Source organism: Channa argus, chromosome 16 (assembly GCF_033026475.1).
Source record: "Channa argus isolate prfri chromosome 16, Channa argus male v1.0, whole genome shotgun sequence".
Classification (NCBI taxonomy): domain Eukaryota; kingdom Metazoa; phylum Chordata; class Actinopteri; order Anabantiformes; family Channidae; genus Channa; species Channa argus.
Genome location: NC_090212.1, coordinates 14,965,519 through 15,109,264, shown reverse-complemented (window position 1 = coordinate 15,109,264; position 143,746 = coordinate 14,965,519). Strand labels below are relative to the sequence as shown.

The 143,746-nt window shown below is 39.9% G+C and overlaps 7 protein-coding genes across 12 annotated transcripts; 5 read left to right on the top strand and 2 right to left on the bottom strand.

The window, feature by feature from the left end:
- Positions 1-2,758: 2,758 nt before the first annotated feature.
- keap1a (kelch-like ECH-associated protein 1a) lies at positions 2,759-19,521 on the top strand. Its single transcript, XM_067479642.1, has 12 exons — positions 2,759-3,174; positions 7,654-8,538; positions 9,227-9,426; positions 11,656-11,812; positions 12,169-12,261; positions 12,908-13,054; positions 13,237-13,343; positions 13,971-14,100; positions 14,392-14,588; positions 17,171-17,376; positions 17,730-17,906; positions 18,439-19,521. Exons 2-12 carry the CDS (start codon positions 8,326-8,328, stop codon positions 18,615-18,617), a joined length of 1,806 nt encoding a protein of 601 aa, XP_067335743.1. The 5' UTR covers positions 2,759-3,174; positions 7,654-8,325; the 3' UTR covers positions 18,618-19,521.
- A 23,469-nt stretch (positions 19,522-42,990) lies between these two features.
- Positions 42,991-78,260, top strand: zgc:110158 (uncharacterized protein LOC553590 homolog). Of its 3 annotated transcripts, none has more exons than XM_067480880.1 (18): positions 42,992-43,289; positions 49,853-49,925; positions 50,855-50,916; positions 54,422-54,506; positions 66,553-66,642; positions 69,602-69,685; positions 70,859-70,918; positions 71,042-71,108; positions 71,723-71,787; positions 71,909-71,970; positions 72,178-72,223; positions 72,666-72,701; positions 72,809-72,860; positions 73,045-73,115; positions 73,426-73,501; positions 73,637-73,665; positions 73,754-73,855; positions 75,079-78,260. In XM_067480880.1, exons 1-18 carry the CDS (start codon positions 43,234-43,236, stop codon positions 75,106-75,108), a joined length of 1,146 nt encoding a protein of 381 aa, XP_067336981.1. In that variant the 5' UTR covers positions 42,992-43,233; the 3' UTR covers positions 75,109-78,260. The 3 variants fall into 3 exon arrangements, with proteins under 3 accessions (XP_067336982.1, XP_067336981.1, XP_067336980.1); XM_067480879.1 differs by having other exon boundaries at positions 42,994-43,289; positions 72,809-72,863; XM_067480881.1 differs by lacking the exon at positions 69,602-69,685 and having other exon boundaries at positions 42,991-43,289; positions 72,809-72,863.
- A 106-nt stretch (positions 78,261-78,366) lies between these two features.
- LOC137101901 (ankyrin repeat domain-containing protein 34B) lies at positions 78,367-85,101 on the bottom strand. Of its 2 annotated transcripts, XM_067480877.1 has the most exons (5): positions 82,898-85,101; positions 82,191-82,406; positions 81,627-81,809; positions 81,078-81,294; positions 78,367-79,977 (listed from the first exon to the last, which is right to left on the bottom strand). In XM_067480877.1, exons 2-5 carry the CDS (start codon positions 82,401-82,403, stop codon positions 79,148-79,150), a joined length of 1,443 nt encoding a protein of 480 aa, XP_067336978.1. In that variant the 5' UTR covers positions 82,404-82,406; positions 82,898-85,101; the 3' UTR covers positions 78,367-79,147. The 2 variants fall into 2 exon arrangements, with proteins under 2 accessions (XP_067336978.1, XP_067336979.1); XM_067480878.1 differs by lacking the exon at positions 82,898-85,101 and having other exon boundaries at positions 82,191-82,748.
- Positions 85,102-85,219: 118 nt separating this feature from the next.
- On the top strand, positions 85,220-93,579 carry LOC137101897 (RNA polymerase II elongation factor ELL-like). The gene is made up of 12 exons (XM_067480871.1): positions 85,220-85,509; positions 87,751-87,795; positions 87,915-88,036; positions 88,747-88,907; positions 89,889-90,187; positions 90,383-90,507; positions 90,868-91,354; positions 91,459-91,546; positions 91,635-91,701; positions 91,899-92,070; positions 92,408-92,452; positions 92,564-93,579. The coding sequence occupies exons 1-12, from the start codon at positions 85,375-85,377 to the stop codon at positions 92,681-92,683; spliced, it is 1,866 nt and encodes a 621-aa protein (XP_067336972.1). The 5' UTR covers positions 85,220-85,374; the 3' UTR covers positions 92,684-93,579.
- Positions 93,580-94,334: 755 nt separating this feature from the next.
- Positions 94,335-100,448, top strand: d2hgdh (D-2-hydroxyglutarate dehydrogenase). 3 transcript variants are annotated; one of them, XM_067480873.1, is made up of 11 exons: positions 94,335-94,572; positions 95,053-95,431; positions 95,516-95,573; positions 95,681-95,820; positions 95,953-96,146; positions 96,239-96,407; positions 96,494-96,589; positions 97,062-97,204; positions 97,828-97,993; positions 98,191-98,473; positions 99,225-100,448. In XM_067480873.1, exons 2-10 carry the CDS (start codon positions 95,071-95,073, stop codon positions 98,451-98,453), a joined length of 1,590 nt encoding a protein of 529 aa, XP_067336974.1. In that variant the 5' UTR covers positions 94,335-94,572; positions 95,053-95,070; the 3' UTR covers positions 98,454-98,473; positions 99,225-100,448. The 3 variants fall into 3 exon arrangements, with proteins under 3 accessions (XP_067336974.1, XP_067336973.1, XP_067336975.1); XM_067480872.1 differs by having other exon boundaries at positions 96,494-96,637; XM_067480874.1 differs by lacking the exons at positions 95,053-95,431; positions 95,516-95,573 and having other exon boundaries at positions 96,494-96,637.
- On the bottom strand, positions 99,494-108,024 carry acvr1l (activin A receptor, type 1 like). Its single transcript, XM_067480876.1, has 10 exons — positions 107,865-108,024; positions 107,080-107,163; positions 106,278-106,532; positions 105,893-106,110; positions 105,054-105,153; positions 104,038-104,184; positions 103,360-103,635; positions 102,166-102,363; positions 101,955-102,085; positions 99,494-100,989 (listed from the first exon to the last, which is right to left on the bottom strand). The coding sequence occupies exons 2-10, from the start codon at positions 107,150-107,152 to the stop codon at positions 100,858-100,860; spliced, it is 1,530 nt and encodes a 509-aa protein (XP_067336977.1). The 5' UTR covers positions 107,153-107,163; positions 107,865-108,024; the 3' UTR covers positions 99,494-100,857.
- A 2,142-nt stretch (positions 108,025-110,166) lies between these two features.
- On the top strand, positions 110,167-116,427 carry otomp (otolith matrix protein). Its single transcript, XM_067480882.1, has 9 exons — positions 110,167-110,556; positions 110,675-110,811; positions 111,116-111,218; positions 111,327-111,512; positions 111,764-111,938; positions 112,547-112,614; positions 114,106-114,290; positions 114,613-114,784; positions 114,955-116,427. Exons 1-9 carry the CDS (start codon positions 110,466-110,468, stop codon positions 114,963-114,965), a joined length of 1,128 nt encoding a protein of 375 aa, XP_067336983.1. The 5' UTR covers positions 110,167-110,465; the 3' UTR covers positions 114,966-116,427.
- Positions 116,428-143,746: the final 27,319 nt, after the last annotated feature.

Sequence of the window (143,746 nt, the reverse complement as noted above, 5' to 3'; positions counted from 1 at the left end):
GTGACTCTTGGTGAAACTTGCGTGCTTTGTGTGTGACGCACGTGTTCTACATACGGTAAATGTTTATTAGGCTTAATAATTTCTGACACTGAAATGACAGCTGTATGTCGAACACACCTAATTTTACGCCTAATATTAACAAATAATTAGAGTTTTGCAAATCCAACGGATAGCTAGAAACCGATTGATTGATTATCGATAATTGCTGATGATAACCACCAGCAGGTCGTAATTTCCTCTCCTAGAAATGCGCTGTGCATGTCTGTATATTTTCTTACAAGTGAAATAAACTAATGGCAAGTTACTTCAGGTAAAGCAGTGAAAAACCTATAGAAACATCTTCTGTTTGTGAAGCAGCGTCTTCAGCAGGACGCGTATTCGTTAACAAGCGCCGTAGCGCATCGCCGTTACGCACGACCATCCACGTGTTTACCTTGATTAAATCAGGTGCAAATGTAAACAGGCTGACACCAAACAGCCACTCGTTGGATACAGATCGGTATGCTGCCTGTTAAACCGGAGAGGAGAAATTAACTGTCTCCTCTACAATTTTGATGTACTTGTACTGCGTATTTGGAGTTATGGTGTAGAAGGAAATATTCCGTTACTTTACAGATGGAAATTGTTAAACGGTTTGTAATGAACTGATAAATGCTGATGTTTTATTAAGGATCAAGCAGCTGCTAGTGAAGCTGCATCTTAAGTGATGTTAACACATTATCATTCAGCAATATAATCATTCTGCATGAGGGTTTTTTGTAAGTCTTGTAAGTATTTTTGCTAATGATACTTTTACTTAAGTAAAATGTTTACAGTAAGTACAGCACGTTATTTAAACATTTTTAGGTTCAGTAACTTAGGCTGATGCCTAGAGAATTTATAAAAATACACTTTTTTACTTTTGTTCCTAAAGTAAAATGTAAATCGCTAAGCATGTACTCAGTACTTTATATTGGGTAAAGAATTTGAAGTTGTACTTGTAGTGGAGTACTTTTTTAAAGTGCACCTTTACTTAACTACTTATTTTATATAAGCTAATAACTTTTTGTATCTAGGCAGGAAGTGTTTTGTGACGCATATATTCATCTTAAAAAAGACAATTAGGCTATGCCACCAAAGGTTAGTGCAAATTAATTTTATTCCCTCAAATTCTAAAAAGTTTGGCTTCACTCAGACTATTAACAAATAAATCAGCTAAATAAAATGTCAAATAAAACCACGAGACCGCTAAATTCATATTTTTGCACTAATCATCCTCTCCAGCAGGACTACCAAAAATGTCTTCAGTACAAAACAGAAACAATCTGCAGCCATCAAACAGCCATTCATGATATGCAACCTGTCTTGGCATCAAATTTACATTACATCACATTTTTATGTTTACACTGTTGGGCGGTGCGTGTGGCATACACCTTTCCTGAAACATTAGGTGTAAAAAAATATGCTGCTATACAACAACACATCCACTTATAAATACCAGAGGGCTGACACATACTTTAATTACAAAATGCTGTATGTACATTGACCTTCTGACTGTCAACCCAACTCATTTATTAAAGGATCACCTGAGTAATGTAGACTTTGCAATAGACCGTGAAAACCATGTATTTTCAAAACAACAGCTTTTCTTAAGCTAAGAAAAACAATTCTTTCAGCTTTGTGACAACACATTTGTCAGATAATCCAGTGTGTATTCAAATAATTTATTTAGCTCAAGGAACATAATGGACCATAAGTTGACAAACAAAAGGCTTTTAAATAATCTATACCTCATTGTACCCTTACTAGACCTGCAGAGCTTTAAGCCGCAGGTCATGTTCTTTGTCAGCATAAAGGGATTAAATGATCCTGAACTGTATTCAGTTTTTGTTTTAGCTTTTGGAAGGGACCATGGAATGTTGATAACTATGATAAAGGTCTTTTTAAGGAGGGAGGGGATTTTACCAGAGAGTCTGGCCCCTGATCTCTACCCTTCATTCCTTTTTGGGGGGGGGGGGGGATCTCTGCTCAGGAGGAGGCCCTAAAGCGAGAGCACACATTTTAGCTGGGGTGGTATAATAAGGGCTCTAAGACAAATACTTTAATTGATTCTGATGTATTTAAATTTTAAAACTGTGGCGCGTTAGGACTGCAGTGTGCAAATATACATTTTACAAACTGAATTAAAATTATATTATGTAGCAGATAAACTAAAAAAAAACACACACATGAATTATCTTAGAAATTGTGAATGAAGCAAAAGCTTGATTAGTTGAAACTCTGATCACAAGAACTTGTGAAGAAATTTCTGTTTAGTTTGTTTTTGAAGTAAATATGTTAGTATATTTTAAATGTCCAGTTACTTTTGCTGTGTTTATGTATGTTGGTTTTGTATATTGTGCTGCCTGTTCAATTTACCAAGGGTTTGGTGTTTTTCCTTGTAGTACATTGTGTTCATTATGTTCCGGAGCTTTTTAAATAGTGAAAACATTGGTTGGTACAAAACAAAAGTCTAGTTTAGGTGTTTGCGCAATCAAACTCAGTGATGTGCCAATAATATTTGGGCCAAATGTTCATACATAATCCTCTAAATGATATTTGTTGTCACGGAATTTCCTGTGGAAACCAGTATCAAACGACAGATGCAAAGATTGTTCATCTTTCTCCATGAATTATCAATCAAACCTCGTGCGCGATCTGTGTTGGTTTGCTTGTACTGTTTATTTACTGTGGCTTTGTTCATATGTCTGCACGTTTTGCTTTGTAAACTGTTATATAATTCCTTAATAAGTTTTTATGCCCGAAGTTCAGTTTCAGTTTGAGGAATGCTGCTCCTGACTTGTTACCATGTAGATCTCTGTGCATGCGTATTAGCCGCGCAGTGTTTGCCGTGAACCCAAGAATTGCAAAGTCATGGTGCAAAAAAAAAAAAAAATACCTCCCCTCCACCACCACCACCACCACCACAACAGCGTTTGAACGCTCGCTCGCAGGGACGCTCATGCAGCTCTGCACATTTTCTCCTTTTGACGTGGATGTTTGACAGATCTCCTGCTTTTCTTTCAGAAAGCGTCGCACAGCATACTGGAAAGACCTGTCGTGGTCCGAAGCGTGGGTGTGTGAACTACTCCCGAGTGATTTCTGGGACGAAGTGCTCCGTGTGCGAAACAAGCTTTCGGACTTAAACATCTGTCGGTGAGTGAATCTGCAGCTGTTATAATGTAACATGTAATTATAAAATCACTACATCCAAACTCCGTGAACTCAATGCCCCACCAGCAGCCGTGACGCTAAGCTGCTTCAGAACGAGGCAACCGGACGTACACAAGTGATGGTTTCCGGGTTTTAGGACGCATTCCTACGTTAGTCTTTAACGTCGCAACCTTGCTTCTGCACACTTTGACTCTTACTATACCCCCGAACTTCGACATGTAGCTTATTGCTTCCCTCGTGTCCAGTCCGTGTTATTCATACACTGGTGTTTATTAGCATTGGAGAAACCGAAACTTTCTGAAGCGCTGAATCAACATGAAGAAAATGGTTCAGTGTTTTGAGCCTTTGACACAGTCGAAAAAGCGACATCTGCAGGCCAAAGCATTAGTACTACATGTGAATGCACAAAATAAATGATGAAATCGTTGCTTTTTATGCTGCTATTGTTTTTTGGTTGTTGTTGTTCAGTTAAGTCTGTATTATTTAAAATAGATATTGTTTTGTTTAAATAGACTTAGCAACGCAACATTGTTCAAACTAAGTGCGACGCAATGAGTGTGACGTAACGAAGCGTCACACACTTTCCTTTTCTGTCAAATAGTATATATTACAGTCTGTAAATAACTGCAGGGGGAAAATATTAAACAGTCAATTAATCGATTTGTCAGTTTTGAGAAAATAATCCGAAATAATTTGAATAACTGCTAAGTCAAAAAGTAATCTCTTTAAAGAAAATGCCAAAAATCGACTGCAGATGTCTGCCTTTAGACTGTTGGTGCGAACGACCAGGCAATGTAAATGTGCCAACTTGGTGTTTGGAATATTTTACATAAATAATGTTAAACTAACAAAACTGCGTGAAAATAATAGTTTCTAGCAGCTTTGACTTAAACATATCATTGAACTAAGCACATTGCAAGCCAAAGAAAGTATTTTATTGTATTGCATGCATTAGTACTTTTTTATCGATCATTTCAGCATGTTCCCAATATTTATTTGCACAAACTTTTACCACAGATAGGCAATCATTTTCTGTGCTTAACGGGAAATTGGCAAACTGTGTATTTAGTTTTTCCGAAATGGTAAGTTGGTGGTCAAGAGGCAGCATTGGGCAATTGTGTTTTTTCATTACCAAGTGTTATTGTAAGCTGTGTGTGCAACCTTTGGCTGTGGAGTCTTTGACCATCAACTGGTTCCAGAAGAGTCTCTGAAGATCCCTTTTTCCAGAACAAAAGTACGCTTTTATTAGCAGTCTTGAAAGATGGCATAGCAAAATAGCCAGTGTCATTGTTGTGACACAAAACATTGCAAAAGGCACGTGATCATTACAGCTCAGCAGTTTTTGACTTGTTTTCAAAAGTTTAAGTGGGAAGCAACATTACTCAACATAAAAATTCCTATTACAGTACATTATGTCCAGGAGATTTCCCTGATGCCATCTGTCACCAGGAAGTCTGTAAATGTTTAACTCTCGCCGTACCTGGTCCTCCTTTTTGTTATATAAATCTTGCTCTTTTTGATTCATGAAAAAAACGGTAGAAAGATTCATTTTACTATTGTTCTTTAAAAATGAAAAATAAAAAAAATTTCCCCTGGCCTATTGCGTAACTGGTTATTACCTTTTTCAGAGGGTGATTCTGTGAATTCACTAAACTGGTCAGAACCTGTTCCACAGTGCTGTCACAGTGTTCCTGCAGGCTCTGCAGGAAAACTCCAGCCAAGCTCTGCACACTGTTCACACTGCTACCAACTCTAAGATCAGACTGAAATACCTACACATAAAGGACTTTTATGGAAAACCTGAGTAGCTCAGTTGTATTAACAACAGTCACTTCCCTTCATGTACTTCCTCCTTCATTTTACTTAATCTAATTCTAGGCTCCTTTCACTCCTGGCATCTCAGCTTCCTTTGTTTTATGATTCTCACTCTTGCCTACTCGATGTTTCCTTCAACGTGTCTCTTATATTCTAGATTGCTCTCCCTTCCTTTCCGTCTCACACTGTTTGTCATATGACCAGCAAACACGCTGACTGACTGTGGGGTGAGTAGTAAGGGAGATCATGGCTGGATTGATTTGATTACGCAACTCTGCATAGAGCTTCATTCTGGATGTAAGTTGCTCAGGAAAATACACAGAGGCTTGGGGTGAAAACAGTAGCTGAAAAAGTCTGATAGGGCAACAAACCCCAAACTTCAAGTGCTGCAAGTGATTCTAAGACCATCTGCATGGTTTTGTCCCTGTCATGCTAAAAATGAAGATGCTGCCAAAGTTTTTATAATGATTAATATACCTTAGCTAATAGGCAGCATGGCAGAAATATTTCTTTACTTGGTCAAGGGCTGATTCTTTTTTTTTTTTCTGCTCAACCTGGACCAGCAAGTGACATTTCATGTTCCCTGATAATGCATTTCCTGTGGGTTGTGTTAAAGAAGCACACTTTGCCTTGTAATATGGCATTTTTGATGTAATACTCAAGCATTGCAAATATAAATGTATTATCATTTCTCTAATCTTACAAAATACAATGAGCAAAGTTTGGTTTATAGACCTATAACTGTACTGTAACTCTTTAAGTTAATCCTTTCTACATTTGATCACTTTAAACAATAATCTGTAACAGATACATATTAAGAGAACTAATACATTTTATTTGTATAGTGCTTTTCAAACAACAAGAGGCTTTACAATATTAAACCTATATACTGTATTTGTCTCTCACAAAAAAGGTTCCATGAGTCCAATATGCCAGATCTGTATCTGCACTGAGTTTGCTATGACGAAACCGACCAAATTAGCAGATAAAAGCAAAGTGCTTGCCTTTTGTATCTTTCATAGAGGTTGATGTGCCAATATATTTGATACATAGCACTGTGGAAATGCAAAATATTTGTTAATTATAATTGTTAATAATAATTGAACAAAATAATTGTTCAATATTTGCTGAATTGGATGGTTAGATTGATAACCCTCTCATGTCTGCATGATGGCCTACATGCTGTTAATTCATATTCAGAAGGTTTGTAGAATCAGCTTTTGTAACAGAAATATTTAGATTTTATATTTTCAACATGATGCAGCTTTCAAACCAACTTAAGTACCTCGGTTACAGTCATTCCAAAATCGGGCATAGGGGATTCGGGAAACCCGGGTTCCCCAGGTAGATTTCTGGCCTAATTTATATTATATATCCAAGTTATATTTCACAGCGTATGACTCTTAGCAAAAAAGCATAGTTCGAACGATGTCCCTGTCTTCATGTTAAGCTAACTCCTGGCAACCTTTTACAGTGTGTAACTGTTGGCATGAAAACCAAGAATAATGAAATCATAAAACTTACTAATAAAGTGTCACTCAAATGTCCCCAGAAGCAATGTGGCTGTAGTCCTCACCGGACATTTCCTCCCATACTGACTGCAGAGACTGTTCCGTTTGTATCAAGGGGCTTGTTAAGTGACAAGAATCTAATGAGACTCTTAATTAGTGTTTTATTAGATTCAGATGCGCCATTTAAACCCACAGCCTATAATTATGCTAAAATCACTTATGGAGCTTAAATCATGTCATCTACATCTACCTGAGTGGAATGATAATGATTTTATAGTGAGATATACCAGTTCTTTACTCCTCTTTTGCGATTGGATTGACAGTGACTGTTGAAATAAATTCCCTGTAAAGCCAGAGAAAAAGTCAGGGGTTTTCATACTCTTTGAGTCAGACATTTGAGCCAGCTAATTGTTATTGGTGCACTTTTTATTTCTTAAAATGTCTAAATTAAGCTGGACCAGTTGGTGAAGCCCTAAGCTAGAGGATGACACCAACCTGTTTTGCGATGAGGGAGGAGTTTACAGTAGAAGTGAATCTGACTTTAGGGAAACACTGGTTGGTTACTGAGAACTTCTGGTGTCTGGTAGGAACTCATTCATATCTGTGACTGCTTTAAATAGTAAGAATGTGTCCTTTTTTATGTTTATCAGTGGAAAAACGTCTGCAGAACCTCATTTGCTCCAGTGACTCACACACACCGAGTGTGACTGTTACCAGGATGTTTGGCTGAGCATTTTATATTTATTTCTAGGGGTTGAGCTAGATCAGTTACCAGGCTTCTTGTGAAGGGGAGAAATGGCTGAGTTTCACATATAGCACACTTAATCCTGACACCAAAATAAATCATTGAAGTCTATTAATGAAAATACTTTCCCTTTAAAGAAGCAAAATAGAACATACAGTGACTACTTCCATGGGAGAAAGCTGTGACATAAAGCAGTTGAACTTAACTTAATTTCACTTTAACTGCAAGGAAGTGAAACTTTTGAGTGTGTGACTCACATTTCCACTGGTGCACAAGGGGGAAAAACAGCATTCACATAAGATTTTGATTCTGTTAGCTTCTTTTTGAACTGCTAAAAGGCTCTGATGTTTCCTAACTTTTTTTTTGTTTTGTTTTGTTTTTGTTTTGCAGGATAAGCAACATAGAAGATGGGGTTAAAGAAGTTCCTGCCAGAATATATCTGATTTGCTTTTTCTCCCGAGGAACAGTAAATACCCGAGGACTCTCGCAAATGTCACAATGGATTACTTTCGAAACCCCTAAACTTTAAAAATCTGGAGCAACATTAATCTGATGATCATGGTTTGATTGTTTGGGAACATTCTGATCTTGACAGAAGTGCTGTCAGTCATGTTGGAGCCTGGATTAGTGGATGAGAGAGTTTTATGTGGTTCACAGTCGGTCTGCAAGTTTGTTTACCCATCATATTTGTGCAGAGAAACACATGACCTGAGCTTTTATTTTGCGGCAACTGACTTTTCTTATGGACTGCCTGCTCTGCCTGCTGGCTCCGGCTGGGATCATCATTGGGTAGTGCTATTATGCTGTTCGTATCCCTAATTCTTGGAAAATCTCTACTTACTGAACAGATTATTCTGTTAAATTAGCAGAAAAATGAAGAAAATAAAGACATCTGCTCACTGGAGACTTTACACTGAATTAGCGATCAGCAGAATTGCTTCTGTTGGTCTGACACCAGTGGGATAAGAACTTACAAATTGAACCTTTTTGCTTTTAAGACTGAAAATATTACTTCTCAAAAGAAGAAAGAAATCTTGCGTACCCCTGCTCGTCACTCCCATTATGCATTGCTCGATGAGGAGGAAACGCCTAACACGTGATTGCGACTTTTCAGCTATAGTAGTTCCCTCAATGCGTGGGTCTGGGTACCTTGACTATACTGTAGAGACTCATGCTTCCAGATCCCTGAAGGTCATGGAGGAGTTCAGACAGCATGAGCTGTTGTGTGACCTGGTGATTCATGTCACGTATAAGGAAACCACTGTAGACTTCAAGGTGAGACTCTTACTTAGACAATCAAAAATTTGTTACACCAATCAAATCCAAATACAATAGAATACATAAATAAATAATGTTGTGGTATTATTTCAGATTATGTCCCACAATACAGAGCAGTGCTTATACAGGGGCTAGATACAGTAAAAGAGGGCAAGATAGAAAGTTGGTGAATAAGACACACGGGATCACACCCATCTCATTATCATACAAGCCTTAGGAAAATTAGAAATGTGGTGTTGGAAATGTTGCATGAGGAAAAGTCAGAAGATCGGCACACTGTCAATTTATTCAAATTTAATTAAGTCACATTTTACTACAGTTGACTGTTGTAATTTACATTTAAGTTAAAATGACCTAAGAACTGCTAGAAAAAAAATAAATACAGAATAAATTAGGAAAACCTGTTTAGGAGTAAATATTTAATGCATTTGTTTGTTTTTATATCATGAACAGAATAGTTTTAAAGGAAAACATCAAACTTTCCTTTAGACCAACTGATTATTACTGGATATTTAATTCTTTAACTTTCAATATTATTTCTGCTAAAATCCATTTATAGTTTTGATTTGTCTGAAAAAGTCTAACTAGCCCACATTTGGTTGGTTTCAGGCTTACGTTTGTCACTCAAGTAGTGAATGCAGTGTTTCGTTATCACTTTTAAAAAAAATTTTTCCTTTCTTTTCAGGTGCACAGAGTGGTACTGGCTGCCTGTAGCCCATACTTCAGAGCCATGTTCACCAGCAGCTTCAAAGAGTGCCACGCCTCAGAGGTCACATTACGCGATGTCTGCCCTGAGGTGGTGGGAAGGCTTATTGACTTTGCCTACACCTCCCACATCACTGTGGGAGAGAAGTGCGTGTTGCACGTTCTTTTGGCTGCCATGAGGTAAACACACTCAAGCAGTAGCACATTGTGTTGGAAAGGTAAACACGAGTCACTAAAATAGCTGTAATCTGAATACATGCATTACACTTGACTACTACACTCACAATTTCCATATTGTGACATTGCTGAACTTTCTGGAGATATCAGTCACATGCATTAAATGTCAAATACCTGTACTTTAACATGTGTAATATATAAGCACCAATGTTTTCAACATTAAACGACTAGAATTTATAGGTCATTTGACAACAGGTAAAGCTTGATTAAAGTCATTATATCATAATCAGCTTACCTTAAAATATCTATATTCAAATCAAACTGTAAAGGTTGGACTATCTCAGTCAAGCCTAAATTATATAATAGTCCCTCACAGTCATTTAGCTTTGTTGCATATTTTCGGTTATACCCTCAAAAAAAAGCATTGCTTAACACGCAGAAGAAGCATCACAAACTTCAGGTTATTTTTTAATTTTCTTACCAGTACTTAGAACAAAAGGCCTTTTTGTTCTTAAAATACCTATAGTAGTATTATTGTTTTTAGGTGCATATCTAAAGCAATGCAGTGCAACACCAACTACAATGATTCATACCCTTTGAGCTTTTCCACATTTTGTCATGTTACAATAACAAAAGGAAATGTATTGTATTGGGATTTTATTTGATAGACCAACACAAAGTGGTACATAATTGTGAAGTGAATGGAAAATGATAAATGGATTTCAAATTTGTTTACAGATAAGTATCTGAAAAGTGGGGCGTGCATTGCATTCAGCCCCCTTTACTCTGATACCACTAACTCAAATCCAGTGGATCCAGTTGGCTTCAGAAGTCACCTAATTAGTGAATAGAGTCCACATGTGTGTAATTTAATCTCAGTATCAATATAGCCCATAGAGAACATTAGTGAACAAACAGCATCATGATGTCCAGGTCAGGCATAAAGTTGTGTTCAAATCTATCATCTGAAAATCTGATCTGTAAAGTAAGTGACACAACGACAAAGCTACCAAGACATGGCCGTCCATCTAATCTGACAGGCCAGGCAAGGAAATTAGTCAGACAAGCAGCCAAGAGGCCCATGGTAACTCTGGAGGAGCTGCAGAGATCCACAGCTCAGGTGGGAGAATCTGTCCACAGGACAACTATTAGTCACACGCTCCACAGATCTGGCCTTTATGGAAGAGTGGCAAGAAGTCCCCACAAGGCATGTGGAGGACACAGCAAACCTGTGGATGAAGGTGGTCTGGTCAGATGAGACAAAAATTGAACATTTTGGTCTAAATGCAAAACTCTATGTTTGGCTGAAACCTAACTCTGCACATCACGCTGAACACACCATCCCCATTGTTCAACATGGTGGTGGCAGCATCATGTTCTCTTCACCAGGGGCAGGGAAGCTGGTCAGAGTTGATGGAGCCAAATGCAGGGCAATCTTAGAAGAAAACCTTTTAGTCTGCTAAAGACTTGAGACTGGGGAGGAGGGTCACCTTCTAGCAGGAAAACAACCCTCAACATAGAGCCAGAGCTACAATAGAAAGGTTTAGATCAAAGCGTGTTCATGTGTTAGAATGACCCAGTCAGAGTCCAGACACAAATCCAATTGGGAAGCTTGACCGAGCTTGAGCTATTTTACAAAGAAGAATGGGCAAAGATTTTATTCTGTAAATGTTCAAAGCTTGTAGAGACAAACCCCAAAAGAATTGCAGCTATTATTGCAGCAAAAGGTGGTTCTACAAAGTATTGACTCGGGCTGAATACAGATACATGCCACACTTATCAGACTGTGAAAACTTTATCGTTTTTCTGCCACTTCACATTTATGTACCACTTTGTGTTGGTCTATCACATAAAATCCCAATAAAATACATTAATTTAGATTTTTAATACTATGCCCAATGAATCTTCTCTCAACAAAGCTAGTGTGGTCGATGTCAGTAATGCCATTCATGACTTCATAGATTTTAATATTGTAACACAATAATGTTAATGTCTCCAGTTTCTGAGATTAATTAGATCTCTATATAGATCTTGTGTCAGAAAAAGTGAGATAAGGCTTATTACAGCATAGAGCTGAGATCTTTATTCACTTCAAAAAATGTTTTATAAAATTCAGTTGGAATCTGGTTCAAGTTAAAACTTTACACATATAAGGATATTAAATACTTCATGTAATTCTTTGTAATGTGTATTATAAGCATTAGTGTTCCTCTTTTTTGTTCTGTTTTCAAGGTTTCAGATGGAGGATGTGGCCAAGGCATGCTGCGATTTCCTCCTTAAACACCTGGAGCCTGCTAACGTTATTGGTATTGCCAGATTTGCTGAGGAGATTGGCTGCACAGACCTGCACCAGCAGAGTCGAGAGTATATCAATACACACTTTAAAGAGGTACAATGCAGAAAGTACACAGGCTAGGGTACACACACAGTTCTAGAAGACATGCATACACTACATTGCCCTGAGACAGATTCAGGGCTGATCTCAGTGGCATCCTCGGGTTTTAAAGGACTACTTAATTGTTTTTGTACAATTCTGTGCCCCTGTCCATGACACTGAACCTGAAAACGTAAACTGTTTCTGTTTGTTGATGTTGGGATTAATATTGATAAGTAGAAGTTAAATAAAATAAAACGCATTTGATCAACAATTACATAGATAAAACTTTAATTTTAGTCGACAGAATCTGAAAAATAATTAAAATATGTATATTTAGTAGTTTGTGCTTTGGTTTCCGTCTTCCCTAGGTGACCAAAGAAGATGAGTTCTTCAGCCTCTCTCACTGCCAGCTGCTGGAGCTCATCAGTCAGGACAGTCTTAAGGTTCTCTGTGAGTCCGAGGTATGTGCCATTAAAATAACTTTTTTATTAAATGCTGGATTAAAGTTGTAAAATACAAGCGTGATTTGGGTTGAACACGAATGGTACTAAACTAAATGTTGTGCGTGTCTTTTAGCCAAACGATTACTTGGATGCACAGGTTTTGTTTATCGGCCCAAAAAGGGTTACTTAAAGTAACTGACTTGAAATTTGATGTATCTTCAGTCTGATTTTATATTTTCTAATATTGTCATGTATTACACATCAACTCCCAGCAGAAATAAAAATATATTGGAGGGCAGAGAATGCCACAGTCTGAGTCTGGAACTTTGTCGCATGTCATAGTTTATTTGTGTACTCCTATGATTCCTGTCAACACACACACACACAGTGTGCGCGTACTTTTACTTCAGTACTTTGAGCAAAATAATCTGCTTATTAATTTTACTTAAGTAAAAGATTTGTTGGTACTTGTAATGAAGAATTTTGCCAATACATGCACTTTTACTTGAGTATTGAGTTTGTGTACTTCTACCATCACATTTTGCTGTGTATGGGGCTGTGTAGCTGCAGACTGTGGCCAAGCTGACCCTTGTCCTCCATGATACAATTAAGTCCCCCAGTATTAATGTTGTGGCTGATCGCTGTATGTGTACATCCGTATCAGGTGTATAAGGCCTGCACAGACTGGGTAGGCTGGGATATGGAGGGTAGAGCGCAGTACCTACATGCCCTGCTGAACGCGGTTCATATCTACGCTCTGCCTCCCAAGTTCTTAAAGAACCAGCTTCTGTCCTGCCCCATCCTTAGTAAGGTAAACTACAGCTTTACACCACGTTTTTCTTATTATGGAAATGCAGAAAATACTAGATTTGCACTCACGAACGTATACTAATCTTTTTGTAGTTGTTGATTATTTGAGTAAAACTTGTCTTACATTCAAAATACCTGTTACTAAGTTGTTGACATAGTTTAAGTTTCTGCCTTTTCTTTCAGGCCAACTCCTGTAAGGACTTCCTATCCAAAATCTTCCAGGAAATGACCCTGAGGAACCTGCCACCTGCACCAAACCGTGGAACTCAACTCATCTATGTGGCTGGCGGGTATTTATCGCATATATATTCTCAGCTAAACACCACTGCTTTGTTCTGTATTGCATTACAATTTGTGGCTATAATAAACATAATGGGACCAATTTCTGATATTGATCATCAGAAACTGATGATGAGACAACTTTTGTGTGCGGTGATGCAGGCAGTGTTCTGCTTTTTTACTGTGTTAGATGCGGAACAGCTCATAGACCCCATATTGTCTAATTCTGCCACCCAGTGGCTATTAGCAGGTATTTCACTTGATCTTTCTTAACAGAGCTTCTGCTTTTTCTAAGCAACTATGGCAAGCTTATAACTATCAGTAAGATGGTCCTTTACTTTTTTGAGTGTCAGCACTTCAGAACTACAGACTACAGAACATGTGGCGTGTCTGTAGAGCTGTTCTGGGCTGTTGATTCTGTAAAACAAGTTCATGAACTTCAGTCATTATTGTTGGCGACAGTGGAGGAGGTTGGGACACAAAGCAGCATTTCAATGGACCTAATTCTCTCTCTCTGCGATGATTATAATATACACTTATGAAATAATGCAGCTGAACAGTTCCTATTGAAGTTCTAGATAATATTTCCAGTATAGTTTTACTATAGTGAAGTCAATAACTATCCTTTCCTTGTTCAGATACCTGCAGAATTCTTTAGCCTCCTTGGAGGCTTATGATCCCAGCAGGAATGTCTGGTTGAAACTGGCTGACATGGGCACTCCGTGCAGTGGACTGGGTGCCTGTGTGCTGTTTGGGCTGCTCTACACTGTAGGTTGCCTCAATTACAGTATGTCACATCACCATTGAAATGTTGTAGCAGAGAGTTTTTATTCCCGATTGACAGTTGAAGAGACAATACAATGCAATACATTACAATACAGTTATATAAGGTATAATATGATACACACATGATACACTTCTGTTGACATCTGATATTTAATACTGTAATAATCTTCTCATTCATTTTCTCCCTTTTCTGCTTCTTCCTGTTAATCTTGCTTGGATGCATCATTTTTCATACTTTGTTTTTGTTTGTTTTTTTGCTATTACTGATTTCAGGTTGGGGGCAGGAACCTGTGTCTTCAAAACAACACAGAGTCCAGCTCCCTGTGCTGCTACAACCCAATGACCAACCAGTGGAGCCAGCAAGCTTCCCTAAACATCCCCAGGAACCGGGTCGGGGTGGGGGTTGTGGATGGCTGCATCTATGCTGTTGGAGGCTCCCAGGGTTCGACACATCACAACACAGTTGAGAGGTGAGACACGTCTGAGGCCTGCGTGCGTGGAGCATGTGGGGATTAATTTATTTAATTAGGCACTCGAGGTAATTTGATTTCAATGACAGCCTATTTTTTGCGATGAATGTAAGTGGCAGGCATGTCTTCCCTGTACACACGTTCTCAGATTATGTGCAGTTACCTCAGTGGAAGTATGGATAATGGCATGAGACGGATCAAATGAATCGCTGCCATTCAACCTAAAGAGTACTCAAGGTGTTCTCAGGTATTCCTTTTAGCCTAATTAGACAACAACTTGGGCTCTTGGAAAACATGTTGAGACACACTTCCCAGGAATGTCGATCTGCTCGGGAATGCTTTACACCTTGTTACTGCCATTGCCGAGCAGGGAGGAGTTTTAAAGCGCTTGTGAATTGATTCACTTCATAAATCAGTTCAGTTACTAACAAAAAACTCTCTGACAATGGCAGTTTCTTTTGATACTCTTAGCTTTCTTTTCCATATCTAAAGAGCCGGGCTTCAAATGTAACCTTAGTAACATTTGATATTGAAGCGTATACATTTCTAAAAGATGCTAGTCACAAGGGAATTATTACAGCTCATCAGACGCCACTTGGAAGGCTTCTCATGTGACGCTGCTAAATATAATGAAAGCCGATAAAACTATTGAAATGAAAATTCAATGTGAAACACATCAAAAGAGATTAGAGCATTTATAGTAACAACAGTTGGCAGAAAAGGATCAGCTCTTGAGGCTGCCTTCCAAATTAATCCAAGCAACATGGAAGAGATTCAACAGGGAGTCACACTGTGCCTTCTCGCTAAAGTGACATTATGTTGTATTGTTCATCATTGAAATGTGCCATGCAGTAGATGCATATGCACTCATTTTGCAGTTCAGAGCACAGAGTCATAAGCACTAAAACAAAGGGCCATGGGTTTAGTGCCGTTTACAAGGGCCTTTCACCAGTGTTTGAGGCCAGGTGATGAGATATCAGCTGCCCTCCTGTCAGCAGTTTACAGCTGAAATACACCCAGTGTCAGCAACCTTTTAATTATTAACCAGTCCAACCTGCCTTATCATGATCCAGGGCCTGGTTATTGTTTTTATTTTAACTCAGAGGTGGATTTAAAATGTGTCAAGAATATCTTGACTTCTCCCTACAAAATCCCAAGTTAGGTCCCAAGTCAACGCAAACACGTAAAGACCAGAAAGTCCCAGGTCAAGTCCATGTCCTAAACTTTATTTGTCAAGTCATAAACAGGTCGTCATGTATGACTCACCAAATAAATGCTGCTTTAGATCTTTAAATATAGTCACAGTTAAAGGAAACAAGTACACATCACAAATAATTACTGCGAAGCACTGCTATCTAATATTATTATTTCACAAAACGTTGCTCTGCATCTAATGCAGTGAAAAACTGAAAACGGCCTGTTCCAGCACACACAAGAGTTGTCTCATAACCAGTTTCTGACGTGTGTGGCAGCTGTGGCTCATCTGGTAGAGCGGGGGAGATTTATTGTCTCAGCTGATTCTCTGCGCACATTTTATATCGTAATTTTTTAGTGTGGGCAAAGGGATGACAGAAAGTCATCTCAGGTCAAAGGATTAAAGCCTAAGTGAAGTCACGAGTGACCATTGTTGACATCCAATCGAGTTGCAAGTCTTATGATTCTTATCAAGTCACTCTCAAGTCAGAAATTACCAAATTTATTACTCAAGTCTTACTCAAGTCCAAGTCACATGACTCCAAACCCCAGCTCTGTTATACTTTGCATGATTGTATTTGCCTTTAAAATAGCCAAAATGCACATTTCCTTTTTTGCTAAGACTTAGAGAGGAAAATCAGTTGCAATTGCAATTCTGTCAAATGTGATGCTTCAGGGGGGAGGGGGCTAGTTTAGCTCAGCATAAACACTGAGGGCAGATGGAAGCAGTTAGCACCACCACCATATATTATCACAAACACAGTATGCTATATTTTATTTCTTTTATCCATTGGAAAACCAAAAATGTAAAAGACACAAGTTGCAGTTTTACAGTAATTAAGTCACTGCAACCAGCCAAGAATTAGTTTTTACACAACTTTACACCAAGTGAATGGCCAAGGAGATATGATTTGTTTAGGACAGAGCCAGTCTGGCTGTGTCCTCCAGCCTTTATGCTGAGCTTAGGGCATTGAGCTCCCAGCTGAAGCTTCACGTGAAACAGATTGACATGAGTTTTCTCAAACTGTCAGCAGTAAAGGAATATTCTTATATGGTGAAAAAAAAAATCAGCCGGTTCTCCCTCAACTTTCTTGTCTCTCGCTGCTCTCAGTGGCATTACATCCATTTTGGCTTCAAATAAACCTCGTCAATAGTTGCCAAACATGGTTGCCAGCTTAACCTAATCTACTTAAAGTTGACTGGCTTGTTTAGATTCAGAAGGTTGCTGCCTACATCAGCTCCCCTCTGAATGTTCACAGTTTTACAGTGCTGATCCACTTATTATAATTAATTTTGACAATTGATTAATATATAAAGTCAATAGGAAGTGTCTGTAGCTTATCACTACATTGACCACAAGCGCTGCACGTGTGCCGGTTTGTTTGCAGATGGGATCCTGACACTAATCGCTGGTCCTTTGTTTGCCCGATGTCGGTGAGTCGTCTGGGCGCCGGAGTGGCAGTGTGTGGGGGGACTCTGTATGTGGTGGGAGGATATGATGGACAGAACCGCTGGAACACTGCAGAGAAATACCAGCCCGATACAAACACCTGGCACCCGCTGGCGCCTATGAGCACTTTACGTAGTGGACTGGGTGAGTTTGTGTGAAATGTTGGTGTTGTATCTATTACAAACAATAGTTTTATATTGTTAGTACGTATTTGTGAATGGCTTCTTTTATTTTTTTTATTTTTTTTACCAGTAGTCTGATGATGAGTATGTTACGACCTTTGAAAACAATGGTGTAATATATGCTTATTTAGATAACAATTGATAACACTCTGATGTTTATGTTCCAGTCATGTTCCCATCAGACTGAGCCAATCCAGCTGTTTCTGTTAGTTGTTGCACTTAACTAACCAGATGGTTGGTTCCAGCTACAAGTGTCATCTCAATTTTTCCATCTAACTCTCAGTATGAAAGCAAATGTCTGTCTGTTTTTGACAGGTTTGGTGTGTGTGAACTCGTACCTGTACGCCGTCGGAGGCTATGACGGGAGGAACCAGCTGAGCTCTGTGGAGCGTTACGATACAGCCTCGAATGTTTGGGAGCCCAGGGCATCCATGCATTACTGTCGCAGTGCACACGGGGTCGCAGTTCACCAGAAGAGCATCTTCGTCCTTGGTCAGTTGCATCACTAATCAACATACAAAAGATTGACATTTTGTATTTCAGTTTGTAAACGCTTAAAAATCTTTTTTTACCAATATCTATTTCTGGATGCCGGTCAGCCCAAGACAAAATGTCCCTCAAGTTTATGCATATAGAAGGGTAATAACCCAGACTTCTCAAATGTTTTAATATGTAATTAATAATTATTATAATTATTATTATTAATGTCAGATCAAAAGAGTCCACTACCTTAGTGTGGGCACCATTGGTTTAATGTTCTTATGTAACTCTTAATTAAATTATGTAGGCTCTAAATCTTACAAGTAGATAAGACGTGGAGCCAATAAAATGTCAGATCAAGAAGTATTAATAAACTACATCACTATATAGAATAAATGTAAAATCCAAAAAATAAAGTGGCCCCATTTATTAAAAAAAAGGGGGAAAGATTTATCAATTACTTGAAGACCAAACAACACAACTGTTGTACAGGTTTCTAATAGTTGTGTTAACAGCTTCATTAAATATGTCTGTGTCCAATCAGGAGGTTTTAACCAGCACGGCTTCCTGTCGAGCATCGAGTGTTACTGTCCAGAAAGAGATCAATGGACGTGCCTCACTGACATGCCCGTCGGACGTAGCGGCATGGGCATCGCTGTTACCATGGAGCCTTGCCCCGGCTGCCTGCCAGAACAAGAGGAGGACGAGGATGGAGCCACATAGGACGAGGACCAAATCAAGTGTTAAATAAGGATCTAAGCCATGCTGCTGAGAGGGTTAAGTGCCTTTAATAAAAACATCACAATATGAAAACTGTGTACACATCCCCGCTCTGATGGGTTTTATTTGCACTGCACCCTGGAATACTGCAGGCATTGTCTGTAACCATGTCTCTACATCTGCTGAGAAAACGAGATACGAGAAAAAACTGGTAACATTACAGCGGCCTCACAATAAACAAGGTGCTACAAATGTAATCTCAAAGGACAGTACTATTTATTTAAATGTTGTTATTCCTGTCCTGGTTTTAATCTCCAGAGTGTGAAATTTCCCGCTCGTATGTATAAAGTGAACTTTCAGTCAGCTAATTTCCAAAATCCTCCCTCTGAATTACAGCTCTACCTCTGTGCGTCTGTCCAAGTTTTCTTCACAGTGTGCCAATGTAGTTGGACTGAAAACTGCCATTTTAAAGTTTACATTGATTTTTTTCTTTTCAAGTCTTTATCTTCTTTTTATTTCTGAGAAAAAAAAGTGCTATTTTTTTTTTTCTTCTAAATTTGTTTAGGGTTTGAATTCACTTTTTTTTTTTAAAAGACTTTTACTGACCTGCTGTGATCTGAGTTATTAACATACATTAGCACAGTGTGTAGTTGCTGTATGTAACAGCCCATGTATTACCACTAGATGGTGGAAGAAGTCCAAAAACAGCTGTACACTGCAACAAATATGTTTTTTATGTTTTTGTTTTGCCATGTAAAAACAACTCCTGTCACACCTACAGCCAAAAAAAATAACAAAGCAAAAGATTAACAGCTTTAAATTTGTTCACATCCTGTCATTTCTAAAATAATAAAAGGGGGAGGTTGCGCACAATATGATACATCATGTCCTGTGTGGCTAAAGAACATTTGTGTGTATTTTTGTGTCTCCGTGAAAATAATTAGAGTTAACCAGCAGAGCTCTCACATCAACTATTATTTCTGCAGTCTTGAAGAGAGACAGAAGCTACCAGAGTCACTACAGTGTTAGTCATCAACTGCGGACGTCACTTGTGTGTTTACTTATGTCTCTCTTCACTGCTGTTGTCTGTTTCCTCCATAGCTCACCTGCAATTATCCCAACAGCCTACCAAACAAGACCGTTCTGGACAGTGCTCTTATTCAAATACAGCCTCAGTTGTCTCGTCATGCTGGGATTTCTGACAGAGACCCTAACAAAGGAGAGTCAAAATGTCCATGTTTGTTTTATCTCTCTTGTGGTATAATAGACAGGCAGGTGATTGTGGTCACATGTTTGCCTCCCTTTATCTCAGATTTCAAACCTGTGGCCATACAGTGCAGTGTGGTATTCATTGTTTACAGAGCAACCTGTTGGGCGATGAGCAGAGAAGAGCAGCAGCATATGAGGAGGCAGCAGAGCTCTGGTTGTGTGTTTGGGCCCCAGAGAGCGAGAGCGAAGAAAGATGAGGGACTGGAGGACTCTTACTCACTACTTAAAAGCCTACACAAGAGCAAGTGACTCACATGGTGAACACATGACGCAAGCGTCTCGCACACATTTGCACATGGATACACAAGTATGTGGCATCCGTACACAGAAACATTTGCTGTCACACATGTATGCATATATTTTTATATATATATATATTTGTGCACACACTCATGCAAAACAAAGCTGGCTGTCTCTTATTCACAAGCTGTGGAAACAGATTTGCCTCAATGTGTTCATTGTCTCATGAGGGGAGAGGAATACAGAAAGAGATGTAGCACTGCACAGCAGGGAGATTTGCCTTCCATAGAGAACCAGTGGAGGAAAAATTAATAAACATACAGATGTAGCTGTTGTTCAAGTCCATCTTTTGCGTGGTGACTGCACTAATGCTGAACAGTTGCACAACCCCAGGAGGAACTGGTGGAGGAGAGGATCTTCCTCTGATGGAGCAGAAAAGATATGGGGACTGACGCTGTAGTCCCCTATAAAAACTGTAACAACCTTTTATTCTAATTTTTAGTTAGTCCACAAACTAAATGCAGCAACTTTAATGTGACGGCTAAAAATAGGGTTGTAGTGTTACCAAAAAAAAACAGTTCAGTGTGTGTTTTTCTTCCTCCATTTCTTCACATTTAGCAGTCTATATGCAGATAGTCATATTGTAATATATAAACATGGGGAAGTGATAGAATCTAAATGAGCTGATCCAATCGTTGGTCATTGCATAACAGAGCAAATATGCAGCATGTTGAAGACATAAATGAGTGATGTACAGTATGTGGAAGCATGGAGGTATTGAGCAGTGTTGCAGAATATTCACAGGGTAAAGGAAGCCTGAAGTAGCCTTTTCCATCATCAAGTGTTACAACAAGGCCCACCCTGTCTGGTGTATTCTGCCTTACTCACATCTCTATGCAGACAAACATTAGAATAATGTCTCTATAGGAACCGAGGAGGTGGGGTGGCTTTAATGCCAGTGGGCCTAAAGCTAGATGTGTAGGTGTGACCTTGGGAAGTGATGACCTCATCAACATCCCTACCTGCAAAGCTAATCTGTTACATTCAGAAGGATGCTCCTATGATGGAGCCACCCATGAAGGTGACATTGGCGAGCGGGCCGGTGGCGAGGAAGCACAAGCCCAAACGAGACACATGGAAACACATGAGGATTACATGAAGGCAGCGGCAAGCGAGTACTTTGCATGCATGCAAACACTGCGCCCGTGCTAGCGGTGTCAGAGTCGCAAAGATTCATGTACAGTGTCATGATTAAACCGGTGTAACTGCATGAAACTTGTGATGTAATACCCCTTGGTTTACATCAGCTGATCACCCCAGATGCCTACAGCAGGTGTTGCAGCTTGATGGAGGTTAAAAGGTCAGACTGCTTTCTCTAATCTGACCCCAAATACTGTAGAATTTAAGCTCTGTGTCACACACACAAAACACTGCACATTTCACCTCTAGTATTCAATGAAATGTCAACAACATTCTCATTCATATGCAGCAGTTTTTGCTCCTATGTGGGAAATACCCCACCGTGCAGCACTTTGTTTAAGAGCAGCTCAGTTGAAGCAGTTGCGGGTTAAACCCCCTCGCTCAAGACTTTTTTTCCAGCTCAGAGCTATTGAAACTTTAACAGCGATAACTGACATGTGCATAAATGTCTGCCAATAGCTATACTGAACGCTGGAGTATTCTGGCCCCTCTTCTCTTTCAACAGATGCCCTTGAGCAAGGCAACTCCAGCTGATGCAGTGGAGCTGTTCAGTGAAGAGGAGCCAACGACAGAATGGTGGTGAAGCCTTTACGGGTCAGTTTCATGACCGTTTCATGAGTTTTCTAAGCACTGGTACACATTAGTTTGAACTACAGGACAAGCTGTCGTGTGACTATGGTTAAAGTAGCATATGCATTCATAACATCTGCAAGACGTGAAATGGCATAAGCTACCATGCTCTAAAACAGATTAGCAATAAGGTAGCTGAATATATGGAGATTTTTGGTGAGAGAACAAACGCAATGAAGTAACATTTTATTAGGACTAATATTCCAGAGTGTGCATGTGAAACTCTAAAGTGAGTTGAACAAGCTTAGTGACTTTTTAAGCTGAACGAGGATCACTATGAAATATGTGTTGTTCCTGCAGTGACATAGATGTATGCGTGGTGTTTAGTAGAGTTTTACAGTAATTATATGCAGAGAGACTGCTGTTGTTTTTCGTTATGTGATGGGAGTCTGCCTGTGGTGAGCATGTAGTGCGGCCGACTGCTCTGTGTGTTCACTTCAACTGTGTTTCTCTCAGACTCGGAGGAAAGCATGAGTGGACGGTTTCAAGCTCCCCTCTCGCTGAATTGATTCTACTATGGGCCCTTTAGAAACACAGCGCTGAAACGCAGGGGGGGGAGTAACGCCACACAAATGCTTATTTGAGGATTTTTGGACGTTTTTAAGTACACGTGTTCAATTACTACACGCTATCAATATTTTGATGCAATTTGTTAGTGTCCTAAAATGCACAAATTTGCTAGTCACATCTGTTTTCCTGAAATTGCACGTTTCCAGCTCCCCCCTGTACCCAAACGTGGTATATTCCACAATTTATTCCAGGGAAAGACTGACAGTTTTTTGGGTCATGAAGCAGCTGTTCAAGTCAGTGGTTCACCCTCCCTCCGTAAGAATAAGGAATTAGTACATTTCAAATTAGATAACGACAAACGTTGATGCAAGACGAAGAAAAAGTATGACAATGTGTCCACTGCACAAAACAAACCATTTAATAATGAGCATAAATATTTTTATTGCTGAACAAAAACAGTTTTTTTAATCACTGCTGATTTTTACCACATAAATATGAGCAATGCTTGGTTGTTGTTTATATTTTGCAGCTGTATTAGTGCGGCACATTGAATGAGCTGAGCAAATTTCTGTATAATATTTTTGTGGTATTAAAGGTTGAAAACTCTCGTAGGCATACACACACACACACACACACACACACACACACACACACACTGAAGCAGACCTACAGTAGAAAGTGGAGTTGAACAATGGCGCAATGACAGTTGACCCCTCCTCAATAAATCTAATAAACAGTAGGTTGCACCTGAGCAATCCATCAGTTTTCTGTGTAGGTTTAAATTACTGCTTTAATTCTTGTCGTCTAATAGGTCTCTACACGGTTAATATAGATTTCATCAGTAATACGGTCTTCAGGAGCTTTTGACATTGTGCATACATGCTTTATTTTGTGCGTACACCCAAATTCTGAATGTGTGGGGAAAAGAAAAAAGAAAAACATGAGTGAGTCAATTTGTATATAGTGCTACATTCACTTCCTGGCAATTGTTTTTGTGGATGTGTGTGTGCGTGCACATGTAACATGGGTCAAGCCCCTTGCAAACAGCAGCAGAGGTCTTCTGCTTTTAAGTGGATTAAAACTCCAGCACAATCCGCAGGGCCAGCAGGCATTGGACAGACTGGGTGTAGTTTAGATGAGGACTTAAGACTGATTATCTCTCATGCTGCCTTTGTTTTTGCTGCTACTGTTGCATATATGGGTAATCCTGCACAGTATATGGAAATCTGAAGGCTCTGCATACTAGCAGCGAGGCAGGTATTAGCTATTCAGACTCAAAATTGGTGCAGTTGTATTATTTTCCCATCTGTACTGAATCTTTTGCTGAGTGTCAGCCCAGATCCACTTTGAACATCAGCTGTTACCAACTTTACCGTGGTGCTGCTGCAGTGGAAAGAGTCCTCAGCTCTGAATGTATAGCTGCAGAGTGTTGATGTTTAGCCTGCCTGTCTTATCTACACTATAATATGTGGACTCCTGTTATGGGTTCCTTTGTAACCACTGTTTAACTCCCATACTTCTTGCCATGTGTCAGCACCAGTTAACCAGGTCAATATTTCTGTGCTCCAGTTGGTGCAACTCTGATTCTGATCTTTATTCGAGGTCTGATTTTGCACAAATCATTTGTGCTTCACACATTAACTATTGAGCTTAATTTTGAAGTTGGCAAATTGAACCCTCACTTATTATCATTATCACTTGTTTAACAGAAACATAAAAATTGTTTCGCATTGTGTTGAGCAATGATGTTCTGAATGGTGGTCGTTGTTTTTCTTTTTATGACCCCACATGATCTTCATAACCTCTATAATCTTCTTAGGATTTATGAGGCTTGGAACCAATGCAACACATTAAATGATCCTGCTTTTTGCACTTGTGCACATGCGAGGACAGAGGAAAAGCTATTGTCTTATGAAGTGAGCGTCACTGGGTTTTTCAAAAGTAATGACAATAAAAGCGTATAAATGAAGTCACTTACTACGTAGTCACAATGCTTTGGGTGTGGATCTGGCTTCTGAAAGCACATTATTTGATCCGACTCTGTCTCTCCCTTCCTCCATCCTTCCCTGTTACTGTCCACTGTATACAACCCAATGATGCAGAGATGCTATAAAATTAATGTTTAAGGAAGTAATGACAGCCAAACAGCAATGCTCCCAGCCAACAAGATAACATAGTCTTTGGCATACAGTGGGCGATGTGCTCCACTTACCTGCCAAGACTGTACGCTTTGTTTTCTGCAGAATTTGTTTTAGACACTGAATCATTTTTTTGTGTCTTTTTATTTGTAGCTAGAAAAAGCCAAAAATCTGTGCACTATACTGTTCTCTATAGTGAATTTTAAAAAAACTGTCTGTATATTTATTGTCTATGAAGATCTGCAGACATATCGGTTGTTGTTGACAGCAATGTCATGTGGAATTAATTGCTTATTTGTCATCTTTCTCATTAAAGTTACAATAATTACAGTTTGTAACTGCATTGATACAGCGACACCACTGTTACTGGTGGTTCTAGCAACTTTAGCCACTTCGACTAATACCCTGCTACAGCAAGGAAATCCTTAAGTGGCTACTCTGTCGGATACACAACAGAAGCGCAACTGGTATATCTGGTTTCAGCCAGCCAAAACCTCCACGACAAACACATAGTGTCTCCTGTTTTTACTTCACAGTAAAAGCGCTCCATGTTTCAGCAGTTTACTGTGATCGGCAGCTGCAGGAAATCTTGGTGGCGTTATAGTAACTAGAACACTCACATTAAGACAGAGGGCAGTGAACAGTGACGTGGTATCAGTGAGATAAAATTACCAAGTGTAACCCTAGATTACGTGCTGCGTTATTTCCTGTGGCTCCCAAGTACATGTGAAAAGAATTTGAATTCTCTGCAGGCACTAATAATTAAATCTACCATGTAAAGACATAATTACAGGATGTGCATGCATTGTGTGCCGACCATTAATAGTATGAGAAAGAATCTAATTTCAAGAAAATTTCAGTGTGTAAGTTTATATCAATATAAGATGACATTACTCAATACATTAAGTTCCAAGCAAGTGCTACCTTAGAGTGTGAGTTCCTATGTTGTATAATATGTTTACTGGGTTAAACTAGAACGAGACATAGCCAAACTGTATGTTTATGGGTGGGGGTTTTATGTGTGTGTAGACGTGTATTATCAAATACTGACATTCCGCTAGCATGCATTGAGCTGTTTTCTCCATCATGTGGGTTCTTTAGCAACTGGTTTATCATGGATATGTTATCTGCACAGAGCAGATCAGAAAGTAATCAGCAAACAGTGTAATTACCAGGGATGTGCAGAGAGTTTCTCATTTCTATCTGAATGGAGTCAGGATGCAATATTACAATTATTAAAAACAAACGGTATTGTAGTTGTACCTTGATTACCTGGGGGGCCTTGGGATGCACATGTAAAGGCAATAGGCATTTGCTCAAGGTTGCGGGAAGTGGATAAAATATTAAAAAGAATATGCTCAATTGCAGTTATTGTTTTCATTTGCTTCTTGGTCTTTTTATAATGTAAAGTGACTTTACTGCAGCAAACACATCGTGCTGACAAAACATGTCAACTACAGTACTGCAATTATACAGATGTTTATATACCAAGAGAGTCAAGGCGCAAGTAATAAAAAAAAAAATCAACCCTAGAAGTTGAATTGATACCGACAGGGGCAACTTTGATAAATATGGGAACCACCCCTTTTGCATTTGCCTGGTAGCGACTTAAAACTAACCAGTGGCGTGTTAAACTGCTTTGTTACTCATAAATAAGGGGGATTATAACATTTCACATTTACCCTCAAAGCTGTAGATTAATAAATGTGTAAAAAGATCCAGTAGGGACACAGTTATTTTCTTTAGTGCCAAATTGTCAGTTAGTTACCTACAAGCTGTAGCCAACTTCCTACATCAGCTGTGATGTGTGAAATGTTGGACTAGGTACATCAGGCCAGTAGTCTGGAATAAAAAGTTAGATGATTTTGCCTATTGGTCGACTATTTGCAGAGTTTTGATGACAGACTAAGAAAGATCAATTTTACTTGAGCAAGTATAGATTACAATTATTCCACAACAATTTCAGCAATCACCAAAGCCATTTTCCCCAATTGCTATCAGATGATTTGTTTTTTTTTTCCCACAGAACAGCCATTAATTTTTTATAGTACTGAAGAATCTGTGTACTAAACCCAACACTGACCCTCACCTCAATCATGACCATTCATTTCTCTTTGACTTATTGTCTATGTTCAAAGGCAACCAAGGCCATTTCATTTCTCTGATAGCAGTAAAACATTACATAGTCCTTCTACCGTAATTTAAAGAATATGTTCCAACAGTGTACAAAATCTGATAAGGATTTCAAGAATCTGATCAAAATCTGATCAGGATCTCAGGCAGATAGCAGCAACATTGTCTCAAACAAGGCAGTCACAGTGTCTGAACAAAGAAAAAATCACTCCACTCTTACTTGTACTGTCACTTTTCTGAACTTCTTTGCAGTCTCGTGTGAATGATTTATTCCAGTGCTGTGCAGAAACTGGATTTGACCATTTCTGTCCACATGTTGGCTTTGCACTTTTATCTTCTCTTTTTAAACTTTTCAGTCCTCTTGATTTCTCAAAATACAGTATATATTATCATTTTATCCAAAACTCTTTCCGCAGGACACATCTGGTTTCCTAAGACACTTGTGGTTGCCTAGGAATGATGTGAGGTTTAACATGGTGATGACATCACCCACCCCCGATCCTCAGGGTTGCCATGGCTCTAGAAAAGCAGGTTTAAGTGGCCAGAACAGGGTCAATTTTAATGTCTAAGAATTTTGAGTTTTTTATGTAAAAAAAAAAAATTTAAAAAATGCTCAAAATTATGTTCAGAAGTTGATTCCAACACCGGCCCCTTTGGTGGTGGAAAAGCCTTCAGGGTGAAATGGGATCAGGTCCCACAGAACCCCACTGTGCATCTATGTGTGTGTCTGTGTTGGATGCCAGCATACCTGCATGTGTACGTGTGCTTACATGTGTGCACGAGAATGTGTGTGTATGTACAACATATGTGTGTTGGCATGTGTGTGAGTGTGGATTAAAGCGTGCGTGCAGTGTGTGTATGTATGTGTGTGTGTGTGTGTGTGTGTGTGTGTGTGTGTGCATGTGTGTGTGTGTGTCTACTCCCGCCAGCCTCTAATGGGGATCATGTGTGGAGTCAGCAGCACAGACACATGAAAACATGCTAACCCCCCACCCCACCCTATGCATGGTCCGTATTAACACGCAAGTACATGTGCACACATTCATGCACACACACACACACTCACACACACACACACAGAGCATGCTTCAGTCAGCGAGTTAAGAACAACTCCTAGGGGAGGTATAGCACCAGTTTCTGTGTGTGCTTGTGTGTGGCATAGCACACACTCTGTTTCAGGATGGGGGGCAGGGGAAAGAGGGGGAGGGGGAAGGGGGAAGGGAGGGAACGATAGAAAAGGGGGGGTGACGAGACAGAGAGGAGAAAGAAATGGGCAGTGAGCACAGGCAAACGATGTAAGGTGCGTGTGTGTGTGTGTGTGTGTGTAGACAAGCAGAGAAAAAGAAAGAGAGCAGAGAGGGAGAGAAAACAGAAGAATGACAGAGAGGATAGAGTGAATGGCTGAGAATAAGAGAGAAAGGTTGAGGGGTCCTGTGCAGGGGAGAGAAGAGGCCCTGTAGTTTTGGCCAAGGAGCGAGACAGTCAACAACACGTGTATCCAAACCTTCAGACAAACCTCTTCATCCAGGGTAGCAGCAGGGAGCTGCAGCAATGCGTAGCACAACCTGCTCTGCATGTTTTTAACCACCACAGCTTTTTCGTTTGACATTTCTGTCGATTCCTAAAGTTGTGAATGTAATTCTATTGAGCCCTAGAGGTATTATTGTTGACCTTCATATAACTGATGGGCATCTGAAAAGACTGTCAGTGATCAGTTGTTCAAAGATTTGTGCACAAAAATAAAACAATGGCACAGTCTGAAACTTTTGCTTGGCTTTAAGGTTTTTCATCAATTATATGCTGCACATTGGCAGTTTGGTGCTCAAGCTGCTCACTTGAGAATAAATACTTTTTAAAATAATCAATATTTCTCCTTAGATTTTAGCCAGAACAATTAAGTTTTTAAATTTAAAAAAGTGGGTAAGATGTAGATTTTTGCAACAAAGAAAGTTCAACAGTGTCTAATTTGTCCAATCAGAAATGTGCTAGATTCATGAAAGTCATTCTGTACACATAAATGTAGCAACCTAGAGAGCCAGCAGCTAAATGTGAACTTTCCTCCTTCCAAGTTGTTGTTAGAAAAACCTTTTAAAAGGTATGAAAGTGATTAGGTTTTGTAGTTTTTTTTTTTTTTTGTTATACAGTCCTGGCTGCTCTCATTAAAAAAGAACAAACCCGGTAAGGTCTAAATCACTGTTTAGTGGGGTTTAAACAACACAGTAACGTCTGCCAAGGTTGTTGTGTCAAGCTAAAATATCGAGTTTAATCACAGGAGGTGGGTGTGGTGGGGACATGATTTATTTATTAGTTTCTTATCATGAGTACTGTATGTAGACATGGTTTAGTAAAATCAGTAATAAGCTGACGGACTAGACTTGTGTGGATCTAGTGTAAACAGTATTCAAATCAAATGTGTTACAACCTTCACATTCACACCTTACTGCAAAAATGAAACATTGGATTGTTTGATGTGAGACTCACAATAGACAATAAAGCAACTGGACCACTGATGGAGACTGATGTAGCCTGGGGACTGTCAAAGACTGTCAAAGAATGGAGAATTCACACATAAAGACTGTTCCCACCAACATTCACCGATTTCTAGTCTCTGACAATCTGGAAGTAGCACATACCTGACAACTGAGTGAACTGAGCAACACACAGAACCCCTGGTCAGTAACAACTTGATCTCCTGAAGATCATAAGACATCAGTCATGAATGAAAGGCTGAAGACAACAGGTAAAATAACTATAAGTAGACCGAACTATGTAGTTACTGTAAGTTTCTCTCAGTTGTGACGTCTTGGTAGCTGATCTGGCCGCAAATATTAAAAATGTTTAAAAAGAATCTCTTTCAATATAACTGGCAGAGACTCAGTCTTAAGTCTAACAACTAGAATCTTTACAAGGCACCTTTAACAGTTTCTCAGCGCCGACCATCACCGACCAGAACCAGCTAGGTCCAACCAGCTGTCGCCACCACACTCACAATTGGTGCAGAGTCATGTAATGTGTGCCTGGCTTAAGACTCGAAATCAATCCACCTGGGACGTCAAAAACTGAGGCTGTGTCAAAGTCTCATAAATGCGCACAAGGTACCCTTTCATATCAGCATGTGACGCACAGGGTCCAGACGTCTCTGGCTGTTAGAAGGGCCAGATAATCTCAGCAGCACTACCAGTGCTGTTAAAGAGTCCTTGTCACAGCACATCTCCACATTAATTACCGAGTATATCTCTTCTTAAACATGTTCAAAAAAAGTCCCATACTGTAGCTTTAAGATTTATCCGACTTCACATAACTCCCTGTGGAGCCACTGAAGGCTTTATACAACATTCTCACATATGCAGCGGTTCTCCACAAGACATGTAAATGTGTGTTTGTGAAACCAGTGGAGCTCCCCTTTAAGTTTTACTTTAAAGCAGCACTAATTGTAGAAAGCTAATGAAATATTCAAAAGTTTAAACTGGTTCACTTTAAGAGTAAGTACTTATTTTGAATAAATTCACCAACCTAGGTGTGGAGTTTGTTCCATATTACGAAGCATTTTTATTCATGCATTTGATTGGCTTCTCCTCTACGAATGGGGCTTGTAGGTATTATAGTACTGGCAAACACAGCTAAAACAGAAACGAAAACAAAGCTAGGATCATTGATCATTATAACATGAACCTAAACTTTTACTTGGGATTTACAGGGATGATGAATAACCTAGAAGTAGCAGTGGTTCCCATTTGTTAGTGTTTATTGAGTGACTATATAATGGATATTCTGAAAGGTGTGACAATGCAAAGGTTCATTTAAAAAGCTAAAAATGCACATATACCTATAGATTAAATGAGAGCACACTCATGGTCACTAGAGAAAAATGAGCTGAAAACACAGCTCTCAATCTCAGAAGGTGACAGAAAAACAGCATCTGAAATTACTCTACTGGCTGAAAGAAAACATCTGTAGACTGGCTGCACAGACATTTATACCACCGCACACTCATGTTTGTGTCTCTGATGAGAAAACAAAAAAAAAAAAAAGGTTTTATAACTGTTCAAACGTTTCCGAGAGGACCCACAATCTGGTTCCAATTTGGCATCCGAGTCAACATATGTTTCTGTCGCGAGCTTTCAGGTCAAATGTAAATAAAAGACTGTGAGCACTTTATGTTGTGAATTCTTCACACAAGAGCAAAAGAGGAAAGAAAGCTGCCATATTACTCAATCCATATCAAATGGAAAACTTTTGTGGTTCATTGAATGAAGTGTTGGCCCCATGTAAAGGTGAAAAACTTATTTTCATATATTATATTTCATAAGTTTGAATACATTTTCATTCCCTGAGCTTTAAGACAGGATTACACTTCTGCATGCTGCTGTACTTTGGAGACATTCACATTTGGGTTTCTGTTACGGTTACATGATACACCTACGTCTCCACTAGGAGGAGTGTTGCGTTTAGCAAACCACAATTAACGGAAGAAATAGAATTAGACTGGACACTGAAAATTGCGCTATCCCGGTGTAAACAAATCATGACAGTCCTTCGCCGAATAGAGGCAAGGTCCAACACATTTACATTTTCTACCCTCGTCTGCAGTTTGCTTTTAATAGTTAGCCGCTTCTCCAGCTGCTTCAATCTCCTTTCCACTTTTTCTTCTTTTTCCTTTTTCCCTTTCTCGTGCAATTCCACCTCCTGACTTTATGATGTTAACCAAAAACACATTGTTGAGTTGAGATTTGAGGCTTGTCCACATCAAGTTCTCTGTGAAGCTCCACAGCCTATGGTTTCCCATGACACCTTTGCTGCACAGGTGTGTGTAGACAAGCAGAATTCTGCCTTTGCTCATGGTTGGCTGATGGTGAGTTCAGGTTCACTTGCTTTTCTTTCAGCTAAATTTTAATCTGAATGCTCTTGTGTAACGCGAAGTAGTAGTAATGTTTGCCAGAATCAAGTAGTCTCCTCTTAAAGGATTTTGAGGAACTGAAACCAGACGCAAATGGCATCTGCTCATGGTAATACATGTCAGTCTACATCATGGTTTTTGTGTCTGCCATTGCTCTATTATAAGTCTAACTTCATGGAAGCACATCTCCACAATAAGACAAGTTTGGGAACATATTTCACAAAAACACTTTCAAAACGTTCGTACTGTAGCTGCAGCTGAGAAAACTCCTTGCATCACTCGAACACTAACATTAAGCTGACAGCACAGCAGGGGGTAGCTTTAAAATTCTGAAGACAGTTTGGGCAGCGGTTGTGTCAAAATCAGATTGGTGGAAATGAAAACGGGAAGAACCCACAGGAAACAACAGAATCAGGAAAGGTGTAAATAAGACAGGTCAAAGGTGTGAAAAAGCAAACTTGTTCAATTACTAAGTTTTGTACCTTATTATACAGAGCTGCAGTGTTAACAAGGTGGTTGTTTACAACTTAACTCTCCTATTAGACATAGGCATATGATCAAGGTGACATATTTCCAGCTGGACTTGGTGATAGGGGCATCCACTTATTCGGGGCTTAGCCTAATGCCGTTGTGTGTGCGCATAAAGTCAACAAACTTGTGAGGTTTCCACAGCTGTAACAGAGTAGCATGAGTGGGCATGATTGTCCCCATGGCTTAAAATAGTGGCGTTCTCCTGGGGAGTGCAGTAGTGACACCAAAGGGAATTTTTCGTGACCGTATGAGACGCGATGCAGAAAGGGATTGGATCTGACACGTTGGACACGTTGAATGCGAATGTATTGCTTGTACTGCTGGTTCGACATGTTCAGAAATGCTCTTCTGCACACCTCAGTTGTAATGACTGTTCATTTGAGTTACTTTTGCCTTTCGAATAGCTCAAACCAGTCTGGCCACTGGTCTCTGACCTCAGGGAATCAACAAAGCATTTTTGCTGCCGCTTGCTGGATATTTTCTCTTTTTCAGATCATTTTCTGCAAACTTTAAAGGTGGCTGTGTGTCAAAATCCCAGTAAATCTGCAGCTTATGAAATACTCAGACTATTTGTGATGCTACCAACCTTGCCGTATGTAGAGGGATGCAAGCTTAATAATAATTCATTCATTTTTTGCCGTTTTATAACTAGATATTTTTGTTGATATTTAATAATTTTGTTATGTACAAAAATTTCTTTTTAACACATTTGAAAGTGTTAAAAAAACATTTCATATTGCTTGAACTCTGTCTATTTCCAGGTGTAGTATCAGTGTTTGCACTTCCCCAAAAGTACTGTGTGCGATGAAAATTTGCAGGAGGAACATGGAGCATCTCGAGGACTGCAACGATGTGGGGCTCGTGAGCCTGCAGAAGTAACCAGAGAGGGCTGAGTAAAGCTAGAATGATCCTTTTGGGTTGAATCTATACAGTCTATTTGGCTGTGAGCATTTATACTTGTGTGCTAGTGATTAGTGTGTATAAACTGCTAATTCTTTGTCACTATGTTGGGTTTTCTTTGCCATTGTGTTGAGTTCTTATTTTAATTTTTTTTGCGGGTGTACCACAAGCAATGACCACTGAAACTAAGTGGATCATGTAGTAGTTGGAGCAATTAGTTGTTTTTCTATTGAAAGTAACTTTCTCTAAAATTATTCCGACACAGAAAAGAGAGAATCTGTCTAAACCCAGATGAAGGCAGTGGACCAATCACAGTTCCTGCTGTCTACGTCACCATCGTGTAGTTAAATTTTGGAGCATGTCAGGCTATGGCGTAGGGTATGCAGCTACACAATACCCACAAAATGCCCATGGCATAGATTAGAGAAAGAAGTATAAATCAAGTTAAAGACTGAGGTAAAGTTAGCTCACGACTGGTTGAGCTATGTCATCAAAAAAGTCATCACATTCCTCGCTTGCGTTTGTTCAACCCCTTGCCAGTTGTAGTGGTCTCTTGCTAGTCTCCCTATTTTTCTTCAGGCACAGCATTAAGTCTGAGCATTCAAAGACATTGAGGTCAAATGAAACTTTTGTAATTAACATACGTGTACAACTGTCCACTAATTTACAACAATCTGCAGAGTCGAATGGTGTTGTAAGTATAAAACCTCACAGGAAAAACAACATGGGTTGGTCTCATAATAGAGCGAAGGTCAACAAAGACCCCCTCATGCCAGTATGGTACGTTTTTATACACACTAACAGGAATGGGCTGTGTAAAAAGAGGCTTCTGTGTTAAATGCAGAGCTTGGACTGAAAAACAGCCTACCCAGTACATCTAAACCTCACTGGTTAAATTATTATATTTGATGTTTTTAATTAGCCCAGTTAGAACAAGGTGTGGACAGTTAGTTAAGAGCAAACTGTTTGTGTACAATTAAAAACTTCAGCGGTGCTGGTTATAGTTGTGCTTACTTTTTAGCTTTGGAGAGAAGCAGGCTGTTCCCCTCCTGCTTCTCAGTCTTTATGCTCAGCTGTGCTAATGGCTCCAGCTCCATATGACACGACTTCTCATCTCTCAGAAAGAAAGTGAATATTTTGACTTAGATTTTTGCTGCCTTGTACCTCACTTGTAAGTCGCTTTGGATAAAAGCGTCTGCTAAATGACTAAATGTAAATGTAAATGAATATAAAATATGTATTTTCTAAAATGTTTATCTATTCATTTAGATTCAAATGAAATTTTAAAAAGTATATATATATATATATATATATATATATATATATATATATATATATATATATATATATATAGAGAGAGAGAGAGAGAGAGAGAGAGAGTAATGTTTATGACATGTAGCTTGATTAAACCAGTTACTGCTGGAAATAAAAGTGGATGGTATAATTTTTGGTGTATGTCCCTATTCCAAACTCAGATACGCTGTTAGTCTCAAACACCACAGGAAAATGTGTAAGGCTGTTAGCTTAAACATCTAGCTCAGATGCTTGTGTATAAATCTTTTCTTGGGGGTTTATATGTGTCAGTCTCTAAAGGCATGTAAGTCCACAGTCCTACCCTGTCAGAAATAGGCCGGGTTAGGTTAGAAAATGTTTCATAAGCTCAGACTGACCTCTTTCCTCTCTGTTCCTATTGCTCTCTCCCCACCATCCCCCTTCTCCCCCTTTCCTCTGTCTTTTTCTCTTGGTGTTGCTGTCTCCCTCTCACCCAAACATTTAAACTATCATTACACAAATAGTATCATATATGTTTAAGAGGATCCAGACACTCACACCTGAAATGTCTGCTCTTCGTAATGTTTTCTCTTCCCTGCATAATTTTCCAGGTCCTTCCACAACTCCCTCTTTCTTCAATTTTAATCTCTGGGAAAAGTCTCAGTTCTCATTAATATTTCCTGCATTCTGTTTTCTGATAGCTTTGTGCTCTAAGAGTAATATCCTCCCTGCTAAACTGACAGAGGGAGGTGACTGAAATAGAAGAATGTAAAGTGACACTAGAGTGTGTATTTGTAAAAGTGAATGTGCATGTCTGTGGGTGCAGGTGAGTGTGTCTTTACACAAACATGTGTGTCTGTGTGTGTGTGTGTGTATGTCCATGCTTGCAGTTGCCGGTCTGCATATGCATTTGCGCATGTGTGTGTGAGAGCATGTAATTGCATGCATGTGTCTCTGTGTTTGTCTCTGTGTACCATTTGACTGCCATCTGAATCTGTGGCACGTACAGCAGAGCTACGAAACAGCAGATAGACAGGAGGGAGTCATGAGGGAGAAACACATGTGTGTGTGTGTGTGTGTGTGTGTGTGTGTGTGTGTGGTGGGAGGGAACAGGAGGGGTGAGAAAGAGTGAAGAAGTAGAGAAGAGAACAAGTAACGAGGAGGAGGGGGGAGAGATGAGGATAGCGAGTGGAGGAAGAGAGACAGGCAGAGACGGTGAGCATGAGAGAGTTAGACGAATAGAGATACAGAAAGAGAGAGCGAGAGAGAGAGAGAGAGAGAGAGAGACAGGCTTGGAGAAGGAGGGAGGGGTGGGGGGCATCGGCATACAGAGCCAGTCTGTGGTCTTCCAGCAGCAGCAGCAGCAGCAGCAGCAGTAAAAATAGGGGAGAGAAAAAACAACGATGGCTTGAAAGATTAAATTCCTGTTGGAATAGGAAGTGGAGAAAAGGAAGGGCAGAGATGGAGGAAGTGATGAGAGTACTGGAACCCTGGGTGAAGGTGCTGGTTCTAGGTTTTGGTGTTCATTGTTCTATGGACAAATCCAGCATCAAATGCTCAAATACTGTTTAAAAGAACAGCAGTTGCCTGGGTGTCAATCAACAACTAGATGTCAGCCACATAGCTACTTTGGAGGATGAAGATTTTTAAAGGGTCAGTTCAGCCAAGAGATTCACATGGGGAAATCCAACAAACATGTCCCTTTACTTGGATCTCGCCATGCACAAAGTTTTCAGCTATCTATTAAAATGTTGTACCATTTTAATACAGAAAGAGGAATCAGTGGAGGCGTCAAAGCTGACATTTCAAAGTTACTGTTGGATAGAAACTAGCTTCAACAGAGAGGTGTTGCGTCATATTTCTATTGAATTTTCCTTAGGTGTGTTAAGCATGTGTATCAAATTTTCATCTCACAAACCAATCTGAACAAAAAACAGCTAATGTGCCAACTCAGAAGGCTTATTTATTTGTAATAGCATCACCTATACAAGGGGTCTTTCCCCTAGACCAAACCAAGTAAAATCGAAACCATCTAACCATCCGGTTAGATAACCGCTTTTTGTAAATAGCATGAACTAAACTTTTCATTTCTAAAATGATTAATAGTTATTTACTATACTATATATATTATATAGTATATAGTATACACTATACTATATATATATTATATTCTATACTATACTTATAAGTGAAAATCCACACGTTTAGTGCTTTGTACCTCTGCATGGAAGAAAATAAAGGGATTTTCACTAGTGACACTTGCCTTTCTAATGGACACACCTTGACTGGAAAAACGTGATTCTGATACTATTGTTCTGTTCACACTGAATTACTGCAGGAACATTATGCAAAGGTTGGCAAACGGAAATCTAAGAAATGCAGGAAATTCGTGAAAGCACAGCAATTGCTGACCTTTTGCTTTTATCCAATTTGGTCACCAGTTCCAGCTAAACGTATTTCCTTAAAAGGTAAAACTGACCCACTGGGTCGAAAGAAGAAAATATTAGAGTGTAAAGTAAGATGTATAGCGCACATGTGGTTTCTCATGTTTGCTGTCCCTTTTATCAACTTCTAACTCCTCAAATTTATCCTCTGGTCCATTTATGGGGTCCTAAACTCCACTTTGGGAACCACTAAAATACCCATTGACATAGCATCCAAAAATAATACAATGATATCAGAAAACTTTCATAAGTTTCTCTTCCCTCTGTCCAGTTCATTTAATTTGTTGAATGTGCCTTTCTTAAGAGTCTGTGAGTTTTAATTTACCTTCAGCTGGTTTGACGGATAATCACTCCTCCGAATGTCAACACTGCTCTTAACACCTTCTCATTTTCTGTAACAATGGTTTGAATTTTTGATTTTCATGACACTATGCAAATCTTCTTCGGTATATTAACCAAAACTCTCAAAAGGGAAAGCCTGTTTTTACAAGAATAAAGGATATGGTGGGGGGTGAGAAGGAAGGAAGTGATTGCTAAGTGCTGAAACAGGTCCCGTATTTCCCTTAGAAGCCAATAAGCTCTGATAGAGAAATTCCAACAAACCGACTGATTGGCACAGTAAAGGATGCCATTCAATTAGAAATGAACATGTGAATGGAATGATTCTGAGAGGGATCTGGAGTGATGAAAAGTACAGGTTTGGCATGATTGAGCTCAAACCTGTTTGAGGATCACACATGTGTGTATGCATATGTGTGTGTGCACTCTCCCTGATAGGATGGGGGCTTCGTTAGGGTAATTACAGCTTTGCTATGTAAATAAGCTTGTCATAGAGGAGAGAGACACACCCACCTCTTTTTCAGACCCAATTAACCTAACTCCCCTGGAATTTACATACCTACCAATCTCCTGTACACACACATACACACACGTATACACATACATAATCCATTCCATGCTCTATGCTCACTTGTATTCACTTTATTAAGGTGCAGATATACTGACTGAAAAATTCTTATATTCCCTGAACTTTCCTTCTCACTCAAAGCCAGTCCTCACCAAGAAGATGAGTATGTGTGTGTATGTGTGTGTGTGTGTGTGTGTGTGTGTGTGTGTGTGTTTAAATTTGAGAGCATTTGTGTGTAGTCAATCCTGGATGAGGCTGTAGACTACTGCTAGCCAGGTGATATCTGTATGCATAAGGCATCACCCCAGGCTAACTGGCTGCTGGAGCTGTGGTGAGCAGCATCTATCATCTCAGGCCACTGATGAATGTCTGCCCTGAGTGGTTCTGTGGTGTAGCAAGGGGAGCACAGAGAGCATGAAATGACTCATGGTGGAAGGAGAATGGAGGAGCAGGGAGGATGATGAGCAGGACGTGGGAGAGGGGGGGGGGGAGAAGACGGGGGTAAGACAATTTAGGAAGATGCGGAGACAAGGTGCAAAGGAGGGGAAAAAGACAGAAGGTAAAGAAGGAGAGGGAGGAGAAATGATTGAGAATGAGAATGGAAGATGGAGAGGGGGACAGAGTGTGAAAGTGAGACTGCATGATAGGAGGGATGAAGATGCAATGGGGAGAAAAGTGGAGGAAAAAGTGGAAGTGAAGAAGGACGTGGAAAAGTGAAGAAGGATGATGGAGAGAGTCACAGAGTCAGAAGAACGAACACAAAGAAGACGTTTTTTGTCCTTTCAGCTTATCCCATGAGTTCAGGGTCGCAGCAGCAGATCATCGTCCACATACCCCTCTAAATTCTACCGGGCTTGGACCATGCGCAGCTGGGGATGGGCTGTTAGGGGTTCAGTGTCTTGCCCAGAGACACTTATAGCCAACATATAGCCAGGACCAGGGATCAAACTGCTGACCCCTGTGGTCCGTTGACGACTGCCTTACCAACTGAGCTACAGCCACCCCTGCTGAGCTACAGCCGCCGTAGGGGTGTGAAAAAGCATAAAAATGAGCAGGAGAGCAGTGGAAGAAGACCTGAAATGGACGAGGAAGAGGAAGGGGGAAGGAAAAGGAGAGAGATGAAGGATGTGGGTCCATGAGGAAGAACAGAGGGAGACAGTGGCAAGAAGGCAGAAAAGTGGGTCAGAGAGAGGATGAGAGTGTGGAAGAGAAGGAAGAATTGAGTGGTGAGGCAAGATGAAGAGAGATACCAGAGGGAGAGGAATGGGAGGGAGAGAGAGGGGTGATAATTAAAATTTGGGGAGCAGTATCACCAGGTGCAGAAACCAAATAATAAACCAAATTAAATTTAAAATTTGATGTATTTCAAACTAACATACAGTGACTTCAGTGTCTGTAAATATTCATACTCCTTCACTTATTATATTATTTTACATTTTTGCTCAGCCAAAGAAACTCATAATGACAATACACAGTGTGTTTCACAGTGTGTTTCCGGACAATGTCAAACATTTACTACATTTCCTAAAATGGTAAAATGAAATTTCTTCTTTACAACAGTTTTAAGACACTTAAGTGATCCATGGCAATTACAGCCTCAGGTCTTCTTAGGTTGGTCTCTACAAAATGTGCACAACCGGATTCTGTTTTTCCAATCAGATCTGCCAGATTGGATGGGAAGTGTCTGTGAACTGTCATCTTCAAGTCTTTCCACTGATGGTTTATGGGGTCTAGGTTTTACATGGGCCGCTGAAGCACAATCTAAAGCCCGTAAAGCCAGTTCAAGTCCACTGTGTCAGGTCACGTGAGCTCTGGGGCAGGGCTTCCTTCAATGACCTCTCAGTGTTTGACTGAATTTAGCCTTAATTCTGAGCAGTATCCCTGTACCTGCTGCTGAGAAGCTCATCTATAGTCTGATGCTGGCATAACCTCACTTCCCAGTAGGAACGGTAATAGCCAGATAGTGAGCTGTGCCAGAGGTTCAGCCAGATATTAGATTGGGTCTCAGTAGACCTCGTGTCTCACTAGAGTCCTTTAACTGTCCTGTAGTAGGCTTTAAGTGGGCTGCCATATGCCTGTTACTCAAAATGGCTTCCATCAAGTCCCTCTACTACAAAGGCCTGATTGAAGGAGTCCTGTTGAGATGGAAACTTTTCCAGCAGGTGATCCCATTAGGCCTCTGTCTGAGTGATTTGGGGATTTTTGGTCATCTTCCTGACCATTTGGCCAGATGTTCAACACTAGGATGAGCCCTGTTGGTTACAAACATCTTCAATTGTGTGCCACCGCTTTCCAGGGAACACTCAAAGCTTTAGAAATAGTTTCCAACACTAAGTTACCTGGGCTTTATGGCTTGGTTTTGTTTGTATACACAGGTTTGTGACTCCGACAGTCTCCAATCCAATCAGGCTACTACAGGTGTACTGCAGTGAAGTTCTACACTCATCTCTATTTAAATAATTTTAAATATTAAATTAAGCCTATGGCACAATACAGTGTGCAAAAAATGAACGGATCTGAAGAACTGTGGGACCAACAGTCAGTTAAAAACATACTTCAATATAGTTGCAGAAAACTTGAGGATAACAGCCGAAAATGAAACCAACTGGCACTTACATCATATAACACAAAAGTTGTGAAATACATTTAGGGTTTACAAGAGGCTGTGTGTGGTGACAGTGGCTGCCTCATAGGATCGCAGCAGAGATGTGATTGGGCTGTTTATGGCATATTGAGGGCCAATTTCCTGTAACACACATTACTGACATAGTTTGTGTAACCAGGCTGGTTGCAAATCAGCTCCACGTGATATGATGCCAAAATGGAAATCATGGAGTGTTGGAGTTATTGTACATTTAGAGATATTGAACATGGCACAAAGAGCTAAATTATTATTCAGACGGGAACATTAGGCTCGTGTTTATAAAAAAGGAAGATTCCTGGGGATCATTGGGTTCGTGGATCAATACCGGTGCTATGATGGGACAGTGATAGTTATTGGGCTACAGCTTAAAGGATGCCTGTACTATCACTTCCCCTCTTTCTCCTTCTCTTTATCTGTGAGAGCTGACTAGATTTGAAACAGCATTCGGATCTTTGTGTCGTAGCTCTCAGTTTAAACTGTACTAACCTGCTTTAACCCAAAAACTGAGCCTTGTTTAAAGAGGTTTCCAAACTGAAAATGCGTGTCTCAAATGTTTGTGCAGATAGGTGAAATGTGACTTTGTAAAAATGACAACATTTGTAATCACTTTAAATGTTAATTTTGAAAGAGAAAAAAAAGGTATTTGATTGACCTCCACCAGATAAGCAAGTAGCCTTTATAAGCTGCTTAAATAAAATCATCCAGTTTTCATCAGACAAGGAAAAAAAAATAAAATCAAAACAAGAACAAATGAGGATCAAAAAACTGGGTGCAGGGATGTGTCGTTTTTACATGTAAACAGTGTTTTCAAATGCAGCCTGTCAAAGTCTGAAATGCATGCACACATTAAAAGACACAAAAACGACATTGCACAATCAGACCCTCTGCCGGTGAGGTTTCACATTCGAAACCATTAGCTGAAAACAAAAAATAGAGGAAGGGGAGGAAATTTCAAGGTGCTGTCTTTACTCTGCTTTGCTCTGCATTTGTGAGTTTGTGCATTTATTCTATAAATAATTTCATAATACTTTATAAATATTAACATATAGACTAAACCGCTTGTGAGATCACAGTACTCATCTCTTGCATCTTTCAGTACATGTCTGATGCTATACATTACTTCAACTAGTTCCCCAAGCGAAATTGTTGCCATTACTAAAGATGATGCTTCTCACTTGTGTTCTTTCTCTATTATTCCTCTATTCTTTGATACTATGTCTGCTCATCATGAGGTGTTTGTGTTCTCATGTAAAAAAAAAAACAAGCCTTACCACACACATACAGAAATGCATTTTCTCTATCTCCCCCCCCCCCACTCTCTCTCTCACACGTACACACACACAAATACAAGCGCTTGTTTCCCCAAACACACATACACCGGTGTACACACAGACACACACACACACACACACACACACACACACAGACAGTCAGCTGTGCCCTTCCCACAGCTAGTAGCACAAAAACAGAACGCACTGCCTGTCCCTGCCTTACAAACACACACACACACACAACCACACACACACAGACACACAGACACACACACGCTGCAACTTCCCTCTACACTCTCTTAAAGGGATATGACACAGACTTAAAACATTGTTGCCAAGTTGTGTGAGTATGAACAGAGCAGTAGCAAGAAAAGACCTGAGCAAACGATCATTTGTAGGAATTGTTTGGATGTTTGCGAGTGATGTACTTATTAATAAGGAAATAATCAATTAAATTAAATACTGTTTTTTTAAACAAAGGTAACAAAACAACATTTATTAAACTTCTAATGGCAAAAAAAAATTCTACTCAAAAAATGTTGAGTTATATTTTCATTTATTTACATATTGTCTTTTGCCTTATTTATTATCAAATGAACTGTTTTTATGTGGATAAAATTAACAATCTCTGCTGCTGTGCTACATTCTCTGAGTATTTTAGGGCCATTCTACAATTAACCAGCTATTATGCTGTAGTTTAATATAACTCTATGATTGAGGTGAGTTAAACGGAGAAAATAAATAAATAAGAAACATAAATCGAGGCAACAAATGCTACTCCTATCTGCTAACCAATAAAATCACAAACCTTTGGAGCAACGAAGAAATTCATGAAAACTGCATGTGGCACCCACAAACCTAATCACTGGAGCCGAGTTTTGGGACTAGTAGTAACCTAAAAACACAAGTAAAATTACAAATGGAATTTGTAATTTATCTATTTACAGATTGTCTGAATGTCAGGGGTGAAAATTATTGAGACACCTTTTTAGGAGGGAGTAGATGTTAGGGTTCATGGTTACCCTGACGCCACCCTACACAAAGGCACACGGGGGGCACATAAACCAACCCGGGTGGGTATTCGGACCCACTACCCGCTACTCTTGTGTAACATTAACATAAATAAACATGGCAGCATACCTTTAGGACACAGTTTCAATATAGGAGTTTTAAATAAAGGTTTTAAACTATATTATCAATAATTAGTATTAGCTTTTGATACAGGACAGAAGTAAGGCCTGAAGTTGAAGGCCTTGAGTAGAAACTTGAACTTCGACAAAAGTCGACAAAAACTAAGACACTGTGGCTTTAAGAAGCCCCCACCTTCACACAACAGGGGGGGCGTGAGCTGAATCCAGGAACAGCGATTGAAAAAAAAAAAAAAAAAAAAAAAAAGCTCCACCAGCGAACCGTTTCAAGTTCCCCCGGCTGAAACCCTGCCTGATTTGTGGGCAATGTTGGGGATGTAGAAGAAAAAAAAAGAAACCGGAGCAAAGAGAGCGCAAGAGAGAGAGAGCGAGCGAGCTAGGGATACAACACTAACTGGGTAGCTATGGAGATAGTAGGTTTTCCTGGTCGCTTTCTTTGACAGGTGTCGAGTGGGATAAAATAAAGTATCAGAACAGCCTCCAAGATGTACGGCAAGGGTAAAGGAGCTGTGGTCCCCTCCGACAGCCAAGCAAGAGAAAAGTAAGTACATTATTGCACTGTCACAACAGAGACCCAGCCAACAAGAGTGTGCTAGTAGCTAAACTTGCTAACTGCTGGGAGTCGCTTCAGCAGCGGCACGCATGTTCAACAAGCTGTTTGTTTTGCCGGGAGAGCCACAAAAGTGATGCTGCGATAGTTAGTCCGCCGGGGTCGCCACTTTGCGCGTCCTGCCGCTAATGGCATCCTCCAACTAACCCAGGCACGGCTGCTAAGTTAGCCCCAGCAGCTAGCTCCAGTGCCACTTTCACTCTTGTTTTTCTTGTTTCTTCATAATACCCCAAACAGACAGTGGCGGCTTTCGCTGCTGAAGTTGCGCAGCTTCTTCCAGCAGGAGTGTTGCTGCACGTGTTTCCTATAATAATGCACAAATGTGCGCTCGGGGCTGAATTGTATGTGAGCAGTATTGGTGTTGGGAGATCCCACTTCACTTCCATCTCTTCCTCGCCCCCCCACCTTCTCGCCCCAGTGTGAGGAACAATGCATTTGGAGTGACGCCGTGCATTGTAGCTTAGCTGGCTTTTGTGTCGCCCCGCCGATGCAGCAGGTAAAAATAGAATACAGCTGTTTGGGGCTTTGTTACAGAGTAGCGCAGGAACGTGTTCCACAATGGTTCCACGTTCCACAGTGATGCCGTGTCTGCGAACGCGCTGGCTACATTGTATCCATGTGGGGCTTTCGGTCAGCGGAAAGCCGCGGCAGCGATGTTCGTGCAAACGGAGCTGCGCCTCCTAACTTTTCTGTTTGGCCCGTGCAGATTTTCTTAAGTCTCCCCGAGTTGTGCGGACGGGTGCTGTGCTTAAACTACTTGTATTTGCCGCCACTGCCTGTTGTAACAGAGTCTCACGTCGGTTTTTTTTTTCCAGTTGCTGATTTGTCAGGAAACTTAGCTGCCGTTAGCTTGGGGAGCCGTAGCCCTCCAGTCCCTTTGTCTGCACGCCTGTGTCTCCATGCCTGTTGTTCGCTGAGGAGACACATGCCGCACGGCCAACAACACTCCCACAGCCCACAGAGCTCTCATATTAAATATTAATTACACAAAGCTTTTTGCATCACTTCTGAAGCAGAAGTCACTACATAGGAGGGACTTCTTTTTGCTGATAGCCACAGATAACAAAGACAACAGGACCTCTTGAAGCTGTCTTTAAACTTTTTGTTAGCTTTGTCTTATTCGGAGACCTGTGCTCTGCTCATAGTTTGTGATAGTTGCTGTTCCGTTGTGATTGGGTAACCTGGAGGTACACAGGAGACCAGATAACATTTGTAAATGCTTAGGCTCCCTCCCTCACCTCCAATGACTTGAAAACCAGTAAATGCTCACTCTCTGACTTGCTGGTCCAGGACTCGAATGGGACAGGACTGTCAGGCTGCTGTATGTTTGTGTGGAGATGAGCTGGTGGTTTATAACACTTCACTCGCACTCACCGCTGCTCCTTTTTTTTTTTTCCTGATTCCATACTCTTTATTCTTTCTTTATGCATCCATCTTCTAATGTCTGTCCTCTCCCACTTCTTAAAAAGTCCCCATCCCTCACTTCAGCGTTGAATTATTGAGACAGACTCAACCAGCTGCTCTCAGCTTTGCGCCAGAGTTGAGAAAGAAAGAGACACTAGAGAAGGAGATATGGTGGGCAGACTCATCCATGTTTAAATAGGGGGTTTTGTCAGAAGCCCAACGCAGGATGTCAGGTGTACATCGGGGACATTACTCTCTCCGTGGGAGTAAGCATATGCATGCAGTAATGTCCTACCTTACAACGTAAAAGTTAATGTCGGAGATGAGGGATGCCACATAGTGTGATGTAGAAAGAAATGATCAATATAGAAAATTGTACTGTCCCCACTCACTCTCTATTTGTATAGTTTGTGATAGTAGCTGCATTGCAATCACAGTCACTATCTTTCAGGTTTTTCTACCTTTTCATTATAAATGGATCCCACTGTCCACTTTTCCTCTCAGGCAAGGCTTGACTGCTCCTCTGATCCTGTGTACCACCTACTGTTTCTTCCTTTATGAAAATGGGTCAAGCCCTCTCTTATGTTCTAGTCAAAACTAATTTTTCCCTTTTCTCTGTACTCCATTATTGTACAGCTTTTCTCCGTTCCCCTCCTCTTCCTCAAACTTCTCTTCCTTTTCAACGAGCTGGCTTCTGAGCTTTAATAATGCAGTAGGCCAGGTGCATGCACACAGCCCCTTTTGCAACCCACACAAAAACACACAAACACACACCACACATAAAAATTTCATTTAAACCCGCTTGGGTAGGGGGACTGCAGTGTGATCCTCGTATTCCCAGACATGGGACAAAATTTTTAACTATCCCCTGTAAGTCAAACTCAATGGAGAGCTGCACATGCATGAAGCAAGCCGTAAACCTGCAGTGTACAGGGAGATACAAACACTATCAATATTTGAAGCACATCTGTATCCTAAAGCTTCCTGTGAGCCTTTGGCAGGCATTTAAAGAAATCTTAAAACTAGTATAGTTCATTGTGAGGAACTGTACTGTAGGTGTTCAAGTGGGATTAGTAGCTTTGCAAAGTGAAACGTTGAAATGCTCCATGAGGTGTATAGTGTATTTGCATCCTGTGCAGGTGTGTGTGGCTCACTACTACACTGACCTGCAAGTGGCAGTGACTTACACCCTACACCGGCGGTCACAGAGCGCTTTGTGACCTACAAATTGTTAGAAGCCTTAGACGGTGGTCAAATTCCCCTAGCTAAAGTGGTCAAGTGTGTGTGTGTGTGTGTGTGTGTGTGTGTGTGTGTGTGTGTGTGTGTTAGCAAAACACTCTTTAACCTCCTAAGCACATCAGTCATTTGTACAACAACCAGTCTGTCCAGCAGTCTGTGTTGAATTAAGCAAGGTGATGGCACCAGGATGTATTCTTGCTGTTGTATATGTCATTGGATGTGTAGCAATATAATAATTTTCAGGTGAATATTTAATAACTAGTGGAACTCACATTTTACGTCTGGATGTCTGCCTGTTCATGAAGTTCTTTTTTTAATCTTGGTGACTGTCTGCAAGAGGGGAACTCCCTCAGCTATTTATTACTTTCTGAACAGGTTAGCACTGTTGAACAGAGACACGTGCACTCACACATGCCTACCAATAGCATGTTCAAACCAGCATTAGAAATGGTGATATAGCACAAGACTTCTGTCTCACAGTAATCTGTGGTCCTCATCGTTCACTTAAACTTGTGTGCAAATGTCAGTTGATCCACGTTACAGATAAACTACAAAACCATGAGTCACGAATTGGATTAGGCAACTACCAAGAAAAGTTATTGTTTGAGCATCCAGAGAGAGCGGAGTCTCTTCATTTCACACCAGCTTTTTTCTTTTTATATAAGTTGGGGATTCACATATGTATTTTTTTTTTAAATATTCATATGGCTAAATTTTAATAAAGTGGTGCCGGAACTATAGTCAGTCCAGGTCAAGAAGATGGTTTGGGTGCCAGTTCTTGTAGCAGGTGCTGAGCTGTTCAGATCAACTGCTGTGTCAGTCTGAAGTGAGGGATCCTGTTCATGATCAGCCACGTGGAATCCAGGATGTCCTTGTCAGTGCTTGTAGTGTGCGGGATGTTTGTGAACAGCCTTAAAAGTTTTTAAGCAAATGCAGATGAACATGGCATCCTGGTGAGAGAGTATAATGTAGCTGGATGAATTCATGTATAAGTATAGTTGACTGAAATTCTAGCATTGTTTTATTATCGTGTATAACGTCACTTAATGTTAAAGTTTAGTATGTGTAATGCAGATTGACATACAAGTAGAACTGATCATGTGATGTTTTATTATGTCATGTTAAACATATATTTTACAGACTAAAACATTACTCCATATCATCTCCATTGCAGCTCACTATTGCAATCTATGTTCTTTGATCTTTACCATGATTTCATGCATTTAGCAGCAATAGAAACCTGAACCTGGAACTTTACAATAAAGTTCAGTGCTTTCCACTCACCCATGGGACCATTTTCTTTTTGCACACGAATATATGGACACTTACCGAAGAAACTATTAACTAAATGAATAAGGCCACATCATTTCTTTTGTAGCCACAGCTAATTAGCAAACCTTGTTCATAAATTGTCATTTACTTGAAAGAAAAAATGCATGTAGCTCAGATTACGATCATAGGAAACACTAACAAAGTATAAACTATAACCCTCAGACATCTAGCCATGCTCTATTACTCTTCAGGCAACTGGATTTTAAATGTTTTTTAATTAATTAATTTATTTTTTAAACTTTTGATTAAACCAGCGATCCTTTTCTCTATTAAAGCTAAAACATGTACATTTAGAAGTCAAGCTAGCTCTACCCAACCCTCTCTCTCCTTGGTCTACCTCAGCTGCACCTCTGTTGGGTATTACTTTTGTGAAATTAAAATATTCACAGTAAGAATCTACAAACATGGCCAGATCATGAGAAAATGGGTCGCTGGGTGAAGTCTGCTTGAGATCTATTAACCTTTTTGTTTATTATGACATTTTGGTCTGCTTTTAGTCATCTGATGTTTTCTTTCTATATTTGATTTTTTGTATACATTTTTGGATGTTATGTTTGCTTTTTCTCATTTTGTGCCTCCTTTGCATAGTTTCTGTTCATTGTTAATTTCTTTTGAGTTATTTTGCATCTTTGTGGTTGTTGTAAGCCTCAATCTATTTATGTTGTGTCTTTGAACTGTACGCTTTCAAACAAGAAATATTAACAGTAACATCAGAGGTTTTTGATCGTAGGTGAATGTTTGGGGGGCCTGGGCCTTAGACCCCTAGACTCAATCAGGAATCCTTTTATGGTAACAAAATGTACCAGTCAAGTAGAAATACTTGCTCGTCTATCATTGGCAAAAAGGGTGAGCCTCACACAGAAACCTCTACAAGAGTATCTCTGCACTGCTGCATGTGCTGGTTTAAAAAACAAACAAACATTTGAGTCAGAGAAGCCTTTGACAGCACCTCTCCACATCAAGATCTGTTAGATGCAAAGTTTTACAATAGCATTATTTGAACAAAATTGCATAATGTGGCTTTAATTATTAACTCAATATTGCACCAGAAATGAGTGAAAAGTGCACCACATTGTCTTAGAGGAAAATACCTTATTTTGTTGCATCAAAGGAAAAAAAAAATTCACAACCAGGAAATGCTTCAACATTTATTCAAATCAAAAATAACTTCTGTTGATCATTCAGTTGTGGTAATTTTAATTTGACTTATGACTTCCAAGCCGCCTGTTTTAATGAAAGCTTGGTGTGTATACAACACAGGGTTCTCTGTGGCTGCACAGAAAGGTATGATCTTGCAACAAAGGATTTTAACACAGAAACGTGACTGATGTGGAAATGTGTTGAATTGGCAAATGAGTGAATTTTTAAAGACTTATTTAATTTTTTTAATGTGGTGTGGAGGGCTCATAAGCTTCCTCTCTAAACTTTATACTTTACAACTACATATCATCTTAAGGTACTTAAATGCACTTATTGTGCACGCAAGTAGACATTGCCCTCCCCGTACCTTTCTACAACAGTACAAGCAGAGGCAACACTGGACAGACAAAATGCAGTCAGCGGTTGAAAACAAACTGCAAACAGCTTGATTATCTCAAAACCACGTTTCATTGATCAGTTCATTGACTAATGATGGGACTATGACACCATGCCACTGTTTTTCTCATTAGGACCTTAGTGGCCTGTCAGAGGACTGTCTGTTCTGAGCACACAGGACACCGTCATATCCATGCTGTCGGTCTATTGATGGTCCATTAACAGCCTATTAAACACGATTAAGTGAAGGAGTTAGGAGTACAATGTTGGGCCATTGGGGGTTTCCCACTCCACAGCATGGTTCTTGTGTCTGTTAACAGACCCTGGTGAATAGCTGGTTTCAAGTGTGACTGGCCTTTTTATAATAGCAGTGATTTTTATATTTTTTGTCTGCTGAGAGCTTTTAAAATACCCTTGGTATTAGTGGGAATGCCTGTCATATGCAGCTATTCCTGTCATCTGGTGCACTCAGTCATAACGCATAGTTTCCATACAGGTTGATTGGCATTTTTTTTTTTGTTTGGTAAGAAGCACAGAGACACTGATGAAAAACTGTACAGGCTGTACAGAGTTTCTGCTTAGATGATATGGTACTGTTTGATTCCAGGGAACGTTCCAGGAGTACAGGATCCTTTTTAAGGAGTATTTTAACCCCAAGGACCTAGAGCCAGTTTCAGTTCCTGTGGTATTCAGTTTCCATAAAGTCTGCTGGGGCAGTATTTCCCGGCCTAGAAACTATCAAACCGTACATCCCGCTGCTTGACACGGCACTGATTTCAAACTGCCAGCAAGCATCAGTTGTTACTAGGATCAAGAGAAGTTATGAGAATTACTTTAATACCACGAATGATTCTAACACTTAACTAGCCAATTCCTTATTAATTCAGAAAAAAAAGAAAGTAAAGATGCAAGCAATATAAGAATGGTCTTGAGAAATTAGGAAACTGAATTTTGTCACTAACATTTTTCTCTCTGCATTTCAGGTTAGCGTTATATGTGTACGAGTACCTGCTCCATGTGGGAGCGCAGAAGTCTGCACAGACCTTTCTCTCTGAGGTAGGATGGCATTCATAACTTGTATTCAACCTCTCTCTTTTTATAAAAATTGCTTGTTTTCAGGATCAGGATTGTTAACAAGGAAAGCAAACACCTCACAATACATGGGCCTTAATACTTACTTACAGGTGTAGGTTTAAAAACATCTTTATTTGTAAAGCTGCATTTACTCTAGCCCTGCTATTGTAGATTTTAACAACAGCTTGCTGGCCTTAGCATGTCAGTGCAAACATGATTGCAGAGTGCAAGGTGTTCCATCCATTTTTCATAAGGAAATCCTATAAAGTTACACCACATCATGCTCCCCATCCGCCATGGTGGGTAAAAAAAAACAACTGAGGTAGTTGTTTGTGGACATTGTACACTTGTGTAGTCATGGTAAGGATGTCCATTCAGGGGTCACCACAGCTGATTTGGCCTTTTTTTTTTTAAATGCCGAATGCCTTTCCTGCTGCAACCATACCATTTTTTATCTGGATTCGGGACCGGCACCAAGGAGGCCCTTGGTGGCTGGGCAGGGCCACACCTGGTGGGGTGGGATTGGAACCCGTTGTCTTCTGCCTCCAAACCCAGTGCTCTTCCACTGAGCGACCATGCCCTCTTATGACTATTTATGTAGTCGTGGTGTTGTTTCGAAACCTCTCAACAGCCCTGTTGGGTACAGACAGGTTAGCTGTGGATGACAGATATTCCCCAAATTCATGAGTGTACTTCACATGTAAAAAGGGAAACAGGACAGGACAGAAATGTGAAACGGGAGAGCATCAAGAAGATGGAGATCAACAAAGCCAGAAAGATGCCTATCTTAACGTCCAGAGCTATTGACAGTTTGAAGCAGACTGATTATATGTTCTTAACCTCTGGACCTGCAGACATAATCCTCTCCCTAGTGGCTGCAAGTGATTTCTCTCTCCTCTCCTCTTCTCCAGATTCGATGGGAGAAGAATATAACATTAGGGGAGCCCCCTGGATTCCTCCATTCATGGTGGTGGTAAGTTTTGCTACTTCTCTTTCTCTGTATTTGTTTAGATAAGTCAATCCACTTGTTTACTTGTGTATGTGTAAGGAGATGGAAATCATCAGTAGAAGTCATCAACTGTGCTTCCTGTGAATTTCACCTCCCTTGCCACACATTCACTGATAGGAATCCAGTGTCCATCCCCATCGTACATAATTCATTACTGGCATATGTGCAAACAGCACCTTCATTTGAGCTTTCACAGTGTGACGTCATACCTTAGTTTTTCATTATACTAAACAAATGTCTAAACATTCAAATATTCAGGTGAAAAATACAAAATTTAAAACTCATTGACAGTGATTGTTGTCATTCATAATTAAAAATGTCCTCCATAGTTGAGAGGTCTGGCAGAGTCTCAGGCTTTGGGGTTGACCAGACTCTCCTGAGGGCATGACCCCTCCCTCCCTGTTTTCTGCCCTCTCCCCACCTCTCCTTTACCCTCGTTGCTGAAACAATAGATCCAGATGGTTAGAGAATAACCACCCCCCCATGCTCCCCTCCCCCTCCTCACCCTCTCGTCACCCTTTGTGTACCCCCCACCTCCCACTTTTCTTCTTTGTTCACGTGGGAGAGGGATTCTTAGCAGATTAACCCATTGCATTCCAGCTTCCTTTGTGTCACCTCTTCCTCCGCTGTCTCCCCCTCCCTCTTCGTTTCTCCCCTTAGCTAAAGTGTGACCTTTTAGGGTCAACACCTTACGCAATGATCAGCAGTTTCACTTGTTTTTGGCCATTGCTGTAACCTGTGGTTACGAATTCACTCTGTTAGAAAATCAGGTAGCAACCAGGAAAAGGACATATTTACACCCACAATAAATGTTTCCGTATAAAACCAAAGTTTACTTGCATTCGACAATGAAATTAGATTTTTCCTCAACTTGTAAAACCCCAAAACCATCACATTTTAGTCTCTTAATGTTTTCTGAGTTTCCTACTCTGCTTTTAGCACTCAAAGCCCATTTGTTATTTTTAAAAATCTAACTCTTTAAGAAAAGGTTTGAAAATATGCCTTCATTTTTAAGGTTAAATCATTTTAGAAAATGTTAGCATATGGTAAAAGTACGTATTTGCTTGGACTATTTTCAGCCGCAGATTTGATGAACGACTGAATATTTACATTAGCTGTGGGATTCAGTATTTTTTTATTTTTATTTTTTGGGTGCAATTGCAGTTACTTAAATTTTTTGGGAATTGGCTACACAGCCAGTATTTGTATCAGTGTCTTTTTCTTGCAAATGAGCAAGTTTTTAAGTTTTTCAAAAATCCAAATGTCTAGAATAGATTCACTGCGCTGCTAAAGGACCTTCACAGAAATTAGCACAGTACATATTACAAAGGAACAAATATTTAAAAACCCGTGGCTGTAAAATTATAGCCGTGTAAATATACCCTTAAATGGACTTAAAAATTACTGTTAAACTTTTCCCCTCAGGGGGTGGCTCTGCTGAGTCAGAAGAATGAATGTTGGGTCTATAGAGCACCATCAGCAATACGAGACCAAGGACATGTTTTAATAAAAAGAAAATGAAGGAACAGAATCATAATCTAAAAGCATGCAAGCTACTGTAAATCTTAAGAATAAGTTGGGTCTCTTGTTTTGTTGAGGACTTGAACTTAAACGTATCTTCTTTGCACATACAAGAAATAAAATAAATGCAGGTATATAGATTTTCACTTAATAAGTACATGTTCTTAAATGCTTAGCAATTTCTTTTCTCTCATTCATCACATTTTAATATGTTAACAGGTATAGAGTTTTAGAAAATTAAAGTTTCTCTTTTTCTTTATTTTTTGACTGAAAGCTTTCGGCCAGTAGCTGCTGGAAGGTTTTGGACCCCCCCCCCCCCCCCCCAAAAAAAAAACTTTTTTTGTGCTCGTCTGGGCTCTAACCTTTTCATGGGAGATGGTTAAGCACTAGTATACCTTAACTTTGAGTATCCCCAAATCCCAGTAATTCAACTTAACTCGCTGTACTCGCTTTCCTAAATATGACTGTCTCACATAGTGTAGAAGTGTATGAAAAATTCCAGATGTTTGGAATTCACTGTGTATGATCCTTGCACCTTGCCAAGTGAAGTGGTCGTCTCATTAGTGCTCTTGTTTGCGTGTTGCTGTTTCACTCGGTTTTTAGCACTTCCACTAAATCAATGGGCAAAATATGATTCAATTAAGACATTTAGATATGTAGCATGCAGGCAGTTAGCATTGTCATTACGTGTTGTAATTTTCTACTTTGGCCAGTTAAACTGTTTATTTATTAAGCAAATTAAGAAAAATTACATCACATAAAGAAGTACTTATTTGAATTGATAAGTTGAATCCATTTATCCTTTTTTTTTTATATATATGTCAGTTTGGCAACGTGGATTTATATGTCTGTACCTTTAGCTCATAAAATAATGGTTTACTCCTGCTAGTAAAAGCTGAACTCAGAAGTCTTAGTCTAGTTTCCATTAGTTACAACTAACCGTTGTAAATGCACTCTTGTAATCATTTTTCTGAGGAGATCATAAAGAAAATTACAGACAAGCATATTAAAGGTAAAGGCTATAAGATACTATACCCTCAAAGCTTTCGGGTTAGACTCTAGTGACAAGTCAACATAAAATTGAACAGGGAGAATGTTTGGACAGAACATTAAAAAATCTGGAGCCTATTGGCGAGTCATGTTAGCTCAATGTTCACAGATGCAAAAATGTAACTTTCAAGGAAAAAGAACATTGTACCTCCTGGGACAAATGGAGGAATCTCCGGTTGTGTTTTGAGGCTGCTTTGCTGCATTTGGCACTGGATGCTTTGAATCCATGCAGGGCAAAAAAAAATCTCAAAACTATTGAGGAATCCTGAAGTGAATAGTACTGGCAGTTGTTAGAAAGCTGTGTTTCAGTCGCAGGTCGTGGATCCTCCTGTAGTATAATGACGCTAAGCATGCAGCTAAAAATCAAAATATGAACTATTCTTATGTGGTCTACTGTAAGCCCTATTAAGCATCTATGCAACCTGAAGAATGTACCCTTCAAGCCTGAGACAGCTAGAGGAGTATGCTCAAGGCAAAAGAACCAGAGTCAGACTGAGAGCTACAGAAACTGCTTTTTTGCAGTGGTTACCTTCAGGGATTTTTTTTTTTTGATTCTGTATTATTCTTATTTTGTAGAAGATTTGTCTACACCCGTAAAAGTTGAAGTTAAGGGTTAAAAACTGGTTTCATTCAGTGAAAGGTCCATGCAAGTTTAGATGTGTGTTTCTGTGTCTGTGTGTGTTTGTTTGTTCTGAGTGAGTGAGAGGTTGATTGAGGGGGTGACAGTGGCATTGCTTCCCTCTTACAATGAAGCTCAAGTGTGTAAGAGGCTGTAAAAGCGCTCGGGAGATAGTAACAATGTGTGAATGGGTTATGAATAGCTGTTACACGTTGGCTTGTATTACTCTGTTTGGTAACCTTTGACCTCTCCACTTTTCCAACCTCCTCTCTGTTTCAGTGTATTCTGGGATTTGTATTGTGCAGCTCCAGACCGAAGGGAGACATGCGAGCACTCCAGTGAGGCCAAGGCCTTCCATGACTATGTGAGTAACAGTCTTTTTTTCTTAATGCCAAGAGAGAGAAAAACAGAAACGTTGCCTGCTCGTGCCACAAGTAAACAATGTTCTGTACGCAAACCGCATACACAACCTTTTGTGTATGCGGTTTGCGTACAGACAGAAGATGTCCTGTACTTTAGGGATATTTTTTGAAGGTATAATAAGGATTGTTTTTTTTTCTGGTCATACATAGTATATATTTTTTAAAGCTGACATGGCAGCTGACCAGAAGCTACTTTGTCAGGAAGCAGACCTGCAGCTGAAGGTTATTTACACTACAATGTATAGATTATTTTCTTGGTCAAGAAGTTGTAAGAAAATGGTGAAAAAATGCTCATCACAGTTTTCTAACATTCAAGGTAATGTCCTCAAATTTCCTAACGCAGCAAATGCTCACACCTTAAGACATGTTTCCAACAAAAAAATAAATGAAGTGAGGAAGATAAATGTTTGGAGGAACACAATTGCAAAGAAAGAGAGAGCAAATGTATCCAACCCTGCTTCTAATGAATATGTTATATCATCAGGGTCATATTCTGTTGTGTTGGATGTTTTGTGTTTTTGTCATAATTTGCAGAACATAGAGGTCAAAGGTTACAAGTTTGAGATCTGGTACGTAATCTTTCCAGTTTGTAGGGATAGGGTTACTCTTTTGCAATTAATGGTAACAACTCGACTTTACTGTCTAAAACAATGTAAACAAGTCGTCAGTCTTTCTAGACTTATTGGAGAATCTGCAACTTTATCCTCTTGTGTGTAAATGTCATATGCTGTGATTGACCCTGTACGTCTGTCTTCAGCCTCTCCTCTCTGACCAAGAGTGTGTGTGTGTGTGTACACACGCTGTAGAGTGTGGGGAGATAATGGAATAGAGTTCTAATCCGGTAATCCCAGCACTGGGCCGAGGCTAAGCCAGGGATTTGTGTGTGTGTGTGTGTGTGTATTTTTGGATAGGGGGGCATCTTTGGCAACCAGCCCATAGAAGGAGGGTGGAAGGGCTCACACCCCTACTGCCAGCATGCCGGTTAACCCTGGTCTGTGTGTGTGTGTGTGTGTGTATAGATGTAGATGGGTGTGCTCTATGGATGCTTGCTGTCTGCTCCAAACGGTGATAAAGCGAAGGAGACGAGACCAGTTTAATTTTGGCTCCAGCCCCCTGAGGCTAGTCTCTGAGCACAGGTCCTCTCTACTGGTTTCAAAAGAGCAAGGCGGTTAGAGGCATTGGAAGAAATAAAATTCACCTTACCTCAAAAGAGTTTTTAGTCTTTTGAGGAGTGCAGGATTTCAAGCCAGTATTTAAGGAGCATTATCACAGTTCTCTCTGCTGGGTGCAAAGATGCAACAATGTTTATGGTTACAGTCACAGTTACTTTTTCACAAGTCCTGATGGTGGTTATCAAAGTAATGCAGGGGTTGTTAGATTGATATTTTGATAGTAGTTTGGTAGTTAGTTGATGTCAAGTTTTAGCTGTATGATTGGTTTTAAATTTGTGCCTTGTTTAAGGATCTGATTGACCAAAGAGGGAGACATGCAGAGTTTATATACAGGCTTGTTTCCCTCATATAGAGATTCATATCAATATTTTGATGTGTTTTTATTTGATCTATTTAATACAGGCTTTTAGTTTAATATAATGGTTTAATATATTGCTTAGAGACTCTTGTCTTATTTTTTTAGCTTTTAATCATCTCACTTTATTGTGATGCAATAAAATTGACATTGACAGATGTGTTTATGTGATATGGAAAATCTGGAAGTTGTAAAATATGGCAAACAAAAGAAGAGTATTTTATCAGTCATATACTTTCATTAATGGATGTAATTAGGACAGGAGTTAATTTTGTCCTCATATTGTCTTACAGAGCTTGCATATCTTTCAGTTAGTTCCATTAATTTTAACTGACATGCATTTTATCCCTTGCATTGATGAACAATCATTAAACATGTTTTACATTATACAAACATGTCATACAGCAATTAATTTCCTTGTTTGATTAGCTGTGTCAATATTTTAATCGGTCATGAGTAGAGGTTCAGAAAGTTCAACGGGTTTCGGCTTGTCCCTTCAGGGGCTGCCACAGCGGGATGTGATCCGCATGTTGATTTGACATGAGTTTTTACGCCGCATGTCCTTTCTGCCGCAGCCCTCCCGTTTTTATCCGGGCTCGGGACTGGCACCGAGGTGGCCCTTGCTGGCTGGCTGTGGCCACACCTGGTGGGGCGGGATTTAGCCCCGTGGCCTTCTGCATCCCAACCCAATGCTCTACCACTAAGACACCAAGCCTCCTGGTCATAAGTTGAGTCTCATAAAAGATTTAGATCTTGTAAATTTAATTTATGAATTACTGCTATTCTCAATAACCAATTAGTTCTTTCCAGACAAATGTTAAAATAAAAAAGAACTATAAAATTATAGACTTATGCAACCATTAGAGTCTTAAAAATGTTCTTAAGATTTTTAGGTTGGGTTTTACCATTATCCTTAACCATATTTGTGAACAAAAGCTTGCAACACTGTACTTGTGCTATTTCGCTACACAAGAAGTTTGAGATTTAATGAAAATGTATGTTGGTGAGCTTTACTTGTACACACAAGTTACGATAACGTAGGATGCCTTCATATGCAGTTTTGGAAACTAATTTAAATATTTTTGATAAGAAAAAAAGTTTTACAAATGTTTACAGATTGTGTAGGCTACTGGGCTCGGAGTGCTCTGAGTGACCGGCACTCTATAAGGTCCCTGAACACCTCACACATAGCTGTGGTGCTGACAGATGGTTCCATGTAGGCACAGTGTTACTTTGTCAGCTTAAAGGCAATTGATAGGTCCACATACAATAAGCAGAGGGGAAATATATATAATTTACCAGCATTAGGGAATGGCTGCACGGCTGTTAACAAGAGACTCGCTGAAGTTCAGGGAGAGGTACCTAAATACCTTTTTATGATAATTTAGCCTCAAGTTGTTCTGCGGAATTACTTAAGGGCAGAAAACAGACTTTCTTTGTTGCGGAAACTCCAGAACTCAGTGAGAATTAGACAAAAACATGCAACAGTCTTTAGAAAGAAGTTATAAAAATGCAAACATTGACAACATTTGGGAGAAAAAAAGTGAGATAAATTAAAGTGCTGTGGGTGTAATGTTGCTTTGTGCTGAAAATCTTTTATTTGCTGTCAAAATGAATAAGCCAGTCCCAACATTATTAGAATTTGAACAGCTTCTATGGTGCTTTTTTCCAAAGTGCTTACCAATGTTGCCTCATCTTAACCCATTCACAACCCCGCTCACACCGATGATTGCAGCTGCCATGAAAGGTGCTGACCTGTCTCACCAGCAGCAATTTGGGGATCACTGTCTTGCCAAGGACTCTGCAACATGTAGCCAGAGGGAATTGAAGTCACACCACTGACCCTGTGGTTCCTGGGCGAATCCTCTGCCAGCTGAGCTTCCTCTAGATATTTGATAAACAAATGTCACAATAATATTGTTGTCTGATGATTAGGCTTCTGCTCTTTGGCTGAATCACTTGATTTTCTGCAGAGCAGTGTGGCGTGGACACTGTATAATTGAACACTTAAAATAAAAATTTCCGTTTACTTCACAAAGGACGCAGAATAAGTTGGTTACTGTGCACAACAAAAATGGTGAAAGCTGTAGTCCCAAAATGTTCAGAAAATAAATGCCCGACAGAGTCTCTGTAAATCCACAGTTACAAACCTGAAAGCTGATCTATTTTTGACTAAAACTAACAAATCAAACCTAAAACTAAATTGATGCCCTGAGGTGCTGCTGCACACTCCCAGCCCCTTATGTTGTTGAGGCTCTTACTGCTTGATTTATCTGTCTCCTTTTCCTCTACTTTTTCCTGTTGCTCTGGACTCTTTACACATCTGCCTACGTAATTCTCTTCTCTCACACTTCTTTTCTACTATTCTTTACTTGTCTTAGTTGCATTTTGAGCAACTCCAGCCTGCCCACATCTTGGTTTCTTGCAGCTTGTGGTTTCACTGTGACACCCCCATATCTACATCTTTCCTTCCTCACCATCTTTGTGTTCACCCCTCCACACACCACCTTTCATTTTGCTTCCCACCCTCTTTTACCATCTCACTCCTTCGCATTTCTCTCATTTTACTAACGTTATCAGTCTCTCCCTCTTTCCACCTCTCCTCCTCTTTTCCCCCTTTGTATTTCCCTATCTCTTTGCTGACCAACCCCCTCCCTCCCTCACCACCACTACTACCTCTATTCCCTAGAGAAGATTGATTGGCTAATCTAGCTGTTTACCCACAATGCCTAGTAGTGCTGAGGAGAAGAGGGCAGTGTAGACAACATGAAGGCACAACCAAGAGACAGTTGAAAATGGAGCTGAGTGAGCAAATGTCAAAGCAGAGGGAAATAAATAAGCCCAGTTTTCTTCTTTTATATCAAGGAACTGTAGGAGAACTGTATGTAAGTATGTGAAATTGACCAGTTTCGAAAATACCAATTATTTTAGTGATAATAAATGACTCTTGCATATTTAAATTTAGTTCTCCTGAAATTATAATAATTTAGTAGTTAAGTTTCCCAGATTTAGGCAAAGGAATTAAGGAACCCAACACTGGACACATTGTTTCTTATTTTTACAGATTAGTATGGGTGTAATGTTGGTTTATAAATGTTCTTGACACCTTTCATATAGGTTTTATTAGTTACACTTAATGGCTTTCCAATAGGCTGCTTGCTTTTTGTCTGTCTTTTGTTTTGTTATTTTTAATAGAAACATATTTCATTTTGCAGATGTATGTTGGCAACTTTGCAAATGTTTTAAACAACCTGTAATGTATCTTGATAACATTTAGTCCAAAGACTTCCAAGTGCTGTTGAATCTATAGCACAAACCCAAAATCCAGAAATTCCAAAAGGTTGGTCTAGAAAATGCCAGCAACATGTCTCAGAAAAGTTGACACGGGGCACCAAGAGACGTGTAATTAAAAAAACAAAACAACAAAAACAAAAATAATAACCCGGTGGAAAAATTCACCTACACGTACCTATTCATTCAACTACGTCTGAACCACAGGATGTTTTTTTATTTCGTCACTTCAGTCGATATCCTCAGCATATATCAATTTGAATGATAAGGGTTTTAACTTGCATTTGTACATGCAGCAACAACCCTTGTACCTTGTCAATGGTTTGGAGAGGTGTTCTTATGCCCGTGCAGTAAATTCCAACGCAGAATAATGTCTGTTTTTCAAGTCAGTGCTGCCTGCTAAATTCTTTGCTATTTTACTTTTGAGAAGCAATATTGTCAGACACAACAATGTCCCAACTTTTATGGAAATTCAAGTTGTAGCTCTCTTCTGCCAAAAGACAGTTGCAAGCAATCTGTCTTAACCCCTGTTTTGCCTCTTTTTGGTCACCAGAAGTAATAATGTGCTGTAATGGAAAAAGTAAAAAGAGGTAGATCATTAGCTGTGTGATAAAGTTTGCAAAAACTTTAGTACATGTGCTGCATGGCCTGATGCGTCGAAAGTGAAGGTAGTTCTTTTTATTTTTAAAGAAGGTGATGTTAAACTGTAGCAGGTCAGTAAACAGTAGCATCTGTGTAAAATATTTCAAGGATGCTTTATTTTGAGTCTTCTGACATTTATTGTAGCACAGTACTAGAATAAAGTACTTTTTACGTGCTTTAATACTGAAGTAGTACAATTCTCTGATTTTTTTCAAATTAGTTAGACTGTAAATCAGCTGAAGGGGTGTGAATGTCTGAACCCAAATTGATGTATATCAAGAAAACAGAAAATGCTTCTCATCTGTAAACAATAATTGTAACTTATTTTCGTTTGCACTGATGGAGAATAAATGAAACATCCTTGAGTTGAAGCTATATTCAGGTTCATCGTTGTTCTCCTTCTTATCATCTTGTCTTTCGTCCTCTCTTCCTTCTCTCTGGAGTGTTGGCTAAGTGGATGTTGTGTCTGCAGCATGTATTAGTGCTGTCATCCGGTTTTGTGTGCGCATGTGCGTTTGCGTGTGCACAAGTCTGTCTGGTTCAGTACTGCTACCTTGGCAGCAGCTTTTGGGTAACCGTGTGTGTGTTTGGTGTGCGTGTCGTGCCAGTTTTGAGGACCAGCTGGGCTTTCAGAGATTGTGTGTTTGTGTGTGTGTGTTTGTGCATTTGTTTGTCAGACATGACAGTGAGAGTAGCAGCCATATCCTGTTGCTCCAGAGTGAAACACACTGTTTTGACTGGGCTGATAAATTAGCTAGATCACCATAGTCAGCTATTTTTTCCCTCCAATCTCCACACAGTCACACTTCCATGCTCACTCTTTTACCCCCCCCGTTCTTTTTTCTCTCCCTCTCTCTGTGCGCTAAGGACAGCAGGTCAAGGAGACAGTGATGAGGTACATATCAGTGTGAACCAGAATGTAGATTAGTACCCTCTCCAGGCAGGGACACACATAAATACGGACACACACACACAGATACATTTGCTGTCTCTCCCTACCTCTCCCTTTTCTCCATCCAGTGTTTATGTCTCTGTCTTTATCCCTGTGAAAGGTATCAGGCGGAGGTCAATAATGTGTTGAGCACTATTGATCTGTGTGGTAGGTCCTATGGGTGAAGGAGAGGGAAATGGAGAGGGAGGGATCAATGTTATTCTGTATAGCCCATTTACATACTCTACTGTACCAGCCAATCAGATCATTAATTCTTTTGTTCCCTAATAGATTATTCATCAACATTGTGGGTTTGTGCTTAGGGAGGAAAAACAAGCACAACATGGTGTCCTCACAGGGAGCCACAACTGTGGATTGAGGCGTCAGTGATTTTAAAATATTTGCTACAAAGACACTGTTGTGTTGCTACACAGGGGCGGATGATAAGGTCTGTTACATATTACTTTGAGTTATCTCTATTAAACTTAAAATCACTGTTTACCTTAGGAATCAAAGGTTGTAGCTTTATTTTGCGCGTCTGCAGCTTTTCAGTGTGTAGCAAGATCTAAACTTACGGCTCTCACACTAAACCACATGAACCCCCCCCCCCCTCACACCCGGAGCAAGTAGTTTCAGTAAAATGACCTCACCAGACAAGCTTTCAGCCAGCAGTCAACTGACACCTGCCAGATTTTTGGTGGTTTTTATAACAGTAAGTAATGCATATTTTCATTCAGTAATTTACCTTCTTCTCTCAATATTCAAAGTAGAGGACTAAAGGTCATTATTTTTAAAGCGGGTTAAAATGTAGAAAACCCTAATTGATAATTTTGTTCAGCTTTATCCAAGCTGAATACAAGACTGATGACTTATAGAATATTATAAAGCATTGTTTTTTATTATTAAAGTCTCTGTATTTAAAAAAATAAACATTACTTTCAGTTTTACATTGTTTTTGTTTTTTTGGGTAGCAGATGTCCTCAACCAGAATCAAAGTGAAGATCCTATGATCACAGTAGAACTGTGGTCCACCATGATACAAATTCTGATGTTGTGGTTAAATTCTATGCCTCTTAGACTCCAAGCTTACCTCTGCACTCAATTAATGCTTTGTATTTGTAATGACGCATCATAATAATTAGTGGAAGCTTTCTGTCAAAATGTCTTGAAACCATTAAACGCATTTGTCATAAAAGCATCCAGGCTGCTTATTTTGTACAAATAAAGGGAACACCATAACGTCACTGAATCTCCATGTTTTTTTGTTAGTTTTTTTTTTTACTATAGTTAAATATAGCGTGTTAAAATAAATAAATATAAACATAATAAAAATGATATATATAGACACACGCACACAAACAAGCTGAAGTGGCTGCAGTTAAAATGCCTTTTTTGAAATTTAAATGATTGGTTACCTAATTTATAATTATTTGTGTATAAATCTTTATTTTTACACATAAGTAAAGCTGAATTGTTTTAATTTCAAGTTTTTTTTTTTCTGGGAGACAAATCTAAAATCCTCAAAATGTCTGAAAATCTGATACTGATGTTTATTATAGTGTAAATATGTTTAGTTTTGTCATTCTCCTTTAGTCCAGATATTAGCTTGTTGATAACAGGTAAGTTACAAAACATACCCAAGATTATTATGCAGGGTCTGAAGATGCTCTGACACTGTGTTTCTGCAGTATGGTGGTGCAAGGCCATTAAAATATAGTTTATAGTTTAGACAGTGTAAATATTCCCAGACATTTGAAAATGTGTCCTGTGGGTTTTGTTGAACTTTCAGCCAGCTTCAATGAAAGAAAATTTATTATTCTCCATCCTGCTCCATGTCAGGCATTACACCCCTTTCAAGTTGTGCTATCATCCGGAGCTCTTCTTTGCACACCCCTTCATTTACCCACTTACATTACATACATTGTGTCTATAAATGAATAATTCAACGCAACTACAAACATTCATGTTCATTATATGAACTACTTGGTGCGTCACTTTTTGCACCTATTGAAATACCTGTTTGCTCCATCTGCATTAGCAGTCATTGTTTTACTGCAGCAATGTCAACAAGACAAATTCCTATGTATTTTCCTGGAAAAAAAATCAAGTTATTCTGATTCACGTAGGCAGTCTTGTCGCAGGGTTTTCTGACAGGCTCCCACTTCTGAGCCTGTAGTTCAAATGGAAAGGTAGATGTAGGCAGGACTGTGGGCACCACTACAGAAACTAAAAAAGCACAGTTGAATCCTTTTGTATTTCCCCAGGCCAGTTGGTTTTAATAAAGACAGACTGCATACTAAATCTACCTTATACTTTGCCAGTGGCAAATCTACACTCTGTGCGCTTTCAGTTTGCATTCAATTTCAATCTGCAAATTGGAGAATTTTATGAGCAGATTGTTTGTCATTAATAGTGTTGAACAATAATGTGACCAAGTGATTGATTGTGGACAGAAATCTCTTTCCCAACAACATTTTCTTGCTTTTTTCCTTCTCCACTTTTATCTTTTTTGTCTTCTGCCACCCTCTTCTAAGTCACTCTTCCCTCTCTCTCCTGCCTCTTTGTGCATGCGTCCCCCCCCCCCCCCCCCCCCCTCTCTCTCTCTCTCTCTCTCTCTCTCTCTCTCTCTCTCTCTCTCTCTCTCTCTCTCTCTCTCTCTCTCTCTCTCTCTCTCTCTCTCTCTCTTCTCCTGGAGTGGGGGATGCCAGGGGGACAGAGTGCAGATAGGACCTGTCTCCATAGCAACAGCTTCTGCAAGCTGCTGACACCCTACTGGGGGGTGGGGGTGAGGGGAGGAGAGTTTGTGATGGGGAGGTATAGTACAAGGGTTGGGGCACAGAAAAGGCATGTGTGTATACATGTGTGTTTGCATGTGTGCACTAGTACCGGGAAAATAAGCAAGGGGGGTCACAGAGAGGAGAAAAAGTGTAAAGAAAAGTGTGCAGAGGAAGGGTGAGTGAGATGGAGGAAGGGAGGATGGAGAAGGAGAGAAGGAGGCAGTCGACCCTGCTTCTTCCCCAGGGACTCAGTGGCCTGCTCATGTTCACTAGCAGAATTAGCATAAAGATGGGGGGAGGTGTGTGTATGTGTGTCATTGTGAATATGTGTGATGTTTTAGTTTTTGTGTGTGTTTGTTTCAGATAATCAGAAGAAGAAGGGCAGCGAGTGAATTTGTGTATGTGCCTGTAATTGGTAGTATGCGATGTTGTCCAAGCATACAGTATGTGTCACATGGATGTAGTGTGTTCATTCTGTGTGTGTGCTGCTGAAACACTGGATGTGTGAAAGTGTGTATGTGAGTGTATGTGAGAGCAATGCCCTCCCCTGGGTCTTAAACCACCTCCCTGTTCTGGTCCTATAGCCTGTGATTCTCCCCTGTCTGACTCTGTACTGAAGGGATGCACTTTGTAAGCTTGTGATGCAACTCTTTGTGCGTCTCTGTGTATGTTTGCACGTTCATGTGCTTGTGTGTGTTTGTGTTTGTTCCAGCGTGCTTATGTAAGCACTCTCGACATGCGTTTCCATCTATGTGTGTTGACAAGAATACAGTTGTATCATATTTAACTCCTAGACTGAATCACCCTCCACCAAATACTAGATTTTATTTTTGTTTTTCCATATTGTTTTTTTGACATCAAGGAGACTGGAAACAGTGTTGTTGTTGTTGTTGTTGTTGTTTTTGTTGCTGGTGGTACTATGATTAGCAATGGCTGCTCTCTTCAGGTTTGCTTTTAAAACATTGTTTGCTCAAGACCTTAAATAGCATCTAATCTAGTCTTTAATTTTACGATTTGCATTTGCTCACTGTAAAATTAATAACACATGAGCTTAAATTAAAGCAAAGCACTATTTCTCTTTTTTTAGGTTGTGAGTAATGTTAAGTCAGTTTCATGAATTGGTTATTACCTAAAGTTCAGCATAATTGAGAACGAAACGATCAGATCTAAATAGACAAAAAGGTTAAATAATTGTAACCTGACTCAAAATATGATTTACTCTCCAACTTTTGTAAAACTTTTGTACTTGTTTAGTTATTTTTCAAACTCAGTTTATTTGCTGATGACTTGATACTGTATTTACAAAACTCTGAAAGTGTGACCATTTGCATGTCGAATTTGAATATATTGTAAATGACCTGTTCTTAATTACCCTTGATTTTGATATCTAAACCATATTGCACAATTAATGCAAGGTACCACTGTTTAAAACATATTTACATTCTCAGTTAAACTCAAATAACCATCATGCAGTGGTTATTAGGATTTAAATCACAATATTCAAATGTCTATTCATAATAATCTAAATGATCAAAAAGGAACCATTCAATGTTGGACAGAACATTATTCCTTGTATACAGTTATCTGTATGACGGCACATCTAAGGATGAATACAGTCTGCTCTCTATAGCTTTGGGAGAAAGGAACATTGGAATAACATTTTGGTGGTATTTATGCTTGAACCCCTCTTTGCTTCTGTCCTTGTCCACAGAGAGATGAAGTGATTAATGCCCCGCTCTTCTATTCTGTCTCTACCACAGAGATGAGGGAACGGTTTAAAGGTTGTAGTAAAAAGGTTGTTGTAAAATAACCATTAAAGGGCTGGTATGATGGAAAAACCAAAAAAATGAGCTTTGGAATGGATCATGGTAATGGCAGGGATCTTTGATCCCGTGCTGTCAAAGGACTGAACTATATCCTCGCTGTGTTAAAGTTAGAAATTTGAATTTCCCGCTTGGAGAGTGAGTGGTGTTTAAGATGTTCCCACTGTGACACCACGCCGACACTTTGAAGGATAAGCTCACCCTGCCCAAAGCTATGCTGAAGGAATGTTTGGAGCATACAAAACTTCTGTAGACAAAGTTCACATTACAGCGTAGTAAGGGACAAGGCATCTACACAACGAACTTCTAAAACAAGCGGACATGAACATTGTTATCTTAGCTTAGGTAAAGAAATACAATGCAGCATTTATGCACAAGCTAAGCTAGCTGCCTCCATCTATGTTTAAAAATGTGCTTCGTAAAGCTTGGGGACAATCATAAGGTTCTGAAACAACATTTTGAAGTCTCAAAAATTATTCTTCTCCTTCACATTCAGGATCAGACTCCAGGTTTTACACTTTTTACAATTCCAACCTCGGCTTTTTTGTAGCTACAGCATAACAGCATTATTCACGAGGTTATGTTTCCATTGGCTGGGTGTTATTGTGAAGACCACTCCTCTAGCCAATCACTGTAGAGCCTCGTGAACAAGGCAAATTTTATGTTAATAACATATGATCAGACTGTTAGAAGACAGAAGGTAATCTGGGGCTGGTGATAGATTTCCAGAAAATAAGTGAACTTTGGGTGAATAAAATGTAATAGATTTTCAAAATACACTACATATTTATAAAAATGAGTCAAGAAGGACAACAATGCCAACTTTTTAAACCTTAAATGGGAGTGGGGCAGGAGTTTGCAGTAATTGCAGATGCAGACACTGCCCCCTGTAGTAATATGGTGGCCAGTGCATGGTGTACAAATATTGCTTCAGAGCAGTGACACACACACATACATACAAAACACTATATTTAGTCTCTGTGTTTGTGTGTTTCAGAGTGCAGCAGCAGCACCCAGCCCAGTGATGGGCAACATGCCCCCCAATGACGCCATGCCCGGTGGTCCCATGCCCCCAGGCTTCTTCCAGGTATGACCTACCTTTATGTCACTATTCTCATCTTCCATCCTTGCCAAAACAATTCCATTTTTTGTACCATATTCCTACTTCACCTTATCCCATTCATCAGTCTCTAAATCCAGCATGAACAGGGGATCTACATTCAGTCATTCAATCCTTAGTACTTGAAAATTGTTCAAAATACAATTTATTAGTGCAGTTAGTCTTATTTATTTATTTATTTTAGCTTGTCATGCAAAAAAACAGCCTTTTCTGTACATGGTTCACTTGCTGTAACTTTACCTTTATGTAACTTTACTTTAGTGTATGTTTATGCAAAAACATGTCACATCCTTTCAGTTTCATTTGAACAGCTTTGGCAGTGCATATTGGCTTTGCACTAATTACATATACACTAATTACTACATCCAGGTCAATATGATTGACTAATATCAGCTACTTAAGATATATCAGCATTGGCATTCATGTTAGTGTGCTCTGCAGATGCAGCAGCAATAACTGTTTCATTGACATATAACATATAAAAATTACTATTTTCCTAGACCAAGTATAACAGAATGTTGTATGATTTTTTTTTCTTCGTATTTGTAATTTTAAATATTAGCCAAACATACTGTTATATTTCCTGTATTTAACACTAAACTTCAAAACCATGTATCTCCAAAACACTGATGTCAATCAAACGTATTTACAGCTCTGTGATGATGCATGTTTAAAATAATCTGATTTATTCAATCTGGTTTATTAAGCTGGTTTCATTTTTTTTTTAACAAAACATCACAAAATTTGGAGGTGCATGGTTTTCACAGGATAACAGCACTTTGCATTTGTTATAACTGTTAAGCGAAAAAAATAAAGTTTTGTTGTACAACACATTGTGGATGTAGAAAACATTAGCTGATGTTGGACTTTCAGGTAATAAAATCAGTCTCAGAAATACAGTAACATTTAAATTCTACTATGTAAATCTTTTTATCTAATATCAATAATTTGAGCTTGATAAGACAGCACCACAATAAAGTTGAGTTTTTTTTTCACCACATCACACTATGTGTACTATATTTACACCCACGAAAGCATCTGAACCTCACACCATTCATTCATTTGAGGGTCTGTGCTCACATTGCCTTCGTTTAACTGATTCGTGATTCAAACATCCCATATTCATCCTCTCTGCACTCCTCCATCTCTGTCTCTGAACTGTCCCAGCTCTGTGAAGGGAAACATTTTAGTGTGGGAGATGGCTGTCTAAAGAGTGAAGAGAATAAAACATACTCCGATACACAGACAAACACGTACAGACATACATGCACGCATTCTTGAGAAAAACACACACACACACACACTCTGTGAGGCAGTGGTGTGATGGACAGCACTGGCATTTGGCAGGGGGCACGATAAGGTGATGGAGAAGAGTAGTACAGAAAAGGCGTGTGACATGATAGAGAGAGGGAAGGATGGAGAGAGATGAAGAGGGGTTGAAGGAGGGAGAGGAAATGTGAAATATCAGTGTCACCAGAATTGTGGCCCAGTGTTTGTTTCTGTGGCTACCTACCACTCCATTGTTTGTTTGCTGAGAGCAAGGAAATGTGCTGAGAGGATGGTTATAGTGGGGGGACTAGTGAGAGTATGAATGTGAATAAGCAAGGGGAAGGGTGGGGGGCGTGAGGAGAGACACATGGAAGTGCTATTTATAACATTGGTGGAGGAGTGAGATTGGGCTAGGGTTTTTGTGTGTGTGTGTGTGTGTGTGTTTAAGAGACTTTTCGTAATGGAAAGCTTTGGTTGTTTGCTGCACATATGGTTGGTGCTCATAGTAAAAGCTGGCTATCATTTCAAATCTATTTGATACTAATGCTATGACACTTGAGGAACCCCTTTTCTTCTTTGAGAAATGTAAGCATGTCACTATGCAAAAACTATTTTGTTTCCAGTTAACAAAACAAGAAAAGAATAAATGATCTCCAAAATCTATTCAATATTCAGTTTACCATCCTACCGCAAACAATTTAGAAACAGCAAATAAAAGACTAATTATTTTACTCCGTCATTCTAAGGTTGTCAAGTTAACTCTATTTTGATTGACTAATCGATTGTATCAACTCCAAACAATAGTAACAGAAGTAATACTGTTGATTAGCCACAATTGAAGCTGATATTGTCAGATATGATTGCTCAACATTAAAAACAGCTAAAAACTGAGTTTTCAGTCCCACGACAAACTGTGGTACCTAAATTTGCTTTAGTTAATCCCATATGGCAGCTCTGAGATGCACAGTATCTGCAACTACCCAAAGTTTAATTATCAAGTTGATAATGGGAGAAAGAGTGTTGCATAATGAGTTATTTATTAGGGGTCATTAACCTCTTGTGGTGAATTGTTGACAATACCAGAGCAGTTTGTGAAGAAGCTGGCTGCTGGTTTCTTTGTGGACAGGGATTCAATGTCATGCTAATGTCGGTTTAAAACAAGCAGGGGAAAAAAACATCCAAGTTTTACTTGTTTTTGTCAGTTACCTTTTCTGGTTTACAGTTGCCTCTAGTGCCTGTCCTGCTGTTAATGCCTGTCCTACTGCAGTGAGCCTTTGGCAAGACTGCCCCCATGTGGTCAAAAGAAAAGCAAAATGTTATTCTCTGATCCAAGGGTTCTGAGAATGATCTTTTCCAGTGTAGCCACACATTAAGGCCCTCCAGCAAAATAATTATGCTTAACTCTGATTTTTGTTTAGGGCTGTTGCTTTATAAGAGTGCAATGTTTAACTGCATTATGTAAAGCCCAAAAGATCCAGCTTTTTCCACATTTTCAATCTTCTTCTCCCCCTTTAACCCAAAGACACCCCACTGACTTCCCCCTCTCTCATCCTCCTCTTTCTTTATAATTTTGACTGGGTAATTCCTCCAGGTGTAAAACCCACCTCCACCCCTTTTTGGCCCCTCCCCTCTCTGATATCGCTCTTCTTTCTTAAAGGGACCACCCGGCTCTCAGCAGTCCCCCCACGCACAGCCCCCCCCACACAACCCCAGCAACCCCATGATGGGACCTCATGGCCAGGTAAGATATTAGCACTTTCTTTCAAACACCCCTATCTATTTCATTCCCTCTAAATCTCAGTCACCACTTACCCCCCTTCACCCACACAAGCTCTTTTCTTTCCATTCACTAGTCGCACACTTTCTTCTTCTGCTACTGCCGCTGCTTCTTCTCCTCCAACCCTGAAGCCCTGTTAACTCTACTGTTGTTCTTGCTAACTCCCTATTGATGGCAGCCCCTCCAGTTGCTAGATCCATAATGAAAAGGCCTGCTCCTCTTCAAGGGCCAGGATCGGCTGTCCCTGTGTGGGATGAATAATTCACTCCTTGCCCCTCCCCCCGGAGCAGCTTGCGGGGGTTGCACACTTTTCAGCTGCCTTACTTTTAACACACACACCTGCACAAACACACAGCACACACTCAACCCCTGTTTTTACTTCTTCCAGCACCTGATAAATGAATAAAACACGGGACAGGCACTATGAACGTCACAGTTACCTACAAAAACACAAGCGTGTTCACATAAATGGGCCCTCTTAATCAAGATTTTTTTGTGCTTCTCTTGCTGCCAACTAGACAGAAATGTCCAATGTATTCCACTTAAAGAACATTCACCCTCTGTTTCAACACTTATCCAGAACAGTAGCTACAGATGCCACTGTGTAGGTAAAACTAGTCTTTGCCCATTAACTGCGGCAGCCCGGTTCTTCATTCTTGTGGTTTCTGGTTTCCGTCGTGTGCGAGAGAGTGTGGACATGTTTCGTCTATGGGTTTGAACGGTGTTGTTGGCCTGAAGTGTCTCTAACTTTGCCAGACAGACCACAGGCCGAATCAGTTTACACCACAGTGAGACGGGGTGTGCAGGGAGTTGTGTGAACGCTGTCTTTACACACACACACAAGTTTATGCTTTGAGTGCATATTATGCGTGTATACGCTAGCACAGTTAGAAATCAAAAAAACACTTATTTTTGCATCAGTGTATTTATATCTTTTTGTCTTTTCAGGCTAATATGATGAATTTGTGATCTCTGTGTCATCTTCCATTTTCCAACCACACCGTCTGTCTGTGTGTCCTGAGTGCTACCCTTCTTGGAGTGCTGTTGGATTTATCAATAATAAAAACATTTTTTCTTTCTGTCCCTCTTTTTGTACCACCCCACCCCCCTACCCTCCGGCTCCCTCTCACTTTTTAGCCCTTCATGTCACCGCGCTATCCAGGTGGACCGCGCCCCTCACTCCGAATGCCAAATCAGGTATTGACAAGGATTTTTTTAATTACTTCCTCATTTGTGTTGATTTTGAGGAGGGTTACAGTATCTGTTTTCCCACAAAAGTGGCCACTATTTTAATGGCTTTTTATGCCTGGACTTTTTCAGCCTCCTGGAGGAATCCCTGGATCTCAGCCTCTCCTGCCAAATAGTTTGGATCCAACAAGACCGCAAGGTAAAGCTGGAACAGCTGTTGTAGTCACAGGCCTGAGTTAGGATGCTTGGGATGTTTTTATAAAATGTGTTTATTTTGTAAAGTAGATCATGTGTCTGTAATAGCTGATGAGCCTATTAGGGCAGTAACTGTTCAGTTTTTTAAATTTTTGATTAAGCTATTAGGCAAATTTTCAGCTAAACCGTTTTTAGCCAGAAAATTACAGTAACTGCCAGTCATCTATGTCATATTACGAATGTATTTTAACGTCTTAAACTTGGTAAACCCTCCAGTAACTCTGAACAAAGACAAAGGCCCATTGCAAATTCACAAATTTTAAAACACCCCAAGGGATTCAATTCTTAATGATAGGAGATAGAGAAAAGCTGCAAATCCTCATACTTTTGAAGCTATTCTCAAATTCAGTTTCACTTGTTCTTCTTGCTTGTGCATATTTGTGGGTGTGTTTAGCTCAATAAGGAGTGTGTGGTGATTTTAGCTGTAGACCCCAGCTTCAGAGACCAGAGGGTTACAACTAATGGGATTAGGATAAAGTATTGTCTGTGGCATGCCTTAATTCCTCACTTTAGGAGGCGAGGCACATGTGGGTTTATATGATTGTATCCATTTTACAGGACATCCTAATATGGGTGGGCCAATGAGAATGAACCCTCCTCGAGGAATGGCCATGGGCCCACAGGTAAGACTAACCTGAAATCTGCTGTACACTCAGACACACATAGTTGAATTAGTTAGTGAACTATACAACAGAATTGTTTTTGTCTGGGTTCTTACAATGTTAAATATTTATTGTCATACAGAATTATGGGGGCATGAGGCCTCCTCCCAACTCTATGGGTGGTCCCATGCCAGGAATGAACATGTAAGTTAAAACATCCAATACACCATTGACATGTAACGTTGAACATTGTCTTACATGAGAAGGCTGCTGTGTCTTCTGTCCCTTCTGATTGTTTCTGTCTTTCTGTTTTCTATCTCTTCACATTATTTTCATCTTCTCATCTCTGTCTCCACTTTCCCCTTCACTATCCTCTCTTCCTTCCTGTTCATCAATCTGTCTTTTCCTCAGGGGTCCTGGAGGCAGAGGTCCTTGGCCAGGACCCAATGCTAATTCTGTGAGTCAGAAACCCTTGATTCTTACACAAAACCACACATAGAGCAAATAAAGAGGAACCAGCATTCAGTGTCATGCAGTCCTGTGCAATAGACCTAAAATGTTGTGCATACAGATGTGCATACTTTATACTTGTGATAAACAGCTATGGTTGAACCCATATGAGAAAAGGTCCATGGGTCATTTTTGGTGGGCGGTAAGCATTGTCCATCTTTTTCAGAAGTGCAAACCCCGTCCTAAAAAACAAATTGAGTTAAAATAAAACCTTCCTGACACACCTTTAAGTTTTTAAGCTTCACAAAAAGCAATATTTATTGCAGGACTGTTGTATTGGACTTTATTACATTGTAAAATGATCCTCTTTTTTTCCCTAAACTGTATAGATTCAGATTTTGTATTGGCTCAGCCTCAGATCTGATTATGTTCCCTCTTTCCTCCTGCAGATAGCCTATTCCTCCTCATCTCCAGGAAACTATGTGGTGAGTTAAAATGTGTCACACTTTTCGGCCATAATTTTGCTTTACCAATAAAGATTTATCACTTCCTGATGAGCCTAATTTTTAACCTATCTTTGATTGCTCCCCAGGGTCCTCCAGGTGGTGGAGGTCCACCCGGAACTCCCATCATGCCCAGCCCAGGTGGTGCGTCACCTATCCATGTCCCCCAGCAATAACACTAACGCCTCTTAGAAACTGATGTCTCTCCCATTTTCCCTCACTAAACAAGCATGAATTGTGTCCCCACACTTTCAGCCTTTCACATCTTTTCAGTGCCATGTCCCTTAGTATCATAAAACTGAAGTTTTGTTATGTTCTTTCTCAGATTCAACTAACTCCAGCGAAAACATCTATACAATGATGAATCCTATAGGACCGGGAGGCAACAGACCCAATGTAAGTCAGAACAAAAATGACTGTAAGGTTTTGGACTTTCCTGGTTTTTTAACCGGTTTAGTCATTGCAGATTGATTGCTAGTTAAAATAATGGTTGTTAGTATGAAGATCAAATTTACACAACCTGATCCACAAAATTGAATCCAGCTCAAACAGGGCTTACAGTCACATCACTGGCCATCCGTACAATTCAGCATTAGAGAAACAAGACTGTAGGACTGAAATGATCCTGGAGGAATAAACTGACTAGTTTGAATATGGAAAATAATTTTACAGCCATTTACGAACTTATTCTGCATATTTTTTCTAGTTCCCCATAGGACCTGGAGCTGATGGGCCAATGGCTATGGGACCCATGGAGCCACACCACATGAATGGATCACTAGGTAGGACTGAACGTACTGCACCTCAACAAATCACTGGTTAAACATTGTAGCTGATACATGTGCAAAACTACTTTATTTTGGACTATGATTACATTAAACTACAATTGAGCTGCTTCTCTCTTCTCACATTCCCAGGGTCTGGGGATATGGATGGGTTGCCAAAGGTAAAGAAATGTGTTATTTCTATAAATTCTTTACTTTTAACACCTGTGTGATACTGTTTATAAGCATATTTCTATTTTATTCATGTAGAGCTCTCCAAATAACATGGGGGGCATGAACAACCCTCCTGGAACGCCGAGAGATGATGGCGAAATGGGTGGCAACTTCTTGCACCAATTCCAAAGCGAAAGTGTAAGTAGAACAAGCAAATGGCATCTCACAACCCTTAACTGTTATCCTTGACATCCTGACATAAAGAAAGTGGAAAAATGCAAGCAGAGAGTTCACCTGATTTTTCAATATTGGTCATTTTGTGGTCAAATTTGTTCCACGTCCCTTTTTTTTTTGTTTGCATGTTTGTAGCTACATTGGTTAGTCTGTAATTTTTTATCACTGACTGTTGGCAAAACCTACACAAACTCAACCAGGCATATGAAAAAAATGGACATTATCCAAAGACAAGCACGCTCTGTCAATATAGACCTATGATTAAAACCAGATGCAAAATGCAGCCTGAACAGGCCCAAGTGAAGAGAGGTCACTAACATTGCAGTAGCATGATGCACCACAGTCAAAAAGAGAAGAAACATACCTGCTGTTTCTTGCACATCACACTTTCCATCATGCATTGCATCAGATAACTAATACATATTCAGAACTGCAGGTTTTCCCAGGTATTATGCCTTCTGAAACATGACACAGGAGGCCCATGGCAACACATTAGGAACGTTCCAGACCCAGTTAGACATAAACTCACATCCACTTAACTCGGCCTGGTCTTTGGGTCCAATCTCTTTCATAAGAAACCAAGCAGATTTTAAGTGCAGTGGGACACGGCACTATAAATTTGAAATGCTGAACAGAAAATAGTAGTAGTTGAAAGCAGTAATTGTCAAAAATAGTAATGAAAACAGGGATGTTATCAGATACTCTGCTTGCATTGTAACCACTTACTAATCACTTGGTAATTCATTCTAAATCCTCTGTATTAGTGGCCATAGTTGATCGACAAGAATAAATTGTTACTTTAAATGAACTGAACTAATGTGAGCGTATCAGTTTAGTCTGGTAAATGCACAACAGGGACAATATTTTTGCCTTTTTTTCTGAAGTGAAAAGTTGCAAAATTACGAGCTAATATGTAAAATAGGTTAAGAATTTAAATTTGTATTTCAATCTCTACCAATAAAAATACAGAGGTTCGATACCTAGCCCTTAACACCAGACAAATCACTGGATTAGTGCTGTATGGATAATTTGAGCCAAGTGTTTTAGACTCTGGCTGAAAACCTAAACTCTGGGTTTCTTCTAGCTTTGCAAGGCTGGTTTTGAGCGCCCTCTGGTGTTTTATTGTTGTCAGTTGCATTTCCACTCATCTGTGCCCTCCTCCCCCTTCCCTCTCTCTCTCTTTTCAGTATTCACCCAACATGGCGATGAGTGTGTGATTTTATTTTCTTTCCCTTTTATTTGTATTTTTGTTTTTTGTTTTTTTTCCCTTATTTTTTCCTACACATTTTTTTTCTTCAATTTAATCCTGAATTCACCTTGGATTGGACCACCTCCTCGCCTCACACACATCCTCTGCCTGCCCTTTTCCCCCTCCACCTCTCATGGGATCCGCTATGCCCCTCCCCCCTTCCCCCAACCCCTCCCTCTTTTCACTCGGGAACTCTACGGCCACGCAGCCTTCCGGGACAGCCCTTGAGCATGCTGGGACTCAAATTAAGACGGGCCCTCCTGGATCATGCAAAATGGCCGCCGGTCTGAATAGGAAGCAGTCACAGAGCAACAGGAAGAACCTTCTCTCTGACTCTGGCCCTGGCCTCCCTGGCTTCCTGTCAGGGTCTAGACAATGAGCAAGGAAAGGAGGACTAACTGAGAGAGAGGGAGAGAGGAGACTGGTTAACACAGCCCTCCCAGGAAAACACTGTTTGGTCTCTTAGCAGCTGCCTGGAAGCTTCTCAACCATGACTTTGGAAATTTTTGTTTTCAATTGTCTGTTTTTATTTTTGTTTGTTCGTTTGCTTTTTTTTTTCTGGATGATGTTGTTGTTGTTGTTATTGTTGTTGTTGTTGTTGCTGTTCCCGATGGATTCAGTTGAGGTTCAACTGAAATGACCCACTTTGTCCCAACATTGTATTCTCTGTGTACATTTTTAACAGAGGTGTTGTGAAGATCAGTGAACATTTTTTTCCCATTTATTTTTGTGTATGTATTGTATCATTTCTATTTTTATTATTGTATTATTGTTATTAATAATATTGGTATGATCATATTAAGATTAGGTTCTAATTTCTGTTGTTTCTAAAGGCACATTGTTATGATGAAGACAGCATTATGTGCACACACCACAGAAAATATTTGCTGTGTAAGACAGTTAGCACACTGCCCCCTGCAGGTATGATTTTTATCCACCATGGTACTGATTGGCCCCTTTTTTTATCTTCCTCAAAGGCTAGCAACTTTCTTTTAAAAGATCTAAATTTTTACCTTCTGCTCAGAAACCCACGAGGAAAAAGAAGTGGCTTCTGCTTAAGTAGCTTCCATGCAGTGAAATGCACAGCTCTATTTATTTATGTACTTTTAATTTGTCTTATGAATCATTGTTACTTTTATAAAAGTGTTATCCTTTGTTTTTTTGTTTTTTGTTTTTTTTTTACTTCAGGACTAGTAGCAGCTCTGGTATGTGCAGATTCCCTCAGCAACATTTCCTTATCTCTGTCTGACATCATCAAGTCCCTCTATCAGAGCCCTAAATGTGCTGTAGTGTTGATCATTTTGACCTAACTCATGCTGCTTCCACAAATGCTGCCCACTTAGATCACTTCTCAGTCCCAACGTGTACTTAAACTGCATTTATCGTCATTCTACTGACTTGTAGTCAACACTTGGATTGTTTGGGGTTTTGTTTTTTGTTTAGTTTATGACAAGTCCTCAACACACTGTGATATATGTTTGTGCTTTTTGGAAATCGGTTGGCTTGCAGAAATTTTGTGCCATGCATGCGGTGCTCCTTCTTTACGTTTTTTTCTGGTGAAAAGACTTCTGGTCCTCTGCTGTTGTGATCCTTGGTGTTTTTGCGTAGATGAAAAGCAGTTCAGGAAGCAGCAAGGCTTTGCTCTGTTGGCTGTTAACAAGTGGCCTCCTTCCCTTTGCTCATCTTGAAGAAAAAGACCTCCGTCCTTTTCCCTATTCTCACTTTCCCACTGGGCAAGCATCAACACACTCAGTCACACACCATCCCTCTCTGATTTATTTTTTTATTTGTACAACTCCATCCTTTGATTTAAAGGTTTTTTGTAAATACTGTAAAATGCATTTTGATATCATTGACATGTTTTGATATTTCAAATCACAAATTGACAGTTGATCAGAAACATGCTGATTTGGCCAACTGTGTGTATTTGTTCTAAGATGGTGTGTCTGAACTCAGAAATACTATGAATGATGAGAAACAGAAACTGGAGCTGCTATAGACTATTATGCTATTTCACCTCATCACAGACAAAATGTGGGCTTTACGGTGCACCAGAGCTGTAGCTTCAAGGGGTCTAAGAAAATGATTTGTGACATGTGATTTTTGCAGCCTTTAGCTAGCTCACTGTCGCAAACATTTCCTTGAAAACTCTTTAATTTAAACATAGTTGTACAAAATGCTTCTCTCCTCTGGCTCTGTTCTTGGAAAGTGTTGGTTTGAAGTGGAAAAAAAGCCACACATGGGCATATTTTTTTTTTTTTTTTTTTTTGTATTTTTCACAGGGAATTGGCAAGAACAGAAAAAGAGGCCAATTACACATATTATTTTCATAATAAAACTTGTCCTTTCTGTGTCTGCTTCTGACACACTGCATTTCTTTACCCACTTACCCTCTTAACACAACTGAAAGCGAAAGCAGGGCACACCAGACACCGGCTCTCAATCCAACACACCAGGGACCAGAGTACAGATTTTACTATGAAGGATTTTTTAAAAATCTATTTAAAATGGGGTGGGAGATGTGTTCAGGAAAGTAAAGAAGAAAAAACTCACAGATTTGTTGCTATAAAGAGGTAGAGAGTGCAGGAACAAGTGTTTCCTCCCCTGTAGTTTGAAATACTGTTGTACAAAATGCGGTCGAACTTCTATGTCCTGTAAGTAAAACTGTCACAACATTGATCATTTCTGTATTTCTATTGTGCTGATGTATAATACTGTAACATTCTGGGGTAGGGAGGGTTAAGAGCAATTTTGGGGGGGTGGGAGTAAAGATTTTTCTGTTCAGGTCCTCATTTTTCCTCTTGATGACAAAGCAGTATTGAATATGAGGCAGTCAGTCCTTGGAGAGTTGCTTTGTATCTCATGTTAGGGTAGTTTCAGATCCTAAATGTCTTGTGTAGTAAAATAAGAGGTTCCTTCTTCGTATGTTTTCTTTATATTGTAAAGTTTCTTTAGACAAAAATTGTTGCTTATTGGAAAAAGGTGGGAAAACTGCATTGATAATGTTTTTTTGGGGGGTTTTGTTAATTTCCATCAAGTTGTCAGTCGTTTTTGCCTGTCTCCCTTGTTGTAGATACATATTAAAAACAAATAAAATAACTTCACTCCTTTTGCCATGAACATACATTCTTTCTCTGGATTTATTTTGTTATGGTTTCTCTACAAATGTTGCCTTACATGTTTTTCTGTGGCTTTGGTTTGTGACGAGGTTAAGTGAAATGGGTTCTGCAGTAATTTTTACAGAAAAATTTTGGACATGGATCCAATATGCTGTGTATAGATTTTGGAAAACCCCTTTTGAAAGTTTTCCTTTCTTGTCATACCCTGTACATCTTGGGACTAAAAACTAATAAAACTTACAACTCATCAGGTGAAGAGGCCTACATTGAATATGAATGGTTCAACTTGAACATATAAATTGAAAAGGCTGGGAACCAATGGCTCAAACAGTGAAACATACCTCCTACCTGTGTTTAAAATACTTTTCGCACCATTCATTCATACCTCTATCATGTTATGGGAAAACAATGTAGCTTTCAGGCAGCTTTTAAAGCAGCTGAACCCTGCAGAGGTCTTTTGCATTTATTTGAGCAACCAATTCATCATTTTTCATTATCTGGGGCATTTATGCGTTATTTTCTTACCTAATTGTTTCTGCTATAATCATGATTATGTTGTCTGCAAAGGTAACTCTTTGCTATCAGAAAGTCCGAATATGTCTGTGTAAATCATACTTTAGTTACACACATGGTAAAAATGGTTCTCTCAATTTAAACATTTTCATTTGATTTTATATATTTTGTTGTACCAAAATATGCAACTGTTACTGAAGTAATATTATTTTGCATTTTCACAGACAGTTTCAAGATCTTATACTTTGAATGTATAACGTAGTTTTTCAAAGTAGTAAATATCCGTAATCCGGCAACTGCTTGAATGAAATCTCTTCCAAACCTTTAAATGTGATTCCAGCAAAACAAAAAATCAGTGTCACGGGTCTAAATGGTTCATGTCCACTCTTCACCTCCTCCTCTGATCTGTTCAAGTTGAGCTGAGTGACGACGCAGTGACCTCCTGCTCCTTTCACCCCAGCAAGCAGCAGGAGGAGCAACCAGGGAGGTGACAGAGGAGGCGAGGGACAGCCGAGGGAGCAGTGCTGGTCTTACTGATGAGGCTCTGGAGAAGGAGGAGGGTGGTGGAGGGGAGTTGGGTGGATGAGGCAGAAACACCATACTCCTGCTTTTGGAGGTGGAAACCTGGGTTGGTACTTCGAGGTGAGAATCAGATTGGTTGACTAATGGAGGAAGGTGAAGCAGAGGCGGGACCACCCTGACAGAGGGGAGGGTGTTCCCGCGTGGCTGGGATTGTGGAGATGGGCAGGGAGGAAGCTTATCAATGGAGCTCTTTTGGGTTGTTTTGTCTGATGTTGGGGCTCCAGGAGTTACACACCTATAGACCAGCCTGCTTGAAGTTGCATGAGATGAACACTCTTGTGTGAGAGAAAGGATTGACTGAGAAACACTTGAAAGGCTGTTGTGATTCTCCCGCCTGTCTTCCGTCCTGGACTGATGAAAATGTGACGCCTCATCCTCTATGTGCTCAATTTCCCTCCGTGCTCTCTCTGTTTCTAAATCCTCTATGTTTCTATCATCTTGATGGCTCCTCTCCCTCATGCCCTCCTCATAAGCTCTGTTCAGACAGGCCAGGTTGTGAATGGCCAACCATGGTTCAGATAACATCCTCTGTCTGGGAGGTGGAGTGCTACATTGGCTCAGCGGACTTAGCTCACAGGAGGGATGTCTGCTGCTGCTGCTGCTGCTGCCACTTCCTCTTTTACCTGATGAAAGTAAAGAACACACAGATGGGGGCGGGGGGGTAACTTTCACGTGGAAGTGGTTGCGAAACAGTTGCCTTTTATTACTGACTGCATGGGCTTTTATTGCCCATTTTCTTCCAGGGGATGTTTAAATAAACTGACCACAAATCTTATGTGTTTGTCTTTGGCTAAATGTGATTAAAGCTGTTCCCCAACTCCATACTACATCCTCTTCATAAAATGTTTTTAAACGGTTTAAACACCGTAAATGTGTTCACGCTGTTCGCACACTAAATTGAAATAACGAATAAAATAGGGGGGTCCTTAAGAATGAACTGAAATGCTTGTGTTTAGTGCAAAGGGGTAATTTTAGTGCTCACAGAAACAATACTGACATGATGACATAGTACAAATTACAATGTTGGTTGTCATCTTTGTGTGGCAACATGCTAACATTTGCTAAGTGACAAATCCATGGCATCATATTCATGATATTCAACTCAGTACATTACTTCATCCTCACATCCATCCTACATTCAATCTGTCTTACAGTTTAAGTGCCATTTTTTTGAGCATGAAATGTACCTTCTTTTTTGAAATGCACAGCCAGAGGTTAGATTCACCTCACGCTTGACAGCACATTTTCATCTTCTGTCCTCATGAATGAGCACTCAGCTAATGATTTCAACCAGCAGACATCTGTTCTTATCTGTCTAGACTTGCCTTTGTGAAACTGTGCTCTGCACTATCCAGTAGGAGCACAGTGTCTGCATATTGAGCCTGTGGATGGTGCTGATGATATTAAATTCACCAGGAATGAAAATGCTGAGGACAATAAAATAGAGACACCATTGACTACAATGCAGTCCTATGCAACACCAACATTAACTATAACCTCAGTAATAAACATATATCATTTCTAATACTTGTAACAAAAATTGAAACTTTATGAGCTTCATAACAATTGATATTATGGCAATGCTGTTGTATACATGTAATCAAAAGCTGGTCAACAGCTTGGTGGGGGTATGTTAAAATTTAAAATTAACCATTTCGGTAAATGTCACAATTGCAATTCAATAGTATTTGATGAGTCATTAAAAACAATTATTTTTACTGACTTGTTCCTCTGAAGTTAAAGATGTTTCCCCCCTCAGGTGAGTTTGGTGAACCCGTCTTAAGGACGATGTCAGACGGGGACATGCACGACACTGGCGACGTGTCAGGTGATGGAGGGACATTCAGGTAACGTCTGGTCACCGGGCCTCCACTCACACCCATCTCTGTGGCAATTATGATGATGTCAAGACCCCGTGCTCGGCAGGCATCCATCAATACCTAAAATACATAATGCGGGTGAGTTACCTACTGGATTGGTGTGCACTACTTTTTTTTATGTGATACTTAATATCAACCTGACTGTTTTAATAATGATGACTTGAAAAAAGGTATTTTTTTTTGTTTTGTGTTTGCAGAAAACTCTGAAAAACTTAATGCTATAAAAGAAAAGAAAAGTTAATGCTGTAATGTGTATCATCAATTTCAAAAGTTACGGAGATAATTTAGTCTGGTTGTTTTGACCCAGTCTTTTATTCCATTGTCGCACATCTTTTCGTGCTGTGAAGGTTTTTGATCCTGACATTGATCATTCTTTTCCCCTGCTGACTGACCTTGAGTGTGGGCTGGTGCTGCGCATTGATGGCATATACCAAAGATGAGGCTCCAGAGTAGTCTTCCATGCTAGGATTAGCTCCTGCAGACAGGAGGATGGATGCTACCTGAGCTCCTGCTCGCTCCATGCAGGCATACATGAGAGCAGTACGACCAGCGCGGTCCTGTGCATTTGGGTCTGCCTGATTGGTACAAAGAAGAAAAAAACGTTTTACATTTTCAGAAGTTAGCAACTCAAGAAGTTCCTATCTTTAGTGGCCCATGATGAGATGATGCGCAGTCCTCCATATAATCAATAATTGTTTAGCCTCCAAGTGTACTGTTTTCTATTATACTGTGGAAATGTTCAGGTACAGTTTAGTAGGTGGTTCACCAGGAACCTGTTTGTTATGCATTAAAAGTATCCCTGTATTACTGTGGATACGTATTTGTTATGCATTCCAAACACCTACAATAAATCACTAAACTGTAGAACTTGCATACAAACGTGTGTGCAGAACATTGCAGCATGTTAATAGATTCTGAGTCTAAGCGACTATCTATATTTGTCACTGCAGTCTGACCTTGTTCTGCAGTAAATACGTAAGGAGTTTCACAGTATCACTTCCATCTGGCTCCCCTCTCAGGGCCTTACAGGCAGCCACGAGAGCTGTCTCCCCTCTGGGGTTGCGCCCATTAACCTGAGCGCCGCCTTCGACCAGTAGGCGGACCAGACGGAGCTTCCCCGAGGCTGCAGCAGTGATGAGGGGGCTGCAGTCTGACAGAGGGTCCACCATGGTCTGAAGGGTAAAGGGGAGTCAAACTATATTTTTAATTACAAATATAATTACAAAGTTCATTTAGTTACAAAGTTCATCAGCATCACCATTATTGTGTCTCATGAACATTGTTTATCTGTTACCTGTTTAAATTTTTTTTCTAAATGATAAATTAATAATTATTCACTTGTATTTTTTTTCAAGAGCAGAGCAGCTGTGCTAACAGACATTTGATATTATATTATGATTAAAAACCAGGTGATCCCTTTCTGTCTAATCTGCCATTCAAACTTTTGAATAAAATCTATAGCACTGGAAAACCAGACAAATCTGGACACAGAATTCCATGAATACTATGTAGCTTCACTTTAATTTAAATGAAAGGCTGATTTTTAAATGCTCTTGTTATTATTCCAAATACTACATTTGACAGGTACATGGCACATAGTGTCCACATAGCAGTTTGTAGATAAATACAAATCCAGAAAACACACAGTAAACATTACACTCACCTGCCTTTACAGTGCTTGTTTTCCTATTCCTCTTCAAACAAGTTGGCAGACATCTTGAGTGTGTTCAGATGAGTTGCAAAAAAGAGCATTTTTATAATCCAACTGTAACACTGGGTTAGGAATTACTGTGCTCATGATGCTGGCCTGTGAGGACACTAACTTTCATCTACTCCCCTCTTTCTGTCTCCCTCTGTCCTGACCTGTCATCTCCATACCTGCTGAGTTGGGGGGAGGATCAGCCCACAGCGAGTATTCAAAGTTATAAATGGTTTTCAGCTCAAAATGTCACCTGTTGCAGCCACTGTACTACAAAGAGCCAGACGCCTTTGATATAAGTCAGCTTTGAACCATCCTCATCTGCCTTGTGACCACCGTCTGTTCAAATACAAGCAGAGATACAGAGACAAACGTCGAAATTCAAATGGACACAAACTCAAAGCAGTTCCTTTGTATCTGAAATTTTGGGACACACTTGTCTCTTATTATTTCTCTATCTTTTTGCCATTTGTTCTCTGCATAACAGTGAGCCAATGTTATATAAATAAATTTGACTTGAATGGTTTCAAAATGACAGAGCGGGTGGGAGGCAAATGACAGTCTGGCTCTGAGCCTGCGTCTGTCTGAGATCAGACAAACACTTCAGAAAACCTTCAAAACTAGACGTGCAATTATGTCAAAAACCATTTAGTTGGAGTAGTTGGAGAATCAGCAGCAAGCACATGCAGCAAGCAAGCGTGCATATAAATCCAAATTTTCCTAAACTTTTAGCATGCAAACCCCTAAGTTCTAAGAGGTTTTATAACAGTTTGGACAGTTTGACAGATAGCGACATTAAATGAGAAAAACATCCAACCCAGCCTTTCTAGAAAAGTTTGGCGGATACACAGATTTTACACAGCCAAAAATGATAAAAACAATGCCCAAAAAGTCAAAATGAGAGGCAAAAGCAGTATAGAGTTAAATAATCAGCACTGAAGCAAACTGAACATTGTTACGGGCCAAAGGAGGCGTCTCAAACCCCACTTCAAATTAACCAAACTTTCAGAAGCAATTTAATGACAGCCATTAGGCAGAATAATAGTTTGGCATAGCTCAGTTTTGGAAAAACACCCATTATGTTTAATTTGTAATTTGTCATAATTGTCTGTTTATATCTAATGTAACAGATTTGACACATGGACATAACACAGACAATGTGCTTGTTTTATTTTTCTCTAGATGATCTAAGTCAGTGTGTAACACAAACACATTCCTTCCACAGCATAGCTTATTATTTCTTAGTTACCTTCATTGAAAATGTCAAGACAAATCATTTTTTTTTATGTGGCAGTGAATCTTCCCTGTTGCCTTACATGGCGCTGAGATGTCCCTGCTTGTAAACCTTTACCTACAACTAAAATAATTGATTCCTCTGCAATTTGACTAAACGCTTTGTGGATATCGTTAATTTTTTCACTCTATAGGTCTCTTCTGTTTTACTACATGATTTGTGTCTTTTGTATTTGTCTGCTGTACATTTTGGCCATTTTGGACCCTTAACAAAATGCTCCAGACAAGTCACCTCTATGGAATTAATAAAGTTGCATGGGCACCGTAACTTCTCTGGTACACAGTCTGTTGGTTGTTCCAAGTATCTTAGAGACATTTGTCTTTGGTCTCGTGTCTTCTAGTATATGGAGATAGTCCTTTACATATGTTATCTAGATTACAGACCCTGTTTGTCTTGGGGGTCGTTGTCATGGTGTAGAACAAGTTGGGATCGTTTAACTTCCTCATCGATTGATTATTCAAAATCATGGATTATTTGTACTGATAACATTTTATTTTGTCCTTTCGGCTGATCCTGTTAGTTCAGGGATCATTTTTCCGCATGTAGATTTGGCACAGTTATTGATCTTCCTGACGCCACCCTCCCCAATTTTTACCGGGCTTGGGACCGGGGCTGCACAGCTAGGGATGGGCTTGTGGGGGGATCAGTATCTTGCGCAGAGAAACTTCGACATGTATTTTTTAAAACAGGACGTCCGGATAAACCTCCATCAATAAGTTTCATTACTTCAAAAGCAAAATCTCAGTCATGAAACCTACAAAACAGTAAAACATATTAATGACCACTTCACCTCACTTGACACCCACGCTAAAGAAATTCCCTGCACATGAAAGAAAGAGACTTCGCATAGTGAAAGGGGGGGGGGGGCAAAAACTAAAACTGGTTACGTAAGCCCTACGTAATGGTTTATTTATGTCTGCGGGCCAATAAAATGTGCGCTGAGTTCAGCCGTCATGACGTAATGCGATCTACTCCAGATTAGCGCGCGGCGAAGGAGCAGCAGCAACAGCCTCACATACATACACACACACACACAGACAGACGGATCCGTGGAGCTCTTTCTTCGGATCATTTCGCTGATGACTGTTTATTTATGTGGCATTGGTTCGGTCCCAAATAAACGCGGCAGAGAGGGGTTGGCGGCGGGATGTCGGCGCTAAGGGAGAGCCAGTGCTACGGACTGTCCAGCGGTAAACTGAGCCGCGGAGGCAACGTCTCAGTTTTTCACGTCAAACTCACTGACAGCGCGGCAAGAGCCATTGGCACCTTTCAAAACAGCAAGGTAGGTCCTTGTTACTGGTTTATACCCACTGTGTGTATTAACATTCAAAATTGTTGCACCACTTCGTCAAGGTGACCTTATTTTACAACCAAGTGATGAGAACAGGCTAAGTTAGGAAGGGGGGGTGGGTTAAGATTTGCGTTTTAACCGAAGTTTACCAGTCTCTTCCCCGGTTGTTGTCTCATTCAAGCCTCCTTTTAGCTATGAAATGAAAATATGTGTTGCATAATACAATGCGGAAAAGCTTCCCTGTGTGATGATGCTCGTAACAAGCTGTTGGCCAAGTGGTTTTAAGCTGCTGGCAAGTATAGTGAATACTAATCGTACTCGGAGCTGAGAGAGAAGAAAGAAAAAGGAAGAAAGGCTGCTTGGGGGGGGTAGGGGTAGTAGTAGGAGGGTATTATTGGATTGCATTTGAGAGTTGCACTACATGTCATTTTTGGTAAATAGATACAGAGTTGCAGCCACTTTTTGTCCACGCTAAAGCTGGATGGAGATAAATGTAAAGCCCTGAACTTGCTCAAAAACTAACATTTGACCCAGTTAATCATAAATGAATCACAGGCTTGCAGGAAGTCAGAGCAGAGAGCTGTCATTACACTTCCTCAATTCAATAATTCCAAGTAATGCATGTAGGAAACTCCTCAGAGATGAAATGCACAGCCTCAGCTTTTCTGGTAAAAGGTGAAACCTCACTGCTCCTCTCATTTCTCTGGTTTTGGTATAATATGGTTGTGATGAGATAGACAGGAAGGAGGGGAAAACACCTGACAAAAAGCTGACGAACATACAACACACACACACACACACACAGACAGACACACACAATACCATTGCTGTGAACATATCTAGTTTCTTTATTTAGCTTTAAGTGTGGCTATTCATAACCCACTTGGCCTGACCACAGAGAAAAAAAACACCTCCACATGTAGCCGGGCCAAACTCTGTACTGGCAGCCACCTCACTCTCTGCTCTCATCAACAGGTGGACTCACAAATCCTCTCCACGAAAAGGTCAATTAGATTCTATTCATCGCATACTTTCCATCCATTCTGCAAACGTGTTACTTTGGCTCATCACTTCTGTAGTTTCTTACAGGATAACTCACCCCTGTGAGAGATGACTGTTTCATCGTATTCTTATGTGACAAGGGAAAATAAATGGAGGAAACCAATGTGAATATGGACCAATACATATGTTTTTAAGGGGATTGGGTCAGTCATGGCATGAGCAAGCCACAGTCGATTAGTTTAATTTTAAAAGAGCACTGCACTGATTTAGCATAGATCCCCTGTAACATGCCAAACTTACAACAAAAAGGCAAAAATCACTTATCTTATCCCATCTCATTCCATATCTTATTCCATTCTTCTTTGCCAGAATGTGAAAACACGTTAACCTCAGGCAGTGGGATGCAGATACCTTTGCAGTTTCCAGGCCCAAGCAACAGCCCTTGAGGTCCCCTCTCAAAGTTCACAATTTCTGTTATTGGATGCATTCATTCACTGTATGAGGATTGTCAACAGTTCCAGGGCCTGTGTGCAATGACGTATTAACATTTAAACATAAATGACTGGAAGGTGACAGCATGGGTGTCAGATCCTTGTTATAGCCGATTACCTCAAATCAGGCATTGATGAATTAATACATCCCTGTTTGTCATAACAACCAGCCACCAACTGCACAGGACAAGCCCTGTAACAGCAGCATGAATCACCCCATGCTGCATTTAAGAGTTCATCACAGCTGGTGAGCAAGTGAGTAGAGATGCGGAAAGAGACAGCATCATAGGTACTAGCACAAAAGCAAACTGCACAAAATAAGGAGACCAAACACAAACATCAACAATTCCACTATCACCGTGTAATATATGAAGAAAATATTGTTGAAGTGTTCACTTGCTCTATGCGCAATGTAATGTAGAATTATACAGCGATGGATAACAATATAATGGATACTTTAGCTGGGGGGGTTGTGATGGTTTGAAAACAAGAGATTAACAGCCACTGTGCTTAAACATGAAGAAAAACAGCTTATAGGGGAAAAAAAGACCATGACTTAGTAATAGCAGCTATAAATCCACAATAAAAGAAATGAAAGTACCGGCACAAACAGTACACCGCAAAACTTCCTCTGTGTTGCGCATTTTATGTATGTCTGTGCTGATCTACGAGATTTCTGTGTGTCTCTGTGTGTGTGTGTTCAAGAAACATGCAAATTTAATATATTTCTTTTTTCTAGGGCTTGTCGTCCCATCCAACCATCTGTTTTAGTGGAAAACAAGGGGTAAGAAGAAGAAGACTTGCTTTTCTCTTGAAGTAAAACATTATTTACATTTTGTATGCTTTAAAGATTTTCTCTAAATCTCCATCTCTATCTACTGTTTCTTTCTCCGCCTCTTATAGAGAATCACCATCCCTTCCTCAGAGAATAGAGCTGAAGTGAGGATATTCACCTTTGGCGTCACCAACGTCGCCGGTGACAATCCTCATGGAAGTTTTGACTGTGTCCAACAACTCAGCAAAGGGTAAAACACAACAAAAATAAATTCAAAGCACACTACAAACTGTAATGTTTGTTTGTTTTGTTTTGTTTGTATGCATGGATGTACAGCCTTTTGGGGCCATTGTACTCAAGAATTTGAGGAAGGAAGGTTGCAAATTCTTGTTTGGCATTAAGTAATTAAATAGGGGAAATGTGTTATTTTATGTTACATAGGCCACTATTCATACGTAAGTTTTTCCACATGATTATATGTTTACTTTGTACTTTGTATGAAAGTGTTTTCAGCATTTTAACTTATGTCAAATTCCATACTGTTGTGTGGTAATTACCCTTCTGCTAACCTCAGTCTTTTTTCGAATGCCAGAGAAAAAACAACATTCCTGATGTCTACCACAATGTAAATATAGAGAATTTTAAATGCCAGTATTTGTAAAACGTTGAGAAAATATTTATCAAAACGGTTGTTGAGACCTGACAAAAACATGATTGCAGGAATTGCAGTGACGTGACAAAAAACATGCCAAACTACACACTGCTGTGAATGTGGTCCAGCCGATATAAGCATAAACTGTATCTACCTCAACACTACCATAACAGAACCGTCAGTCAAGCAACTACATACTGAATATATAGTGACGTTTATTTGAAATCGATAACGTTTAGAAAGAGTTCTGAAAGCTTTGTCCGAACGCTGTCTGTACTCACTGTCCTCCTTCCTTCTTTTCCTCTCAGTGCTGCAGAGGAGCTGTCATGTCTTGGGGTGATTCAACAGAAAATGACAGTCAACGCCACAGATGACTCTTACGACAAGGCTCGTCAGAGCATGGCCCAAGCTGAAGAGGAGACGCGCAGCCGAGGGACCATTGTCATCAAACACGGGGGGCGCTACCAGGGTAGGAAATTCAGAAAGCACTGACATGTGCATAGTCTGCTTGGTTATACAATAGATAACTCCAGATAAGGAATAATATTTGCCTGTGGACAAATCTGTACTGTGCTGGTTAAATCCACAGTCAGCCATATTGCATTTGTTGCCATAGCAATTTGTGTGGCAACAAGTTACATAGTAACACCTAGCATTGTTTTCTTCTGCAGAACACACAACAAACACACAGTCACATACAGTATTGTATTTATTGTTATGTGCACAGAGTAGTGATTTGGAAAGATATATTTTTAGAATATTCAGAGACAGTGCAAACACACAGATACATAAGATACATAAACACAGATACATACTAACAAAAAAAAACATAGTGAATAGTGGCTTATTTTCTATTATGCTTTTTTTATGTTTCTAACCACCACACCACTTCCTTCTAAGCAGATATGTTATCCACCCTCGTCTTGTTTTAGTGAACACACATGCACAAACGAGCACTGTGCTATGCACTAGGTTGATGATGTTGGCAGTTCAGAGGAAGCGTATAACGAAAGAAAAAAAACTTCCTTACTCACTACAAATTTGTGCAGTCATGTGGTTATTTCCTAAATTAGATAGCAGCTTTTGCTCGCTGAGGTGTGTGTGCATCTTTGTAACCCAAATGTGGGTTTCTAAAAAAATGAAATTACTTGCTTTCTCTTTCATGCCCAATTCTGCCACAGGACAAATATGATTCTCTGGTGTCTGATGCTGCCACATTTATAAACATTTGTACCTAGGAATTTCCCAGAATAATGTACTACCAGCTTTAAGGCTAGCAATTCAATGTCCCTTATACAATTGGAACAACCTAAAAAAGAAGGGAAAAAAAAACAAGATCATGTACACCTGAGGCAGCTCCCTGTGGACTTTCCCCAGATTTCTTTTTAAGATATTTTTGCTGTATTTGACAATGGCTTCTTTTGATGTGTCATTTCCGGCGTCCTTGCAGGCAAGAAAGTAACAGTGCGAGCACCAGCACCAGCGTTAGCCAGTCTGACCAAGCCAAAACACTCGTCACAATCACTCCTCAGCAACATTAGGAAAGGAGTTGGCATGTCCAAGGTAAAGAAGAGTGCCTGTGTATCAACCAGAGAGTGTGTTGGAGATGTGAAGGAGAGACCCCTCAAAGAGAGAGTAACACACCTGCTAGCTCTAAGGCCATACAAGAAACCTGAGTTGATCCTGAGGCTGCAGAAAGATGAACTATCAGCTGGAGACAAAGATATGCTGGACTCTGTACTCACGGAGGTAAGTTTCAGTACACAAGATGAAATAGTTTGGAGTAATAAAAAAAGCAACAAAAGCTTCACTCAAGTTAACACTTTTGCCATTTAGATAACTGCCAAATCTGAATCATTGTGCACCCATCAAACATTGAGGAAGATCTCATTTCTGACCCTTGAAAATAAGGCTTTCACCCACTTTTCGTCTATTTGTATACAGGTTGGCCAACTCAACAGCAGAGACAACACATTTGTTCTGAAGGACAGTCTGTATAAGGAGCTGCAGAAGGACTGGCCAGGCTACACCCCAGGAGACCAGCAGCTTCTTAAACGCATCCTTGTCAGGTAACGGAAATTAACAGTATGTCATTAAGCATGTTAAAAAAAATTACTTGAACAGAAGACGGTGGCACACTTTATAGAGTGTATAATGAAAATGCACCATTTGCTGCGAAGGAAAAAAATACACTCAATTCAAATGTGGTCTAAAGAAATGTAACTTTTTGGCTTTTCTACAAAATGCCAAGAAATATGGAGATTAGGCAAATAATGTGGATAAAAAGGAATAAGAAATGGCTGTTTTAGTGACTAATGCACCCACATTAGGGCTATGCTGGTGCTGCTGCTGTTCTACTGGCACTGAATCTTAAAAATTGAATTTTCATTCAGGGTTAAATGTACTGTTGCCTTCTCATTTATGTACAGGAGATTATTTCAGCCACAACAGAACCTCCACGCTGTCCCAGAGGCCCAGGTCAGCCCATTGCGAGATACCCCCAACTCCTCCCCAGCACACTGCCCAAAACATTCCCTCCAAGAGGAATACACTGACCCTCTGTCCAGTAAAAAGCCCAGGGTATCCCGCTTGCCAAACAAAACAGTCAGTGACACATCAAGATTCAGGCCATCTGAGCAACTGGCTCATAAAGATGTCACAGAGACAACAGCAGATGACAGGCAAAATATCTCACTTGACCCTCGAAAGCTGCTTTACTCGTTATCAGCAGTTTGTCAGCAGGAAGAAGACGCAGCCAAGAGACTACAGCCAACTCATGCTGCTCAGAAGGAACCTAAAAGCCCAAAAGACCGCCCTCGAGGCACTTTTGATCAACCTCCATTGCCTCTGATAACATCAGATCAGAATAATCACACAGCGAAAAGAAAGAAGAGCAAACACAAACACAGAGATCAGGTGAGCATGGCGGGCCTGGTGTTTTAATGGTTTGTAGCTTTTTTTTTTTAAATGTCACTATCATATGTGTCCGCATTCATCTGACATTTTTTTTGTTTGTACAGGAGAAGAATACATGGAGAGACAGGAAAGAAAGAAGAAAAGATCACAATTCAGAGAATCCAAACAAAAAAGACTTGCTTGATTGCTCAGGTGAGCGCTGTTAGTTGTTAATTTTTGGCCTTAAGTCTCAGCCTCTCAGTATGTTTGTTTTTATTTAATGTTTGCTTCTTTCTTATAGAGCCAAGGGATATTTTGTTTGACGCTAATATGATGCAAACAAACAATGACACCGCAGATTATCTATTGTAAGTACACCTTTGACACATTTCCAAATGTCTTTACAAAATTTGTCATAAACGTTATTTAGAGTTGGATAAAAAATTTGCAAAAGACTAAATTATTGCACATATAATTTCAGGTTAAACCAGCTCTTTTACTAAAGAATTATGTGACTAGTGTGTTATTTGGTCATGTGACCAAAAGTGTCTCTTTGTTTGGACAGGAAGTACACAGTGATTTGCAGTAGTGATCAGAGACAGTGCTACAAACAAGACTTTAACAAGGAGTACAAGGAGTACCGGGAATTACACGCTCGTATTGACAGTGTGACCCAGCAGTTCATGGAGCTGGACACACAGCTTAAACAGCTTCACCACAAATCACATAAATACAAGGTATTACACTGTATTCTTTTTGCATAAAATGTAGCTACATACAAAGATGTGTCATATTTCTACCAAACAGTTCTAAAATGTGCAACACATTTAGCTATATTTTTCACTTTTTTGAGCATATTGACTGGATGGTGTACCGGCACATGAGACTCCCATAGTTCACTTTGGGTTGCCTGTTTGGTTTTATTTTCATAGAGGAAAACAGATCACAGCATTCATCATTTGTTTTGAAATTAAATTGTGGCTCATGATACTCATATAGTCATCAAGTAGCCGAAAATACAAATATTGATCTGTCATATGTGCATTAATTCTCATTTTTGTAATTCTCTTGTAGACGGTTCACAATCAAATTCTTCAAGAGTATCGTAATATTAAAAAGGTAACAACTGTCTTTAAACTTTCCAGTATTTAGCCCTGGATTGCAATATGTAACATTCATTCCCCTCTTTTTTCTTATTACATCACCGAGTAACTTTCTTTTCCCTTCTAGTCTAATCCCAACTACAACCAGGACAAGATTCGCTGTGAATATCTACACAAAAAACTGGCCCACATCAAGAAGCTCATATCAGAGTATGACCAACAGCAACTTAGTGTGGACCATTCCTGACTCTGAAATTGAGTGAGCGGGGAGAGTACAGTAAACAGCATGAGGCAGGGACGCTTCACACTGCCCAGCTAAAAGCCATTAAGCTGGCTCGAATAGTCACGGCTAAATGTAGTGTGAGCGAGGTTTGGAGCAGCAGCAGTGGTGTGCTGTGATAAGAGATATTTTCTTACCGAATGAGAAGTAAGCTGCCACTACAGTGACATGCCAAGGACACATGGTGCAACAATAGCTTTTGACAAAAGCTGTGGAAACTTAAAGTGGAAACTGAGATCTTATTCTTTAAGATGGGTTACATGTGGATAGAAGGTGCTAACTCTTAAAACACATGTAGATTCCATCACCATTACAGATTTTTCTTCTTCTTTTTGTGAGTTAAGTGTAAACATCAGTTTGGGTTTTGGCTTATGTGTTCTGTTAGCCATGTCAGTGTTCACAATATAAGCTGGAGCATGAGATAACTGTATACTGTACATACCCCGAATGCTCGTACGGTGAACAGAAGGGGGGTCTCCGTGTTAGGAAAAAAAGATGGCAGCTGGAATGATTTGCCATCCTGAGAAGACATTTCTTTGAATATTCTTTGGTTTTGGTTAATTGAGACTCTTAAAAGTATTGCCAGTGCCTGAAATGGTTTCTAATAACGGACTGTATTCATGGTGTTCCACTGGTCTTATCCTTCATGTGATTATTCACAAAACACTGAAGAGTATTTTGTTGAATGAACATAATGAACATGAACATGTTGAGTGAACATAAGGTTGTATTCAGGGAATTTTCAGTGTGATCTGCAGTACAGGTATGATCATTAAAAACTGTTTTAATTTAGAGAAATGAAATTTATGACATTATTGTATATGTAGGCTGAGAATGGTGAAGGATTAAACAATGAAAACTTTGCAGCATGCTGAGAATTTCACACAATGCATGAGTTTCAAAAAATTCCTTTGTCATTTTGTATGTGCACATCCAAATTCTATTTTGTTTTTAGCGGGATCAACCAAAAATCTTACACAGTGGACAAATGATAAATACCCAAATGTCTGAAAACATAAGCTTAATAATGTTTAAATATGGCTGTATTCATTTGGTAATTTAAATGCAGATCTTGATGTATTTCAGCCACCCAACTGATGCAAACTACGACATCATGTTCCATAACTTATGTTAGCGCACTCTGTGTTTTTATGATGTTTTTCTGCATAATCTTTTGATTATTATTTTTTTGGTCATTTAGATTTAAACATATATTTAAATAATGCTAGTTTGTACCTTAAAAATATAGCTCTAGCTTTGCTAAGGGGGAGCGAATGTTTGCCTCTAATGTCTGCTCTTCTTAGCTGTTTTTTCTTTTAAATAAAAGAAACTCATTCTAATGTAAGCAAAATGTGTAAAAAGGATTAATCATTTAGGCCAGTTTGCTAGAGACAATGTGAAATTCAAATCACGTACACAAATTAGACTAATTGTACCTATTGAGAAATTATTAAAACTACTTTGTCTCTACATCTTTAAAAGTTAAAGTATGCACCTTTTATTTGGCTCTGTCCTTATTGGCTGTTTAAAGATGAAACATCAACATCTATTGGTTTAAGATGAAAGAAGGCGTCTGATTAGTCCATTCTGTCTTACGTGACCTTTACCCCCTTGGCTCCTCCTTGCAGTTGCAAGAGCTAGTTGTAGGCAAATGCTGGATGAGACGCCTGCACTGTTTTTTGGTCGGGTGCGTTCACATTGACAGATAGGACGAAAAAAAAACGAACACATGGATTGAATAGTATGGCTGATATGTGAACGTTAAAGATGAGTAAATAAAAGACATCGTTCGCTACATTCCTGTCAGGAGTGCGCTAACAGAACTAAGCTAACTGCAAACACAGCAGATTTGTCAGGTGCGTGGTATGTTTTAGAAATGACCTATTATTGTAGTTCAAACAGCAATGTGACTTCAGGTTTAAAATAAAGTTACGAAACGTCGGAATTGGGCCAAAGCCTCGCCTTTTAACACAGAAGATGTATATGTGGACAGTAAACAGTAGCTAAAGTAATACCTAGATTGTCGCATTACGTGGAAACCGTATTTATGTGATGACTATTATGGAATTAAAACTAAGAAAAGGATAAATATGAAAACATTGTAGGAAAATCCAATGAATGCACCCAAGAGGTAAAAAGAAGCTTGTGTGCAGTCTAGAAGAGGATTTAAAGTATTGGATTTTTGAAATTCTGACACTAAAATCTTACACATGGTCACTCGATGCAAACAAACAACAACAAAAACATACTCTACAAAGTGGATTGGCTTGTTGACTGACAATGCACCAGATTCCTATTTACCAAAGCTTTTGATTCCTTCTACCTCTTTTCTGCAGCCTTTCTGCTGCTTCAGCATGTCTTCAGTAATGGCAGGGATTTTCCAAAGGTCAGTAAAACTGAGGACAGTCCTAAGGCATCAGAGACTCCACAGGACCTTCTCATCTAGAAAAACAGCTAGACTTTCAGCTGTAGGCCTTTGTGGTTCATTCCACAAACTGCCAAGCGGTTCATGGCAGTTTGGAGCCACCTGTCAAAAGCTGCACACTGTTGCAGATGGACCCAAACCCTCTGCTGCTGAAGCTCCAGATAGGCTGCCCTTCTCCAGAGTAACTCAGGAAGATTTAGCATTCTTCAGGAAGACCCTTTTGGGCAGAGCTATCACTGATTCAGATTTTTTGGAGTCGAGTAATGTGGACTGGCTCAAATCAGTGAAAGGTGAGGTCTATAATTTAATTTAGTTCATTCCACCTTAACATGAATTTCAATATACTAATAAATTTACATATATTACTGCCACAGGTTCCAGTGAAGTATTGTTGAGACCTCAAAACACAAAAGAAGTTTCTCAAGTACTCAGGTATAGATGAAATGATGGGAGGAATGTAAGACAGGTAGACACACCAGTTTTCCTTCATGTCTGTTCTGTGTAGTTATTGGGTGCTTCTTTTATTTCCTTTCTTGTAGATATTGTAACAGTCGTAACCTGGCAGTGACCCCTCAAGGTGGGAACACTGGACTGGTTGGGGGTAGTGTCCCAGTTTATGACGAGATAATCCTTTCCACTGCCCTCATGAACAACATCCTTGCCTTTGATAATATCTCGGGTAAGTCCTGACTTAAATACTGACTTGTTTCCAAGATAAATATTTTGTTGATGTAGTATTTATTTATCCAAGATTACGCTACAGTACATTTATAATTGATTGATCGATTTCCCGCTTCTTTCTGTTTGTCAGGTATTCTGACCTGCCAAGCAGGTTGTGTCCTGGAGAATTTATCCCTCTACCTGGAGGAGCGAGACTACATTATGCCACTGGATCTTGGGGCAAAAGGCAGCTGCCAAATTGGGGGAAATGTGGCAACCAATGCAGGTGGGCTCCGGCTGCTCCGATACGGCTCCTTACATGGGACTGTGCTGGGCCTGGAAGTGGTACAGTGCAAGAATAAATAGGATAATTATTTTCTTTAGACAAATACCTAATATAACTATGGCTGTTTTTAAATATTATGTGACTTGCACAGGTGTTGGCAGATGGGCGGGTGCTGGACTGCTTGAGCACGCTGCGGAAAGATAACACTGGATACGACCTCAAACAGCTTTTCATAGGGTCAGAGGGAACCCTGGGTGTCATCACAGCAGTGTCCATCCTCTGTCCACGGAAACCCAAATCTGTTAACTTGGTGTTCCTAGGTAGGGTTTTCTTCTGGCTTCGCAGATCAGATTAGCCGTAAAATTTTACTACTTGGTCATTCAGTTCTTTGTGTGTGTGTTTTCAGGCTGTGAAACATTTGAGCAGCTGCTGAAAACATTTCAGCTTTGCAGAGGCATGCTGGGAGAAATACTGTCAGCCTTTGAGTTCCTGGACAGTGAATGTATGAGACTGCTGAACACACACCTAAAACTCCCCAATCCTATCTCTGGTAGGCACATACATACACATATACGATAATTTTATGAAATTCCCAAAGGATATTGCAACTGTAATAATATCACGCGCAGATCATTCAGAGGTTGGCTTTAACACTGATGGTATAAAACATGTGACACAAATGCTAGAGTTGCAACTATTAGACAGTTAATCAATTAGTATTTATTGTGAAAATTGTGAAATTCTTAGGAACAATGATTTTGTTTATGCGTAGATAGTTTTCTCAGCTGCCAGCAAAAAGCAAGTATTTCTATATACTTCAGTGAAACATAAAATAGTTACTAAAAGAATCAATGCAACATATACATTTAATTAATACATTTCAGTAACATTGTCACATAAAAATGTCTGATTACAATTCGTATAAAAGCTAATGCACGCACATTAACCCCTTTTCATTTTATTTCATTCTACAGACTGTCCATTTTACATCGTCATAGAAACATCAGGCTCGAACCCGACACATGACGGACAGAAACTCCACAACTTTTTAGAAGAAGCAATGACCTCTTCATTGGTTACTGATGGGACAGTGGCAACTGAAGAGTCAAAAATAAAGGTATGTTTCCAGTGTTTTAAACAATAATTGAAAAACTGAAAGCAAACTGAAACAGGTTTTTTTATTTTTTTTTATTTTTTGAGTTACGCCACTGTGTTGCTGTAGTACATGCTGCAGTGCTAAATTTGTAGCTGAAGATAATATAAAGTCACTCTAGATTAGAATGTAAGATTGAAAAAGCCACATTGTTTAGATCATGATCAGATTAGGACACTGTTGGTTAAAACAACACTGTCTTACCACTGTACATTGTCAGGTATTGTTTAAATCATCAAACACAGAATCATGAACGGAAAGACAACCGAAACAATGATGTGGAAAAAATGTATGTTAATAAAAATATGCATTGTGTTGCAATGTGTGTGATGCTAGTGGAAACATGCAAAACAGAAGTGCAGAGAGAAAAAGCACATGATGAATAAAATAAAAAATCACTGGTATAAGTAAAGAAGGAAAGAAGAACATTTACTCCTGTTTAAAGAACATTTCCTCAAAAAGTTTTATCAAAGTCTACTTGGGAACTTTTTTTAATTCTCAGTAGGAACAAATGAGTACAAAATGTGTAGTGCAATGTTGGAGCAAATTGTGATTATGCAATTTCCACATTACTCGTTTGCTTGAAGGCCTTGTGGTCAATGCGTGAACGTATCACGGAGGCGCTGACTCACGACGGCTTCAACTACAAGTATGACATCTCTCTTCCAGTGGAGCGGATCTACCAGCTGGTGACAGACATGAGGGAGCACCTGGGGGACCAAGCCAAAAGTGTGGTAGGATATGGACACATAGGTAAGACAGCAAGGTGGAAAGACACAAAAATATCTGTATATGGGGAGAGAAACAGCGTTGCTGTTAGTATAAGATATGATTTCTTAGTATTAATTTAAGTACTTTAGCTATTGAATTCTAAAATGACTTTTGCCTTTGGGACCTCACTTTCACCTTTCACTCCAAACCTGCACCCTATCTCTATCTGGCTTCTAAAGGTGACGGTAACCTCCATTTGAACATCACTTCTCCCGCCAAAGACCCTGCCCTCCTTGGTGCCATCGAGCCCTTTGTCTACGAGTGGACTGCACGTTGCAAGGGCAGCATCAGCGCAGAGCACGGACTCGGCCTGAAGAAGAGAAACTACATTTACTACAGTAAATCCAGCCAAGCTGTGGCTCTGATGGGTAACATCAAGGCCATTCTGGACCCCAAAGGCATTCTCAACCCATACAAGACTTTACCAGATGCCCTGAAATAACCCTGTCTCCCTGTTGTGGGGTAGGTCTGATTCTGATCTGCATCTGATTCCTGTTTTGTACGTCGTGTGTGGGTTTTGCACAAGCATAGTCAGACAGCCCACGAAACACCAAATGATGTCTGTTTTGTTCCCCAGACTTTAAAAGGCAGTTTCAGTTTTGTGTGCACAAAGCTTCATTCACTTCCTCAAGCTGCTGATGTGTATTGTAGCAGTCCCTAAAGCTTAAAATGTTAGTTGAGGATTTTTCATTTTCTGCCTTTGCATATGGTGAGTAGCCATAGTCTGATCCATTTTCCTGTATAAGTTACATCCAAAATTAGACATTTTGTATAACCATTAAAAAACATAGAACATATCTTTCAGTATTACCAAGAGGGTGTGAGTGATGAGGATTGACTGTGATTAATGGTAGCCACTAGGGGGCAGACAAAGAATGTATGGTCTGGGGCATCTTAAATGATCTAAAACTGTCAGGTTTATTTACGTGGGAGACTCTTTATTTAAAATTTAGCCCATGCAGTAAAGGTGCTGATATTAACCACAGAACAGCTCTGTTGTAGTCACTCCTTTCATTCATGGTGCTTATGAATGTGCAATACACCAGTATATGTGCTCCCTGACAAATGTTGATCTTATAGTGCGCTTCCACAGTCCTCATTCTGAGTAAAACATTATTCAGAGGGTAATATCATGCATCAGCAGACTGAGTATCATGTATATCATATCTGAAAAATCTACAAAATTCACTGCTTAACTATCCCTCTATTGCAGGTCAGCAAGAGAACCAATGGGGTTTGTACTAAAAGATCCACTTGACTGATGTCAATCTGCTGAATCATTATTTTTAGATCCCTTTTTCCACAGGAGGATGGTCTCATCACTTTGAAGGCACAATAGGAAGCGATCTTTTAACAGGCAGCATAAATAGGAGGAAGTGGTTTCAAGTTTTGGGGCAGACTTGAAAAATTGTAAACAACCTTTAAGTTGACCCAAAGAATCATCTTTTCTAAAATAATCTCACAAGCCAGTTACTCATTAAGCAATAGTGCAGTAATTGGTTTATTACATATAAAAAAGACAAAGCAACAACAACCCCCCCCCCAAAAAAAACAGCATTTGTGAGCAAATTCATCTAACTCCACACAAACAGCTGTATGAGCTTGATCTTGAATGTTTCCAAATGAATATGGAGTGTGATGTTGTTCATTATTCAGGCAACTCGTACAGTGTGGCATGATTGGTGACGAGAAGAGATAAAAGGAGGCCCAGCTTGCTACAGAAAGAGACTTCACCTCCGGGATTTAAGAAAAAAGAAAACCAAAAAACATCTGCACAAAGTCCTTGTATATTCCTCTCTGGTTGCACAGAAGGCTTTTTTTTTTTTAACTTGGCCACAGTGAGTTCATGAAGTATGTCAGGCAGAGAGGTTCAATTAATTTCATACTCTTATAAGAGACTAATTCCTACTGGCAGGTACTTAATGCGTCTACTCCAGGAACCACCAAGATAAACATGTAACATCTGTAGTGTTAAATCCTGTTTTGTTCATACAACAAAACAAGCTCAGTGGGAACAATTTTCCTATCTTTACCACTATTACTCTACAAATCATATCCTAGTAGCTCCAATAATAACAATATGGGCATAGAAAGTTCAGTAGAGTAAATGCCTATATATGTATACAGTCAGTTTCACGCACCATCATACATCAATCTTACATATTCTCAGTAGTGTGGTAGCAGTCGAGATTTTAATACATAAATATTTTTTTTTTTATAAAGTTTAAAAACAATTTCAGATTCTATTGGCTCTGTTCCTTTTGTAAGTGAACATAAATGTGTTTTGTAGTATGTGTCTTTGTGGCAATAGTTGGCATGTTCTAATAAAGCTGAATGGGTGAAATATTTCTGATTGTCTCTGAGCAGAATGCCACAACAGCATGCCAAAAACACTGGCTGGAGATCAGAAATTGTAGGAGACTCTTGGGGTGTGTGTGTGTGTAAAAAGGCAAGACCCAGAGCAGTCTTAAATAAGCATTAAAGCAATGGGATTGGGTACTATAATATGCTATGGTTTTCACACTCACTCCACAGTTCAGGTCAGTGCGAACACGTTGGCTACTGGTTTGTGTCCCCTGTAGCAAAGGCTGGCTTAAACACACAGGACAGGTCCAAATTTCTGTGTGGTCTTTGAGTCAGGGAGAGGGATGTTGGTGGAAGGCAACCACAGAGAAAGGAAGAGAAAGTGAGAGCAAGAGAAGGATGAGGCTGGATGACACTTAAACGACTCCTTCTTCCTGTCCTCTGTCTCCTTTATCGCCCCTTCTCACTTGACGCACAGACACAGATGAGGCTCTTCTATAAGCCGATCCCTGGCATCACACAGCTCGCAGCTATTCTCCCTCTCACGATTCCTTGCCCTTCTCTAAAGAACTGTGAATCTTGTCCAGGGTCTTCTTAATGCGCAGTGCCGTTAGCCTGGCAGATGGGTTTTGGTACCAACACTCCTTCATCAGCTTTACCAAGGCAGAAAGAGTCTGACAGGGAAAGAACAAAGGAAACAGATGGTGAAGCGGATGGCAAATAAAAGGAATTTTATGCAGCGATACAACAGCAGCAAGCGTGATAACTGTGACTGCAAGAGGTTTTGTATGAATATGGGCATTCTGAATTTTAGCTCAGGAATAGGGGGATATCTCACTTGCCTTGTTTAACATTTTACAGCTGTAGCTATTAATATTCGTAAGACTACTATTGACTACTGACAAAGACAACTGTATGAAACTGCTGTATTCCCAACATCCAAATGGTAAAATGAGTGAAGACTGTGGGCAGATCAACATCTTTCCTACACTATATTTCATTTTTACAAAATAAATAAGTCACCTGTCACACTCAGATTTGTCATTCTGCCTCATGTAAGGGCTCTGCACAAGCCTTGAGATATGCATCAATTTAAAATTAGAATTAATTCTACAAAACTTGTTACCCCCCTTAATGCTGTAGATGGCAAGATGCTTCATCTCTGTCTCTTTAGTAAAATAAAATTAAATAAATAAAAATTTTATTAAGGCAGGGGACAGGGATGGCAAAGAGGTCTTAAGTTACTCTTTCCCCAGAATTTTCTAAATGTATCTTTTGGCATGTGTGCCCTCATTAAATGGGTGCCACCCAGTGGAAAGTAGAAAACATAAGGCAAGGGATGGGCTATGACATGTAAATATACATTTTTTTAAAAACAGAATTCTTTTTACTTTGTTAACTTTTCATTCACTTGTTCAAAAGCAGAATATAAAATATCCTCATGCTTCAAAACCTCTAAATTTTCCCAACCGGGCATTTGATATTATTTAGGATGTAAATAATCTAAAATATCTGTCCTAAAATAAGCCCCCTTGATTTGCCGACAGGCATTGAAATCCTAGTGATAACTATTCCTTGAGGATTTTTGACCCCAAAAAAGTACAGAGTACATAAAATGTAATAAAAGATCCACACTTACGGGATCAGAGAACCAGCGATTAGGAATGAAAGGCCTCTGCTGCTCCACACACACCACCTTTCTCATGTCCTCAAAGCTGGGGTCATTTGGCACTTGATCATAGAATGGAGGCTTGTACTCCTCGACAATACCTGCAAAGAGATATTCAGATGATTAAAACAAAATCTTTCTTTATGGCTTTAAGCAGATCTCAACAATGCAACAGACTCACCATTGCTGTATGTGCGTCTTGCTATCTCCCACAGCACCAGTCCAAAAGCCCAGATGTCCACTCTCTTGTAGGCATCAAAGCAGTCTGTCTGTATCGTCTCATCCAGAACTTCAGGTGCCATGTAGCGCTTGGTACCGACCTTTGGATTGTTACCCACATCCAGCAGATTGTCTGCCTGGGAGTGGGTAACAGCCAGCCCTGTATCATGCGAAAAAAAACAACAAAAAACATTATAGACACAAATGAAAGCACAAATACATTTTGAGGCAGAGTCTTTCAAGTCTGACACAAAGAGAAAGACAACTATTAAGACCTTCACACAATATGGAGTCACCAGTTAACCTAACATGTACATCTTTAGACTGTGGGACTGCCCAGAGGAACCTCTCACTAGCACTGAGAGAACACGCAACTCTTTGTAGCTATATCTGTACATAGCTAAAGATGTTGAGATGGGATATTCCACTCTGAAATAATACTGTAAAACTACAAGTAGATTGTTTCTGTCATTGTAGCAAGTCCAACAGAGGGATTCATTTCTATTCTAGAGGATCTTTTTCTGTCAGTTTTAGAAGTCACATTCTCAAAGGTTTTCTCAGTTATCAGAAATCTACAAACGTTTTCGTTTTCTACAAACAAAATTTCACAGAGTGGTGCTGTGTGTCTGGCTGACGTATTTTGAATAGTCTGTGGACAACAACAGCACTCTACAACACAATCAAATAAGCTAAACCAGACAGAAACGTAATCAAATGCCAGCAGAAAACATTCCCTATTTTAGTATCTGTATGGTGATTTAATTGAGATGAGTGAATGGTGTGTTTCTAAACCAGGAACCTTTGTATTTGGATTAAGAAGCCCCTGAAAAAAAAGTAGTGTGTACATTAGGTTGGATCCATCTGGTACTTCACTATATCAGATAGATATTTAAACTGTTATTTTAGGTAAATAGCAGTGTTGGATAGGATTTAGCAATATTAAAGGATGTGTACTAGAGCCAAATAAACTTGATGACATCTCTCACAAAAGTAAAAGCTGTTTCTTAATGTTGCTTTAAGACATGTTAGATCAATGTTTTAAGCAAGTAACTTTTGTACAATAGGATTTGATTGAAGCCATGCATAATATATTGGAGTAAGGACCTAAGAGCCCGAGAACCTAGTTAGAGAAGTAAAGCAGCAGAAAATGACTGACCCAGGTCAGCGATGCAGCAGCGCAGGTCTTTTGTGACCAGAATGTTTTTACTCTTCAGATCCCGGTGTGCGATGGCTGGTTTTCCTTCTGTGCCGAAGATCTCAGTGTGCAGATGCACAAGGCCACAGGCTATTGATGCTGCCATCGCCAGCCCCTCTGAGGTCTCCACAGCAACTCGCTGCAAGTAGTCATAGAGAGACCCGTTCTCGTGATAGTGGGTGATGAGCCACAGCTGGGTGCTGGAGTTTCGAGAGGTCATGTCAGATGCCATGAAGCCTGACATGAAGGACATGGGAAAGAAACATTGGTAGTTGTAAAATAATCTGCTCTATATACTTATTTATACTAGTGCTGAATTAAATTTCTCTTGGACAAAAAAAGAGTGGTCTAATTTGCTGGACTGGTAGTTACACACTTCATTTTTATTACATTCATCCTCTTCATCCACTGCTTTCAAACATAGATGGGTTAAGACAGAATGATGTCAACTAAAGCTAACACATCCTTCATTTTTTCTTTCTTTTTATACAGCAAGTCAAACTGAACTGTTTTATAATGTCTAAGACTTAAACCGCTACTTAAACTATGCTCTAGGTAAGAAAAATATTTGTGACCAGTGGTATTTTTCTACATCAATGTTTCTACTGAGTGTTTTGCCAGACTGTGAAACCAACTCACCCAGGACGTTTTCATGTCGTAGCAGCACTGTATTGTATATCTCGGTCTCTCTGAACCAGGATTTTTCATCTCTTGAAGAGAAGATTTTAACAGCCACGTTCTCCCCCTGCCACTGACCCCGCCACACCTCTCCATATCTTCCCTTGCCTGGACAACAGGAGGAGAAGGAAATCAGAAAAGAAATATGTGTGTTTAAGAAGTTATTTGCTGTCTGATTCCGCTTTTAAAAGTGTTGTTTGGAGATTTTCATCAATGAAAATGAACTATGTTCACAATGCATCAGAAAGACCTGTTTGAGTTGTCTGACACCACAAAATTATATTGTATTCCACTTCTCAGTGGTAGAAATCAGACTTAACAGTACTTTGACATAAACAGGTTTGCACATTTGAACCACGTGCTTTAATCTGGATGATGAAACTGAAGTCTGTTATGAGAATAAGAGTTTGAATTTTCTACGCTGTGGTCAACAGCACACAGGGAAGAGACAGAAAAAAGCACCTGTGTTTTGATAGTTGCTCTAAATGAGTCAGAAATTTTTTGGTGATCTATTATGGTTATTCCATCAATATCCACATGACATTGCTGTCAGGTTACACCGAACTACATAGTACACTATATGTACAGTCATCCAAAAGCTGATGTGAACAGTGAGACTGAAAATTAGACTGACCATGAAGGACTGCTGTCAGCAGGTGTGGGTGAAACAAAATGCTCATTACAAAAAAGCAGACAAATGGCTGAATGAGCATTTCTTTTTTATTACTATTTAGAAGTGAGCAATCAGTTGCTTCCCTCTACATCTAGACTTTTCTGACCCACGAGGAGCAACTTGAGGTTCAGCGATTTGGCCAAGGATACTTCGACATCTGGCCAGTAGGGACTGAGAGTTGAACCCGATGCTGTGGTCCATACACGACAGTCGTCCCATATTACAGCGTAATGCCTGTGACATGAGTTTTGGTCTCGAATAAAGTAGTAATCAGAAGGAGCTGAATCTAGCTGGTTGTACTTACCTACACACTCTACCAGACTTATCTGCCTGGCTACAGTTCTCTGGACAAGGAAGGGAAGACCTGAACCACTTCCTGAAGTGCATGAGTGGTCCAACAGGTCCTGGGGACAGACACAGGGGTAATTTTAGTTTGTGCATGCCAAAATCTTTATAAAGGGTGCAGATATACACACAACTCATTCTGTGATAAAGGTGTTTGAATTCTCCATGAATTGAGATGTTAACATTGTTTACTTTCTAAAAAAAAGTATTTTGGAGTCAGCATGCCACTCAGCTCAATTGTGCAAGCTTTGTGACCTGATGAACAGAAATGGCTATGACTAAACTAAAATCATGAGTCACTAGTTTCACCAGTTATATTTTAGGGTAATTACACTATGCAAATATTAGTTACAATGGGAAAATGAGACACATTTTGTAATTTGTATATAGTTTTTTTTTCAAAGATTCTTACATTTCTAATAGGAAAAACTATGCATTAAGAAAACGGGATATTAATAAAATTGAATGTGATACTAAAACTTAAAATTATTTTAGTATGCTTTATTTAGTGGTTTTAGAAAAATAGAATTTTCTTCTCCATGACTTGAAGACACTTAACTAACCTGGACTTATCGCTAGATGAAGGATGAAAGGTAAATTGGGCAGACACAACTTGAAAAATGTAATTAATTGCTATGTGAATCATATCCATTTCAGATGTACACACTGTTAAAGTGATCACAGTCAAGTGTTCAACAGAATGCAGCAGGAGATACTTTGAAATGTGAGACACGCAATTGCTATCTTTCCTGTGTGGTTAACCACTTCATGATTTTAACAACCTCAGATTATTCTTACGGCTAAAGTGCTGTCCCCCACATTGGAAGTGATGAGGCCATCTATGGCTCCCTGCTCAGTGTCAAACTCTTGCAGCCTCTGTAGATGTCCATGATGGAGCCTCCTGCAGGCCAACACTGACACTACAGACAGCAAAGCCAGAACCACCACTGGACCGAGTACAAAGAGAGCTAATGTCTCCACACGATACCGAACTGGCTCACCTGTTGGCTCATTTTCTAATGGCAAGAAGGGAGGAAATAGACAGAGGGAAGAAAAGGGGAAAATTAGACAGTGACACGTCTTTTGTCAATATGTATAATGGACAGCTAGAGAAACACAGAATTATTCTATCTGACAAATCATTTCCTTGCAGAACAGGAGCATGTAATGAGCTTCTATCCACCTAAGGGAAGCAGAGCCATCAGAGTGCTCCTGGAAATGTTGCTGTTGCACATGTTTTTGGAGCAGCAGAAAATGGCCTGGTAGGACGACGGAGCTGTGGAGCAAAGCAAACGAATTTTCTGTGACCCTTTCAAACAGCCATGCTCAAACTCCACGCTGATATCGCTGACTTTGACAGAGGAGAAGCATCGGTTTCCTTGGCACTGGGTATCCTCGAGGCATTTAGGGCTATCACACAGACACTCCAACTGTCCATCTGTGGAGGATATAAAATGAGTTCACTATATCACCCTAACATGGAGCTTGTTGTAAGATGTTACAGTTGATTTTAAAGCCTGAATCGAGAACTGTAGTGAGGTTGTTCCAATTCCTTCATATTGCCAAATGTGTTTGTGCTTTTGGAAATAATGTGTGCCGATTCTGTTGTAGTACATTATACTTTCATCCTATACAGTTTTTAGTAAGTAAAGATATTCAGACTTTTTCTAGTAAGAAGAAAACCTCAATTTTATTCGTCTATAAAGTTACTACTGTCTACTACTACTTCTGTGGGGTCACATATAAACAAATATTTATTTTAAGGGATTACAATAATAGTGTTAAATGTTGGATTGCACCTAAAAACTCAGCTCTTTCCAAAAGTTGGCACTGAATTGCTCCCTGGTGCCAGTGACATGACTGTACGTTTTCCCAATTCTCAGGAAAAATTAACAGCTCCCAGTCACGAACATATGCTGATGAACAGACAATTCAAGAGGCCCACTGATCTACAAACAGAAAACATAATGGAAAGAAAACTGTACCTGAGTCCTCAGCTGATGTGTGCAGGGCGTGCAGCAGGAGCAGGAGAAGGACGGGGATGCTGCATGGACCCATGATTCAGTGCACTGGCAGATTGAGGGAAGAGGAGCCAGACAGAGTTCAAAGGAAAACCCTCTTGAAAAGAAGTTAATTACATTTGCCCCGTCTATGTTTTCTGATGGTTCCCGGCAAGGTTTCAGACTGAAAGAGAGCTTCAGCTTATAATGGCTGAACGCAGAGTCCTCTGTCTTTGTGAAAGATTCATTTAATATACACGGCCGATTGTGGCATAGACTTCACTGCACAGATAAACAACACGAATTCACTTACACAAATAGCATCAGACGTTAAATGTGTTTACATTAAGTTACTGATTAACGAGCTTATCACTACTAATAGCAGCTTTGAAGGTAACATTTATTTTTCCTTAGCCGTTCCCTGCAGGCTAACAGGTAATGTAGCATTCCCAACAACTAAGCGAATAGCTAGCAAGTTAACACCATAGACCTAAATGTCACAGTCTCTGGTTTTGGTGCGAGCTTAAGGTCTATGAATAGGAAAATTTAACAACTCATTCCATGTAAACATCCGACTGGAGGCCTGGTTGCTTGCTGTGACTAACAATCCATTAACAAGCGGTTGTTGGCCGTCCACAGGCGCCTTGGAGGCGCCAGTCAAACAGACGGCTGGCCGACGGTGTTAGCCGAACCAGCTAAGCTAGCAGTGCGGCACAAAGCCCAGCCGGGCGAGGGCTGCTGCAAGTGAACGATAACAAACATCCACCTACCTGGCACATAGGAAATACAGCCTCTAACTCATTCTGTGATATTTTTTTTTGTTTGTTTAAATCGATGGGATTTCTAATATAAAAAGCTAAAAAGCAGGACCACAACCAAACCCACCCACTGGCTTTTTCCCCTCCAGCTACGCATGACGTCACCAAAACATTATTGTCAGGATGCATTGTGGGGCGGAGAAGTCCTCCAATAGTTTGTAGGCAAAAGTCGCTAAAACACCAATGACATTAATCTTAATATTGAGTGGAAATAATAAAATTAAACTTATTTTATAATTTATTAGGAACCTGAGTGATTACACAACATCTTTTCACCAGCAGCTACATTTACCCAATGACTAGATCAACGCTTTCGGCTTGTCCCTTCGGGGGTCGCCACAGCACGTTGATTTGGCATGTGTTTTTACGCCGGATGCCCTTCTTGCCGCAACCCTCCCATTTTTTTATCCGGGCTCGGGACTGGCACCCTTTGTTTGTTGGGCGGGGCCGTAGAGTGGGATTCAAACCCGCCGTCTTCTGCATCCCAACCCAATGCGCTACCACTGAGTCACCAGACCCAGTGACTGACTGAATTTATGGCTCCTGGGCACAGATATGTCAAACACAGGGCTTCAAGATGTCAAACCTCCTACATACAAAGAACAAGACTGCCAGATTAAAAGAGACACAAAACGACTAGTAGCAACTATTGTACTAGTTTTGCTATGGTTTTGTTGTTGTTGTGTCTCTTACAGATCTTTTTTCTGGTCTTACTTCTGTCACCACTTTGCATCAGATAAAAATAAATGTGGAGTGAAAAAAGGACAATATATCACTTTAAGATCTAGTGAAGCAGATGTAAAATATTTTAAAAACACAAAGTCAAAGAGAAGTACAAGTGGCTCTACCCTATAAACGTATCTATGGCACAATTTTCATATTTACATGTTGACCCATTTTTAGATTGTTTTTATTACTAGGATTTGATATTTAGATAAGTATGTAATGTAATGTGATCATACAATATGTTGCTTGTACTGATTTGGCAGCTGTTGTGCAGGGCGAGGAGCAGCTTTGTGGTTTCATCGCCAGTTTTACATGTTCTTGAGCAAGATTGAACCTCGAACAAGAGTCAACTTGTAAAGTTCTTTGTACATTAAGAAAAGCAGTAAATAAGCTATTGGTATGTGGACTGTTATGAGTAGACCATTCATCATTGTCTGCTTTACATGGTTTTGTTTTTGATTGATTGCTTGCTTTATAGATTTCCTATTCTGCACATTGTTTGCCTTATACACTTTTAGCTTTTTATTCTGTCTATTGGTTAACATATGTGCCTACTTTTTCCTGTCATTAGGTTACTTGTTAATTGTTCTTTTATCGACTAATTTAGCATCTGGCCAAGGACAACTGCTAGGACAAGTACAAATTAGGCTTTTGACAACCACTGGTACATTTATTGTGATGCTGATCAATGTGAATTGTCCCAATAAAAAAAAAGATAATGGTAGGAATAGGAGTAGCGTGAGAACATTTCAGATGTGTTTTTTACACAGGTCATATGTCATATATTTGTCATATATTTCTTGAGAACAATCTTCTCAGTTCAAGATAATGCAAGAAATGATCTCAGTGGTTTACCTCCGGCAGCTACTCTCACTGGATTTCTAAGAGAAGCACATTACATATTTCATCCAGAATACCATGTGGGTGCTTGAAGTAAAATGTGCTTCCTATTCCCTCCATCCATGCAGGCATAGGTTCAGATACTGTTACCCCAAAACAGCCTCTCTCTCTCTAAAAGCTGCATAAAAACCAATATGACCTTTAATTTTCTGAGGAATCATGCAGATCAACAATTGCATAACACTGAAACTAAATGGTGGATGCATTAGCAATTCACTTTCACTTCGCACCTGTTAAGATTTATTTGTTTCTTGTTTCGCTTAAAGGATTTTCAGGAAAATGTCCCTGAGTGTGTGCATATGCTTTTGAGTGTTTGCAATGAGCCCGAAACAGGAGAATTGTATCAAGTAGCCGATATGTTTTCCCTTCACTGGGTCCTGTGGCCCTGAACAATAGCCAGTGCTGTTTGTTCTTGCTTACCTGGAGCTTTAGTCTCCAGTGAGTTGGAGCTCCAGCCAATATCAACCCTGCACAAACACAACTCCAGCACAAAGACACATTGTGCACAACTTTTTTAATTAAAGACCCTGGGTCGACACTCCGTGCCAGGTGACCCGAACTGCTTCGAGCCTACATGTGTCTAACACTATCCTCTCTACTGGGGATAAGTCTCAGTGGATAATTGGAGGTGGAAATGTTATACTGCTATCATTAGATGGAGGAAGGATTATCTACTGAGGACTTTGACTTAAGAAGCAGGGGAAGAGGAATAATGTAATGTTTTCTTCTTCTCCACATCCAGCCTACTTGCTTTATTTTTGTGCATTTTACCCTCTCTCCCCCTCTTTCTTTCTCTCTTCCTGTCTCAGGAAAAGGTTATAAGAGAAGGAGGGGGCAGCCAAGTGGCTCTTTTCACCGAAACCTACCTGGCCTCCATTGCTGTTGTATTAGACAGATTCCCAAAGCAGGTTTTTCACCAGAGCCAACATGGCACACCTAGAGAGGAGACTGCTTGTAGCTTTCCTCGTTTTTCTGCCTCTTCTGTCTGTCAGATGTGTCTCCAAACAAAAAACTAAAGGTAGATATGATTAAATTGGCTTGTTTTTTAACTGTAACGTATGTGGAGTTTCAGGTGTCATTGTTTGGAGTTTACAGGTCTTTACAGCAATGATTTCCTTTCAACTGTTTTGTTTTAGTTTCCTGGTGTGTATTGTCTGATGCTGAAGAGCAAAAGTGCCTGGATTTGGCTGGGAATGCCACAGCTCGGAATATTAGAGGAACATTGCAATGTATCCGCGGCTTGAGCACCAGAGATTGTATGGACAAAATCAAGGTACCTAAGAAGACAGAGTCTGTGTGCTACTCATCACATTATAAAACCTCATCATTTTGGTCTTCACTAGAGACACAATTTTTTTACTCCATCTGAAAATCTCCCCAATCTCCTTGTGTAATAACATGTACTGTTTTTAAATGTATGTTATTCTGACAGTATTTAAGTCATATCCATGTCAATATATAAAATTCTTCATTTTCTTTTCTTCTTCTTTTATTATTTCACACCACATCAACTAAGCATGTTTTTTGACACTTGACACTGACCATATAAATGTGATTTATTTTTATTTTTTTTTTAGAATGGGACAGCAGATGCAACCTCCATATCTGCAGATGACATTTATGCTGCTGGCCTCTGCCATGGCCTGGAGCTGGCTGCAGGAGAGTCCTACAACAGAGTAGGTAAGTCACAAGTCTGAATTCTGCAGCAGCTTGCATTTTTCCAATCCTGACTCATAAAATGATCCAACCTTCCTCTTGTCTGTTCTTTCTCCTAAAATCTTCATTCAGATGGTATTAGCTATTATGTCGTGGTTATAGCACGCCGTTCCTCCTCAGACTTGTCCCTGTTAGAGATGCACGAACGCAGTTCCTGTCACCCCGGCATTCGTACCACAGTAGGGTGGACTGTCCCTATTGGTTACCTGGTCAACACCTCCCAGATCAGTGTAGGGGAGCAGTGCAATTTCCCCAGAGGTGAGTGAGAAAGTAGAACTGGTAATGGGTTCTTTAGAAAAAAATAATACACAGGTTTCATATTAGTTTATTCTATATCAATCAACTTTCATTTTAGTTCTGCAATTCTCAGGTATCATACTTAAGTAATGTCAGAGGAATACAGGAAATGTTTAAAATGGCCCAGAAGATCCTTTTTTAAAAATATCTCACTTTCCTGATTTAATCTTTGCTATTTTTCTTCTAACTCACTCTTTGTCTTTTTTTACCAGCGGTGGGGAATTTCTTTGGCTACAGCTGTGTGCCAGGCGTCAAGGACCCCCAGCATGACCCCCGAGGCAACAACCCCAAAAACCTGTGCGAGGCCTGCATAGGAGATGAGAACGACAGACACATCTGTGCCAACAACCACAAAGAGAGGCACTATGGAGAGGCAGGGGCACTGAGGTACAACTCTGAAACTAATAACAATGTTACGACAGCAGCCTATAGGGTCTCCAAAAATATTTTTAATTAGAGCTGTCTGTTCTTCAAGAATACAGGGATGATGCTTATAATAATACGTTTAAAACCAATAATACATTTTAACAGATATGGAAGACACACCAGTGCTAGTAACTGACAAAAAACTCCTTTAATGAAAACAGGCTGAAAACAGATCACAATAAAAGACAACAAACAACATGAATGATCAGATTCTAAGTGCTTTAATTGTTTTTTAATGTCAGCTTCACTCATTTCCTGCACATTATAATTAAAGATAACAACAAGATATATATTTATATTACTATGGCCTGTAGTGCAATAATGTTCAGTACAATGTACTCAGGCGTAGTAGTAAGTGCATGAGCGATGGGAATAAAAGGGGTGCAGGAGCTGTTTTTAATTCCTGAAGTACAACAATAGGAGGGAGAGAACGTTTACTCACGGTCTCCAGACGCATGCTGTTACAATTATGGATTCCCGACTGTGCTGACTTCCACTTTATTTCGGCTTTGATCTATTTATAGATTCAACGATTCACAATATTCATGTGTTTTATGTTTTTCTTTCAGATGTGTGGCGGAAAATCTTGGTGATGTGGCCTTTGTTAAACACACTACAGTCTTTGCCAATTTGGATGGTCAGTGTTTTAAGTGTTTTGGCATTTCAAAGACTAAACTGCTGCTTATATATTGATGTAATTTTATAACGGAAAATATTAATGACAAGGGTTATTTGGGGACAGCACAGAATGCTAGTCACCATTAAGACACAGGGTGCCAGTGTTTCACAATGTTTCTCATTAGAGAAGTGAAATCCAGAAAACACTGAACAGATTATGCTGTTGTGATGCTTTATGTGCAGTGGCTGGGATTTTGTGCCAAGTGAAGACACAAGATATAAATAACAAGAGTAAAAAAAACTTGAAAGTGGCAGGAGACAAAAACACAGGAAGGACAGACAGAAAGACATTTTTGTCCGGCCATGAAATACCCAAATTCTCTGTTTTGCTGCATCGGCTCCTTCGCTTTCGGCAACATCTAAAATTAATGGCGATCATTATCACAGTCACGCTACACAGACTCTGCTGGTGCAGCCGAGAAGGAACGGTTTGACGCCAGCTCTACAGACAATGTAGCTGTCTAATGAAGCATAGTTTCTCATATGGTTGAGGGATATTTGGAGTCAAAACATTTAACAGAGGTCAAAAAAACACCAAAGGTCTGTGCTGTTGTCTCGAGGTGGCCTGTCTGTGTTTATTGAATTATTTGGGAGGATAAATGAGTGCTTTTTTGCTTAGTCTTCGGTGACCCAAAAAACCTTTAACATTTTAAATGGGAGATATTCAACATATGAATGAAACATAAAGAGTCTTGTGTTGTAAATTATGAGACAGTCGTCATAAAATTAACACAAATTTAATATATTACACGTGATGTTCATAAGTCCTACAGGGAATAAAACTTCACATATTGTATGAAATCAAGTGTAAACACTTTTGCAAAGCACTAATTGCTTCACGAAGGTTGATGTAAAACAGTAGCACAAGTAGACTCATAAAGCCAGAACACTGAGGTACAGTTTCATCCATCTTTAAGTTTAGTTGAGCAGCTACCAGGGCTGTGTGGTAGCAAAATTGCAGTTTATTGAATTGAAGTAAAATGTGTTTAATTACTAATGGATGGAATTTGACTTTTAGAGGTTCACACTCAACACAAACACACACTTGCGGATGTGAGGTCTGAAATGCAGATCATTGTGTACGTAATCCTATTCACAACTACAGGTGGTCTGTTTTCTATTGTAATCTTATCTCAGTCGGGTAAATGAAATCTGCATGAAATCCATCAAGGAAAGTGAAAGGTCACTAAGCTTCACGTTGCCCTGGCAGCTCAAATAAGGTCAACAAAAGTTATACTTTTTTGCATTGTCATGTCAACGTGAAACCTGGGCTGCCCCATGTTTGTTGTCCACTGGCCTCATCTGATGTATCTGCATGCAGAAATCAAACCACAATGGAAATATTAACACTTAAAGTAAATAAAAAGATTGATTAAACTTTTTCTTAATACGTGAATGCCAGGTGTCAGTGGAGCAGAATCTCACACAGTTTTACTTCTTTCCTGCCCAGGTAAGAACCAGGAGTCCTGGGCTCTAGACCTGGAGCTGGAGGACCTGAAGCTGTTGTGTCCAGATGGAACTGAGGCTGGACTGGATGAGTATGAGCGATGCCACCTGGCAGCCGTTCCTGCTAACGCTGTGGTGGTGCGTATGGAGGATAAGTGCCGTGTCTGGAAGTACCTGGAACGTTTACAGGTGGGTGTATAAAGAAATTGCCTCTTTTGCGTGTGTGTGTTTCCTCAGTGTGTTTATATCAGTTTCATATCTCCATGGAGTCTGTGTTATTGATTTGCACGTCTCAGAACGCAGGTATCTGCTAAACTGTCATCCTTCTTCCTTGCTGAGTGTGTGGGAGACGCCAGAATGACTGATATGTCCTGTGCTGATCCCCTGTCGGCACACACAAGCATGAACACACACAGCTTAAAGAAACACACACATACACAGAGCACGCCAACGCACATCCATGCATGCCCTCATGCATTAAATGCTGTCACACACTTTTTCTATCCTGCAGAATGTGTTTGGCAACGCCACCGAGGGCTTCAGCCTGTTCAGCTCAGCAGGCTATGGCGAATCCAATCTGCTCTTTAGTGATGCCACCCACCACCTGCAAAGGGTTCTGGGTAGCTACACCTCTTGGCTGGGCCCCACTTACACCACCATGCTGCAAGCCTTCGAGTGTGAGGGTGAGTGTGTGTCTATTTGCTCATGTGTAAAACTGTGTTTGTGTTGATCTGATGATGGAGACCGGGTTGGCTAAGTGGATGGAGTCTATTCTCCTTCGTTTGTGTGTGTGTGTGTCTGTGTGTGTTTATCCATTGCAGCTGTTCTCATTATTGCACTTTCCCTCCAACAGGCTTCTGCTGATGGAACAGGAGGAAGAAATCCGGAGCATCAACTTCCACCCCATCCCTCTGTTTGCGTCCCTCCTTTCTGCCTTTCCTCTCTGCCATCTGTGTCCCACAGTCTGACCATGTCTCTTGCTTTTTCCTCGGTCTCTATCCTTGTCCTCTTCCAACCTATTACATCTTCCAATATACTGACTGGCAGGGTAGGACACTGTTAAGAGGGGCTAATTGGCTCAGAAAGAACATCCAAAAAACATCCTTGAAATTTAGAATGGGTTTTAAAGGACACGGAGAGGAAATGACAGGAAATGGAACAAAATAGGTTAGAAATACAAACAAAATGCAGGTTAATGAGTGTTGTAGTTGCCATGTTATTAACAGCATTTTAAAAAGAGGATTTTACTGGAATTACAACATAAACAGAAAAAATGTCCCTGAAATTGATTAACTGTTCCTACCCTGTACATTTGTTGGGAAACAATGTTCTTCTCAGCTTGTTGCATTAGTCTAAGCTTCAGTACCACAACCCATCCACCCTCCTCCCACAGGGTCTGTCTCTGGCACTGAACAACTGGGTGCTATTAACTTTGAGCTTAGAAGTCTCAGTTACTGTATGTGTGTGTATGCGTGCAACTATACACTTTTTTCCCACAGCCATTACTGCCTTAATTGGCAGTCTGGCATATGATCCTGTTTGTGTGAGAGTTAGAGAAAGTGTGTGTGTGTGTGTGTGTGTGTGTGTACGTGTCTGTATGTTTATGTTGATAGGATTGCTGCTTTCCCATGGCTTGTATAGCTTACAACTTTGGATCACTGCTTTCTCACGTCTGGTATGATGGAGCGGACTGTGCCAGCTCACAGTTTATTGTTACACCATAGGGTTTGGGGAAAGGGGATTAGTGCTTAGGTTGCCTCCAGTGACCCCTAAGTGAGTCTTTTTTTGAAGGCTTTGTTTTTTTTTTCTCATTTAACAAAACATTTGCATCAAAATATTCCCTGCTTGTGTTTTATCCATAGAGCAACACGTAAATGCCATTTCTGCTTTAAAATTGCTACCAACAACTCATAGGTATAAGAGCTATTAACAGGAGGGTGTTGTCATGACGTAGAGTATTACTGAATTATGTGCTATGACCAAATGGTGACTATCAAGAAAATGTGTATGATCATTTATTTCTGTGACATGTTTAAGGCACAGTAATTAAAGGAAATCACCAGCCTGTTTAAAGCCTTACTTGACATATGGAATCATGTACTGTAAAATGTAAAACAGACTGTAAATCTGGACTTTTCTTGGATGTAGTTCTCCCCATCAAACACTGTTTTTTGACCTCAGCATATCAGAAGAAACACAACTAGTTTGAACTAGTGCAACAGAAATATATATGAACATATTTACAGTAATTGGCAGTAAATAGTAGGTTTTTATAAGATGCTGCTTGGAATGAAAACCTAATATCTTCTTTTTTAAATTTAAATTTTGTCATATTTCATCTCTTGTACAGACCTCATGTTACGCTTTGACTCCCGATGGTAAAAACTTTCCAAGTGTGAATGTACAAGATGAAAGATGCCACATTTCGAGTGAGATGTAATCCTTTGCACCTCATTAGTGATGGGGTAAAGGCGATGGGATACAGTATAGAAATTGAGCTCTGGTGCTGTTTGTTTTCACATTTTTCGGACAGTCTTAAAAGAGGCTTGATGTAAATACTCCCCGATGCCTGGACATGTAGAGCTACAAACCTTTTTTTTTTTCAACCAATTAAATGATTGATAATAAAGAAAATAATCCTCTCTTTCTTCTTGGCCGTCTTCTAATTATTCTGAAATAGCTACATGATATCTCCGTGGAAATGAATTTTACTTGATATCATCTCTCTTTCCTCAACTCGTACTTCTTTCTTTCTGCTTTTCTTCCGCTCTCTCCCTCTCTCTCACACACAAACACACATGCACACACAGTGCACACAGATTGTTTCCTCATTTTCAGTCATTTAGTAAGGAAAGAAAAGGGAGGAATTAGGACATAGAGAAGTAAAAAAAACAAACAAAGGCCTGCATAGAGTGAGTCAGGCACGTACTCAGGTGTAGAAAGGCCCCTCCTGAGTAGACAGGTGAGTCAGGGATACGGTATCATCGTAGGTGGTCCCTGCATAGAGAATGACCTCTTCTTAGCATGCCCCTGCAGGCATCAGTTTGCCTGATTTACAGCAGTAATCCTTTAGAGAAAGTCTGCGCTCATGATGGAGGAGCTCAATTTAGCAGTGAACAGATACTGTAAGTTGAACTGCATTGCAGCAGAGTGCTCCAATTTCTCTCAATCCTCAGTTCTCTTGCTGGCCATTTCGCTGTAATGCTCAAATGAGAACAACCTAAGTAGAGCCCTCTCAACTTGGTGGTTCGGTTATGAAAGAGAGGGAAGTTTGTCTATACCAGTGGTGGAAAGTAATTTTATCTTTGCACTTGTGCAAACAGCATAAAACCGATACCAGAAAGGAAAAGGAGATAAAACAACAGAGATCAGTACAAAGACAGTAGACCTCCACAACTCTGCAATGAAAAATGAATATAGACAATATTAAACTGATGCAATAAAAATACAGTTAAAAAATGTAATTCAGTAAAATACAAGGGAGGGGATGAAATCTCTCATCAAATTGATGTAGCACTGTAAAAATACTCCTCTATGAGTATGAGTCTGCAAATGTAATTTAGCTGCTTTAGTTTCAGGGTCCTGTAGTGGTACATGCTGGTTCACTCTCATGCTGTTTTGACTTGCTGGGAGATTTATTACTACAAGCAGAATAGTAGAATTTAATGTGAAGGTACTGTATATTATTTAATGCACTGCTCTGTGTTTAAATTGTAATTCTGTAAAGCAACTTGCAATCACAGTTATTTAATAAATGCAGTTTTGGTTCCCTGATGTAATAGAGTGGAAATATGAAGTAGCAGAAAGGGGATTTGTTTTTTCTGGTAAAGTACAAGCACCTCAAAAACCACAATTACATTTTTGGTCTGCAGGAGCTAGTGGTCAATTCACCAAGTTCACACTTGGTGGACAATCCCCTCAAACTCCAGAACAACAGTATTTAAATAAATGTACTGAACTACTTACTTAAACTGAAAACACACACAGAGAAAACAGCAATCAATACAGCACTAACAACCACTAGTCAGACCAAATAGCACTTCAAACTACATTCTTTGACCCTCTACAACATGTAAATGTGATGGAAGTATTTTATGCCACTTGTATAATTATTAACTTTTCCAGATATCCCATAAACTAAAAGTGTATGATCACATTGTACAAGTATTACATAATGTATATAGATAAACATTGAAAGAAAAGTTTTCAGCTGGACCTAATAAAACCTGGAGGGACATTTATATGTCTGACAATGGGTCTTAGTCGCTAAATCTGTTCCTGCTTGGTTGTTTTCATGTGACTACACAGTAAGAATTGAGGCCCCTATTCTGTGCCCCAAAAATACAGTCCATACATACAGTGCACCTGAGACGTCAGCGGCCTCACTAAGGCAACCTGTCAATACTACAGTCAGACTAATATTACAATCTGTTTGACATTTACACAAACGGATAAAGTATTTGGCTGCACTCTGGTGAAGCTGTAAATTTAGGATTTGTTGTGCTGCACATTATTATAATTAGATGCTCTGCTCCGACTTGCCACTGCTCGACCCCTAAAATGGAGGCGAATTCTCTGTGAAAGTCAACCCTGATAAAAGAGGTTCTTCTTTTCTTGGATTCCACTATCTCTTACATAGCACATTAACACATTGTTAACAAATAGTAAACTGCATCAATAGGCTTAGCCTCTTTTTAATCAAGTAGTAAACTTTCTGCTTTGGTTTCCTCTGGAATCAAGAAGGTCCTGAATGGCTCCCACCTGGCTGTAGCTAAACTACATCAGAACTCGTTCGCATCAGGTTGAGTTTTAATCAACTGTTGAATTTGTAGTGCGCAGCAAAATTAGCAGCTGGTACTGGCCCAGACTTTTGTAGCTCTATGTAAGACGGTAAGACTGAATCAAGACTTACACATTACAGGGTAAATCAATAACACAGAACAAACTAATCATTGTGTCTGCGAATTTCAAGATTTTATTTTAAGTTCAGAATCCACACTCTTATTCCACTCTTTGTGAATCCCTATGAAAAGTGTGTGAGGAAGCATGTTTGCGGTGACGACGTGTGCGTCATCTTACACGTTTGTGTGTGTCTTTATTTCCGTCGGCACGGGTGACGGCACGGACGGGAGACAATTTGACCGGAGGTTGCGAGGCGAGAACGACAGAGAAGCGATGGATGACAGTGATGGAGGGAGGGAAGAAGGACGAGTGACAGGTAATCCATCAGAGGCATTACTGTCATTATTCAATTACCACCCATCCTTAGCACTCCCGATAACCCCAACACACACACACACACACGCACAGGCACACACACACGGACATGCAGCGGAAAGTAGCACTGAAGTGACAGAATCTCTTACAAAAGGTGGGTTTGTGCTGTGTGGGTGGTGAGCTGAGTCGGGACACAGGGCTTGGCACTGGTTCCTTATATGCTTTTAGTGCAGCAGACCTTTAAATTTCTACTCCTTCTTCTGTCATATCCTCTACTCCCTCCTCACCCCTCTAATCCTTCACTTTTCTCCTCCTCATCTCTTGTCTCCGTTTGCTCCCTCTCTCCACCTAACCTCACCCTCTTGCTCTGCCCTTTACAGTGCCTCAATCTCTCGTTCCCACCATATACCCACTTCCTCTCCCCCCCCCCCTTTCCTCTATCTCCACAGTTCATTCCCTCTCCTGAGCCCAGAGCTGATAAGGAACATGGAGTATGATTAGACGCCAGTGACACCAGGCTTATCGCTCTGCTCCCATAACGCTCCCCAGCTCACTTACACAATGAAAGCCAAACGCAAACATACACACTCACATGCACACACATACTGAGGCTCGTGAGGCTGAATATCAAATCAAAATATGTTTTTGCACTCGGTTTGTGTGACAGCGCATGTTGCCTCCATAATGATGCACGAGCTGGGTGAAAAATGACCCTGAGCAGCAGATTGTTTGAGTGTGAAGCAGCAGGGAGGAGGATGTTTATGCATTGTCATTTGTGTAGGTGAGAGTGAGGCTGACATGGGGTTGCAGGGCTCTTTTTTTTGCGTAGAGAAGAGCTTCAGACACCAAGCACTAGATGGCACTGGCTCCTCAGCAGTGCACAGCCTACTGCACACCTAGAATTGGGCGGTTTATCCCATTCTTCCTGGCAGGTGCTCTCAGGCTCCGCCAAATTGGATGGGAAGTGACTGTGAACTGCCATCTTCAGGTCTCTCAACAGATGTTGTACAGGGTTTAAGTCTGGGCTTCGGCTGGGTCACGCAAGGACAGTCTGTCCCTCTTTGGAGCCCACTCCAACGTTGTCTTGGCTGTAAGCTTCGGGTTATTATGGTGCAGAAATTGAACCATCCCATGTCAGTCCCAGGTTGTGTTCACTCTGCAGCAGATTTTCTTTAAGGACTCCTCTGTATTTGCCTGCTGCTGAGAAGCACCATGGTGCTGCCACCACCCTGCGTGGTGGTAGAGGACTTCTGAAGCTCTGTGAAAAACTGACAGTTTGAGTGACCTCACTTTCTTGAACTTCAAGGCTCGAGTTTTTGACATACAATGTGTAAGTCAGCCCTCACAAGCGAAACGGAACCATCCAAGCTCTAACTGTCTACCTCTTGAAACAATCCCTTCCTCCTTTTCTTTGGCACCTTACAGTGGCCTAAAACTAAATGTGCAAATGAATCCATCGCATTTAATACTGCTCCGTCCTAAATTAAGAGCTGTAATTAGGCTGTGTTTTACCCGACAATGCAGAGGCTGCTTAATCTTTTAAGGATCCCGTTCAAAACACAAAAAACAAAAACCAAGAAACTTTTACTTTAACTAGGAAACTTTATTTAACAGATGCAAGAGCATAGCAAAGTAATAAAATGTATGGTAAAATGAATCAATGATAGAGAGAAAAAATCAACAGTAGAGAAATAAATCACAATAATAGCTTTTCTCTAAGCTTATCCAACTGCCCTATTTCTGTACTCACACACTTTTGCAGTTGTTTTGGATGAGTAGCTGCGCCTGGTGAGCAGAGAAAACACCATCAGTAGCTTTGGATCTTACTTTGGCTTTGGGCTGGTGTTTCCTGTGGTGGTTATCAGCTGGTGACACAGTCGCTGGGACCTTTCCTCATAATAACGGACGGTCTCCATGTTGTAGCAAGAGTCTTTCCCATTGTGAAAGCTCAGTATGGGCCCACCATCCTGCGGCCCCTTCCTCCACTGCAGTTTTTCTCCAGTTTCCTACTCTCCAAATGGGGGCATAATGTTTATACGAGAATTTATTCATAGAAATGTCATTAGATAATTATAAGACATCCACAAACAGTGTGAACAAACATGTGCTTCCACTCGTGTGTGTGTTTGCTCACTCTGACCTTGGTCACTCTTCAAACTATTCTACTCTCTATTGATTTTGTTTTGGTGACACATTCTGTTAACTAACACAGTTCCACTAGGAGACATTTGACAATTTTACATGAAAAGTTTTTAACTCATTTCTGATCACGATTCTAGAATAAATTCCTGATAATCTTTCACCCATACAAAATCTATTTATTAACCTCCAGTCTTCTTCTCTTACTGTTGCATGCTTAAGTCAGTTGTCCTCAGTCTTTGTTATTCCATAGTCTAATCTAAACTTCCCTTCGCTGTGGACTGATGTCCAAACATTTAACCACTTTGACAAAGACGAACTGTGAGACATTGCATTTCTAAACTATGCCTATTCAATTTGCCAAAGGTGAACTCCAGTCAACTCCAGTCTGGAACTGACCCAAGGATAATTACAGGAAACAGGACAAACCTGACCACAATCTGTGTAAGTCCTCCTCTAGTTTCCACCTCCTACATTTACATTTCTAGTCTACCTCCATCTGCTCTCCTCCTGTCTTATAGGTTCTCCTCTAATTTCATCCTCCTTCTTTCTCTTCTTACTTTCCCACTTCCCACTTTTCCCACGTCCTTAACAGTGTTTTTTGTCACCTTTTCTCTCTCCTCATGTCCTCATGTCTGCCTTTCTGCTTCCCAGTTTGCTCAATCATTCGCATGTCCTCTCATTTCTACCCTCCGTATTATTACTTTTTTGCCCGTTTCCATTCACATCACTTTTTCTCCTCTCCTTGCATCTACTTTTTTACTGTCTCTCGCATGTTTCCGCTTCTGTCATCTTTTTTAATTTTATCACTTCTCTTTCAGTCTCCTCTCCTCCATGGGGCAGTAGCTCTGTAATGTTGTTGGGACATGCTCTCATTAATAACCTACACTCTGAGAGTCTTTGCTAGTGAAGCGTGAATCTCTCGTTCGTTTGGGGACAAATAGAGGGTGTTTCACGGTGTGTGCATATGTGTGTCTGTGTGTGTGTGTGTCTGTGCATTGAAGAGAGAGAGGATACGCCGTATGATAGAAAAAATGGTAGTTGGGAGTAATGTGATGTTGTTTCTTCACATTGTTTAATGGTGCTGGATAAGCTTGCAGTCTGCTGGTCCAATATATTTTATGCTTGTGTGTGTGCGTGTGTACTGGAGGTGGGTGCATGGATCAGTGCCAGATGTCCTTGAGTCTGACCCTGCTGGGGAACCTTGCCTTTGGGCATCCCATGGCCCAGTGCTCATTACTGCTGTAGGCAGACACACACACACACACACACATAGACTTGGACGCACACCTATTCACACACAAACTCATAAACACATACCACAAAGTGATCGTCTTGCATGCCCACGCCCACTTCTAGTTACAGGTAGATTGCAAGTCCAGCTATCAAGGTGTGTGTGTGTGTGTGTGTGTGTGTGTGTGTGCTTGTGTGTGTGTGTGTGTGTGTGTGTGTGTGTGAGAGAGGGAGAGAGAGAGAGAGAGAGAAAGCTACCTATGTCCACTATCTTATAAGGTCTGGCCCATGAGGTTAAAGAGTAATTTGTGAGGATCCTCATTAGGAAAAAGGTTATTTTAAGTGTCACGGTTGAATGTGAAAGTTAAGGTAATGGCTGCAGTCAAGCAATTAGTGGTGACAGGCTAGGAGTTAAGAAAAGTTAGAGAATGAGTGTAAGTCAGCACAAGCATAACAAGGTTGTGTGTAGATGTATTTGTGAGTCTGTGTTAGGTTTAGGCTCTTCGCGCCACCTCTATCTGTTCCTGTACTCCATAACGAGCCGACAGGTGTATGAGCCAGCAGGCCGGACACTGACTGATGCGGTGCTAATGCTTACACCCTCTTTTTCTCTCTCTCTCTTTCTCTCTCTCTCTCACACACACACACACACACAGGGGTAATGTATTGTACAATAAGTGTTGTCTAACCTCAGCAGTACACTCAGTTTTGGCAGAAAGGCAGAAACAGAGAGGAGGAGGAGGAGGAGGAGACGGGGGATGAGAGAGGGTGATTAAATAGTCTAGTTAGTCCACAGAGTGGTTGAGAACATTAAGAGCTGGGCCATTCATCAGTATAACACACACAACACACAACACACACAAACATGATGCGTGTACAAGCTCCCACTCATATTGATTGCAAGTTAAAAATGTCTCGGCTTGGTGAGCCAGTGAATTCTCATAGGATATCACACAAACACACACACACACATTTCCCCCAAATTCCCACATGTACACCCACATATGCCCCACACAAACACAAACTCTCCCTCTCCTTCTCTCACTCAAACAGATTAATTTTCTATCACTTAATCGTCCTGTCACAAGTGTGAGCACTGTCTCATTAAAACTCTTCAAACTCCCTCCTACACCTCCCCACACATTTCTCTCCCTCTCTTTCTCATAAATGGACAGGGCTCCTCACTACTATGGAGGTGGGTATATAGAATAGGAAAAAAGCACAAACACACACACACACACACACACACACACACACACACACACACACACACACACACAATGAGAGCCAGGAAGGATAAGGATGTAAAGCGGGTGGGCTGACAAACAAGAGAAGATGAGGAAAATGGGAAAAAACAGATGGATTGTCGGAGAATAATTTCTACAAATAGGGTGAAGGATGACAAACACTTAGGGAAAGAGTTGGAATGTTAAATAAAAAGGAAAGTAATAGAATTGAAGGGGAAGAATTAGGAAAGCAAAGAAACGATGGACAACACAGGGAGAAAAGGTGGGAGGAAACAAAACATTAGAAAAATATGAACCTGAGGGAGGCTACTCTTAAATAAAACAGGAAAAGAGGAGGGTAAATAGAAAACATGGTGAATAATAGGGGCCTAATTAAAAAGACAAAGACATTATGCAGTGAGAACTAAATGAGGCCTTTTTATGGCGACTAGTGAATGAGATGAACTGGGAGGTAAAGTAGAGGAGGCAAGGACATCATCAGAAAGAAAAAAAGTGGGAGAGGGCAGGGAGGAGCTGCGATTTCTCCTCTCCATAATTCCCAAATATGAAGTCCCTTGTTATCACTGTTTAGTTTTAATCTTCAGCCTAACAGTATTTTTCATTATCAGGATAATGCCGGTTATTACTTCTTCATTGCCAGGAATATTGTGATGGATGCGTTCCAATCAGGCCCGGCGTTAATGCGATCAGCGTGGACATTAGCACAATCAGTCAGCACACTGCTGATAATAACTCATGATTGTTGTGATTTAGTCCCAACGCCACGACAGCTGGAGCTGCGTTTAAGGACCATTAGTTGCAAAAAGATGGAGTGAAGAAGGGAAATAGCAGGGAAGGAAGTAGAGATGGACTAACTTACTGTTATTTCCCTCCAATCGGCCTCTGTCTTCCCCTTATTTCTGTAGTGGATTCATAAAACCACAAGATAAATGCAACATTTTAAGCCTTACCTTTAAAGCCACTGGTATATTTCCACTTTTGTTCTGTAACCGCACAGCTTACATTGTAGAGACCCACCATGAATCATCAGCTTTGCAAATTCACGCTCTTACAGGTAACACTTGTAAATTACTTTTTCCTTAGTAGCACTGCAAGTAACCTACACTCCAATACTTAATATGACACTGTGCAAAGCTGCATTTTATTACTGTATCTGTAATCTCAAGAACACGAGCAGTAGAAAAGCAAGAAACTGCCCACAGCAGAAGAAAGCTTCACTTTCAGACCCACCTCTCTACTCTTTCTTTAGCTTTCTTTTTTTTTTCTTTTGGCAAATCACTTGATCCCATGACAGTTTTACAATTTTTTAGTATAAACTTAAAATACTGTCGAACTTGAGAAGTGATTCATCAATAGTAAATGTCTGCCTGACTGTGTGTGAATTGTCTTCACGGTTAACAGAGTGGTCCAAGATTTCCCAAAGGTGTTCAGGAGGGTTGAAATTAGGTGACTGCGAAGGCTATTTGTATGATTCATGCTCTCTTTCAGCGACCCCTTATGGTCTGTATGGAACCATCGACAGTACTTTTCTTATGTTTGTCTCTTCATTTACTCAAGATTTTCCTTAAATCTGTTGGACGTCTGCACATCACATCACGTCAGCGTTTACTCAAGTTTGGGAGGTATACAACAAAATTAACAAAGAGAAAATTACTGGTATTTTCCATTGATACAAGAAACAAAAATTATAGCAGTTACAATGAAGAATTTGCATTTGCTCCCCTGTATTGCCTCAATCTCCAACCTTGGAGAAAGGCAGATTAGCAAAGTGGTTCAATAAATCCAAACTATTTGTGACTTCTGTTTACAAGGCCTGGTTCACTGGTAATTGGGTAGTGTGAACATAAAGGGTCCAATTACAGAAACGCAACAAAGAGAACTTTTAAACTATGGTTTATAACAAAGAAAACAAACCTTTAGTACGCCTGTGCTCTCAGATAATCAAGGCCAAATTGGTTGGCAAAAGCAACAGTGGACTGTTTTCTTGCCAAGTTAGTCTATCACTGCTCTGCATCTATGCATTGAAATGTTGTGTTTGCAGGAACAAGAATGTGGAGGTTCACCCAAAATCTTTTGCTCTCTCCTACAGCATTGCAGCACCCTGCTGTGGGACTGACATGAAACAAGCTCCCATTGAGCATATCTGCTATAACACAGGAGCACATTGCATGTGAGAAATGGGGCAGAATGAACAGGAAGCTAGAAGCTATCTCACACAACTGGCATTAATATTATATCAGATCACATCACCAGAGGACTAGATCAGTGCTTCTCACACTCACCGATGTCTATTGCACAGTAAGTGGAGCAGTCCTTATGAATATTACACACCTCTCTCTGGTAAAAGCGTTCTATTTGTGTGACATTGCTGGCAAGCAGCTCCACAGCTGTCAAACCGGTGTTATAGAGTGAGAGAGAAGGTGTTAAGGTACAGGGTGTAACCGTGAATGTGTGTGTGTGTGTGTGTGTGTGTGTGTGTGTGTGTGTGTGTGTGTGTGTGTCTGTGTGTCTGTGTGTGTGTGCGAGTGACATGCAGAGGGAAGTGAGTGGTTTCTGAATGTATCTTCATGGTCACACAGCTGTGAGGGACCTGTGTGACCAGAGAGCTGCAGATAGTTCTGGTCAGACAAGACTGTCAGTTTATAAGACGAGTAAAGGAGACAATCTATGTTTAACTGGAACAATGATCACTAAACAGATTTCCGCTGAGAGATAAAACATCTTTCAATATTCCACACATGTCTGGTTTCTACTAAACCAGGACCTTTGGGATTATCCCGACCTGGGTGACCGAATTTCCACAAACCTCCCCATGAAATGTAAAGACAGACTTTACCATTAGCAGAGATGGTAGAAGTTCCCGGTACACTCATTTTTAAGTAAAACTGCCTAAAAATACTCCCTAACAAGTAGAAGTAAACCATAAACTTTTTACTCAAGTTGAAGTACAAAAGTACATGCAGGTACTACTTCTCAAAAAGTCTTGTCAACATTAATTTAACAAGCCGATTTAATACTATTCAGTTGATATGAATTTTAATTTAGCTTCCATTCAAGCTGCATGTTATTTAAAGTGGTTGTGTTTTTCTTGGATGCAACTAAGTATATTGACTCAAGTAATCAACCACCAAAATATTTTCCTAACTCTTAACTTATAGCTACATGTGCCTATAGGCATGATCGTAAAAGGGGTTTATCATGCTTCAGTCACTTCAGATACAACAGATTCTAACACAACAGATATTGTATTGCAAGAGCGCACACTTTAGCAAAAAACAATAAACAAAAGTTGGTAGTTAAAATTTTGAGACTTGGCAAATACGTTAATTAACAACATTTCTTAATGGTGTTGATAGAAAACCTAATTTCAGGAGCATTATGCTGCTTTCTCGTTTTATTAGCATTATATAAACGTCAGTTAGCACACACACACACACCCACACACACACACACACACACACACACACACACACACGCAGCTGTAGCCATAACACTTACCTTTTAACCCTAAAATCAGCTTTTCACTAATGAGGTCTTGAGCACAGTCCTCAGAGGTAACTATTCAGCCAACTTTTCTGTTCTTGCAGGACCTTAATGTCCCTACATGCATGTAAAACACACACACACACACACACACACACACACTTTTTGTTCACACAGGCACACATTCTCTCTCTCTGATCCTCACCTCTCTTTGGCACTGTTCCTCTGAGGGCCTACGAAGGCAGCTGGCTGTGAGAGCAGGTCTCTGCTCTATTAAAACCAGACCTCATCTCATCTGCCATCTATTCCACTGTAAATACACTCTGTATGTTCACACTGTGCTCTGCTCTCCTTGAGTGCTTCGACCTGCCGTCCTCTCCACGCTGGCACCGAGGCATATATTAGGTTCATCAAGCCTGAGTATCCTTGAACTGCTATAGAGTGCCTTTTAGTGTTTTCTAGGCCTACTGTATATCAAGCAGTTCAGTGAATGAAAATGTGGAAATAAAGAACATTTGACTCTTTGTTAACCCGATGATACTCTTTATAGACACGGGAAACATCTAATCTACTGATGACTTGTCTCTCATGAGGAAATAATGACTAATTTGAATTGTAAAATGAAAACAAAGCACCATGATTCTTCCAGTCATTTAATAAGAGTTTAAACAGCAGACAAAAAACAGCCCTCACAATAACATTTCTGGTGTTCAATAGCTTCTTAAACTTCATTAGCCTCTTTAGTCCTAAAATCATATGTTATTAAAAGATTACAGTATGATTCTTTCACAAAAATGCTTGCACCAGCATTAAATCTATTTTTTGTTACACCTCATAAATCCATTTAGCAGAATGTATAACCCAACAAAAGGATGGCTCATTTTCATTGTGGGATTGTGGCAGGAATAATAAAAACTCCCATACTGAGCATTAATGGGAATTTTATAGTATATTGGTCAGATGACATATTGTCTAAGTGAAAAGGCACATGGATTAAAGGATGAATCATCTACAAAGCAAGAAAAGTCTGGTTTTGAAAACACACATGACAGGCTTTATGCTTTTGATCCCAGCATGTGTTCACAATGTGTTGTTGGAAGCACATTCACGCAACGCGGGCTGCTCACACATGAGATGGTGAAATGTAGCACGTAATATGTTTCACTTGGAGTTTCAAAGAACAATTAACCACTGAAAATCATTAAGAAAAAAAGCAATCAAAGGGCATCCACCTTGACTAATTCTGCCCAATCCTTTAAATACTAATAGAGTAGATCAATTTTTCACCTGGATTTGTTTTGAAATATGCATCAATGCAACAATCATAGGATACATAGTTCAGAAAACAGCAAAGATGTTCAAAAAGTAAATTTCTCACAGGCTTAAAAATATTCTCTTGTTATATGCCCAATGTGATTTTCTTCAAAAACATCCATTAGGTGATTTTATGTTATCATGCCAGTCAGTGTTCAAAGGACATTATCATGTTCAAAAGGTGATTATCATGTTAAAATTGGTGGCACAATGTCTTTTTGTTTCGGCATATAAAATTAAACTGTTTTGTTACAAACCGTGCAGCCCAACTACCTCCCTGGAAAGTCTTTGTCTACTCTAAATTGCATCGGCAAATGCAACATTGGCAGGCTGTCACATTTACTCTCACCACTGGAAATTGCCAATTTTCCCCAGGTTTTGCTCATATATAACAATGCTGGTAGGTAGCGACCTGCCAAAACATAAATATGGGTTGATAATGAATGCTAACTCGCCATTCACTATAATGATAATTTTCGAACTGGCTGATATTTTTAGAGATGGCAGTGTTGACCTGATTGTTCACTGAAATGACTCGGGTTGGATGGCTTGACATGAACTTTTGTTCAAGTGTTAATGTAATGAGGATCTAGTGATTTTTTTCTGATGTCAGCATTTTTGCTTATCTAGTACTTTGGTTTAGGCAGAATACCTGCAAACTTAATCACACTTCCACCAGCCTCAGCCTGTACATTATGTTTAGTGCTATTTATCAAACAGTAGTATGCCAAGATGGCTGCATTGTCACCGTGGGCATGTTGGCATAGTGATATTAACATTTAGCCGTAAGCACAGCCTAAACACAGTCTTACGCAGATGATAACTTAGTTGCTTGGTTGCTAAAACCCTACAAAAGCTCATAGCATCATTGTCCTCCGTGGTAATATACTGTTAAAATATCCTTTGTATTATATAGAAAAAGTAAAGAGACTTTTTTTTTTACATATTTAAATTAATAAAAAGATCAGAAGCACATCACATTTAGATTGTTAGTAGTCATAAAACAACAGTGAGAGTCATAAGCCGGTTTTACAAACATCTGTTAAGCACAGCTTGCTAATAAGAGGTTCACAGTGGTTGGAGGGACTTATTTTACTAACAGGTGTTCACAGGAGGCAGAGAGGCTGGAAATGTTTTGAAGAACATGACGTTAGCTTTGCCAAATTACACAAAGAAAAAAAGACCCCTAATTTCCAGATGAACAAAAGTGGAACCTTACAAGTCTTGGCACACAGCGTGATTATTATTTTAAAAGGGTACACTTAATAGAAGTGTTGTACTCTGAGAACAGTAGCCTAGTGTGTCCTTGAAAAACAGTCAAACAGGTATAACATGTCATCTTGTTAGGTTTTTAACAGTCAGTCACGCAAGAGCGTATTAAAATGAAAAACACGTTTTGTTCATGGCAGGATAATCAATATAAATTTTCATCTAAATGGTGGTATCAGACATTAGTTTCTCTTTAATCTTCACTATCAGCTGAACAAATTACAACATCGTTTTGAATTAAAGGGGAAAGTGCTTCAGCGAGGTTGAGACTAATCTTATTTTACTAGGGGACATAAATCCCTGAGGTCTCTGGACGTTCCTGGACTCATTCCCTGCAGTTGTAAAGGTTAAGATCCTACTATAAATAAGCAGGACACCACATTAAGTTCCTGATCAAGATGAGGATACATGAGACCCCTGAGCACAGTAACAATGTGTCACGTTGCATAAATTCCCTGATGTAATTGACAGTGATTACTCCTTAATTAGTCTGCGGAGACAAAAGAGGCATGATGAGGGTGAACCATTTCTGTCAGTTTTAACACAGTGGTGCCGCCGTGATGCTCCGAGCTGCAACCTACTTGTGTCAGTGAGTGAGCCATTTGTTTTGGCGTGAAAGCATGCAAGCAACACAAAACACTTAACAGACATTCTTACTTCATAAAAGATTTTTTTTTGTCCTTACAGGAGTGTATTGAAGGCCTGTTTTTTTATTATAAAAATATAAAACAAACTGGGCACAGCAATGCTTTCAGCTCATTCATCTCAGTGTCCTCGGGTCAGGCTTGTAGGTGGGTGCATCGGTCCACTGAATTCTATAGTAAAAGCGACTGAAGTTTTCACTATGGCCTAGAAGCTCTTTAGTGTGTCTACATTTAAAAGGCTCCGATTTGTCATAGTTTGTGCCTTCTGTCAGTAGCAGCCAGATGTGTAAAGTCAGTAGCAGCCAGAGTGTTGCTTAAATGTTTCTGTGACCAGTGGGATATTAAACTGCACAGAAGCGCGAGCTAACCCATTTAACTTCAAGCAAGGTTTAGGCTATCATAGTGCACGCCCAGGGATTTTTCTAATCCAAATACTGTACAGTCAAAGTAGTGTGCTAGAAGCAGTGCTAGATTTCATTTGCTACACATGGAAAATGAGCTAAGGTCTGTGTGTAAAAACAAATTATGGTTAATTTGTGGTTCTTTTAGTTATATTAAGCGTAATTCCTACATGTAATAATTTTGGCAATAAGCAAATGTGTGTATGGCACCATAAAATGCAAAAAAACTAAACTAAATACAGGCACTTATTCATGGCACCATATTCAAGCCATTTACTTACTGTTTTGTTACTGTTTCAGTTTATTAATAGACTAATTTGAGGTTGTTGTCCATCTACACTGTACATTGTTTGGAGACACCAGACTGGCAAGATGAATTCAAGCTGCCACTTCAGTGTAAAAACACAAAATCTTCTCTAGTGAGCCAGTGTTGTGTTTGTCCATTCTGGGCCAGCTTAGAAACAAGCCAGCGTGACATAGCTTCCAATGCGAAAGGGGGAACCCACTCCCTTTATGGATGTACAGTAAAACGAAGAAGCTAAAGAAAAGATTTACAGATTTACTTTCTGCACAGAATCACTTTAGACAATGAAATAAAGAATGAACGTTGTGGCCAAAATAACATCTTGTTTATAACTTTTACGATCCCGAGTGCTTTTGTTGTGGGACCATTACGTTTCAATATCTAAAAAAGACAAAAGCAGGTAGTGAGTAAAACCGTATCAAAAGATGATGTCAGACCACAGCTACAAATATATGACCCAGTATATAAAAACTTCACCTTTAAAATTTGGATGACAGGTACAAAACTGTCAAGATATGATGTTGTGCTTTTGTGTGACACCGAATATATAAGTGCACCTCATAATACTACACCAAATAGTACTACGTTGATTATTTTTTCCCTTTGTACTAAAATGCATTTCCCATTGGCTGGAACGCTCCCGAATGTTGCTTTGAGCACTGTCTGGATTTAGATGTTCATAAACAAACAAAATAATTGCATCATAATTTGCATCACCGCTGTGTTATTAAAATGAATCTGCAGACACTGAGACAGACTCATACTGTAGATGAAGAAAATATCCACCCACCGACTCACACAGTCAATCACACACATACACACAGTCAAAACTCTCCTTATATTTCATTACCACACACCTTAGATTCCTTCTCCTACATTTTCTTTATTTCCCTAGTGGCTCTATCAGAGGAGAAAATTTAGATCTGTTCCCTGCAGCACTACTTGAGTTCCATCACATTTTCTGCTGTATCTCATGTCTGACATGGAACATACACTGACATGTTTACACTCACTCTGTTACACAGTTAGCCTTAGATCATAAAGTTCACACAAAAAATACAAAGACATGAGGGAGAAAAAAAAGAGAGAATGACTTTAAACCCACTAGACCATTTGCTGTGCTCACACAATCTCCAGCACGGAGCATCGATGATTATTATTACCCTTCTCCTTGTCAAGGTTCGGGATGACCTTCTTTGTCCGTCCCCCAGTGTGCTGCTGCTGCTGCTGGGGCTGCTGGCTTGAACTAGCCAGAGGGCAAGCAGGGTCCGCAGAGGCCCCTGTGATGGATGGACCATGCTTATTTATGAAGGAAAAAGTGCACTGTGTGGTGTGTTTGGTTTGTTGTGTGTCCACTGTGCAAAAGTGTCTGAGACTAAGAAACAGGCAACAAAGGTGGTGTGTGTGTGGTGAAAAAAGCTGGTCAGGTGTCGGACAGTGATTTGCTCTAACCTTGACCTCGCTTCTGCATGTGTGTGTGTGTCTGTGTGTGTGTTTTGTGTGTGTGTGAGAGATCACATCTGACATAGCTTTAAAGGCCAGAGGATAGTGTAACCTTGGCATGGAATAGGTTGGACACCAGCCAGCCTCATCTTCACTTTAATCCCCAAGCCTCATATATTCTTCACCAGACCCTTTAGAGACGATGGCATATTTCACTTTATGACTTGATCATATTTCTGATAAATCTTCACCATTACACCCCAAAGGAGCTCACTCACTGTCGCCCCAATTAATGTTGGAGAGCAGGATGGTGAACAAAACTCCCATCGACCTGTTGATGGCACTATTGAGCTTCTATACCCCACTCTGCTATCTCCAGTTATCAACAGCCAGATAAAAGCGGGAAAACAGTCACCAAGCCACCGTGCAGGCTCCTCATACCAGGTTCCCGCCTCCACCCGCCCTCCCCTGGAGCTCTGATGGATGTGCTTGCCTGTAAAACTACTTATGAAACACTTAACAATAATAATGTTGTTATTTCTCATTCACGATTCCACAGAGGTTCCATTTAGTCTCCCCAGTTGCAGCAGAAGGTAAATGACAAAACCCCACACTTGTCACAAAATGTCATGTAACTAATATAAATGCTAGAAACATGCAAAACAATGACTGCGTATATATTCTAATGTCAGCTGTTTGTGCCACGGGTGCAAAATAAACACTGGTGCTGTTGAATGATTAGCTAGGGAGAGTAAAACTGAAGAATGGATGAAAAAGAGAAGAAGGGAAAATAAAAAAGAGCTGCTGATGAGCGAAATACAGAACATGATGTACTTTATAATGTATCTTGTTTTACTGTGAGCATCCAAATGAGACACATGTGTACATGTATTTTCTATCTAGGCTTTATGTGCATTAATCAGGATGCACATTGTTAAAAAAAATAATAGTTAAATCTCTTTACCTCATGACCAGTGTACCCACCATTGCCAGCTGGATGTTTTCATCTGAGCTATGCCAGATGAGCTCCTCTTTTTATTAAAAATTATGCTGTGTTACTGGTTATCAGAAGAATGTTTTGTCTAGTGTAATTATATTGATCCTCTCTGACAGTGGGTCCATCTGCATTATTAATATTAGTGTGTTCTGCTGCAGAGAAGAAATCAAATCTGACAAATATCTCGTTTGTCACTAAGGCGAGATCTCAACACTGACTAATAAAAGAAGGAGGCAGAGGCAGGGAAGCAGGCTTTCTTTCCAAACAGGCAATTTTCCTCTTGCCTTAACCCTTACCCTGACCCTAGTTCTAACCTCCACCCTGTCCAATACCACGGACAAAGAGAACATATTTCATGTGTTCGATCATTGTTGCTGACATTATGGCCATTGGCTGTGCTGTCAGCCATGACTACTAATATACCGGCTAACCCTCAGGTCCCCACAAAAACAGCGACAGCATCTCTTCAGCCTCCCACAGTGATAGCTGCCTGCAGTACAGCAGCCCTGTGATCATTCCAGGAGCCATCCTGCCTAACAGCTCTGGGCTTTATAGCTCTGCTGTTTCTGATGATTCACACTCTGTCGTATAGTGCAAGCACAGCCACACGAACAGACAGATTCATAGGTGCACACACACCTATCCACAGTACAGATGTACACACACCCGCCAGCTAGCAATGCTCATACACAGGTACACTGTAAAACAAGGCACATTGCTGCACACACGGGGAAACACACACACACATAAACACAAGGCACCAGGAAAATACACCAGTACAAGGTACACACTGCAGGTACTTCAAAGCCTTACACATGTTTGCCCAATAACAACCACAGGTATTTGTACTTTAACCTTAAAGCCCTGATATGTAACTTTCTTTACAGTAAGATACCTACTTCAAAGCCATTCTGATTGCACACTGACTTATTATGGGGCAAAAGGCTTTTGCTCCACCCTGACAGTGAGCTTGGATCACTAGATACTGCAGTTTAGACCTTTGGAGTCCAGTACTGAAGACCTCAGGCAAGACCTGCGTAATGCTACACATAGCTTTTTATTGTTGCTGTACATCCATAACTATGGCTAAATGAAAATGTTATTAGCAGGCGATGTCTGCAGGAAAGATGAGAAAAAGTGTGAGCAAACAGTGTAACATCAGACTACATTGTACTTGATTGTGAGAGCTAAAAAAGATAAAAGGATAAAGAACAGAGGTGCAGCTGACATTTATGCTTATGGACCATTAAATAATACATTTAATATTTTGCTTGCTATGTTTTGTGTTTGCTTGGTTTTTGATGATTCACATGTTGTCAGACATTTAGCAAATACAGCAAACTTCTAAATAACAGACTAATAGGACACTAATAGGATGTTATAATACCGTACACAGTCTCCGTATGTCTTGGATTATACACTGTCACAGTTGTGCTGCTGATAGTGTTACTTTTTGATGAGATCATAAATAGTCAAAAAAGTTATCTAGTGATTCAAACACTGTAACATTAGTGAAAAACGTCAGTAAACATTTTTCTTTTGCTTTTGCTGCTGGTTACCCCTGTTCACAAACAGCTGTACTGCTGCTCATGAGCAGAACCAGTCAATCCATGACTGGTATTTATGACAGCTATGTAAATGTCAATCCCACTTACCAATGGTAGGAGAAGACAAATCAACACCAAAGTACGAATTACCGTGTGTTAGGGCTTTAAACCTTGCAGTGCATCAAGACAGAAGAGCAAATAACGTCACATGCATCACTGCAAATTGAAATTGTGATTGGAGCCCATTTGCTCAGGGTGGGACACATTGACACAAAGTCAAGTTGGAAAGCTGAAAATGTTTTAACTTGAGCAAAAAAGTAAAATAAAAAAATAACTATGAAGAAAGATTCAGACCAGTGAACAAGTGAACTTAAACATATAGACAATCCACTGCTACAAAGCTTAATACTAATGTACTGCACAGTAGGTAGATTTAGTGTCTCAACATTAAAAAGCTATTGCTGTGAGAAGCAAACAAACATTCATCAACATATAGTATAACATGATGGCTGCAGTTTGCATTGTATTTGGTACCAAACGCACATCAAATCGATGACTGGCTATTGGGCCATTGCTGAGAAATCATTCATTCATTGGCGTAGTATTTAAGTCCTGCAACGCTGGCATTACTTGAACTCCCCAAGTACTGTAACTTGGTTGCTTTTTAGCAAATTTAACAGAGAAAGCGAATCAGTACACGAGGCGACGCCACAGTATTAACAACAGCAGTAAAATCTGCCACTTCTCATTAGACATATGCTCGATTAGAAGCAGTTATAAACTGTGTAACAGTGGTGTTTCAATAATAACACTGTTTCATTTGCAGTTTTTATATCCACGGTCTCAGGTCTTCCACTTTCTCTTCCTCTCAGTAAAGCACAGAAGTGTTTGCTACATGCCCATTGGCTGTTGTCTTTGTGGTGTGTTGAAGTGCCATTTATTGGCCCACACAAAAGCCGATGCATTAACACAGTGCAAAATTAGCTCACCTTTACAAGCATCCTCTTTCTATGCTACCAAGCCCTCAGGGTCTAACATTGGTCCTCACAAAGATAGAAGTACAAGAATCCACACACCCACAAATCTCTCACACACACCTGTAGATCTCACACACAAGTACAGTAGCATACACACCTGCCATGACACAGTCCTCCTACACTTAACATCTGTGCAGCATACACATGGTATACACAACCAGAATTAATGACTGACACAAACAAAACACACCTGCATGTATGTACAAACACATTATGATGTGTACATACACACACCTACACACACACACACACACCCACCCACCCACAGAAGCCTGCAGCTGGATAATTCCTCTGTCCTGTCTTTTTGCCCAAATAACAATGTCCCACCACCCGTCCAACACCATTTTTTAGTTGCCTAGGTAACCTCACGGCGACTTTAAGACCCCATTAAAATCCGTCAGAATGGAATAAAAAAAAAACAGATCTAACAAAATCCCTCTTAACCTTTACCAGTCCTCTCGCTCTCCGTATCTCCCCCCTTCCTCTCATCCTCTCTCTCCCCAGACTGCTATTCAATGCACCTGTCCCTTTTCACTTTCATCTACCTGCACATTTTTCTCTTTCACTTCCTCTGTTCTGACAGATGATTATAACTAACCCTTGTTTTTTTTCCCCCTCTATAATCTCTCGGCTTTCCCCTGTTTTCTCGCCTCCCTCTCCGGTCCTGTTACTCCCATGAGATGGGGTATACGGACCTTCCCTGTCTATCAACCCCGGCTACAGTACAGCATTTTATCCTTCTCATCCTCTCCTTCTCTAACTCTCTGTAACACTCTCTCTCTCTCCCCCGGCCACCTCCCTTTGAATGCAGATGTGAGCCACTGTATAAATAGCACGCTGCATATTTTCACTGAAACTCCCCTGATTGAAGTCCTGCCATGACCAGTGCATCACTTATCCCTTGCATTCCTTATCTCATCCTCGCGGCTGTAAATGAACAGCATCCTTCACTTCTGTGTGTCACTGTGGATGTGAATGAATGATGCATTGTGATCTGTATCATCAAAGTTGTGTTGTTTTATTCATACATCTACATTATCTGGCTGCCCTTGGCGTGTGTCAGTAGGGAGTGCAGTTTAGTGTCTGGGAGCAGGCCGACACTGTCCTGCCCCAGCCACTGTCACACTGATATATGGTGGCAAATTACAGCGATAAAAGCCTGACACTGCTACTGTTACCAGCCACTCGAATGCACTTAATGCAGAGTGGGAGGGAGGAAGAGGAAGAGTGTGTGTGTGTGTGTGTGATTGGTTGTGTGTGAGATGCACTGCACGCTCGCTTGTGTTTGTTATTGTGAGTTACAAACGGTTCAGTTGTCACCGTCCCTTTGGGAGGCCACTACAAGGTAAATTGGATGTATCTACAACTGTCAAAGTGTAGGTACAGTTTGTGTGTGTGTGCGTCTGGTTGGATAATGGGATGGCTGCTTGACTGAACTTCCTCTATCACTCCGTGTGTTACTACCGACAATGTCAGTGAACAGCATTTTGTCAGATGTTACAGCTTTGAGCGATGTGTAATTCTCAGTGCAATGACAACGAAGACTGAGATGACTTTGAAGAGATGGAGGGGAGGGGAGAGAAAGATGGAAGGGGAAGACAGAGTTATGAAGTTGTGAGGAGAGCAGGGGAAAGATGACAGAACGGGAGGAGGACACAGAAAAAGGGGGGACAGAGGGGGATTCACGTAGTTGAAGATGGAGGATGGGTGAAGAGGAAAGACGAACCAGAAAATTCAGGAAAAATACGAGTAAAAGGAGGAAAAATAAAATGAACTCATCAAAGTGTTTGAAGGGAATGGTGGGGTGTGTGTATAATAAACAATTTTGATACAGATCCCTGAGTGGATTATTTTCCAGTGTAAAATCATCTCCTCATTTTCCTCTAATATGCTAAATGAAATAGAGGCACCATTTCTAAATGACTTCCTTTTTTAATTTCTTCACCGTAATCAGCTGACATATACTGTACTGTGCATTCATCCTGAATAATCTGCGTCTGCAGCCAAAGTGGAACTTTCATGAGTGTAAACCTCAAATTAACATTTGTGACTATGCTAACAGTGTCAAGTTATTCACTTTATATGTCCAGACAAGGATTAAGATTAAAAAAATTAAAAAAGCATATTCAGTGCTTGTGGGTTTCTCAGCAGCTTTTAATGAGGATTATATGCAATAAAACCTAGTCGTTCAGGCTGTACATTGACAGAAGAGCTAAGTCTGAGAAGACTGAATACTGATGTGACATTAGAGGAAAGCTTTGGTGACTTTAATGGAGATGGACAGTGACGTTTGTAGATTTTTGTATTGGAAGCTGCAACTTTTCTCTGCTCCCACTGTTTAACTTTGTTAAAATCATTACGCGTTCAGTTTCTTAAATCAGCTGCTGTATCGGAAGCCGAGTGGCCTTATATAATAAAAGCGAAGCTGAATGAGGGATTGAGTTACGGAAGCAGGCGGAACAGATGCTTGCCCTGACATGACATCGTGACTTCAGCTTTTTATATAAGCCTGGCAGATTTATTGGTCCACCTCTAGTCTCCAGAGCCAAAGCCAGATGCTATATGTGTCTAACCCTTCAAGCACACCTCCTTACCAAGAGTTTTTGTGGACTATAACAATGTCGTGTTAAGTTAGCTTTTGACCTAGACAGGCAATAACCCCAATTTATCATCATATAATGCTTTGTTAAAATGTAAGGCACAAAATACATTTGGTTTAAAGAATAGTTAAAATTGTTTTTTAAATGCAATCATTTGCATTTTTCTATGACTTCCATTGAAAGACTGATATCAACCTAATGTCTGTACATTTTGTTTTAATTAAGCCGGAAGCCAATTAGTTTAGCTTAGGGAAACATCTCAGTATGCTTATATTTTCTGCATAGACAATAAAGAAACAAAACACATTGTTTTAATTACTCAAGCTTTGTTTTTTTTTTAGGTGTTGGAGATTTTAAATTGTATACATTCACATCGACAGTATTTGCCCCTGCTTTTAGTCTTCTTTAGTTCCATAATTAAAGCTACAATATACAAGGCAAGCTAGTGCTAGCGTGAGACTTGAAATGAATACACCCCGAGTCTCCCCGCTCTGCTGTGCTCTGATACACTTCCTCTGCTTTATGAGAAAATGAGAAATGATAAAAAAAAATTGACTTAAACGATCTCAGTCGACTGATGATTCATCCCGCTGATGATTCAGCTTTCTTGAGCACGCTCTTTTGAAAACGATTGAGGCCATTCAAACCACATTCTTGTTTCTGTCTGCACAGTACATAACCTGTACAGTATAGAGAAAGACTTTTTACTAGAAAGTCTGTCTGTAATTGTTCTGGGAGGGTCAGAGAGAGTCAGAGGGCATGTGGTATTGGTTTGGGGGGTTTGTATGTTTGCAAACTGTGTGTGTGACTGCATGGATCAGTGGATGCTTGTTTGAATGCCAGTGGATGCAGCTGCATACTTGAATGCTTGTACAGTATGTGCAAGAGGATATTGTGTGTGCGTGTGTGTGTGTGCGTGTGTGCGTGTCTACGTGTGTGTGTGTGTGTGTTTGTGTGTGTGCGTGCGCGTGTACTTTCCCACAGCCTCAACCATTCAATTGATTTTCCCTGGCAGGCTGTTGGGATCTCATTGGAGTTTCCAAATTGTTTAATTTCGCTGAAATTACAGCCAGATCCCCAAGACAACAGCTCGAGGGAAAATAATCCTCAGACCAAACCAGGGACTTTCCACAATAACACAACTGGAAAACAAACACAAAGAGCAGCTATGTCCACATATTTACTGCACCGATTGCACCTAATGACTTCCTCCCTGGCTAACTTGATATTAAACCTAATGGTGTACTAGCTAATTGGCTTACTGTATCGTAGTAGTGTTTCATCTGTTGAATGTTAATGACAGTGTGGCATGTGTATGTGTGGCTTTGCTCTACAGCAGTGGTTCTTAATGGCCCTCTTTTGTTTACCGGTTGGATCTATGATGGGTCTGTGTGGCAGGCAGGTGCAGAATACCAATAAGGAGAGTGGTTTCTAACAAGAATGGAGTTATCAGTCTTCCGCGCTGCAACCCCACAAATCCACTTCTCTTAGCAATTTCACTTTAATGAGCCCAATTTGAATGAAAGTTCAGGAACAACATCGCCAAAGCAATTAGGTACAAATGGTTAGCGTATCGTTTAGAGGTAATAATGAGACAGGTTTGTCTTCGGGTCTTTTGAGTGTGTTTGTGTTGTGTGTGGGTCAGGAGCACTCCAAGTGCACCTTCAGGAGAGCATTTGAGCAATCTCAACATGCTGTTGCATAATATAGATTTTCAGCTTATGCTTGTTTTTTTGTTTTTGTTTTAAATAAGATGATTAAATAAACAGAGATAAAAAAACAAAAGTAAGTATTATATTGCTTTGTGTTAGGCAGAAAACATGGATTGGCAAAAGAATAGCAAGAGGTTTTGTCAAGAGTGGCAGAGAGAGATGGGAGTTCGTGGGTGTTTTGGCATGCGTCAAATAAGGTGCATGAATCAATTATTCTTTTTTTTTTAAAAGTCATTTTAAGGTAAAAGTAATTTTTGACGTAAAGGTGGGAAACCATTTTACTTTTCCTTCCCAACAAACAAATAAATAAAAAATGAAGAAGACAGTTGCAGAAAGTTGTGGGTGATAATGCCCAGTGGCCTGTACACCTATGATCATTTTGATGCAGACATTCAAGCAGGAGAGTTTGCCAGCAGGCTCAACAAAAAACAAAGCAATGTGTGGCATTATTTTAATTAAAATAATATTTTAGTCAATTTGATGATGAAGTTGAGGGCTCATTAAGCTATGTCTATGGTTTTAACAGCGCAACGAGGAGTCATTTTCAGCATTGCCATAGAAATGTTGAGATGATTCAGTAGGTTGCATCTTACACATAGTTTGGTTTATTTATGTTTTTCTTTTATTTAGAAAGTTACTATTTCTAGTCATGCAGAATCAAAGTAACAATTGAAGAACTCAAATATTTTCTGTGAACTTAAATTGGCTTGAATATTCAACTTCAAAAACTATTCTAATGCCCTTTCCTAACAAACATTGTCAGCACTAACATAAATTAGACAATAACAAATTATATTCTACTGGCTGAACTTGTATGTTGTTACACTGAACAAAAATATACCATGAGGTCCAGTTTCTAGTTAGCAACTAGTTTCCCGACAGCAGGGTGCAGCTGAAACCAGTTGCCTCCTGTAGAGGGGCCCCTGCCACTTAGCATTAATTATTATATCAAATTAAATTTTACAAAGGAATTTTAGCAAAGAAACAGTCTCAGTGAACTAATAAGTTAATCTATATTTAGGAAATTAAATACTAATTAAATGCACTGATGAATTAAATATGTTAGTGTGCTGTTACTTTTGCACATTTGTGGCTTCTGCATTATTTAATTTGTATTTGTGTCTTGTAGCATAGTAACCACATTTGCATTAAATGGATTTGAAATGCATTTGAAATTTGGTGATTTTATAAGTGTATCAAACTAATTTGATAATTACCTTGTTTCCTCTAATTGATTCATAGCTTTCACTCTGACTTGAAACTCTTTTGTTTTCCTGACATTTATTTAAACCTTCAGTATATTTACATATGTACAATATACATTTATTATGAAAATATGACAGGATGACAAAAAAAGATCACAGGAGAATATCAGAAATGTTCCACCTCTGCCTGTTGTCCTGTTTAAAACCAGCAAGCACAGACTAACAGTCACACATTTAAATGCTACACACCACACTGTACACATGGGACATGCAGCTACTCTCAAAGCACATTATAGTTTTGTCGGTCAGGTGCAAGACGGCTCATGTAGAGACTTGTGGTGCCATCTGGGAAAGAACGAAACCCTCAACACAGAGACTTTATTAAGAGTCGACAGGTGACGGAGATCCGGGAGACATGGGCTTCATCGACTGAGACGCACAATTCTCCATCTCGCTGTCGCTCCATTCCAACTTCCTCTCACACTCATTGATTGCTTTTGTCCCATAATAACCCCTCAGTCCCACCACTTCCATCCACTGATGGTTTCTGTCTTCATTCTCCTATTCTCCATAGATTTTTCTTTCCTCTGTCCTATCATTCACACATCCCCCAGCAACCTCTGCCATACTTCTTTATCATTCCTTACTTTCCTTCACTCATCTTTGCTATTCCACCATCTTTCTCTCCATTTCTATCTCTACTTCCTCCTCATCATCATTCACATCGCTCAGCTCTACCTTTAAACCTGCTAACCTCCCACCCTCCTTTCCTTTTCTCACTTTCCCTTGGCCTTTTCTACGATTCTCCCCTGGTTCCCATCTCTCTCTGTACCTCTCCCTCTGTTCTTGGTTTTGCTGTAAAGGTCAGGTTAGCTCCATGAATAAGCTGTAGATTTATGATGCTGCCATCTCCCAAGAATCACTATGACCAGGGCCAAACAAAAACACCACCGCAATAGACCACAATAGATCGCCGGAGCCCCATTCAGCAAACGCAAGGGTTATTAATGTGGTTATGGGCCGGTGCACTCGTACTTAGGGAGTGGGTGAAGGCACACACACACACACACACACACACACATAAGTAAACACTTTTACACTATGCAGCACACAAATAGGGGTACCTGAACCTCAGGAAGTGAGGTTGTAGTAGCGAATAAAAACTGAAATGAATAAACATTTCAAGCGGCTAAAAGTATTAAAAACAAAGAAGAAACCGAGACCCTGCACTTTATACACCCAGCACCCATGCCAACCCCTCCTTGCAGTATGCTTTCCATTCATAAACGTAGTACAGTACTTGTTTCTTTAAATAAACATATGCCACATCAGTCATCTACTGATTACAGTCCCCACAAAATCTAATTTGCTTTGGATTTTAGTAGCATAGAAATGTAATTTTTAGGAGACAGGTTTGCTTCAGGGTTCAGCAACAACTCTACTAAAAAAACTAAACATTAAAGCCGAATACAAACTAAAAATGTAATTTGAATAAGTTAGTTTTTCATTCAGTCTCTGCAAATATGAACATCTCTTCCCAAAAGCCAGACATTGTGACAGGCTGATTTCCTGCGGATATGGTCAAATGTTCTGCTTACTATATGCATAAAGGGATAAAGCTTTTATTGTGTGCACTAAAGCTTTCTTCATATATAACAGATTAAAGTCTTAGTGCTGTTTTGAGAGAACTGTTCTCTTTCAACTATTATGAGAAAAAAATACACATGATTTCTTTGACATTTTCTGCCAAGATTTCACTTGAAGCTCAAACGTCTCCTCTGAGTACATACTTCTTGATTTATGTGTTGTTAAGGTGTATTTTTCAAGAACTGTTGAAAACTGTAGCTCTTCGT

Excerpts from the sequence above, each read along its gene's own strand:
- keap1a (XM_067479642.1), top strand. The coding sequence starts at position 8,326 with ATGCATTGCTCGATGAGGAGGAAACGCCTAACACGTGATTGCGACTTT. Across the intron at positions 12,262-12,907 it reads AGGTTCTCTGTGAGTCCGAG|GTGTATAAGGCCTGCACAGA; the intron begins GTATGTGCCATT and ends CATCCGTATCAG. Across the intron at positions 17,377-17,729 it reads CACTTTACGTAGTGGACTGG|GTTTGGTGTGTGTGAACTCG; the intron begins GTGAGTTTGTGT and ends TGTTTTTGACAG.
- zgc:110158 (XM_067480879.1), top strand. The coding sequence starts at position 43,234 with ATGTACGGCAAGGGTAAAGGAGCTGTGGTCCCCTCCGACAGCCAAGCA. Across the intron at positions 66,643-69,601 it reads TGCCCCCAGGCTTCTTCCAG|GGACCACCCGGCTCTCAGCA; the intron begins GTATGACCTACC and ends TCTTTCTTAAAG. Across the intron at positions 73,116-73,425 it reads CGGGAGGCAACAGACCCAAT|TTCCCCATAGGACCTGGAGC; the intron begins GTAAGTCAGAAC and ends TATTTTTTCTAG.
- LOC137101901 (XM_067480877.1), bottom strand. The coding sequence starts at position 82,403 with ATGGTGGACCCTCTGTCAGACTGCAGCCCCCTCATCACTGCTGCAGCC. Across the intron at positions 81,810-82,190 it reads CGTATTTACTGCAGAACAAG|GCAGACCCAAATGCACAGGA; the intron begins GTCAGACTGCAG and ends TGTACCAATCAG. Across the intron at positions 79,978-81,077 it reads CTTTAACTTCAGAGGAACAA|GTAAAAGAGGAAGTGGCAGC; the intron begins GTCAGTAAAAAT and ends TACTTTCATCAG.
- LOC137101897 (XM_067480871.1), top strand. The coding sequence starts at position 85,375 with ATGTCGGCGCTAAGGGAGAGCCAGTGCTACGGACTGTCCAGCGGTAAA. Across the intron at positions 87,796-87,914 it reads GTTTTAGTGGAAAACAAGGG|AGAATCACCATCCCTTCCTC; the intron begins GTAAGAAGAAGA and ends CGCCTCTTATAG. Across the intron at positions 88,908-89,888 it reads ACACGGGGGGCGCTACCAGG|GCAAGAAAGTAACAGTGCGA; the intron begins GTAGGAAATTCA and ends GCGTCCTTGCAG.
- d2hgdh (XM_067480872.1), top strand. The coding sequence starts at position 95,071 with ATGTCTTCAGTAATGGCAGGGATTTTCCAAAGGTCAGTAAAACTGAGG. Across the intron at positions 96,147-96,238 it reads CTGTGCTGGGCCTGGAAGTG|GTGTTGGCAGATGGGCGGGT; the intron begins GTACAGTGCAAG and ends TGACTTGCACAG. Across the intron at positions 96,638-97,061 it reads ACTCCCCAATCCTATCTCTG|ACTGTCCATTTTACATCGTC; the intron begins GTAGGCACATAC and ends TTCATTCTACAG.
- acvr1l (XM_067480876.1), bottom strand. The coding sequence starts at position 107,152 with ATGGGTCCATGCAGCATCCCCGTCCTTCTCCTGCTCCTGCTGCACGCC. Across the intron at positions 103,636-104,037 it reads ACGACATGAAAACGTCCTGG|GCTTCATGGCATCTGACATG; the intron begins GTGAGTTGGTTT and ends CCTTCATGTCAG. Across the intron at positions 102,086-102,165 it reads AAGACGCACATACAGCAATG|GTATTGTCGAGGAGTACAAG; the intron begins GTGAGTCTGTTG and ends ATCTCTTTGCAG.
- otomp (XM_067480882.1), top strand. The coding sequence starts at position 110,466 with ATGGCACACCTAGAGAGGAGACTGCTTGTAGCTTTCCTCGTTTTTCTG. Across the intron at positions 111,939-112,546 it reads GGAGAGGCAGGGGCACTGAG|ATGTGTGGCGGAAAATCTTG; the intron begins GTACAACTCTGA and ends TTTTTCTTTCAG. Across the intron at positions 112,615-114,105 it reads AGTCTTTGCCAATTTGGATG|GTAAGAACCAGGAGTCCTGG; the intron begins GTCAGTGTTTTA and ends TTTCCTGCCCAG.